This window comes from Oncorhynchus masou, chromosome 8, assembly GCF_036934945.1.
Source record: "Oncorhynchus masou masou isolate Uvic2021 chromosome 8, UVic_Omas_1.1, whole genome shotgun sequence".
NCBI lineage: Eukaryota > Metazoa > Chordata > Actinopteri > Salmoniformes > Salmonidae > Oncorhynchus > Oncorhynchus masou.
The window spans coordinates 16,759,201-16,893,601 of NC_088219.1; the positions used below are offsets into that span (position 1 = coordinate 16,759,201).

Genomic DNA, 134,401 nt, shown 5'->3' on the forward strand with positions numbered 1-134,401 from the left:
ATTGTAGTTATTGTTGTAGATGGGCATATATTTCTAACAATATTACTGTTGGAGCTGGGCCTGTATTTCTAACCATATTACTGTTGGAGCTGGGCCTGTATTTCTAACAATATTACTGTTGGAGCTGGGCCTGTAATTCTTACCATATTACTGTTGGAGCTGGGCCTGTAATTCTTACCATATTACTGTTGGAGCTGGGCCTGTATTTCTAACCGTATTACTGTTGGAGCTGGGCCTGTATTTCTAACCGTATTACTGTTGGAGCTGGGCCTGTACTTCTTACCATATTACTGTTGGAGCTGGTCCTGTATTTCTAACCGTATTACTGTTGGAGCTGGGCCTGTATTTCTTACCATATTACTGTTGGAGCTGGGCCTGTATTTCTTACCGTATTTCTGTTGGAGCTGGGCCTGTATTTCTAACCATATTACTGTTGGAGCTGGGCCTGTATTTCTTACCGTATTACTGTTGGAGCTGGGCCTGTATTTCTTACCATATTACTGTTGGAGCTGGGCCTGTAATTCTTACCATATTACTGTTGGAGCTGGGACTGTATTTCTTACCGTATTACTGTTGGAGCTGGGCCTGTATTTCTTACCATATTACTGTTGGAGCTGGGCCTGTATTTCTTACCATATTACTGTTGGAGCTGGGCCTGTATTTCTAACCATATTACTGTTGGAGCTGGGCCTGTATTTCTAACCGTATTACTGTTGGAGCTGGGCCTGTATCTCTTACCATATTACTGTTGGAGCTGGGCCTGTATTTATTACCATATTACTGTTGGAGCTGGGCCTGTATTTCTTACCGTATTACTGTTGGAGCTGGGCCTGTAACACAAATGTATGCTATTGGGCATACTGGAGGACTGGAGTTTGGAAACACTGTTCTAAATAAAGCTCAGGTTAGCTGGATATTTGAGGTGAGTGTGTGTGTATCTGGCTGGCCAGTTCTCTGGTTGGGGAGATGAACAGTGCTCTGAAGCCCAGGTTAGCAGGCTGTTGGAGGTGTGTGAGGAGAGGGAGACAGAACCTGATGGAGCACCCGCCAACAACTCACGACCCTGGGGAATGAGAGACTCAAGATACATACAAAGACAAGAAGGCTTAGTGCTACATTACATATATTCATAGGCAGTCATTCAGCTGTGTGTGTGTGTGTGTGTGTGTGTGTGTGTGTGTGTGTGTGTGTGTGTGTGTGTGTGTGTGTGTGTGTGTGTGTGTGTGTGTGTGTGTGTGTGTGTGTGTGTGTGTGTGTGTGTGTGTGTGTGTGTGCATGCTGAGTCCGGCTGTTGAGAGGTTCTGCAGGAAGTGTGGCTTCAGGCCATACTCGGACTGTAGCGCGGAGAACGTGCACACCGGGTCGGCCGCATCACGGCCTTACGGTTATTTTATATTTGAGATTCTTCAAAGTAGCCACCCTTTGCCTTTATGATAGCTTTGCATAATCTTGGCATTCTCTCAACCAGCTTCACCTGGAATGCTTTTCAAACAGTCTTTCCAAAATATGCTGAGTACTTGTTGGCTGCTTTTCCTTCACTCTGTGGCTTAACTCATCCCAAACCATCTCAATTGGGTTGAGGTTGAGTGATTGTGGAGGCCAGGTCACCTGGTGCAGCACTCCATCAATCTCCTTGTTCAAATAGCCTTTACACAGCCTGGAGGTGTGTTGGGTCATTGTCCGGTTGAAAAACAAATGTTAGTCCAACTAAGCACAAACCAGATGGGATGGCGTATCACTGCAGAATGCTGTGGTAGCCATGCTGGATAAGTGTGAATAGAATTCTAAATAAATCACTGACAGTGTCACCAGCAAAGCACCCCCACACCTCCTCCTCCATGCTTCACGGTGGAAACCACACATGTGGAGATCATCCGTCCACCTACTCTGCGTCTCACAATGACACGGCGGTTGGAACCAAAATCTCAAATTTGGACTCCTCAGACAAAGGACAGATTTCCACTGGTCTAATGACCATTGCTCGCGTTTCTTGGCCCAAGCAAGTCTCTTCTTCTGATTGGTCCTTTAGTAGTGGTTTCTTTGCAGCAATTCAACCATGAAGGCCTGATTCACGCAGTCTCCTCTGAACAGTTGATGTTTAGATGTGTCTGTTACTTGAACGATGTGAAGCATTTATTTGGGCTGCAATCTGAGGTGCAGTTAATTGCCGATAACAGAGGCTGGTAATTCTAATGGACTTTTCCTCTGCAGCAGAGGTAACTCTGGTTCTTCCTCTCTCATGTGGCGGTCCATATGAGAGCCAGTTTAATCATAGTTTGGTTTTTGCGACTGTAATTGAAGAAACTAAAAGTTCTTGAAATTATCCGGATTGACTGACCATCATGTCTTAAAGTAATGATGGACTGTCATTTCTCTTGGCTTATTTGAGCTGTTCTTGCCATAATATGGACTTGGTATTTTACCAAATAGGGCTATCTCCTGTATACCACCCCTACCTTGTCACAACACAACTAATTGGCTCAAACGCATTAAGAAGGAAAGAAATTACACAAATTAACAAGGCACACCTGTTAATTGAAATGCATTCCAGGTGACTACCTCATAAAGGTGGTTAAGAGAATTCCAAGAGTGTGCAAAGCTGTCAACAAGGCAAAGGGTGGCTAATTTGAAGAATCTCAAATATATTTTAATTTAAACACTTGTGGTTACTACATGATTCCATATGTGCTATTTCATAGTTTTGATGTCTTCACTACTTTTATACAATGTAGAAAATAGTAAAAATTAAGAAAAACCCTGGAATGAGTATGTGTGTCCAAACTTTTGAATCGTACTGTATATCTGTCTTGCTAATCTCTTGTGATTTCTGTGTGTTGTGTTTTATTTAACTGTCGTCTCCACCTCTGGACAGGCCATCATTGTAAATAAGAATTTGTTCTTAATTGACTTACTTGTTAAAATGAAGGTTACTACATTAAACTAAAAAAGTGCTTCATGAAATCCAATCAATTGTTAATTATTATTATGAATTACATTAAACACATCTGAAAACAACCAGTAACAGAATACAGGACAGATGTCATACACACATCCGTCCATCTACCTGTTTCTATCTGTCCTATCAGTCTGTTCTCTTCTTTCCTTCTCCATGTTCCTGAGAACAGAAAGAGAGAGACAGCAGAACCCAGATGTGTGTTAGTTCAGTCTGTGGGGCAGAAGTCATCCATGTCAAACTCACAATATACTGAACGTACAGTGCATTCAGAAAGTATTCAGACCCCTTGACTTTTTCCACATTTCGTTACATTACAGCCTCTAAAATTGATTAAATTGTCATTTTCCCCCCTCATCAATCTATACACAATACCCCATAATGACAAAGCAAAAACAGGTTTAGAATTTCTTGCAAAATGGAAATATACCATTTACATAGATATTCAGACCCTTTACTCAGTACTTTGTTGAAACACCTTCGGCAGCGATTACAGCCTCGAGTCCTCTTGGGTGTGACTCTTGGATGGGGAGAGTCGCTGCACAGCTATTTTCGGGTCTATCCAGAGATGTTCAATCGGGTTCGGGCTGTGACTGGGCCACTCAAGGATATTCAGAGACTCCTATGTTGAAAACATCCCCACAGCATGATGCTGCCACCATGCTTCACCGTAGGGATGGTGCCAGGTTTCCTCCAGATGTGACGCTTGGCCTTCAGTTCAGGCCAAAAGACTTCAATCTTGGTTTCATCAGACGAGAGAATCTAGTTTTTCAGGGTTTGAGTGTCCTTTAGGTGCCTTTTTGGCAAACTCCAAGCGGGCTGTTGTGCCTTTTACTGAGGAGTGGCTTTCGTCTGGCCACTCTACCATAAAGGCCTGATTGGTGGAATGCTGCAGAGATGGTTGTCCTTCTGGAAGGTTCTCTCACAGAGGAACTCTGTAGCTCGTTCAGAGTGGTCATCAGCTTCTTAGTCACCTCCCTGACCAAGGCCCTTCTCCCCCGATTGCCCAGTTTGGCCGGGCGACCAGCTCTAGGAAGAGTCTTGGTGGTTCCACACTTCTTCCATTTAAGAATGATGGAGGCCACTGTGTTCTTGTGGTACCAAAATGTTTTGGTACCTTTCCCCAGACCTGTGCCTCGACACAATCCTGTCTCGGAGCTCTATGGACAATTCCTTCAACCTCATGGCTTGGTTTTTGCTCTGACATGCACTGTCAACTGGGGGGTAGACAGGTGTGTGCCTTTCCAAAAGTCAAGAGGTGTGAATACTTTCCGAATGCATTGTTAATGTCTGATGACATCATCGAAAGCAGACAGTTGGTGGACATTAATCTAGACATGTTGAAGACTGATAGCTCTTTCTCAACTCATCTTTCCTTGGCCATTTCTAATTTGGGAAAAAGTCTGTCCTCCACCCTCTCTACTCCATTCTCTCCCCTCCATCATACAGAAACCAATAAGTGGTTGAGTGGTCGAGGATTTGTCAATTCGCTAGTAGGCAAACAGAAGAGTTTTGAAATCTTACACACCCCCTTTCGAATCAGCTTTGTTTTGTTTTGTCGGAGGAGGAGAAAAGTATGTACATATTTAAAAACAACATGCTGCTTATTTCTTTTTGTATTGCAAAACTAACTTCGTTTGTTTTCATCACTTAAAACCTCTTAGAGCTACCCCCCTACTTTTTTCAATTTCCACCTGAAGACATGCTCAAATCTAACTGACTGTAGCTCAGGCACAGAACCATGGATATGCATATTCTTGGTACCATTTGAAAGAAAACACTCTGAAGTTTGTGTAAATGTGAATTGAATGTAGGAGAATATAACACAATAGATCTGGTTTAAATAATACATTGAAAAAAAACATATGTTCTTTTCTTTTTATTGTTGTATCATCATCTTTAAAATGAACACGATAAAACAAACATTCAGATAGGATGATGGGGACAATTTCAGTTAAAAACATAGGAGGGCAACAGTACCTGTGCAAAGGTTCAGAATGATAACTTCCAAAATGAGTGTGCGACATGCCATTTATCATGAAGTCACCCAGGTGTCCCACACAAGTAGCCCAAATGTACCCAAGTGGCCAAATTGGTGAAGGTAATAACTATATAAAACAAATAACTATATACAAAATGGTATTTTAACACCCCCCTCCAAAAAAGAATGGGGGAAAAAATGAAGAAAAAAATATATACATTTAAAAAATAACATAGGTAACTATTTACACACTTTCAATATTTGGAAGACCCTCAGTCCTCTATCCAATCAAATGTATTTATATAGCCCTTCGTACATCAGCTAATATCTCAAAGTGCTGTACAGAAACCCAGCCTAAAACCCAAAACCGCAAGCAAAGCAGGTGTAGAAGCACGGTGGCTAGGAAAAACTCCCAAGAAAGGCCAAAACCTAGGAAGAAACCTAGAGAGGAACCAGGCTATGAGGGGTGGCCAGTCCTCTTCTGGGGGTGGTGCCGGGTGGAGATTATAACAGAACATGGCCGAGATTTTCAAACGTTCATAGATAACCAGCATGGTCAAATAATAATAATCACAGTAGTTGTAGAGGATGCAATAGGACAGCACCTCAAGAGTAAATATGAACAGTTTAGGGTTCCATAGCCGCAGGCAGAACAGTTGAAACTGGAACAGCAGCAAGGCCAGGTGGACTGGGGACAGCAAGGAGTCATCATGCCAGGTAGTCCTGACGCATGGTCTCTCTCCTCCGAGAGAGAGAAAGAGAGAATTAGAGAGAGCATACTTAAATTCACACAGGACACCGGATAAGACAGAAGTACTCCAGATAAAACAAACTGACCCCAGCCCCCCAACACATAAACTACTGCAGCATAAATACTGGAGGCTGAGACAGGAGGGGTCAAGAGACACTGTGGCCCCATCCGATGAGACACCCGGACAGGGCCAAAAAGGAAGGATATTACCCCACCCATTTGCCAAAGCTCTACACAATATTGTGCTGCTGATGCCAGGTGCCATAGCAGTCTCTTTCTGCTGTAAAGTGAGTATCAACAGGTATAATAAACAGATATATATATATAGAGTATAGACCTGCTAGATCAACTGTTGATCTAGCTGAAACTGACATTTCAGCTAGATCTACTGTCTTTATTATATTACAACAGACCAGCTGTATCTACTGTCTCCATTTCACCTTGGCCATTGTTGTGGGCCTACCCTCCCCTCAACAGCCTCAAATAGGCTATTTCATGTGGGTTGGGGTGGGGCGGCAGACACACGCATCTCACATTTCATTATATTACATTTTTATACTGTATATTGCTTCTAAAATAAATAAAATTACAAATAATATTTTATATTATTAATTTCAAACAAGGGCATTAGCATGAGAAGAACTTACCAGTCCAAAACATGTCCTCTCTGTTCATGTCCTCTCTGATTGATATATAAACAGCTGAATCTGCGCATTTACCAAACAATACTGTGCGTAATATGCGTAGCTCCTTCCGGTATAAAACTTCAATAGAGAATGACTGACTCTCTTTACGCAGAGTTTACTACATGGGTTGGTCTTTCAACACATAACCATTGCATAGTGCCATTTACCTCAGCTCATTGGCTATCTACCCAGCTAGCTTTCAAGACGATCAGTGGTCATTGGGTTAAAATACAGTCAATCAACGAAACAGTGGTCATATCATTGGTGCACAGTGATGTCATTACTTGTTGTCTTCAAATCGGGTTCTTTCAGTCAATACGTCCCGCGAAATGGCCCATCAAGTTTGCTTGTGTTACTAACAAACCAGTTGATTGCAATGAAACCAAACATGACTGGAAAAGTCACATTTTGTGTGGGTATTTACCCTCGAATGTGTCGTCGAAAATGGAATAAGACGGAATTCACGACACAAGCGGTTCACAAAATGTTTCGTGTTTGGCTATAAAAACGTATTTTATCAAGCGAAAGATCATTCATTGTGTAACAATGAGCATTGGGATTGCAAACAGACGAAGATCGTCAAAGATAAACGATTTATTTTAATGTAGTTTGTGATTTTGTTAGCTAGCCTGTGCTGGTTGAAATAGTTTTTTTATGGGGCTCTATCCTCAGATAATCGCATCATATTCTTTCGCAGTAAATCCTTTTTTTAAATCTGACAACACAGTTGGATTAGAAAGATTCTAGGCTTTCGATACATGTGAGACACTTGTATTTTCATTAATGTTTAATATGACTATTTATGTAGCGATCACCGTATTTTGTGGAATTTCAGCCCGCTACCGGGTTCCGTGCGCAGAGGTTAACACATTTATTTTGGGATCAACCCCTGAAAACATAATTTGCCTGATGCTGCACGAGTTGAGAAGGAGAGTCTAATTTCATACCACCACATTTTTGTCCACGCTCTCTCTCCTCGATTACATTTGACCTTTAAAAAAAAAAGAAGTGAGAGAGGACATAAGAGAGAGGACGCACGAGTTTAGCAAATCCAATCGAGAAAATACTGTTTTTTTCTTGCATCCTCTCTCCTCACCGCCTCCTCAAATCAAATCACATTGGATAAGGGGGTCTAGGGGAGGGACCTTAGACCTTCTCCACCAATGCGGTTTACAAGGAGGCGAGAAATAGCAGAAAGACGAATTGAGAAAGATCCTGTGTTTCCAAATGCTAAGGTGATATGTTAACTTTTTCATAAAAGCATGAAATATAGTACAATTGATCATGTTTTGGGCCCTGAACATTTTCAGATATGTAGCATCACAAAAATGCCTCCACGCAGCCGTGGTGGACATGTTCCATTCCACTACAACCAAATCATGTATTTTGTGTCATATCTCCTGAATGAACATGATGAAACAAGGATTACAATAATGCCATGCAAAACATAAAAAACTACTTCAGGTGGCCATGGAGGACATTTTGCTATTCCGCCATAATCAGAAAATGTATTTTCCTTCATATCTGTAGAACAAACCATGATACCACAGGAAAGCTGATGTCTACACTTATGTTTTAATGTCTACATCTCAGGTCAATGAATACAATGGTGCCATGTACAACATCATACACATTTCTGATTTATTATATATTCACAGTTTCTGACAACGTAAACACAATAGAATATTATTTATGTGGCATACAGAGCCATACAGTTGTCTACTGCTGTTGTCTTGTCCCTGGTTGTGAAAGTGTTTACTGTGTGACACTGTAAAGTCATGGAACACAGGAAGGTCTTTGAAATGGTCTGGACCCAGGGACTTGGTGATTTCATGGGCACATACAGTATGGACCTCAAGTGCCTCTGGGTTCCAAATGCCACCCTCCACTTCTCTAATTATATTTCAGAAGACAACACTTCCATTTTGGAGCAATTCACAATTCTCCTTTATGCACGCACAACATCAGAAACAACTACAGGCGGCCATGTTGCTATTCCGTCTCAAACGGACAATGTATTGTCTGTTATATCAGTTGAACCAAACATGATAACACAGAAAAGATGTCTACCCCATGTTTTGATGGCAAATGATTAAAATAACATAAACAGTTCAGATTGTTATGCAATGGTGGACGGCCATGGGAAGAAATCCAATCAAAACGCTGTTTCGGGACAATGTAGCATCCTCTGACAATATCATATTATTTTGGTTGTTGATTTGAAAATTGGATTGCATTAATTTTTTTGTTTTAATGTATTCTGCTTTACAAAAAATCTATGCATGGAGTCACCATTGACACCCACCTAAGGCAGGAGCAACTGAACACTGCTACCCCTAAACCTCATAAAACAGAAAGAAAAGGCTGGAATTTTCTGAGATTCTATGGTATACTAATCAAAGATTGATACAATCATAGGGCCATTTTTCAACTACTTCAAATGTTGTGTCCTTATAGGCAAAACCAAAGAGTTTTCAAACCCAGAGTTCCAAGTGGCCAATACTACCGGCAACATCTTGTGAAGCAGACTCAACAGACCAGCCGGGGTTTGGGGAGTCAATGGGAGAAGTGAACATTTCTTTCTTTGTAGCGACAACCTGACACGTTTTCATTGGTCAAAAACAACTTGATATAATCTTGATTTTGATGGCCTGCACATGAGCAACATGCAGATCTTTGGCAGTACCATCTCCAGGTGGTTCCCTATACAGTCTGGAATGAGACACTCATCTCTCCTATCGTCTTATTTATTTCATATATACACTGTATATATATATATATATTTTTTTTTTATGTAACCTTTATTTAACTAGGCAAGTCAGTTAAGAACAAATTCTTATTGACAATGACGGCCTGCCCCGGCTAAACCCGGACGACTCTGGGCCAATTGTGCGCCGCCCTATGGGACTCTCAATCACATCCGGGTGTGATACAGCCTGGGATACAGCCTTATTACCACTGACTGGTTCATGGCCAAAACCACATCATACAACCCAGAGGGATTGAGAGGACCCTGTTCTCCCCAGCTGTAGGATCTCTAGACAACAATCTCTCATTGGCCCATTTGGAGGTCTGAGCAGAACAGCCTCAAAACAAATATACACCTATAATACAACAGCAACGTCAAATCTGTTCTGCTGTATAGTTTGGAGTGTCGCAGTGTTGTCAAGAATGACAGGAGAAGGATGGAGTCTTTCAGCAGTGGATGTCTCAACAGAATCCTCTGGCCTAATAAAATACACTACAGTAAGCTATACAAGAAGACCAGTTGTCAAAATGTCACCGAACACATCAAGAGACTATGACTCTGGTGGCTTGGTCACGTTCTCAGAATGCCCAGATACACTCATTATGGACTGAAGTCGATGAAGTCTAGAATATTGACAATTTGTCTCACCTAGTTTCATATTTGAATGTTTACGTAGCTGCCGCCTGTTCTTTGGGGGTCTGGCTGGCTTGTTGTAAAGCCCTCTGTGACAATAGTTGTTGTGAAAAGGGCAATTTGTGTTAACTGATTTTGATGTGCAGCACAAATGCATAATTTGTGGGAGGATTCACTCCTTTTCTGTTCCTTTCATCATGAACATCTCCAAATGAGCTTGATTGATGTTGTTATCTTGACTGTTAGTGTAAAGGAGAATTGTGTTGTTATCTTGACTGTTAGTGCAATCATAAAGGAGAATTGTGAATTACTCCAAAATGGAAATGTTCTGTTATGATGTTGCAGGCTTTGGTTTTTCCTTTTACATTTCGAGGTTGGAAGTTAGCACGTTAGCACGTTAGCACTTCGGGTGCACCGATTGCTGTCACATCGTTAGTCAGTACGTGTTACACGTGCTGGATTGTTCATCTCCTTAGTTGGAAGGTGTTTCACCTGTGCTGTCCGAGGTGATATTTAAGAGTGGCTGGCCCAGTGCTCCAGTTGTCTTGAGAGATGTGGAAGGTTAACACCTTTAGTTGGCTCTCCCTATTTGTTTATCTGATCTTCTGTGTTTTTGTATTGCTTCACTTTTTGGTTTTCTTCCTGTCTTAAAGATTGGTGTGGGTTTTTCTTTTGTTGGGCAAATTTTGTGGCCGCTCATGGTGTGTCTTTTAGGTCCCAGTTATTGTTGCTATGCAACGTTCAGTGGACACCCCCATGTGTCTTTCAGAACCCCTCCTAAAACCCCACCTGTTTCATTTAGATTGTTATCAGTGACTTCTGTTTGAGGGACATTTTTGGTTTTCTTGCTGGTGAACGTAACAAATATAATTTGATGAGTAGCATTTGGAACCCAGAGGCACTTGAGGTCCATACTGTACGTGCCAATGAAATCCCCAAGTCCCTGGGTCCAGACCATTTCATAGGCCTTCCTGTGTTCCATAAATTTACAGTGTCACATAGTATCCACATTTACAGCAAGGGGAACGACAACAGCAGTAGACAACTATAAGACTTTGTATTCCGCAGAAATAATTTTCTATTGTAAACATTGTCAGAAACAACAATTTTTTGCCATGGCAGTCCAACATTATATAATAATCTGAACTGTTTATGATGTTATACACGGCACTGTTGGCACCATCAAAACATAGGGTAGACGTGACATTTTCTATGTTATCATGGTTGGTTCTACAGATACAATTGTGGCCAAATACACTACTCAAAAAAATAAAGGGAACACTTAAACAACACAATGTAACTCCAAGTCAATCACACTTAGGAAGCAACACTGATTGACAATAAATTTCACATGCTGTTGTGCAAATGGAATAGACAACAGGTGGGAATTATAGGCAATTAGCAAGACACCCCCAATAAAGGAGTGGTTCTGCAGGTGGTGACGACAGACCACTTCTCAGTTCCTATGCTTCCTGGCTGATGTTTTGGTCACTTTTGAATGCTGGCGTTGCTTTCACTCTAGTGGTAGCATGAGACGGAGTCTACAACCCACACAAGTGGCTCAGGTAGTGCAGCTCATCCAGGATGGCACATCAATGCGAGCTGTGGCAAGAAGGTTTGCTGTATCTGTCAGCGTAGTGTCCAGAGCATGGAGGCGCTACCAGGAGACAGGCCAGTACATCAGGAGACGTGGAGGAGGCCGTAGGAGGGCAACAACCCAGCAGCAGGACCGCTACCTCCGCCTTTGTGCAAGGAGGAGCACTGCCAGAGCCCTGCAAAATGACCTCAGCAGGCCACAAATGTGCATGTGTCTGCTCAAACGGTCAGAAACAGACTCCATGAGGGTGGTATGAGGGCCTGACGTCCACATGTGGGGGTTGTGCTTATAGCCCAACACCATGCAGGACGTTTGGCATTTGCCAGAGAACACCAAGATTGGCAAATTCGCCACTGGCGCCCTGTGCTCTTCACAGATGAAAGCAGGTTCACACTGAGCAGATGTGACAGATGTGACAGTCTGGAGACGCCGTGGAGAACGTTCTGCTGGCTGCAACATCCTCCAGCATGACCGGTTTGGCGGTGGGTCAGTCATGGTGTGGGGTGGAATTTATTTGGGGGGCCGCACAGCCCTCCATGTGCTCGCCAGAGGTAGCCTGACTGCCATTAGGTACCGAGATGAGATCCTCAGACCCCTTGTGAGACCATATGCTAGTTACAGTTGGCCCTGGGTTCCTCCTAATGCAAGACAATACTAGACCTCATGTGGCTGGAGTGTGTCAGCAGTTCCTCCAAGAGGAAGGCATTGATGCTATGGACTGGCCCGCCCGTTCCCCAGACCTGAATCCACTCTGGATGACTGACGGGGGCTGTATTGAAGCCACCACACAGCCATCTTGGTACTCCTCCTCAATTGTAAAAAAGATTTTGGAGGCTATAGAAATGCATTTATGAATGTCTACTTTTGTTTTTGACACATGTATTATATTACAGACACTAATGCATGCATTTCAATTATATTAAATGGGTTAAAGTAAAAACAAAAAGTATAGCAAAACATTTTCCTTAAAATATATATACTTTTTGTCCTTGAAATACTGTAGAATTCCATGAATTTGTATAGAATACCACAGTATGAGTCATAAAACCTAGCGGTCAGAGGGAAATGGTTCCAAAACAGTTAAATAAGGGCTGTGTTTCGTGTAGGCTAACCCTGGCATGACGTTTTGATAACCATGTAAATCTCTTTCAGACAAGGTGATTTATCAATATAGTCATCTCTATTTACTCTCAGAAATTGAAAATGGTGGAAAAACTATTAGAACCGTTTCCTTGTTTGACCACTAGATTTTATGGGTATTATGACAACTCCGCTGTGGGGCTCTATGGAGGACTGCTCCTACTAGGGAGTTCCAATATGGCCGTCTGGTGGCTGCAAAGCCTTTCAAAATTATTATTATTTAACCAATAAATAACATCAGCAATCCAGAGTTTACATACATCATTGCTTGTATCTGTGCATTCATAACAACCTAACCATTACAACATTTCTATTAGATCAAATAAGCTTTAATAATCAATTCATTTTTGTTGTTGGCCTAATTGACCTCCAACGTTCCTCAATTCGTGGAACATTTACATTTACATTTAAGTCATTTAGCAGACGCTCTTATCCAGAGCGACTTACAAACGATTATTATTTATTACTGACAGATTTTCGGCAGATTAAAACCTCTCACACCGCCTCTTCCTCGGTTTCCACTAGTTATCACAGACAGTCAAAATGGTCTAGTTAAAAAATTCTTTAAAATTAAAAAAATATATTTTTAAAGGGATAATTCAGGATTTTGGCAATGAGGCCCTTTATCTACTTCCCCAAGAGTCAGATGTACTTGTGGACACCATTTTTATGTTTCTGCGTGCAGTTTGAAGGAAGTTGGTAACTAGCACTAGCGCAATTGCTAACTAGCGTTATCGCAATGACTGGTAATCTATGGGTATATTGCATACTAGCAGATACCCATAAACTTCCAGTCATTGCTCTAACGCTAGTTAGTATCGGCTCACGAAACGACCTCTTAACTTCCTTCATACTGGACACAGAGACATACAAATAGAATCCACAAGTTCATCTGACTCTGGGGAAGGAGATAATTGCCAAAATCCCAAAGTATCCCTTTAGTTTAACGTTAGGGTTAGACATAAGGTTAGCAGTGTGGTTAGGGTTAGTTATAAAAAAAATCACATTTTAATTAGAGAAATTGTCGAATTAACTTTTTATTTATGTTTATGACTTTTGGCTGTGGTATTGGACCCTTTTCCTCTTTCCCCCAACACATGATGTGATGTTAATTGCTGATCACACCTGTGTGGAAGTACCTGATTTCAATATTGTAATGAGCAGGGAGCAGGTCTCGAACATTTACATTACATTTAAGTCATTTAGCAGACGCTCTTATCCAGAGCGACTTACAAATTGGCGAACCTCGACCTTGCGCGCTATCAACCGTGCCGCAAAAGTATGCTCGTGCGGCAGAATCGATTTCCGCGCTTATAAACTCAGGGTCGTTACAATATAGACCCGTTTCCAGCACATGACATACTGACGTCATGCACAGATGCGCGTTAGCTGCAGTAAGAAAGCCATCGACATCTGCTCAACATAGACTACATTTACGTTATTACTCCTAAACAAAATAACTTTGTGGGGTTCTCATAAGCTTACAATTATGTTTTGATTATTACTTCAACAGTCGCTAAGATTATATTTGGTTGTGATCTTGTGAAATAACTGCTGCATCAAAAATTGCTATCTACAATGCTAACGCTCATTGACATAGGCTGTAGCAAAAGCTAGATGAAGAGGCATTTTACTGGTTGAAGTGTTTAAAAAAAAGTATAATGCAGTTGATTTGCGATGATGATACAAACATATAAAACAGGACGTTCATACGAGCCTAAAATAAGCAGTAGTGTGAAATGCAACATGGACATAGTGTTTTTTTTGTGTCACTCTATATAATGTTAAACGCCCCAGAGTTCTGACAAACTTGCGCGCATCGCCCTCGTGCGGCAATATTTGTAAACACAGAAAGGGGTCTATACTTTGTTCCTCATTCACTCAAGTGTTTACTTTATTTGGCAGTTGCCTGTTGCTTGCTGGACTACGTCACTACACGCATTGCAAACAGCTATCCATTAACTACAGTCACAAATATGGTAGTGAGAGGAAGCCTTCTGGCTGGCAGTGAGAGAAGATTGAACGAGATGGATGTTAGCCAAAGAGTAATGTTCCTAAAGTCGCTTACTCGCTGGCTATTCCGTCAATGGTTCGCAGCATCGATTCTCCACACAATCAATACTCATTGTACATGAATGAAGAAATATCGGGCAACATTAACTTAAATCGTTCGGCATCTTTTTCAAACCCGTCGATCAAATTTAGCTCCGGCTCGGAGCTTTCAAAACAAGTCGAACGCGCCCATTGGGGCGGCAGGGTAGCCTAGTGGTTAGAGCGTTGGACTAGTACCGCAAGGTTGCGAGTTCAAACCCCCGAGCTGACAAGGTACAAATCTGTCCTTCTGCCCCTGAACAGGCAGCTAACCCACTGTTCCCAGGCCGTCATTGAAAATAAGAATTTGTTCTTAACTGACTTACCTGGTACAGTCTTTGTAATCAATCGTTGAGTCACCGCTTTGTAATCAATCGTTGAGTCACCGGTTGGTTCAACGGGATTGATTTATCTGCATGACAAATCAATCCCGTTAAACCAACCGGTGACTCAACGATTGATTACAAAGCCTGGAAGTGTTTGTGTGGTTGTACTTCGTATGTACACCACACGGTGTCGATGTTGTATTAGACTGTAATGAAATATTATGATAAGGTTTCCCCGTTCCGGTGACTCAACGATTGATTACAAAGCCTGGAAGTGTTTGTTATAATACTTCAGAAATGGAATATGGATATGGAATATTTGCACTGTCAGACATGTATTGCATATTAAATGCCTTAACTGGGAATGGTAGTAAAAATGTTATTGAATACCACTCTGGTGTTTGTAGCCTCAGTAAATGATTGTCTCTCTGATTGTAAACGAAGATATAAACAGCTAGTGTTTGTCATGGGTATAAAACCCGATGATGCCTATATTTACCAAAGACTGTCCAAGGCATTAGAATACCATCTATATAACAAGACCCCGGTCTAAACATCAGCACCACAGGTAACTTCCACAAAGCTGTGAACAATCTGAGAGACAAAGCAAGCAGGGCCTTCTATGCCATCGAAAGGAACATACAATTTGACACACCAATTAGGATCTGGCAAAAAAATACTTGAATCAGTTATAGAAGCCATTGCCCTTTATGGTTGTGATGTCAGTGGTCTGCTCATCAACCAAGAATTCACAAAATGGGACAAACACCAAATTTAGACTGCGTGCAGAATTCTGCAAAAATATCCTCCATGTACAACGTAAAACACCTAATAATGCACGCAGAGCAGAAATAGGCTTATACCCGCTAATAATCAAAATCCAGAAAAGATCCGCTAAATTCTACCACCACATAAAACGAAGCGATTCCCAAACCTTCCATAACAAAGCCATCAACAACAAAGAGAGGAACCTGGAGAAGTCCCCTAAGCAAGCTGATCCTGGGGCTCTGTTCATAAACACAAACAGACCCCACAGAGCCCCAGGACAGCAACACAATTAAACCCAACCAAATCACGAGAAATCAAAAAGATAATTACTTGACACATTGGCAAGAATTAACAATAAAAAAACAGAGCAAACTAGAATGCTATTTGGCCCTAAACAGAGAGTACACATTGGCAGAATACCTGATCACTGTGACTGACCTATAGTGGCTTGCGAAAGTATTCACCCCCTTGGTATTTTTCCTATTTTGTTGCCTTACAACCTGGAATTAAAATAGATTGTTGGGTGTTTGTATCATTTGTTATACACACTTTGAAGATGCTAAATATTTTTTTTTATTGTGAAACAAACAAGAAATAATACAAAAAAAACAGAAAACTTGAGTGTGCATAACTATTCACCCCCCCAAAGTCAATACTTTTTAGAGCCACCTTTTGCAGCAATTACAGCTGCAAGTCTCTTGGGGTATGTCTCTATAAGCTTGGCACATCTAGCCACTGGCCCATTGGCACATCAAGCCCATTCTCCAAGGCAAAACTTCTCCAGCTCTTTCAAGTTGGATGGGTTCCGCTGGTGTACAGCAACCTTTAAGTCATACCACAGATTCTCAATTGGATTGAGGTCTGGGCTTTGACTGCCATTCCAAGACATTTAAATGTTTCCCTTAAACCACTCGAGTGTTGCTTTAGCAGTATGCTTAGGGTCATTGTCCTTTTGGAAGGTGAACCTCCATCCCAGTCTCAAATCTCTGGAAGACTGAAACAGGTTTCCCTGTATTTAGCGCCATCCATCATTCCTTAAATTCTGACCAGTTTCCCAGTCCCAGCCAATGAATAACATCCCCTCAGCATGATGCTGCCACCACCGTGCTTCACTGTGGGGATGGTGTTATCAGGGTGATGAGAGGTGTTGGGTTTGCGCCAGACATAGCGTTTTCCTTGATGGCCAAAAAGCTAAATTTGAGTCTCAGCTGACCAGAGTACCTTCTTCCACATGTTTGGGGAGTCTCCCACATGCCTTTTGGCGAACACCAAATATGTTTGCTTATTTATTTTCTGGCAACTCTTCCGTAAAGCCCAGCTCGGTGGAGTGTACGGCTTAAAGTGGTCCTATGAACAGATACGCCAATCTCTGCTGTGGAGCATTGCAGCTCCTTCAGGGTTATCTTTGGTCTCTTTGTTGCCTCTCTGATTAATGCCCTTCTTGCCTGGTCCGTGAGTGGCCCTATCTTGGTAGGTTTGTTGTGGTGCCATATTCTTTCCATTTTTTAATAATGGATTTAATGGTGCTCCATGGGATGTTCAAAGTTTCAGATATTTTTTTATAACCCAACACTGATCTGTACTTCCCCACAACTCTGTCCCTGACCTGTTTGGAGAGCTCCTTGGTCTTCATAGTCCTGCTTGGTTAGTGGTGCCCCTTGCTTAGTGGTGTTGCAGACTCTGGTTGCCTATCAGAACAGGTGTATATATACTGAGATCATGTGACAGATCATGAGACACTTAAATGAAGTCCACCTGTGTGCAATCTAAGTAATTATGTGACTTCTGTGGGTAATTGGTTGCACCAGATTAAATGTATTCTTCATTTAACTTTTGTTTATTACCTACTCCACCTGCTTTGGCAATGTTAACATATGCTTCCCATGCCAATAAAGCCTTAAACATCTCTCTCTCTCTCTCTCTCTCTCTAATAAACACATGGCATAAATAATATAGTGTAGCACTGTAATCACCTTGGCAGTAGTAAAATAATAGCACTGCAATTGTATAACTGTAACGGCACTGTAATATTATAACAGCTGTAATAGTACTCATGGCCGTAACTATATTGAACACAATTATAAAACAACAATCACAACGATTTTACTGAATTACACTACAAATCAGGAAATCAATCAATTTAAATATATTCATTAGGCTCTAATCTATGGATTTCACATGACTGGGCAGGGGCACAGAAATGAGTGAGCCTGGGAGGGCATAGGCCTACCGACTTGGGAGAATGGCCCACCTGCTGGGGAGTTTTTCCCCAATAAAGGGCTTTAGTAGAGACACAAATACTCCTCGATTTCATCAGCTGTCCAGGTGGCTGGTCTCAGACGATCCCTCAAGTTAAGAAGCCAGACATGGAGGTCCTGGGCTGGCGTGGTTACATGTGGTCAGCGGTTGTGAGGCCGGTTGGACATACTGCATAATTCTCTAAAAGGACGTTGGAGGCGGCTTATGGTAGAGAAATTAACATGACATTTTTTTTTCACACTCCCCCAAAACTTGAGACATCTGTGACAAAACTGCACATTTTAGAGTGGCCTTTTATTGTCCCCTGCAGAAGGTTCTTGATATGTCAGGTGGATGGATTATCTTGGCAAAGGAGACATGTTAACTAACAGGGATGTAAACAAATTTGTGCACAAAATGTGAGAAAACAAGCTTTTTGTGTGTATGGAAAATGTCTGGGATCTTTTATTTCAGCTCACGAAACATGGAACCAACACTTCACATGTTGCGTTTATATTTTGCGTTTATGCAGTACCAGTCAGAAGTTTGGACACACCTACTCATTCCAGGTTTTTTCTTTATTTTTACTATTTTCTACATTGTAGAATAATAGTGAAGACATCAATCTATGAAGTAACACATATGGAATCATGTAGTAACCAAAAAAGTGTTAAACAAATCAAAATATATTTTATATTTGAGATTCTTCAAAATAGCCACCCTTTGCCTTGATGACCGCTTTGCACACTCTTGGCATTCTCTCAACCAGCTTCATGAGGTAGTCACCTGGAATGTATTTCAATTAACAGGTGTGCCTTGTTAAAAGTTAATTTGTGGAATTTGTTTCCTTCTTTAATGCATTTGAGCCAATCAGTTGTGTTGTGCCAAGGTAGGGGTGGTATACAGAACATAGCCCTATTTGTCAAAATTGTCCATATTATGGCAAAAATAGCTCAAATCAGCAAAGAGAAATGACAGAGCATCATTACTTTAAGACAGTCAATCTGTAAAATTTTGAGAACTTTGAAAGTTTCTTCAAGTGCAGTCGCAAAAACCATCAAGCGCGATGATGAAATTGGCTCTCACGAGGACCGCCACAGGAAAAGAAAACCTAGATTTACCTCTGCTGCAGAGGATAATTTCATTAGAGTTAACTGCATCTCAGATTGCAGGCCAAATAAATGCTTCACAGAGTTCAAGTAACAGACATATCTCAACATCAACTGTTCAGAGGAGACTGTGTGAATCAGACCTTCATGGTCAAATTGCTGCAAATAAACTACTACTAAAGGACACCAATAAGAAGAAGAGACTTGCTTGGGCCAAGAAACACGAGCAATGGACATTAGACAGGTACAAATCTGTCCTCTGGTCTGATGAGTCCAAATTTGAGATTTTTGGTTCCAACCGCTGTGTCGTTGTGAGACGCAGAGTAGGTGAACAGATTATCTCCACGTGTGCTTCCCACCATGAAGCATGGAGGAGGAGGTGTGATGGTGTGGGGGTGCTTTGCTGGTGACACTGTCTGTGATTTATTTAGAATTAAAGGCGCACTTAACCAGCATGGATACCACAGCATTCTGCAGCGATACACCATCCCATCTGGTTTGCGCTTATTGGGACTATCATTTGTTTTTCAACAGGACAATGACCCCACACACCTCCAGGCTGTATAAGGGCTCTTTGACCAAGAAGGATGGTGATGGGTTTCCCTTTGTAGTCTGTAATTGTTTCCAATCCCTGCAACACATGTGACGAGCATCAGAGCCGGTGTAGTAGGATTCAATCTTAGTCCTGTATTGACGCTTTGCTTGTTTGATGGTTCGTCTGAGGGCATAGCAGGATTTGTTATAGGCGTCTGGATTATTGTCCCGCTCTTTGAAGCGGCAGCTCTAGCCTTTAGCTCAATGCGGATGTTGCCTGTAATTCATGGCTTCTGGTTGGGATATGTATGTACGGTCACTGTGGGGATGACGTCGTTGATGCACTTATTGATGAAGCTGATGATCTAGGTGCTATACTCTTCAATGCCATTGGTTGAATCCCGGAACATATTCCAGTCTGTGCTAGAAAAACAGTCCTGTGGCATAGCATCCGCGTCATCTGACCACTTCTGTATTGAGCGAGTCACTGGTATTTCCTGTTTTAGTTTTTGCTTGTAAGCAGGAATCAGGAGGATAGAATAATGGTCAGATTTGCCAAATGGAGGGCGGGGGAGAGCTTTGTATGCATCTCTTTGTGTGGAGTAAAGGTGACCTAGAATTTTTGTTTCTGGTTGCACATGTGACATGCTGGTAAAAATTTGGTAAAACTGATTTAAGTTTGCCTGCATTAAAGTGCCCGGCTACTAGGAGCGCCGCTTCTGCGTGAGCATTTTCCTTGTTTGCTTATGGCCTTATAGAGCTGGTTGAGTGCGGTCTTAGTTCCAGCATCTGTCTGTGGTGGTAAATAGATGAATACGAATAATATAGATGAGAACTCTCTTGGTAGATAGTGTGGTCTACAGTTTATCGTAAGGTACTCGAGGCAAGCAATACCTCGAGACTTATTTTAATATTAGACATCGCACATCAGATGCTACTGGCGAAAAGACACACAACCCCACCCCTCGTCTTACCAAGGTAGCTTCTCTGTTCTGCCTGTGCATTGAAAGTTCCTCCAGCTCTATATTGTCCGTGTCGTTGTTCAGCCATGACTCGGTGAAACATAAGATTTTACAGTTCTTAATGTCCCGTTGGTAGGATAATCGTAATCGTAGGTCATCCACTTTATTTTCCAATGATTGCATGTTAGCAAGTAGAATTGATGGCAATGGGAGTTTACTCATTCGCCTACGGATTCTCAAAAGACAGCCTGAGCCTCATCCTCTTTTCCTCCGTCTTTTCTTCACGCAAAAGGCGGGGATCTGGGCCTGTTCCCAGGAGAGAAGTATATCTTTCTCATTGGACTTTTGGAAAAAGCTTCTTCCATTCCGTCGTGAGTAAAAAGCTTCTTCCAGTCCGTTGTGAGTAACCCTAGTTCTGATGTCCAGAAGTTCTTATCTTCTGACTGTTCATCAAGTCCTGGCTGAACCCTATGTCAGTCACAGCCACAAACAACTAATTTAAAAAAAACAATGTTTACCCCCATTTTCGTGGTATCCAATTGTTAGTAGTTACTGTCTTGTCTCATTGCTACAACTCCCGCACGGACTCGGGAGGGGCAAAGGTCAAGAGCCATGCGTCCTCCGAAACAACCCAACCAAGCCGCACTGCTTCTTAACACAACCTGGAAGCCAGCTGCACCAATGTGTCGGAGGAAACACAGTACACCTACCGACCTGGTCAGCGTGCACTGTGCCCGGCCCGCCACAGGAGTTGCTAGTGCACGATGAGGCAAGGACATCCCTGCCGGCCAAAACCTCCCTAACCCGGACATCGCTAGGCCAATGGCCCCACAAACAACTAATTTGCCTGGAATCCTTACATCATAACGGATCCCACCGGAAATTTCATCACGCACACCTGTCCCCTATTCCCACTGATTAGTATTTGTATATATGTGATTTTGGTTTCCATTGGGGGGAGTCAATTATTGTTACTATCTCCATTGGTGCGTGTGAGTACCTGTGCTATGTGTTTTGGATTTCGTGCCATTGTGGATTGCGCAGATGATTACGGGTCACGTCCCGTGTGTTAATCATTGTGCGAGTGTGTTATTTATTTGAGGTACTCCTCACTCTTTTGTTTTGGGTTTCTACCCTGTGTTTTGTTACGTGTTTGTTTGGGTAAAATAAAAAACACTATTACGCCTTCCTGCGCCTGTCTCCCGAATCATTCATACCATTGTCACAGGTTTCATGGCTGTAGCACATTACGGAGATCGAGTTATAGCCAGCAATAAAAAACTATTCTGGGATTTTAAACAAATAACACGTTATTTTTGTCTTAGAGGGACAATATAAATATGAAAGGTGAGTTCCTGAAGAGTTCAGGAAGACAAGCTAGAGCTTGGTGAGACATTTACAGCGATGAGAGCAGACATTTTGATCAAGAGAGATCTTTAGAAAATATGCACATTTTCTCTAACACTAAATATACAAATATGTATTTTACAGTTATAAAAAGGTGAAATATTATAGTTAGTCATTTGTTTTATTGATTATGCCATAATTAGAAAAAATACAAGTCATTTCAAGCCTTATTCATAGTTTTATTTCATATTTACATATTTTATTTGTCATTTTTATAGTGTGTACTTGAGCTTGTGTCCTCAAAAGTGACTACACCTCAGCAATTTATTACTATTTTTACCAGAAAGGTGAGATTTGAACCTTTCTTGGAGTACGCAGCTTTACTAGTTATTGTTTATGGCCGTCTCATGATAAATAATTACTTTTGGGGGTTCGTAGATTTAATTTAGTTACAGTTAAGATTCATTTATCATTAATTTAGAAGGTTCAGATAACCATCTGTGTGTATGCGCCTTTTCTCTCCTGCTTCTGCAGGACTTTTATGGATCCAGGTGTGACTGTCGTGACTGTCACAGCTGCAACCTAACTATTTAACATCACTGAGTGAGTAATTATTGGATATTCACTGTGAATTGAACTATGAATACTACTCCAGTCTTCCTGTTATTGTGTGCCACTAGGTCTGCTTTTATGGCAGCTTTTGTTATATTCAGGTACCCTGACTCGGAAACAGTGTGGCAGCTCTACCCACCTGGAGGCCTGGAATTGGCTGGTATCTGCAGAGGAGGAAGCCCTGCAAAGAGGGAAGATTAATTTGTGTTCACATGACACCTACCTGAGGTCCTCTTGTGTGTTTCAGTCTTGAAGCAACGCTGCCACCGCTGCTGATTCCTTGCCTCCCTACCAGAGAGCCTACCTGGCTGACGACAGTGGAGCTGCAGGCCACTGACGTCACCAGGCAATGTTCCCACACCTCAGCTGAGCAGAGGATCCAATACAACAAACCATGCAGTATATCCTCAACGGTATAGCGTCTTGGTTAAATACAAAGATTCTCTTTTATATTCTCCACTACATTTGGATTGACACTGGTGCTTGTGTGCATCTAAGATGTTTTATGAGCTTTGATGAGAGGCATAACCATGTGGCTTTAGAAGTATAACACAGAAACTTTTGATAATGCTATCCATACATCTTACATACAGTACTGTTTTCTAAAAGTTATTTTTAAAGCTGTTGATGGTCCCTTTCCCACAGAAAACAATCCAACTGGTAACTCTGATTTGGACTACTGGGTTCTGTCATAACACCCACACTATGACGAAAGTTCCTAGATATTTGTATTTTTAAAATTTGATTTATTTAACCTTTATTTAACTAGGCAAGTCAGTTAAGAACAAATTCTTATTTACAATGACGGCCTACCAAGAGGCAAAAAGCCTCCTGCGGGGGACGGGGACTGGGATTAAAACAATAATACAAAAGTAATAATATAGGACAAAACACACATCATGACAAGAGAGACAACACTACACTACATAAAGAGAGACCTAAGACAACAACATAGCATGGCAGCAACACATGACAACACAGCATGATAGCAACACAACATGATAACAACATGGTAGCACCACAACATGGTAGCAGTACAAACATGGTACAATCATTATTGGGCACAGACAACAGCACAAAGGGCAGCACAACAACCCACAAAGCAACTGTCAGTAAGAGTGTCCATGATTGAATCTTTGAATGGAGAGATTGAGATAAAACTGTCCAGTTTGTTGCAGCTCATTCCAGTCACTGGCTGCAGCGAACTGAAAAGACGAGCGATCCAGGGATATGTGTGATTTGGGGACATATTAACAGAATGTGACTGGCAGACTGGGTGTTGTATATAGAGGATGAGGGCTGCAGTAGGTATCTCAGATAGGGGGGAGTGAGGCCTAAGAGGGTTTTATGAATAAGCATCAACCAGTGGGTCTACAGAGATGACCAGTTTACAGAGGAGTATAGACTGCAGTGATGTGTCCTATAAGGAGCATTGGTGGAAAATCTGATGGCCGAATGGTAAAGAACATCTAGCCACTCGAGAGCACCCTCAGCTGCCAATCTATAAATTACGTCTCCATAATCTAGCATGGGTAGGATGGTCATCTGAATCAGGGTTAGTTTGGCAGCTGGGGTGAAAGAGGAGTGATTACGATAGAGGAAACCAAGTCTAGATTTAACTTTAGCCTGCAGCTTTGAGATGTGCTGAGAGAAGGACAATGTATATCTAGCAATTCATTCTCCCAAGCACTTGTATGAGGTGACTACCTCTAAACCCTCAGAGGCAGAAATCACACTATTATTATTATTCTTACCAAACCACATTAACTTTGTTTTGAAAGAACTAGAACAAGGTTAAGGGCAGAGGAAGATTGTTGGATACTAAGAAAGCTTTGTTGTACAGTGTTTAACATAAAATCCGGGGAAGGGCCAGCTGAGTATAAGACTGTATCATCTGCATATAAATGGATGAGAGAGCTTCCTACTGCCTGAGCTATGTTGTTGATGTAAATTGAGATGAGCGTGGGGCCTAGGATCGAGCCTTGGGGTACACCCTTGGTGACAGGCAGTGGCTGAGACAGCAGATGTTCTGACTTTTTACACGGCACTCTTTGAGAGTTAGCAAACCAGGCCAAAGACCCCTCAGAGACACAATTTTTCCTTAGCTGTCCCACAAGAATGGAATGGTCTACCGTATCAAAATCTTTGGCCAAGTCAATAAAAATAGCAGCACAGAATCAAGGGCTCACAGAATCAAGGGCTTAGAATCAAGGGCAATGGTGACATCATTGAGGACCTTTAAGGCTGGAGTGACATGGAAACCGGATTTCACACCAGAGAGAATACTATAGACATCAAGAAAGCCAGTCAGTTGATTATTGACAGGTTTTTCCAACATTTTTGATAAACAGGGCAAAATAGAAATAGGCCTATAACAGTTTGATCTCCCCCTTTAAATAAAGGACAAACCGTGGCTGCCTTCCAAGCAATGGGAACCTCCCCAGAGAGAATAGACAAGTTAAAAAGTTTAGAGATAGGCAATGATAGGGACAGCAACCATAAAGAAGAAAGGGTCTAAACTATTTGACCCAGATGTTTTTTGGGGGGTCAAGTTTAAGGAGCTCCTTTAGCACCTCAGACTCAGTGACCGCCTGCAGGGATAAACTTTGTAGCGGGGCAGGGGAAAAGAGGGAGGAGCATTCGGGCTAGTTGCATTAGAAGGGGTCGGCGATAAGGAAATGTTGGGTGGGCAAGGAGGCATGGCTGAGTCAAATAGGAATCCTGACTTAATGAAGTGGTGTTTAACTTCTCTAGGATAGGGGGCAGCATTTGGAATTTTGGATGAAAAGCATGCCCAAATTCAACTGCCTGCTACTCATCCCCAGAAGATAAGATATGCATATTATTATTAGTATTGGATAGAAAACACTCTGGAGTTTCTAAAACTGTTTGAATCATGTCTGTGAGTATAAAATAACTTATGTAGCAGGTGAACCCCGAGGACAAACCATTCAGATTGTTTTTTTTTGAGGTCACTCTCTTTTCAATGGGTCCTCATTGGGAATACAGATTCCTAATGGACTTGCTTGCAGTTCCTACCGCTTCCACTGGATGTCACCAGTCTTTAGAAATTGGTTGAGGTTATTCCTTTGTGTAATGAAGAATTATGGCCATCTTGAATGAGGGTCACTTCATGTGTACTGTTTGATAGAGGCGCATGACCAGAAAGCCTGCTTCAGTTTGTTTTCTTCCTGTATTGAACACAGATCATCCCGTCTTCAATTTTATTGATTATTTACTTTAAAAAATACCTGAAGTTGTATTACAAAAGTAATTTGAATGTTTTGGCAAACTTTACAGGTAACTTTTGAGATATTTTGTAGTCACGTTGCGCAAGTTGGAACCGGTGTTGTTCTGGATCAAATGTGCCAAATAAATGGACATTTTGGATATACAGTGGGGCAAAAAACTATTTAGTCAGCCACCAATTGTGCAAGTTCGCTCACTTAAAAAGATGAGAGAGGCCTGTAATTTTCATCATAGGTACACTTCAACTATGACAGACAAAATTAGAAAAAAAATCCAGAAAATCACATTGTAGGATTTGTAATGAATTTATTTGCAAATTATGGTGGAAAAGGAGCTCAGCCAATGCTTGGAGTTTGTCATGACACAGGACTGATGGTAGCACTCACCTTGTCTTCTCCGGACAAGCTCTTTTCCGGGTTGCCCCAAACAATCGGAACAAACAAAAGGGGATTCATCAGAGAAAAGGACTTTCCCCCTGTCCTCAGCAGTCCAATCCCTGTGCCTTTTGCAGAATATCAGTCTGTCCCTGATGTTTTTCCTGGAGAGAAGTGGCTTCTTTGCTTCCCTTCTTGACACCAGGCCATCCTCCAAAAGTCTTCGCCTCACTGTGCGTGCAGGTGCACCTGCCTGCTGCCATTCCTGAGCATGCTCTGTACTGGTCGTGCCCCGATCCCGCAGCTGAATCAACTTTAGGAGACGGTCCTGGTGCTTGCTGGGGTGCCCTGAAGCCTTCTTCACAACAATTGAACCACTCTCCTTGAAGTTCTTGATGATCCGATAAATGTTTGATTTAGGTGCAATCTTAATGGCAGCAATGTCCTTGCCTGTGAAGCCCTTTTTGTGCAAAGCAATGATGACGCACGTGTTTCCTTGCAGGTAACCATGGATGACAAAGGAAGAAGAATGATTCCAAGCACCACCCTCCATTTGAAGCTTCCAGTCTGTTATTCGAACTCAATCAGCATGACTGAGTGATCTCCAGCCGTGTCCTCGTCAACACTCACACCTGTGTTAACGAGAGAATCATTGACATGATGTCAGCTGGTCCTTTTGTGGCCGGGCTGAAATGCAGTGGAAATGTTTTTTGGAGATTCAGTTCATTTGCATGACAAAGAGGGACTTTGCAATTAATTGCAATTCATCTGATCACTCCTCATAACATTCTGGAGTATATGCAAATTGCCATCATACAAACTGAGGCAGCAGACTTTGTGAAAATTAATATTTTTGTCATTCTCAAAACTTTTGTTCACGACTGTACATGCACATTTCCAGATATAATCAGCAGTAATACAATCAAGGCATGGCAGAGGACAGGGAGAGCTCTGCAGTGTTAATTTATTTATTTAACATTTGAATGTGCGTTAGATCATATTGTACTGCAATTTCCTCAGGTAACAAGAATACAAAGCCAGCGAGAAGTGGTTAGAATCGGATGGGAGGCCAAAAGTCCGTGTAACCAATAGAGTCAGAGTCCCGAGTGTGGGAACAAACATAGTCTGTTCCACAGTAAACAAGAAAGTTAATAGTCAACAAAGCTTGCAGGAGTCATGAGGAAATTAGCCAAATAGGAGCACAGGAAAAAATATATAATGACTTAGGGCTAGCCATTGCAAGTTCAGAGGCACTCGTCCCAACAGGGGTACCTGTACCAGACAGGGGGAGACAGGCCAGGGCAGACGTGAACAGAGAGGGGTCATTCAGCTGTCCAATCTCTGGAGGGGACAACAGGCATTGCTCAATTGGCGCTTCACCGAACGGGTGAATGTTTTAATGCAGAAACCCTTTAAAAATGTGTGTGTATTTCTTAGAAGCTGGCAGGTTAGTTGTGGGCTGTACTGCACAACAAACAGTTTCATTGCTTATCTGCTCATAATTAGTTATCAGTTAGTTATTACATATGACCAGACGCCTCACAAGTCCTCAATTTCATTAAATAGTACCCGCAAAACACCAGTCTCAATGTCAACAGTGAAGAGGCGACTCCGGGATGCTGGGCTTCTAGGCAGAGTTGCAAAGCAAAAGATGTCTTGGCAGGGGTTAGAAAGGCTGGACCCCCTAATTGAGTGCACACGCTTGCCCTAATAATTGGCCCTAGTAATAAAGACGTCATTTCAACGGTAAAAAGGAATGACCTTTTAATGGGGCATGAACACAACCGGTCATTATAGTTTCATCTGATTGTCAAACAAATCACTCTAAAAAGTTAAGAAAACAGGATGGTCACCCTAGCACACACTGTCAACTTACGAAACTCAGCTACAATGTGTATTACCAACTTCTAATAGACCTATACCCAGTGATGTAGTATTTAAAAAAGTAGGTGGATAAACTCTGTTTGCTGGTCGCAGTGAAAACTAGGCCTAAACCCCTGCTGGTAGCCTACCATCTCAGTCTAGGCAATTTTAAACAAATTAACACACGCAGAATAGGAATCCTACATTCCATATAATACATGAGTTGAATCAAAACATGTTTTACACCCAAGCTTATGAGTTGTCCATAATTCATGAGTTAATTAATGCTTAGAGTTTTCACAGATTGTGTAACTTAAAATACCCTCTTTCCTTACATTAATAACATAAATGACAGTGTTATTTGTCATTATTAAGCATTTAACAATTTAATTAGAACATTGAACTTAAACCCTGTACGAATCGTGGATCTTGGAAATCTTGGAAAATGCACAGTAAGTGTAACTATGCCTATGAAACTATAGGCCTACTGTCATTAACATATACTTGTTGGATGGACTGGATGTGCATTGTTGTCTAGTGATATTTTCGACAATCATCCGATTCAGGAAAGACAACAAAATATTGCTAGAAAGTAATAAAGCTAAATAAATGGTCTAGTACCTCTGGCCATGTATGGCAGGGAGAACATCAGTACCCGCTCACTCCTGAAAAACATAGCAATAGGTGCTCTGAACAGCTGACTGACAAAAGCAAACAATGTTAAGTGAACGGATAAATGTAATTCATTGGAATAAAGGCTATTTTTATGAAGGAGGAATGGCAAACAAGTGGCAAAAATACAAATCTATGCTTGAAGGAGCTCAGCTGAGCCTGAAATGCAGCACTACTGAATGGACAGCTTGTCACAGAAATATATATAATATATATTTAAAATATATATATATTTCACCTTTATTTAACCAGGTAGGCTAGTTGAGAACAAGTTCTCATTTGCAACTGTGACCTGGCCAAGATAAAGCATAGCAATTCGACACATACAACAACACAGTTACTCATGGAATAAACAAAACATACAGTCAATAATACAGTAGAACAAAAGAAAACAAAAAGTCTATATACAGTGAGTGCAAATGAGGCAAGATAAGGGAGTTAAGGCAATAAACAGGCCATGGTGGCGAAATAATTACAATATAGCAATTAAACACTGGAATGGTAGATGTGCAGAAGATGAATGTGCAAGAAGAGATACTGGGGTGCAAAGGAGCAAGATAAATAAATAAATAAATTATGGGGATGAGGTAGATAGATGGGCTGTTTACAGATGGGCTATGTACAGGTGCAGTGATCTGAGAGCTGCTCTGACAGCTGGTGCTTAAAGCTAGTGAGGGAGATATGAGTCTCCAGCTTCAGTGATTTTTGCAGTTCGTTCCAATCATTGGCAACAGAGAACTGGAAGGAAAGGCGACCAAAAGAGGAATTAGCTTTGGGGGTGACCAGTGAGATATACCTGCTGGAGCGCGTGCTATGAGTGGGTGCTGCTATGGTGACCAGTGAGCTGAGATAAGGCGGGGCTTTACCTAGCAGAGACTTGCAGATAACCTGTAGCCAGTGGGTTTGGCGATGAGTATGAAGTGAGGGCCAACCAACGAGAGCGTACAGGTCGCAATGGTGGGTAGTGTATATGGCTTTGGTGACAAAACGGATGGCAATTTTGAGTAACGGAAACAGAATAGGAAACGAAAGTGATCCGGAACAGAACCATTCATTTTTTTTCTTGAGAACTTACTAACGTTCCTTTTTGTTCCAAGTATATAATTCTGTAATATAGTGAAGTTAGGATGCTAGTAATAGCCTAAAAACATTCCAATTCACGTCACGTAATGATCATGTCTAGCACTTCAAGCCAAGCCTCCTCCATGTCCACCCCTCTCTCCCCGCTCTCTCCCCACCAGTGACATTTCAGTCTCTTCCCGTGCCTGTCCATCAAACACGTTAAACTACACTGCATGACCATAAGTATGTGGACACCTGCTCGTTGAACATCTCATTCCAAAACCATAGTTCTATCCTCCTGATTCCTGCTTACAAGCAAAACCTACCAGTGACTCGTTCAATACGGAAGTGGTCAGATGAAACAGAGGCTAAGCTATAGGACTGTTTTCCTAGCACAGACTGGAACATGCTCCGGGATTCATCAGATAGGATTGAGGAGTACACCACATAATTTCTCAATAAGTGCATTGATGACATTGTCCCCACAGTAACCGTACATACATATCCCAACCAGAAGCCATGGATTATAGGCAACATCCGCACTGAGCTGAAGAGTAGAGCTGCTGCTTTCAAAGAGCAGGACAGTAATCTGGATCCTTATAAGAAATCCCCCTATGTCCTCCGACTAACCATCAAACAGGCAAAGGGTCAATACAGGACAATGATTCAAACCTACTACACCGGCTCTGACGCTCACCGGATCTGGCAGGGCTGGCACACTATTACAGATTACAAAGGGAAGCCCAGAAGCTGCCCGGTGACACAAGCATACCAGACGAGCAAAATGACTTCTATGCACGCTTTGAGGCAAGCAACACGGAAGCATGCATGATTGCACCAGCTATTCCAACAGTGTGATCACGCTGTCTGTAGCCGATGTGAGACCTTTTGAACCGGTCAACATTCACAAGGCTGCAGGGCCAGATGGATTACCAGGACGTGTACTCAGACCCTGCGCTGACCAACTAACATGTGTCTTCACTGACATTTTCAACCTGTCCCTGACCGAGCTTGTAATGCCTACATGTTTCAAGCAGACCACCATAGTCTCTGTGCCCAAGAACACCAACACCATCATTAGGTTTGCCAACGACACAATAGTGTTAGGCCTGATCACCGAAAATGATGAGACAGCTTATAGGGAGGAGGTCAGAGACCTGGCATCGTGGTGACAGGACAACAACCTCTCCCTCAACGTGATCAAGACAAAGGAGCTGATCGTGGACTACAGGAAAAGGAGGACCGAGCACCCCCCCATTCAAATCGACAGGGCTGTAATGGAGCGGGTTGAGACAACAAACTATCGTGGTCCAAACACAGGGCACGACAATGCCTATTCCCCCTCAGGAGACTGAAAAGATTTGGCATGGGTCCTTAGATCCTCAAAAGGTTCTACAGCTGCACCATCGAGAGCATCCTGACTGGTTGCATCACCGCCTGGTATGGCAACTGCTCAGCCTCCGACGCAAGGCACTACAGAGGGTAGTGTGTACAGCCCAGTACATCACTAGAGCCAAGCTTCCTGGCATCCAGGACCTCTATACCAAGTGGTGTCAGAGGAAGGCCCTGAAAATTGTCAAAGACTCCAGCCACCCTTGTCATAGACTGTTCTCTCTGCTACCGCACGGCAAGCGGTACCAGAGCGCCAAGTCTAGGTCCAAAAGGCTCCTTAACAGCTTCTACCCACAAGCCATAAGACTGCTGAACAGTTAACCAAATGGCTACCTGGACTATTTGCATTGACCCCCTTTTTTAAAAGCTGCTGCTACTCAATGTTTATTATCTATGCATAGTCACTTTAACCCTACCTACAGTACCAGTCAAAGGTGTATTTATTTTATTTCATATTGTTGATGTCTTCACTATTATTCTACAATATAGAAAATAGTAAAAATGAAGAAAACTTGAATGAGTAGGTGTGTCCAAACTTTTGACTGATACTGTACATATGACCTATACTACCTCGACTAATCCGTACCCCTGGACATTGACTCGGTACCTCCTGTATAAGGCCTTGTTATTGTTATTTTATTGTGTTACTTTTTTTACTTTAGTTTATTTAGCAAATATTTTCTCACTGCACTGTTGGTTAAGGTCTTGTAAGTAATCATTTCACGGTAAGGTCTACCTGTTTGGCGCATGTGACAGATACAATTTGATTTAATTTGTGGAGATTGCATGGCTTTGTGCTCAATTTTATACAGTTGTCAGCAACTAGTGTGACTGAAATAGACAAATCCACTCATTTGAAGGGGTGTCCACATACTTTTGCATGGCTTACCTGTTCCATAACAAGCTGCTCTATCCACACCAATGTTCGGAGTAAATTAACGAGCTAAATCTACAGTAGTTTGATAATAGGCCAGAGAGGTAGTAGAGGTGGTAGAGATTGGAGCGAGAGATGGTCACTGACAAAAAATGTGTTGGTCTTGTATTTCCATGGTTTCCAGGCGGAGTGGAGCGATCGCCCTGACCTAGATAGTGTTCAAAGGCAGATCTCTAGATAGCTCCTTTCCCACCATGTACACTGTCAGGATAGACACACAGGTATTATTCACACTCTGCAACGTAGCAGAAATGAATACAATGGAACAGGGTGAACGGTCACCAAACACACAAGCCACAAGCGCATGCATATACCTAAACACACAACACCTACTCTGGCACTGAATAACCTCTCACAGCTGAGACCTTGAGAATAGGATAATATCCATAAATGGGTTCATGTCCAGCTGTCTGAAGGTCGACATAGCGTGTGTCCTGGATATAACTCTAGGGGGCACTGTAAACGTAGCTAAATACACAAGATATAGTCATATCGTTATATCTTGCCTCCCAGGTTTTCTGCTAGTCTCTCGAGCTGTAAGTGAGGTTTTTACTATGTTTATGAAGCAAAGTGAAGTCAACAGAGATAACGTGAAAGGAAGCAAGCGAGATGAAAAGGGGTTCCAAGTGGATTGTGCTTTTTATAATGGATTTTTATCTAATTGTATATTTCTAATTGTATAAGCTTGAAAGCATGGTTTCTACAACTGTCTTTTTGTGACAGAACCATATAAACTGACTCAGAGCTCACAGATAATATTTACATTCAGCGAAAACCCACATTCCACTCTTCCTCTGGTATAGCCTTGTTTTTTATTGAACTGATTCTCAGGCTCCCACTGCCTTGGGTTTATTGTTGCTTTAAGGGAGAAAGGCAGAGTAATCCTGGGAGATCCTGTTGCTACAGACCTCTGTTATACAGACCTGTTAGACTACAGACCTCTGTTATACAGACCTGTTAGACTACAGACCTCTGTTATACAGACCTGTTAGACTACAGACCTCTGTTATACAGACCTGTTAGACTACAGACCTCTGTTATACAGACCTGTTAGACTACAGACCTGTTAGACTACAGACCTCTGTTATACAGACCTGTTAGACTACAGACCTCTGTTATACAGACATGTTAGACTACAGACCTCTGTTATACAGACCTGTTAGACTACAGACCTCTGTTATACAGACATGTTAGACTACAGACCTCTGTTATACAGACCTGTTAGACTACAGACCTCTGTTATACAGACCTGTTAGACTACAGACCTCTGTTATACAGACCTGTTAGACTACAGACCTCTGTTATACAGACCTGTTAGACTACAGACCTCTGTTATACAGACCTGTTAGACTACAGACCTCTGTTATACAGACCTGTTAGACTACAGACCTCTGTTATACAGACCTGTTAGACTACAGACCTCTGTTATACAGACCTGTTAGACTACAGACCTCTGTTATACAGACCTGTTAGACTACAGACCTCTGTTATACAGACCTGTTAGACTACAGACCTCTGTTATACAGACCTGTTAGACTACAGACCTCTGTTATACAGACCTGTTAGACTACAGACCTCTGTTATACAGACCTGTTAGACTACAGACCTCTGTTATACAGACCTGTTAGACTACAGACCTCTGTTATACAGACCTGTTAGACTACAGACCTCTGTTATACAGACCTGTTAGACTACAGACCTCTGTTATACAGACCTGTTAGACTACAGACCTCTGTTATACAGACCTGTTAGACTACAGACCTCTGTTATACAGACCTGTTAGACTACAGACCTCTGTTATACAGACCTGTTAGACTACAGACCTCTGTTGCTACAGACCTCTGTTATACAGACCTGTTAGACTACAGACCTTTTTTCTACTACTACTTCTACTACTACATACCTAGACTACAGACCTGAGGTTTCTGTCTCATTTTACAGGCTCATCCAGGTCTGTAATTATCTACACACACTGGAGTGCCCTTCCTGTTACATTAATTACAGCCTTTCATATTCTTTGTGTTTTGTGTTTCACAGAGAATTTGCAACGGTGGAAGGCAGGGAGAGAGAAAGAGAGTGGGGGTGATCGAGTCGAGAGAGAGAGAGAGAGAAGGAGGGATTTCCGGTTCCGGGTTGGAGCGAGCGGTCGCATCTACACTTCGGTCCGCAGGTAGTATAACTTTTCATTACATTTTCATTACATTTCATTATAGTACAACGGTTTGATTTGTCTAATCTTAGCAATTTATTCTTAGCTAGCTACATAGCCGTCTTTGTATCAAAGATAATTGCGTAATTATCGTATTTCGTCGTCCTAACGTAGTCTACACTGCTATCTGCCCAGCAGCTAGCTAACGTCCACCGTCTACTAGCACTGTAGAAACTATTACACTCAACTGAACGACTCGATTAGTGTAGTGTTAGCTAGCTACATAGTTGTCTTTGCTGTCTTCGTATCCAAGATAATTGTGTAGTTTAGAGTGTGTAGACTTAGAGTGATTATCTTAATTTACCGAGGTTAGCTAGCCAGCTATTTGTCGTCCTTAACGTAGGGGATACTGCTAGCTAGCTAGCCAACAGCTAGCCAACGTCTACCGAATAGAACTTCAACAACCCGGTCAACAGTCCGCTTCGCTCCACAGGTAGTATCACATTTTCATTTCACTTCATTACAGTACAACGGTTTGATTTGTTTGATCGTAGCTAGCTAGCTACATAGCCGTCTTTGTATCTAATACAATTGTGTAGTCTAGAGCGATTTTCTAGGTTAGCTAGCCAGCTATTGTCGTTCTTTTAACGTAACGTAACGTAATCAACACTGCTAGCTAGCCAGCTAGCCCCCGAATAGCAGCACTGTAGAAACTATTACACTCGACGGAACGACTTGATTAGTGTAGTGTCAACAACGCAGCCACTGCCTGCTAGCCTACAAAGTCAACAACGCAGCCACTGCCAGCTAGCCTACTCCAGCAGTACTGTATCATTTCAATCATTTTAGTCAATAAGATTCTTGCTACGTAAGCTTAACTTTCTGAACATTCGAGACGTGTAGTCCACTTGTCATTCCAATCTCCTTTGCATTAGCGTAGCCTCTTCTGTAGCCTGTCAACTATGTGTCTATCTATCCCTGTTCTCTCCTCTCTGCACAGACCATACAAACGCTCCACACCGCGTGGCCGCGGCCACCCTAATCTGGTGGTCCCTGCGCGCACGACCCACGTGGAGTTCCAGGTCTCCGGTAGCCTCTGGAACTGCCGATCTGCGGCCAACAAGGCAGAGTTCATCTCAGCCTATGCCTCCCTCCAGTCCCTCGACTTCTTGGCACTGACGGAAACATGGATCACCACAGATAACACTGCTACTCGTACTGCTCTCTCTTCGTCCGCCCACGTGTTCTCGCACACCCCGAGAGCTTCTGGTCAGCGGGGTGGTGGCACCGGGATCTTCATCTCTCCCAAGTGGTCATTCTCTCTTTCTCCCCTTACCCATCTGTCTATCGCCTCCTTTGAATTCCATGCTGTCACAGTTACCAGCCCTTTCAAGCTTAACATCCTTATCATTTATCGCCCTCCAGGTTCCTCGGAGAGTTCATCAATGAGCTTGATGCCTTGATAAGCTCCTTTCCTGAGGACGGCTCACCTCTCACAGTCCTGGGCGACTTTAACCTCCCCACGTCTACCTTTGACTCATTCCTCTCTGCCTCCTTCTTTCCACTCCTCTCCTCTTTTGACCTCACCCTCTCACCTTCCCCCCTACTCACAAGGCAGGCAATACGCTCGACCTCATCTTTACTAGATGCTGTTCTTCCACTAACCTCATTGCAACTCCCTCCAAGTCTCCGACCACTACCTTGTATCCATTTCCCTCTCGCTCTCATCCAACACTTCCCACACTGCCCCTACTCGGATGGTATCGCGCCGTCCCAACCTTCGCTCTCTCTCCCCCGCTACGCTCTCCTCTTCCATCCTATCATCTCTTCCCTCTGCTCATACCTTCTCCAACCTATCTCCTGATTCTGCCTCCTCAACCCTCCTCTCTTCCCTTTCTGCATCCTTTGACTCTCTATGTCCCCTATCCTCCAGGCCGGCTCGGTCCTCCCCTCCCGCTCCGTGGCTCGACGACTCATTGCGAGCTCACAGAACAGTGCTCCGGGCAGCCGAGCGGAAATGGAGGAAAACTCGCCTCCCTGCGGACCTGGCATCCTTTCACTCCCTCCTCTCTACATTTTCCTCCTCTGTCTCTGCTGCTAAAGCCACTTTCTACCACTCTAAATTCCAAGCATCTGCCTCTAACCCTAGGAAGCTCTTTGCCACCTTCTCCTCCCTCCTGAATCCTCCCCCTCCTCCTCTCTGCAGATGACTTCGTCAACCATTTTGAAAAGAAGGTCGACGACATCCGATCCTCGTTTGCTAAGTCAAACGACACCGCTGGTTCTGCTCACACTGCCCTACCCTGTGCTCTGACCTCTTTCTCCCCTCTCTCTCCAGATGAAATCTCGCTTCTTGTGACGGCCGGCCGCCCAACAACCTGCCCGCTTGACCCTATCCCCTCCTCTCTTCTCCAGACCATTTCCGGAGACCTTCTCCCTTACCTCACCTCGCTCATCAACTCATCCCTGACCGCTGGCTACGTCCCTTCCGTCTTCAAGAGAGCGAGAGTTGCACCCCTTCTGAAAAAACCTACACTCGATCCCTCCGATGTCAACAACTACAGACCAGTATCCCTTCTTTCTTTTCTCTCCAAAACTCTTGAACGTGCCGTCCTTGGCCAGCTCTCCCGCTATCTCTCTCAGAATGACCTTCTTGATCCAAATCAGTCAGGTTTCAAGACTAGTCATTCAACTGAGACTGCTCTTCTCTGTATCACGGAGGCGCTCCGCACTGCTAAAGCTAACTCTCTCTCCTCTGCTCTCATCCTTCTAGACCTATCGGCTGCCTTCGATACTGTGAACCATCAGATCCTCCTCTCCACCCTCTCCGAGTTGGGCATCTCCGGCGCGGCCCACGCTTGATTGCGTCCTACCTGACAGGTCGCTCCTACCAGGTGGCGTGGCGAGAATCTGTCTCCTCGCCACGCGCTCTCACCACTGGTGTCCCCCAGGGCTCTGTTCTAGGCCCTCTCCTATTCTCGCTATACACCAAGTCACTTGGCTCTGTCATAACATCACATCGTCTCTCCTATCATTGCTATGCAGACGACACACAATTAATCTTCTCCTTTCCCCCTTCTGATGACCAGGTGGCGAATCGCATCTCTGCATATCTGGCAGACATATCAGTGTGGATGACGGATCACCACCTCAAGCTGAACCTCGGCAAGACGGAGCTGCTCTTCCTCCCGGGGAAGGACTGCCCGTTCCATGATCTCGCCATCACGGTTGACAACTCCATTGTGTCCTCCTCCCAGAGCGCTAAGAACCTTGGCGTGATCCTGGACAACACCCTGTCGTTCTCAACTAACATCAAGGCGGTGGCCCGTTCCTGTAGGTTCATGCTCTACAACATCCGCAGAGTACGACCCTGCCTCACACAGGAAGCGGCGCAGGTCCTAATCCAGGCACTTGTCATCTCCCGTCTGGATTACTGCAACTCGCTGTTGGCTGGGCTCCCTGCCTGTGCCATTAAACCCCTACAACTCATCCAGAACGCCGCAGCCCGTCTGGTGTTCAACCTTCCCAAGTTCTCTCACGTCACCCCGCTCCTCCGCTCTCTCCACTGGCTTCCAGTTGAAGCTCGCATCCGCTACAAGACCATGGTGCTTGCCTACGGAGCTGTGAGGGGAACGGCACCACAGTACCTCCAGGCTCTGATCAGGCCCTACACCCAAACAAGGGCACTGCGTTCATCCACCTCTGGCCTGCTCGCCTCCCTACCACTGAGGAAGTACAGTTCCCGCTCAGCCCAGTCAAAACTGTTCGCTGCTCTGGCCCCCCAATGGTGGAACAAACTCCCTCACGACGCCAGGACATCGGAGTCAATCACCACCTTCCGGAGACACCTGAAACCCCACCTCTTCAAGGAATACCTAGGATAGGATAAAGTAATCCTTCTCACCCCCCCACCCCCTTAAATGATTTAGATGCACTATTGTAAAGTGGCTGTTCCACTGGATGTCAGAAGGTGAATTCACCAATTTGTAAGTCGCTCTGGATAAGAGCGTCTGCTAAATGACTTAAATGTAATGTAATGTAAATGTTAAATGAGGGAGAGAAGGAGGGAGAGAGGAGCAGTGGGGAGAGATATGGAGGGAGGGAGGCGGTCAGAGACAGGATGCAGCCGTCACAACCCTGTCAGAAGACCATCTACAGTGCATTCGGAAAGTATTCAAACACCTTCCCATTTGTTACATTACAGCCTTATTCTAAAATTGATTAAATACAATAATTCCTCATCAATCTACACACAATAACCCATAATGACAAAGCGAAAACAGTTTTACCTTATTTACATAAGTATTCAGACCCTTTGCTATGAGACTTGAAATTGAGCTCAGGTGCATCCTGTTTCCATAGATCATCCTTGAAATGTTTCTACAACTTGATTGGTGTCCATCTGTGGTAAATTCAATTGATTGGACCTGATTTGGAAAGACACACACCTGTCTATATACGTTCCCACTGTTGACACTGCATGCCAGAGCAAAAGCCAAACCATGAGGTCGAAGGAATTTCCTGTAGGAAAAATAAAATGATCTGCAGCGTTGAAGGTCCCAAAGAACACAGTGGCCTCCATCATTCTCAAATGGAAGAAGTTTGGAGCCAACAAGACTCCTAGAACTGGCTTCCCGGGTCAAACTTGAGCAATCGGGAGACAAGGGCCTTGGTCGGGGATGTGACCAGGAACCCGATGGCCACTCTGACAGAGCTCCAGAGTTCTGTGGAGATGGGAGAACCTTCCAGACGGACAACCATCTCTGCAGCACTCCACCAGTCAGGCCTTAAAGGTAGAGTGGTCAGACGGAAGCCACTCCTCAGTAAAAGGCACATGACAGCCCACTTGGAGTTGGCCAAAGGCACCTAAATGACTCTCAGACCGTGAGAATCAAGATTCTCTGGTCTGATGAAACCAAGATTGAACTCTTTGGGCTGAATGCCAATTGTCACATCTGGAGGAAACCTGTTTCCATCCCTACGGTGTAGCATGATGGTGGCAACATGCTGTTGGAATGTTTTTCAGCATCAGGGACTGGGAGACTAGTCAGGATCGAGGGAAAGATGAACAGAGCAAAGTACAGAGAGATTCTTGATGAAAACCTACTCCAGAGCGCTCAGGACCTCAGACTGGGGCAAAGGTTCTCCAACAGGACAACGACCCTAAGCACACAGCCAAGACAACGCAGGAGTGGCTTTGTGTCAAGTCTCTGAATGTCCTTGAGTGGCCCAGATCGAACATCTTGAACCTGATTGAACATCTCTGGAGAGACATGAACATAGCTGTGCAGCAACGCTCCCCATCCAACCTGACAGAGCTTGAGAGGATCTGCAGAGAAGAATAGGATAAACTCCCCAAATACAGGTGTACCAAGCTTGTAGCGTCACACCCAAGAAGACTCAAGGCTGTAATCGCTGTCAAAGGTGCTTCAACAAAGTACTGAGTAAAGGGTCTGAATACTTACGTAAATGAAATATATGTCATATATTTTTTGTATTTTTTTTGCAAAAATGTCTAAACCTGTTTTTGCTTTGTCATTTTGGGGTATGATGTGAAGATTGATGAGAAGAACATTTTTTTAAAATCAATTTTAGAATAAAGCTGTTAAGTAACACATTTTTGAAGAAGTCAAGCTGTCTGAATATTTTACGAATGCGCTGTATATAAGGAGAGAGCGATTAGGTTCATGTTTAGCTGTAGGAAGAGATGTTGTTATGGTCAGTGCAGATTTGATGATTTATCACCGTAACCACAGGAGCAGCAGTTGTGTTGTTGTCCTTCTCCCTTTCTCTCTCCTCAGGAAGTGGCTCAAGGAGAGGAACACAAACACTCACTGACCACAGCCCACAACCCTGTTTACACTCAAACAGACTTAGCGTCTATCAGTCTCTGTCTCTACATCCGAGTCCTGGTGCTTTTAATTCACTACACTAAACATGCCGCCATGGCAGACATTATGGCCTGATGTTCTGGTCTCAGTATTTCCTTCCAGTACTATACCACCATAACAATTTCCTCTATCCCTTTTACATTCCCCTCCACACGCTCATCCTTTCTTGTATCGCACATCTGAGTCTCTCCCTAAATCCTAATAACTCAGAAGCAGCTATAATTTATCGACATGGACTTCAACATGCTGGGAGACTAAGCTGCTGTACTTCGGGGAGCTCGTTTATTCCTGTTAACTGCATGCTGGTACGATCCCCAATAAAGATTCACATCACATCCCGAGAGAAAAACAGTGGACACAGAATCACAGATAGCCAGTTGGGGATTTGTTGTGATGGAGACTTCATTCATAATTGATCAGAGCTAATTAGGGAGCAGGTCTTTTGTTGAGACGATGCTAATTATACATGCAAATTAGCAAATCAGCAATTGCCCGAGTCTACATTTTAAACAGGAACAAAAAGATCAACTTAGAAATGGGACTTTACGGAAGTACTAACACAAATAGACGCTAGTATACACTATATAGGCTCAGAGACCACACATTTAACAAAACTTAAGCTCAGAACTGCTCATATACATTGCAAAGGCTTTGTAAACTAAACAGTTGGTTAAGAGCTGGGACACATAATGAGTTTGGGATTACACACTGCTGTGCCAAAACCAGTCATGGGCAATAGGTCTGGAAACTATGATCGACACAATCACTCACTGTGGAACATTTTCCAACCTGACATCAAAGCTCATAGAGGGGGAAACACATTGAAACGTTTAATGCTCAAAGGCGAGAGGTTGACTAAGTGGCGGTCAGATGTCTGTTAACGAGAGTGTGTGGTGCAGTCACTGCTCTAACATTCAGATCATACAATCCAGAACAATGAGCTCAACTCTCTCCTGGAATACAGCGCAGTCCCTTCACATAGCACACATTGGTTAAAGCAGGCATTTCAGTCAGTATAACACACAACAAACGGCTTTCTATGTAGTGTGGTGTACCCATCTGCCTCAGCCTACGTGTGAGGGGCTCCACAGATGAGCAACACTTCAGTCAGCGGGTGTATTTGGTCCCTCAGGCCATTTAGGAAGACAGGTTGTGTGAAGAGGCCTCTTATGCTCTGTCAGAAGCCTCATTTAAACCTGGTTGTAACATGCGTCCTTCATCCTGATATTGTCCTGATCTTGTTCGTTTACACTTAACAATCAGATCACAATGACTCTTTTAATTGTCTACACTTGTCTAAAAATGTGGGCACAATCAGAATGTGGACAAGATCAGGACAAAGGACACACGTTATTATCAGGTATAAACGGGGCTATAGAGGCATGAGTACGGTGGTTCCACCACTCTGGTTCCACACAATTAGTCCCTGTATTACCACCACCCCCAGATACTAATTCCTGGCTCCGTTATGCTTCTTGGCTCTTGCTGCTCATCATCTACCACAGAAGTATAGAGGGTTTTAGATTGTCTGTCTCCATGTTGAAAACAGTCTTCATCCGTTTCTCTGGACCAGTGGTCAGATGGTCAAGAAGTAAAGCCACGTACCATTATGGAACCTTGGCCTTCTCAAACCACTGAGCCTCTTAAAATGTTTCCCTGTACTTTTCCTGTCATCTTCAAGTGACCAGGTTCAAAAACACACATCTATTTTAAGTTGTGGGCAGATTCCGCAGTGTGTCCAGTTGTGCTTGTGACCTTTGTTAGCTAAAACCTGGAAAAAGGGCTTTCTGCAACTTTACCTCATTCATTGGGTTCAATCGAACTGAGAATGTATAAGCAGAAAAGACACGGTTGGTTCTTCTTCACACCTTCAACATCTGAAAGACACGGTTGGTTCTTTTTCACACCTTCAACATCTGAAAGACACGGTTGGTTCTTCTTCACACCGTCAACATCTGAAAGACACGGTTGGTTCTTCTTTACACCTTCAACATCTGAAAGACACCGTTGGGTCTTCTTCACACCTTCAACATCTGAAAGACACCATTGGGTCTTCTTCACACCTTCAACATCTGAAAGACACCGTTGGGTCTTCTTTACACCTTCAACATCTGAAAGACACCGTTGGGTCTTCTTCACACCTTCAACATGTGAAAGACACCATTGGGTCTTCTTCACACATCTGAAAGACACCGTTGGGTCTTCTTCACACCTTCAACATGTGAAAGACACCGTTGGGTCTGAAAGACACCGTTGGGTCTTCTTCACACCTTCAACATCTGAAAGACACCGTTGGGTCTTCTTCACACCTTCAACATCTGAAAGACACCGTTGGGTCTTCTTCACACCTTCAACATCTGAAAGACACCGTTGGGTCTTCTTCACACCTTCAACATCTGAAAGACACCGTTGGGTCTTCTTCACACCTTCAACATCTGAAAGACACCATTGGGTCTTCTTCACACCTTCAACATCTGAAAGCAAACAAAGACATGATGATCCCTATTTTTCAGAATGAGCTCTGTTTAATGTCAGTTGTGTGTACAATCAATATCATGCTTAAAGACAATTATTTAAACTGACTCCTAAATGAAAATGAGAGAATTATTGCTTTTGAGAATTGAACTCAAAAGTGGGTTTCAGTCAACCTGAATGACAGGAGTAAATGTTGTTGCAAGAGTTAAACGTAGAGACACAATTAGAATAATATTTGTGTTCAATAGCAGGACAATTATAGTCTCTCTAGTCTGTGGAGTAAAGACAGCTTTGAAAACATGTCAGTTGTTCATGAGTGAGTGGGATTTGCGGGGTGTAGAGGAGGGATGTGATCTAGTTGGTACATTCATGTGGTAGTAGTGATCACAGCTGAACAGCCTCCTATGTCACTGAATGGCCAATAAGTGGTTGTATACAGACCAGGGAGAGACAGAACATGAGAGAGAAAATATGAACACACATGTTTGTGTGTGTGTCATTAGTGAATGTTGGATGAGGTTTGCAGTATAAAAACAAAGAGGACAACAAAAATACATCTTACCGCATTGAAGAAAATCTCAATCCAATCAAATGTTATTCGTCACATGTTTGGTAAACAACATGTGACAACACAAGGAACAAATACACAATGAGTAACGGTAACATGGCTGTATATACGGGGTACCAGTACAGAGTAGATGTGCAGGGGTACGAGGTAGTTGAGGTAGCAATGCACATAGGGATAAAGTGACTAGGCATCATCCCACACACAAGCACATGGACACGCACACACACACACACACACACACACACACACACACACACACACACACACACACGCACACACACACACACACACACACACACACACACACACACACACACACACACACACACACACACACACACACACACACACACACACACACACACACACACACACACACACACACATACACACAGTGCATCCTTCGGGAGTTGAGGACTTTCATGGAATAAGAGGCTCAATTAGATAAATGAACACACAGTTATTAGAGTCAGTCAGGCAGTCATTAAAATGGTCTTCAGGGGCAGTGTTGGGAAAAGGCAGTGGTCGGGCTGAACTGTGTCTAGGAATGTAGAAGAAGCAGGGGATAATTGGTGCCATAATATTGTGACAGCGTGTTTGATGGATGAGCCTCTAATTTTGAAAACCACAAGGGAAATCAGTGATGGAGAAAGTGAGTTGCTGTTGTTAGCAGAGACACAGAACTCCAGGTACCTCAGTTAGAGCAGGGACTCACTGTCACCTCATAAAACAACTGATGTTAATGCCAGCCTGAACCCTTGGGACTCTGAGTCACAGAAGATTATCTAAGTGCGCTGAATCCAACAGAAACAGGAAATGTGAATTATTCTGCGGATTATAATAATGGACACGTTTGTAGCAGTTGATACATTTAATAAGGAAAAATCAAGTCTGAAATGTCAAAGTGGAAATGACAAACTTGAGAAGTCAAGTACACCACAAGTTTTACATTTGCTGCGTTGCAAGTGTAACCGATGTGAAATGGCTAGCTAGTTAGCGGTGGTGCGCGCTAATAGCGTTTCAATCGGTGACGTCACTCGCTCTGAGACCTTGAAGTAGTTGTTCCCCTTGCTCTACAAGGGCAGCGGCTTTTGTGGAGCGATGGGTAACGATGCTTCGTGGGTGTCAGTTGTCTATGTGTGCAGAGGGTCCCTGGTTCGAGCCCGGGTAGGGGCGAGGGGACGGACTAAATTTAAACTGTTACACAAGAAAGTTCTCCTGCAACAGGGTGATCAACTTAAGACTCTACATCTGTACTAGGAAGCCTCTGAAATGAAGTAAGATATGAAACAATGTCCCAAACCACGTGTGTGGAGCCTGACCTACAATGCACAAGCATAAGCAATAGTGGAGAGAAACTGAGCATGAAAAAAGAGTGAATGAACTGTAGAGAAAGGCAAAGTAGCAAATGCAATATCACATTGGTCCAGCCCCCCAGAGAGAGTAAGGCCAGCTATGTAACCTTATAGATGCAGTAATGGGAGAGATGGAGAGAGGTGGGATCTGAATGGATCTAGGATTTTAGAGAAAGATGAGCAAAAAACCGTTTGATGCTAAGCTAACTTCTAACCTTTCCTACATATCTATACATTCTGAGCCCTAGCACCTAGCATAACACACAGATAGGGTTTCATCAAAATGAGCCCAAATTGACCTTAAATGTTCCCTCTGCATCACCCTCGCAGGCTCATGACCAGCTTGATTAGCTGCCTACCCTCTTCCTACCCTTTGCATGTTTACCACTAGAAGAGCAGGGGCCTTGGGGGAGGGGTCTGCTGCTGGTTACAGAGGTGAGCAGAGAAACCTGCCTTTCATTACCAGCAGAGAGAAGGGCCAGGGGTTCAAGGAGAGGGTAGGTTCTGTTCTCTGTTACATACGCATTTCTGTGATCTCTCTCTCTCACACACACACACACACACACACACACACACACACACACACACACACACACACACACACACACACACACACACACACACACACACACACACACACACACACACACACACACACACACCGCGCGCACATACATAGGTATTGTGAGGTACACTACAAGGTGACATCATGCATATTCTGTCTCTAATGTGGGACTAAACAGAGAAAAGATGAGGTAGTTGACCTCCATTTTACTGAGGCATCCACAGGATGATTTACTGCAGCCATTTTGTGTAACAACACCTTCCATTATCTTCAAAACTTCCCTGAACATAACAAATCTGCTTTTTAGAAGGTGATGACAGATCTTTATGAACTGTCACCTGTAGTTATACATTGTAATTTGAGAATAAACACAATTATGGCTATTGAATATGTTTGGCTACATTTCATTGCCGCCTGAGACAAATAAGTATTGAACTTCTGCAGTAGCTTTCCTCAGACATGCTTCTAATACTGAGTGCTCTGATCTCCTGGAGGAATTCAGTGGTCCCCTAACCAACAACACACACACACACACACACACAACCTCTGAAAAACATGCATATTGACACCAGATGCCGGATAAATCAAGCCATATGCTCTGTCCTCAAGTTTCTAAGTATCTGCATGGTGAACAAAGATACAGGGATTCAAAGAAACAGGGATTGAAAGAAGCACACATGCATAAAGGATTGAGTTCCCTGCAGACCGTCATGATGGGAGTTCCCATAAACCATGCTGGCGGTTTGTAGAACAGGTCAGTAATGAGCGTGAGTGAGCATGTGTTTTCAGTCTAATGAATGAGTGATTATGAGGGGCTGTAAATCATCCACATGGGTCTGAAAGGAAAAGGAGGTAAGTGGGGGTTCAGGGGTGAGGTGAGGGGGGACTCAGGGCGTATGTGGGGGGTGGGGGGCCTCAGGGGGGAGAGTCAGGGGGAGGTGGTGGGGGGCTCGGGGGGTGGGCCTCAGGGGGGAGGTGATGGGGGCTTATGGTGGAGTTGGGGAGTGCAGAGGGCTGAGGGACTTGGAGGGGGATGTCAGCCCAGGGAAGAGATTCCCATTCACTCACTGTAAATGGATCTTATCAACTAAAGACGTCACTGATGATAGCTGTTCCTATTAATAAACATAAAAATTTCTATTTGGTTTCATCTGATTCAAAACCAAGCATAGTCTCCCCTCCCCTCAACAAACACAGTTTTTAATGTCCTGCCCAATGCGTTCGGCAAGTAATCAAGCCTACTTTTGATTCTTTAGACTGCTTTGAAATAAAATCTTAATGACTGAAGCTTGAAAGATCAAGTCTGGGGGTAGCAGGACAGTGAGCAGACATCTGTTTTGCAGGGAAGGGCAATACATAGAAAGCCCTTGGATCAATAAAAACTAAGAAAAGGTTTTTATATGAACTCAGTTTTGGTCTCAACTTACTGCATAGTAGAATACACAAGATGTCATTTTGAAATGTGGTTGTGTTTCAGCAGTATTTCTCTTGTTATGTCAGTCACTGACAGTCACTCAATTAGCCGTGTCAGCTAACAGTTTTTAGATTGGTACGTTAGTCTAGTGGCCAGCTATCTACACTATCTACACTTCAAATTACCAGCCTCATTGATTTTGTTAGTCAGTCTAACTAAAAATAATACATTAAAAACTGCAAACATTCCTCTCCACCTTATGGCAAAATGTGTAGAATTGCAGGAAATGATCTGTAAACATCATTTTTAGCCAGTTCCTGTTTTGGTTGTGTGTAAAACATCATTTTTAGCCAGCTCCTGTTTTGGGTGTGTGTAAAACATCCTTTTTAGCCAGCTCCTGTTTTGGTTGTGTGTAAAACATCCTTTTTAGCCAGCTCCTGTTTTGGTTGTGTGTAAAACGTCTTCATGTCGGCTAGATTTATATGCCCAACATGAAACAAGAGTTTTGGGATGCTGGTGACATCCTTTTTAGCCAGCTTTTTTCCTGTAACAATCCTTTTTAGATTTCTGTTTATCATTTTTAAACCAAGCCTTCATGTCGGCTAGATTTATATGCCCAACATGAAACTATAAGATATGAGGATGCTGGTGAACAGACATTTTTATTTACAACTTATTTTCCTGGTTCAACAGACAATTGCTTGATGTCTGTCTCATATCATTTTTAAACCAAGCCCTCCGTAGACTACCCCGACCCTGGTCTATAAGCTATTACGAAGGCTGGTTCAACAGACATTTTTAAACCAAGCCCTCCGTAGACTACCCTGACCCTGGTCTATAGGCTATTACGAAGGCTGGTTCAACAGACATTTTTAAACCAAGCCCTCCGTAGACTACCCTGACCCTGGTCTATAGGCTATTACGAAGGCTGGTTCAACAGACATTTTTAAACCAAGCCCTCCGTAGACTACCCTGACCCTGGTCTATAGGCTATTACGAAGGCTGGTTCAACAGACATTTTTAAACCAAGCCCTCCGTAGACTACCCTGACCCTGGTCTATAGGCTATTACGAAGGCTGGTTCAACAGACATTTTTAAACCAAGCCCTCCAGACATTTTTAAACCAAGACTACCCTGACCCTGGTCTATAGGCTATTACGAAGGCTGGTTCAACAGACATTTTTAAACCAAGCCCTCCGTAGACTACCCTGACCCTGGTCTATAGGCTATTACGAAGGCTGGTTCAACAGACATTTTTAACAACAGCAAAGTTTCCTTTTTTATCCTGTTGATTTTACGATATCATGCATCCGACCCGAACCTATTTACAACTCTTGTTGTTGTTTACGAAATACAACAGTTATTTTGGGGGGGTTTGATTTGAATAATCAAACTTATATGAATGATTCACCGTCCTGGCTTGTGGTCCAGCTTGCATGCGGTGCAATTTAGGTGCCATCTGCAATCTCTGGTGAAGTATGAATATGCCATCTGTAAAGGGGTTCCACTATGTTTATAAAGCATTATATCTGGGAGCAGTATAACAGTGAGCGGACAGTCTCTTTTTTTGGATATTTGTCCAGCTTCTGTGAAAAGTTTTCATAAAAGCCTTCCTTTTCTGCATTGCCTTAATATTATATGTACAGACTGTGCAACTATGGTACCTCTATCTGTATTCATCCTGTTTAAAACAAGCTGCTGTTTTGTTTTGATTTGAATTTGATTTGAATTAGCCTTATCAATAGTGAATTTATTACTTGCTTATTGACAACATTTGGCATGTTCATGGCTCAGACATGGCAGACATAATGCAATTTACAGTAGGCCTGGCTCCTAATGTATGTCAGGGCCAGCTGTGTTTAACTATATATTTAGATATTGAATCCATGCAATTGAGTGGTCTAAAGAACTGCAGACAGTAATAAAATTGTGTTTTTATCAAGATAGGACTGATTTCAGTAAACCAATGAATAGCCCACAAGTACAGTATTGTTCTGTGTGATTGTGAGCTATTCTTTGGGTGCTGAAATACATTGTTTTTTAAATAAAAACAATTTTATGTGGAGACAACATCAGAAGAAAAGTCCGAGAAACACAGCATGTCAACTCCATTGTGAATCATGGAGTTGAGTTTAGCTAAAGGGATTAAAATAGAGCTCTAGATTGAATACTGACAGGCATCATCATTCTGGTAATTCTGACCCAATCTGTTGAATCGGAATCTATTGGGCAATTGGTCTATGAAGAGGGGACTTGCTTGAAGACAAATAACAGTTATTTATGTGGTCCTGGGTTGAGTGATCTAAAGAACAGACAGTAATAAAGATAACACACCCAGATAGGCTAGAGAGTAAACCAGGATAGGACAAGGACCAGACCCTGTTAGGAGGAAGGACAGCCAGATCTCAGAAAGAACAGAGCTTACTAGAGGAGACAACATCAGAAGAAAAAGCTGAGAAACACAGCATGTAGCAGCACAGAAAAGGGGGATTGGCTAAAGGGATTTACACTTGTGGGGTTCAGAGGTGAGGAGGGGTTGGTCAGAGGTGAGGAGGGGTTGGTTAGAGGTGAGGAGGGGTTGGTCAGAGGTGAGGAGGGGTTGGTTAGAGGTGAGGAGGGGTTGGTTAGAGGTGAGGAGGTGTTGGTCAGAGGTGAGGAGGGGTTGGTCAGAGGTGAGAAGAGGTTGGTCAGAGGTGAGAAGAGGTTGGTCAGAGGTGAGGAAGGGTTGGTCAGAGGTGAGGAGGGGTTGGTCAGAGGTGAGGAGGGGTTGGTCAGAGGTGAGGAGGGGTTGGTCAGAGGTGAGGAGGGGTTGGTCAGAGGTGAGGAGGGGTTGGTCAGAGGTGAGGAGGGGTTGGTTAGAGGTGAGGGTTGGTCAGAGGTGAGGAAGGGTTGGTCAGAGGTGAGGAGGGTTGGTCAGAGGTGAGGAGGGGTTGGTCAGAGGTGAGGAGGGGTTGGTCAGAGGTGAGGAGGGGTTGGTCAGAGGTGAGAAGAGGTTGGTCAGAGGTGAGGAGGGGTTGGTCAGAGGTGAGGAGGGGTTGGTCAGAGGTGAGGAGGGGTTGGTCAGAGGTGAGGAGGGGTTGGTTAGAGGTGAGGAGGGGTTGGTCAGAGGTGAGGAGGGGTTGGTCAGAGGTGAGGAGGGGTTGGTCAGAGGTGAGAAGGGGTTGGTCAGAGGTGAGGAGGGGTTGGTCAGAGGTGAGGAGGGGTTGGTCAGAGGTGAGGAGGGGTTGGTCAGAGGTGAGGAGGGGTTGGTCAGAGGTGAGGAGGGGTTGGAGTTAAGAGGAGAGATTAAGCTGGGGCCTGTGTGAAAGGTTAAAGACATCCTCCAGTGATTTTTGAAGTGTTCCTGTTGAAAAGCGATATCCCAAGTATAAATACAGTAATATAGTTTCAGTTTCATTTCAAGTTATATTAGTTGTATGTACAGGATACACATGGTATACATCGTCCGAGGTGATAATGAAATGCTTACTTGCAGGTTTCTTCTCGACAATGCAACAACAATAATAAATAATAAAAGATAATAGAACAAAGTAAAAGGCTCAGTAGAATAGTATAAACGGGTTGGTCAGAGGTAAGGAGGGGTTGGTCAGAGGTGAGGGACAGAGGTGAGCTGTATTTTTGTCTCCCCATTTTATAATTGGAATGTGATACAAAACGAGGCAACAGTGTTCTTTAGAGGTGAGGAGGGGTTGGTCAGAGGTGAGGAGGGGTTTGGAATGTTTACCCAACTGGATTAAAAAAAAGCTCTATTTAAAGGTTAAAGACATCCCCAGTGATTTTTGAAGTTTTCCTGTTGAAAAGCATAAAGTATAAATACAGGTATAGTTTCAATTTCATTTCAAGTTATATTAGTTTATGTACAGGATAATGGTATACATTGTCCAACAAATTTTTAATTTTGGAGTTTTTAGCAATCAACAACAATCTACATAATAAAAGTTAGTGTAAAAGGCTCAGTAGAATTCTATAAACGTTTTGTGTGGATGTGTTTGTCTGTGTGGGTGTGTGTGGATGTTTTGTCTGTGTTTTATAATTGGAATGTGATACAAAACGAGGCAACAGTGTTCTTTAGGACCATGCGGACGCCTCCAAGCTGTCGGGTAGGCTGTTTGGAATGTTTACCCAACTGGATAAAAAAAAATCTATTTAATTATGCCCCCCCACACTTCTAAAACCAAAGTTGCGCCCCTGGGCATAAGTATAATACAGGTAGGCACAATTTATAGTCCAATATTTACATATTTTAGGGAATGGGGGATCAGGGAACAAGTTTTTAATTTTGGAGTATTTAGCAATCATAATAAGAGTCTGGTATCAGCAGTTGTGTTTTTTTGTGTAGCATGAAGATTCTGTAAGTATATGTGTGTGGATGTGTTTGTCTGTGTGGGTGTGTGTGGGATGTGTTTGTCTGTGTGGGATGTGTCTATGTCTGTGTGTTGTGTGTGTGTTTATGTCTGTGTGTGTGTGTGTATGTGTGTGGATGTGTTTATGTCTGTGTGTGTGTGTGTGTGTGTGGATGTGTTTATGTCTGTGTGTGTGTGTGTTTGCGTGTGTGTGTGTGTGTGTGTGTGTGCGTGTGTGTGTGTGTGTATGAATGAGTGCATGTGTGTTAAGGTGCTAAGTACACACACTAAAGAGTCAAAAACAATGTTTGGAGCACAATAATGTAGGATATTCAAGGGGTTGGTTTGATGGGAAGTTATGATGTCATCGACCTCCCCCCTTGCTTGAGGATCAATAGAGAATAAAAGAGGAAAGCCCCCTCCCCTCCCCCCACTTGTTGTGCTATGTCATGATTTACCTAGAGCACTTATTGAGATGTCCCTTTAGTTAAGTAAATATGGTGTTAGATGTGGTGAAAAGGAGAGTGGGCTGAAGAGTGTTTAGCATCCCCAGTGGCTGTGCATGCGCAGCGTGGATACTCTTTGGCCTGCTCTCCAGGCACCATTGCATGAGCCTTCAGGCTCATGACACAGACTCTGGCCAAACTTGAGTTTCTGAAAGGGAATTCAAAGGCACTGAAGACTGGGGCATTTTTAGGTAATTTTTTATTCAATTCTAAGTCACAGCCTATATGAACAGTTTAAAGACTATACTGATTTAAATCAACAAAATGTTGTTTAAATACTGAGAGCTTATTGTTCCTGCCAGCCTGGTGTGCCACGCTTGCAAATGCTTCACAATGTATTTATTTGTAGGCTATAACCTTAAATAATAGGCTAGTAATACAGCCTAAATAATCCCTTTTCATTGGGCTTCCTGTCTGGCTCCTGACCTATTTACAGTGTGTGTTTATATCCGGTTCAATAGCACTATTTGAATTGATGAGGGCTTCATACAGTCACCTTTTCAAGTTGTTTATTAAAATACTTTTCATTCAAATCATATGGTTTAGTTTCAATTCTTCCAAACCAAATAGTTGGTCCAGATCCTCACCATAATAGACGGACGTTGGCTAAAATGTTGATGATGATTTTAATGAATTAATTTAATGAGCTGCAGTTTCTTTCTTCCTGTGAGAAAAGAGCAGTTGGAAAGGACATGGAGTGGTGAGCGATGAGCGGGATTTCCAACCACTCAACTCCGCTCACATACTCTGTATCCTGCCTAACTTCAATCTTTGGAGAAGTTCAAATGGGAGAGGTCAGATGTTCTCTCTGAACCAGGTTTGTATACCTATACATTGAAGGTGCAGAGGCCTGTGAAATGCTGTCATGGGATCAGAGAGTTCAGCTGAAGTTGTCAGTCATGACGTGGGATTAAAAGGTGAAGAAGGAGTGATGAAATCCCCTTGTCTAACTGTTTGGTGAGAATTAAGAGCAGCAGGACCCTGGCCAAGTTCATCCTTAAAACCCAACACACCTTGATAAGGAAGTTATGAGGTCATCACAGGCACTCATCTTTCAACCATGGCCACATATACAGACACACACACATAAATATATCACGTATATGACTCCTCTCACCTAAAGTCATTGATTCTGATTCTTTTTAGATTTTTCTTGGAATAACTAGTGTTTTCCCGTTCACTACTCCCCTGTTCCCAGAAGAGCCAGAGGGGCCTAGAAGCCATGGGCTTGAGTTTCAGCACAGTGCAGACTTGGGAGGGGAGGCAGGGTATGTGTGGCAGGACAGCCTAGTCTCATAGACTAGACGTAACATAGTAAATGTAAATCCGGGACACCAAATTACTGTGTTAGGTTTGGTATGTTTACATAAGACAAGGTTACTGAAGGCATAAACAAAAGTACGGTGATTGGTGGGTGTTAACCTGAACATTTAGCAACCCAAAGGTTGCGTGGTCGAATCTCATCACAGACAACTTTAGCATTTTAGCTTATTAGCAACTACTTACTACATTTTATCTAATTTGTAACTACTTGGCATATTAGCTAACCTATCCCCTAACTTTAACCCTTTAATCTAACTCCTAAACCTAACCCAAACCTTAACCCTAACCCCTAGCCTAGCTAACGTTAGCAAATTCGTAACATATTATACGAATTGCAATTCGTAACACACCATACTAATTGGAGAGTCCCAGATTTACATTTACTACGTTACTTCTACCCTTGAGTCCAGGTTGTGCAGGAAGGCCCCTTTGTTTCCTCCTCAGATGGTGGGGGAAGATCTGGATGAGAGATAAAGGGACAGGGGACAAGATGGGATGGTGTGGATGTGTGGACAGGGGGAAAGATGGATAGAGGAAGTTATTGACAGACAAGGGGGGTGAGGGATATGTGATGATGACTATATAAACACAAACGTAAGCTTGAGTAAAGACTGGTTGTGGACACAAGACAGACTGGTTGACAGAGAGATGGATGGACATACTTATAGTTGAATCGATAAAACTAAATGTTGTAACGTCAGTCCCCAACTACCAAGAGGTACTTTCCTTGGAGAAGAAGATGTCTATATGGAATGATTGTTATAAAGTAAGCAGACAGTTCTTAACAACCTCCACTATATACACAGACTCTCTCACACACACACCTGTCTTTCTGCTCTTTCTCTCCCTAGGCCCCCACCACCCTGGCTCCACACTTGAGTGCACACAGGAATGTAAGGGGAATGACACAATCCTTTAAGTGCTGAAACCTGATTGGCCCAGTCTTTTATCTCTTCAACAACAGCCCTAATGGATAGGCATTCAGATAGGGGTTAAAGGTCACGCAGACAGACACTAGGAACCAGAGCTAGCTCACTACCCATCTATCTCTCACACACACCCATCTCTCACACACACCCACTCACACAGACACACGCACCCATATGCACGCACACCGCCTGGGACTGCCTATGTTGAAAATATCCAATTATAAAAATATTTCAAACTGGGACACTCCAACTCTTTTGTTTGCGAGGGGATTTAACAGCAGGACCGAATAGCACATTTCTACAGCAACCCCCAATAAACGTTGATTTGATTCGAAGTGTGGGTCTGGAGAGGGCATTTATTGTTTTACATTGGGGGAAGGGTCAGAGGTCAGTGGGCTTGGAGGGGTCATCCTCTCATTGTTTATTTGCAGCACATGAAAGCCTCTGTGACACACTTCCTCTAAAACAGCATAGTGGAGGGCACGGGAGGGCCATGGGACCTGGACTGACTCAGCAACAACACAGATAACAGAAGCACATACATTATCTTTAATGATTTGAAAAACCCAACACCCAGATTAAGATTATAGCCTGTGTGAGTAACTCAATAAATCAATCAAATTTATTTATAAAGACATTTTTAAATCAGCAGATGTGCTATACAGAAACCCAGCCTAAAACACTAAACAGCAAGCAATGCAGATGTAGAAGCACAGTGGCTAGGAAAAACTCCCTAGAAAACAAAGAAGAATCAAAGAAGAAGTCCTCTTCTGTCTGCACTGAGAGGAACTAGGCTCGGACTGGGGTGGCCAGTCCTCTTCTGTCTGTCTGTCCAGGCTGTAGTCCTGTCTGTACTGGGTAGAGAGGAACCAGGCTCTGAGGGGTGACCAGCCAGTCCTGTTCTGTCTGTACTGGGTAGAGAGGAACCAGGCTCTGAAGGGTGGCCAGTCCTCTTCTGTCTGTACTGGGTAGAGAGGAACCAGGCTCTGAGGGGTGGCCAGTCCTCTTCTGTCTGTACTGGGTAGAGAGGAACCAGGCTCTGAGGGGTGGCCAGTCCTCTTCTGTCTGTACTGGGTAGAGAGGAACCAGGCTCTGAGGGGTGGCCAGTCCTCTTCTGTCAGAGAGGAACCAGGCTCTGAGGGGTGGCCAGTCCTCTTCTGTCTGTACTGGGTAGCCAGGCTCTGAGGGGTGGCCAGTCCTCTTCTGTCTGTACTGGGTAGAGAGGAACCAGGCTCCGAGGGGTGGCCAGTCCTCTTCTGTCTGTACTGGGTAGAGAGGAACCAGGCTCCGAGGGGTGGCCAGTCCTCTTCTGTCTGTACTGGGTAGAGAGGAACCAGGCTCTTGGCCAGTCCTCTTCTGTCTGTACTGGGTAGAGGTGTACTGGGTAGAGAGGAACCAGGCTCCGAGGGGTGGCCAGTCCTCTTCTGTCTGTACTGGGTAGAGAGGAACCAGGCTCCGAGGGGTGGCCAGTCCTCTTCTGTCTGTACTGGGTAGAGAGGAACCAGGCTCCGAGGGGTGGCCAGTCTCTTCTGGGGGTAGAGAGGAACCAGGCTCCGAGGGGTGGCCAGTCCTCTTCTGTCTGTACTGGGTAGAGAGGAACCAGGCTCCGAGGGGTGGCCAGTCCTCTCTTCTGTCTGTACTGTCTGGTAGGCTCCGAGGAACCAGTCCTCTTCTGTCTGTAGGAGAGAGGAACCAGGCTCCGAGGGGTGGCCAGTCCTCTTCTGTCTGTACTGGGTAGAGAGGAACCAGGCTCCGAGGGGTGGCCAGTCCTCTTCTGTCTGTACTGGGTGGAGAGGAACCAGGCTCCGAGGGGTGGCCAGTCCTCTTCTGTCTGTACTGGGTGGAGAGGAACCAGGCTCCGAGGGGTGGCCAGTCCTCTTCTGGCTGTGCCGGGTGGAAATTATAAGAGTACATGGCCATTAAGGCCAGATTGTTCATATATTCTTCAAGATGACCAGCAGGGTCAAATAATAATCACAGTGGTTGTAGAGGGTGCAACATGTCAGTGCCTCAAGAGTCAATTTCAGTTGGCTTTTCAATGTAAAGCATTCAGAGGTCGAGACAGCAGGTGCGGTGGAGAGAGAGAGTCGAAAACAGCAGAAAACAGTCCGTGGTGAGCTCTCTGTGGGCTGCTCTGAGATGGGGCAGAGGACTAAGGGCTGAGGAGCAGGGGGGAGAACACACAGGAGAGGGTCAGTGAACAGAGTCAAGGACAAGCTGAGAGGTCTCTGGGGTACGGGTTGTCTCTCTGAAGGAAGGAGCAGGAGAGAGAGGAATGTCCGTGAGTTGAGATAAACTGAAATGGGTGAGGGTTGGGGGGGGGGGGCTCAATTCCCAAACCACAACCCCCCTCCCCCCCCCTCACTGGGGAGGTCACAGTATCTGTGGGGAGGAATGTTTGGAAACAAGAGCTGCCAAAGAAACGGATCACCTTAAAACGATTAGGAATATGGATGATATACTGAAGTTGGCTGTGTATATGTGTGAATGTGTGTGTGTACTCCATTTTTGGGATGCTTCACTTAGTATGCATGAGAGTGTGTGGGCTTACTTGTGTTTCACTTTGTACGTGTGTGTGTGTGTGTGTGTGTGTGTGTGTGTATGCATTCATGTGTGTGCATTTGAGAACTCTAAAGGGAGTGTGTGTAATGTGTGTGTTATAACAAGCTCAGTTGCCTGTTAAAAGAGGAGCAGGAGTCCTAGGTGATAAACACTGGTGTGTGTCTTTATTGTGACTGAATACACATTACACACAGAAAGGAGGGGGAATCAAAACATACTTATCTACACAATATTTTAAAAGGCAACTTTATAAAAGATAGGTCCCTGTTTTCATAACAGATCCTCAATGTGAAGACCACTTACCCACAATCCTTTAGTTAAGGAAGCACACAATCTCCCCAAACATAAACATGTGAAATTGTTGGCATCTGAAGGGACTTTGTATGGTAGATCTAACTGTATCACCATGGGAGGGCTTTCCTCTTTATAGAAAAGGCATTTTGATTTCAAATCACATAGAATATCAAATGGCACTCGAGCAAGACGGAAACACAGCAACAGTAATATCAATCAAGTAATGAGAGGCCAGGCTGATGTCTGTCCAGGTCAAGTCGTCCAATTAGAAAATACTTAAGCAGTGTTCTCTTAGTCTCGTTATCCACGGTCAGGGACCTCCTTCAGTCTGAGTGTGTGGAAGTGAGCTGCCCAGTCCAGCAGCAACAGGAAGTGGAAATGCCCAGTCAGCCATACCCCAAGAGAAACACAGGAAGTACTGCAGCTTCTGAGAGGAGCAGAGGTGTAGTCAGACAGAGAGATCTCTATCTCTGACTAAAATACCCAATTTCTCTGTTCAGCCTATAAAAGTGCTGACCTCAGTCCTGCTCTCCTCCCACACAGCTGACCCAGGAGAGTCATGCACAGTCACTGAGGAAGATGAGGAGAGGAAGGCTTGTATGACTAGTCTGTTCTGGTCTAAATGCCTACATTAACCATACCACCTGAGGAAAGGCAAGGCATTTTGAAACCAAAAGAAAACGTGAGGCCCATCCGGTAAGAGTCCAAACACACATTTTCCAGTCCGTTGAAAGAATCACATGTAATCACATCATCATATTATCCACATGGATGAATAATCCAAGACACAACATTTGTGAAAGTGTCACCATGTTGTGTCGTCCGCTACTGGCTGGTTCATATTCTTCATCATGAAATACACCAATAGAAAAGCTATAGTCCTTTTAGGTTGACGTTGATCTGTGCTTCCACTAGTATCACCAGTGTGTTCAGGACCACAGGTAAACATTCAAGCAGTGAAGCAGAGGAGGAGTAGTGAGGGTGAACTGGCCAGTGAGGCAGTCTCCCACCAGACCCCAGCACCAGGCCTGACTGACCGCTCAGTGGTCAATAAGGACAGGTTGAACAGGTTGGAGGGAAGGTTGTCTATAATAAGTTCGTATTGAGGCTCTGTCACAACACTGATGGACTTCATGTCTAAGAAGGGACTGGTACCAGGGTGAGGAACTGCGTGGTGCAGCACCACAGGGTGCTGGATAGGTCTGTGGGTGAGCGATGTTCTGTGTGGTGTGTGCGCGCTGGTGTCTGTGTTGGGTCAGGGCAAGAGGTCAGGGGTCAAGTTGAGTTGTGCTGGGGTTAGAAGCGTATGGTTCCAGGGCTCTTGGTCATGGTCAGAGTCTGGATGCTGGACAGGATCTTCCTCTGGTGTCCAGCCAGGATCACTCCTAGACGCAGCAGGTCTCTGAGAAGAAGGACATACTGTTAGATAAACAGACAGACAGATAGACAGACAGACAGACAGACAGACAGATAGACAGACAGGCAGACAGACAGACTGAAGCATAGGCAGACAGACAGACAGATAGACAGACAGGCAGACAGACAGGCAGACTGATAGACAGATAGACAGACAGGCAGACAGACAGACTGACGCATAGGCAGACAGACAGACAGATAGACAGACAGGCAGACAGACAGACTGAAGCATAGGCAGACAGACAGACAGATAGACAGATAGGCAGACAGACAGGCAGACTGATAGACAGATAGACATGCAGACAGACTGATAGAAAGGCAGACAGACAGACTAACACATAGCCAGACAGACCGACAGATAGGCAGACAGATAGACAGACAGACAGACAGACAGACAGACAGCTACATTGTTGTAGGTATGAACTCACTCAGCAGTGATCTGGGCCAACAGGTCTACAGAGGTGAATCCAGCCTGGAGGAAGCTGTCCTCGTAGCGCTCCATCTTGATGGCCCTCAGCCACTCCCCCACGGAGCCACACGCTGAGGGGGCTGGGGGGGCCCGCTGGTCCAGCAGGGGGTGGGATGGCCTGGGGACAGGTGACATACACAGGGACACGTCACACACACACCAGGGGCCTCACAGGCATGTCTACGGAGTAGGGGCGGGATCTAAGGCTGCATAAGTGACAGGCAACAACAATGGCTGCTGGAGGGGAGGGGGCATGGGCCAGGCTGTGAGTGACAGGTCAGTATTTGGGGTGGGAGAGGGGGAGAGGATAGGCACAGCTAGAGCCTGACAGGTCACAGCAGGACAGAGGAGGGACAGTAGACTGACCCTGAAAGACAGGACTGTATTCTAGGAATGAAGTAGTGGAGACTGGGGCTCTATTAGGGGACAGGATATACAGTACTCCAGCTGGTTAGACAGTCATTTCCCTGTCTTTACCTCAGGTTTTGTGTTTAAACCCACACTACCTTATCTGACTCTCCCACACACCCTCCACACCCACCCCTCTCGCCTATAGATCTGTGCCCACTCGCCTATAGATCTGTGCCCACTCACCCTGCACCATCCTGGGCCATGATCTTGAGCGAGGCAGGGTTACGGATCAGCTTGTCCAGGGCGCTAACGATGGCGGCAAAGCGGGGGCGGGCTGAGCGCTCCTTCTGCCAGCAGTCCAGCATCAGCTGGTGGAGGTGGGTGGGGCAGTCAGGGGGCGGGGGTAGGCGGTAGTCCTGCTCTATGGCGTTGATCACGTCCTGGTTGCTCATGTCCCAGTAGGGCCTCTCTCCGAACGACATGACCTCCCACATGACGATGCCGTAGCTCCAGGCGTCGGAGGCTGAGGTGAACTTCCTGAAGGCGATGGCCTCTGGGGCGGTCCAGCGGATAGGGATCTTACCACCCTGATAGAAGACAGGAGTCAACAACCACACACCATGACCATCTGTAATCAACAACCACACACCATGACCATCTGTAGTCAACAACTACACACCATGACCATCTGTAATCAACAACCACACACCATGACCATCTGTAGTCAACAACCACACATCATGACCATCTGTAGTCAACAACCACACACCATGACCATCTGTAGTCAACAACCACACACCATGACCATCTGTAGTCAACAACTACACACCATGACCATCTGTAATCAACAACCACACACCATGACCATCTGTAGTCAACAACCACACACCATGACCATCTGTAGTCAACAACCACACACCATGACCATCTGTAGTCAACAACCACACACCATGACTATATGTAGTCAACAACCACACACCATGACCATCTGTAGTCAACAACCACACACCATGACCATCTGTAGTCAACAACCACACACCATGACCATCTGTAGTCAACAACCACACACCATGACTATATGTAGTCAACAACCACACACCATGACCATCTGTAGTCAACAACTACACACCATGACCATCTGTAGTCAACAACCACACACCATGACCATCTGTAGTCAACAACCACACACCATGACCATCTGTAGTCAACAACCACACACCATGACCATCTGTAGTCAACAACCACACACCATGACTATATGTAGTCAACAACCACACACCATGACCATCTGTAGTCAACAACTACACATCATGACCATCTGTAGTCAACAACCACACACCATGACCATCTGTAGTCAACAACCACACACCATGACCATCTGTAGTCAACAACTACACACCATGACCATCTGTAGTCAACAACCACACACCATGACCATCTGTAGTCAACAACCACACACCATGACCATCTGTAGTCAACAACTACACATCGTGACCATCTGTAGTCAACAACCACACACCATGACCATCTGTAGTCAACAACCACACACCATGACCATCTGTAGTCAACAACCACACACCATGACCATCTGTAGTCAACAACCACACACCATGATCATCTGTAGTCAACAACTACACATCACGACCATATGTAGTCAACAACTACACATCATGACCATCTGTAGTCAACAACCACACACCATGACCATCTGTAGTCAACAACCACACACCATGACCATCTGTAGTCAACAACCACACACCATGACCATCTGTAGTCAACAACTACACACCATGACCATCTGTGGATAGGGATCTTACCACCCTGATAGAAGACAGGAGTCAACAACCACACACCATGACCATCTGTAGTCAACAACTACACACCATGACCATCTGTAGTCAACAACTACACATCACGACCATATGTAGTCAACAACCACACACCATGACCATCTGTAGTCAACAACCATATACCATGACCATTTGTAGTCAACAACCATACACCATGACCATCTGTAGTCAACAACCATACACCATGACCATTTGTAGTCAACAACCACACACCATGACCATCTGTAGTCAACAACCACACACCATGACCATCTGTAGTCAACAACCACACACCATGACCATATGTAGTCAACAACCACACACTATGACCATATGTAGTCAACAACCACACACCATGATCATCTGTAGTCAACAACCACACACCATGACCATCTGTAGTCAACAACCACACACCATGACCATCTGTAGTCAACAACCACACACCATGACCATCTGTAGTCAACAACTACACACCATGACCATCTGTGGATAGGGATCTTACCACCCTGATAGAAGACAGGAGTCAACAACCACACACCATGACCATCTGTAGTCAACAACCACACACCATGACCATCTGTAGTCAACAACTACACACCATGACCATATGTAGTCAACAACCACACACCATGACCATCTGTAGTCAACAACCACACACCATGACCATCTGTAGTCAACAACCATACACCATGACCATCTGTAGTCAACAACCATACACCATGACCATATGTAGTCAACAACCACACACCATGACCATATGTAGTCAACAACCACACACCATGACAATCTGTAGTCAACAACCACACACCATGACAATCTGTAGTCAACAACCATACACCATGACCATCTGTAATCAACAACCATACACCATGACCATCTGTAGTCAACAACCACACACCATGACCATCTGTAATCAACAACCAAAACACCATGACCATCTGTAGTCAACAACCATACACCATGACCATCTGTAGTCAACAAGCATACATCATGACTATATGTAGTCAACAACCACACACCATGACCATCTGTAGTCAACAACCATACACCATGACCATTCGTAGTCAACAACCATACACCATGACCATCTGTAGTCAACAACCATACACCATGACCATATGTAGTCAACAACCACACACCATGACCATCTGTAGTCAACAACCACACACCATGACCATCTGTAGTCAACATACACCATGACCATAGTCAACAACCATACACCATGACCATCTGTAGTCAACAACCATACCATGACCATCTGTAGTCAACAACCATACACCATGACCATCTGTAGTCAACAACCATACACCATGACCATCTGTAGTCAACAACCACACACCATGACCATCTGTAGTCAACAACCACACACCATGACCATCTGTAGTCAACAACCATATACCATGAACATATGCACACACACACAAAGGGCTGACCATAGTCTCACCAGAGAGCTGGTGTAGGTGGGGTCAGTTCTCCTGGAGGAAACCAGGCCGAAATCAGACACCTTACACAGGTGACCAGGATGTTGCGGGCGGCCAGGTCTGTAGTCTCAGACAGGTACTTCATGCCCGACATGCCATGACCAGTTGGATGGGATGTATCGTCAACTACAGAGAGAGACGAGGAGAGTTAGAGATCTGGAAGAAACAATTCAATATGTGTGTAAGAGGGATGGGTTGAGGGAGAGTCAGAGACCAGAAGTGACATAGTGAAATAATGACACATAAGGAAGGGGTTGTGTGTGTGTTTGTGCTGTTTGTGTGTATCTGTTTTTGTGTGTGTGTGTCTGTGTGCGTTTGTGTGTGTGTGGAAGTCAACATATAGACACCCTAAGGAAGGAGTCACCATGAACTCAGTGAGGATCATCAGGAAGCAGTGATGATGCCAGGTGGATGATGTTGGGGTGCTGGAACCATGATGCCATCCCGCCTGTTTGTCTGTGTAGCCACTCAGGGTCTTGATGGCCACGTACACCTTCATGACACACCTCCCCAAACTCCCCTAGAGACAAGCAAGTGAAACATGAGTCAGTACAGTACATACATGATAGTACAGCAGCCTATCCACCAGTCTGTTTAATAATATCACAGAGACAGCCTATCCACCAGTCTGTTTAATAATATCACACGAGAGACAGCCTATACACTAGTCTGTTTAATAATATCAGAGAGACAGCCTATGACCATCTGTTTAATAATATCACAGAGACAGCCTATCCACCAGTCTGTTTAATAATATCACAGTCTGTTTAATAATATCACAAAGAGACAGCATCCACCAGTCTGTTTAATAATATCACAGAGACAGCCTATCCACCAGTCTGTTTAATAATATCACAGAGAGACACCCTATCCACCAGTCTGTTTAATAATATCACAGAGACAGCCTATCCACCACTGTTTAATAATATCACAGAGAGACAGCCTATCCACCAGTAGTTTAATAACATCACAGAGAGACAGCCTATCACCAGTCTGTTTAATAACATCACAGAGAGACATCCTATCCACCTGTCTGTTTAATAATATCACAGAGAGACAGCCTATCCACCAGTCTGTTTAATAATATCACAGAGAGACAGCCTATCCACCAGTCTGTTTAATAACATCACAGAGAGACAGCCTATCCACCAGTCTGTTTAATAATATCACAGAGACAGCCTATCCACCAGTCTGTTTAATAATATCACAGAGAGACAGCCTATCCACCAGTCTGTTTAATAATATCACAGAGAGACAGCCTATCCACCAGTCTGTTTAATAATATCAGGAGACAGCCTATCCACCAGTCTGTTTAATAATATCACAGAGAGACAGCCTATCCACCAGTCTGTTTAATAATATCACAGAGAGACAGCCTATCCACCAGTCTGTTTAATAATATCACAGAGAGACAGCCTATCCTCCAGTCTGTTTAATAATATTGCAGAGAGACAGCCTATCCACCAGTCTGTTTAATAATATCCAGAGAGACAGCCTATCCACCAGTCTGTTTAATAATATCGCAGAGAGACAGCCTATCCACCAGTCTGTTTAATAATATCACAGAGAGACAGCCTATCCACCAGTCTGTTTAATAATATCACAGAGAGACAGCCTATCCACCAGTCTGTTTAATAATATCACAGAGAGACAGCCTATCCACCAGTCTGTTTAATAATATCACAGAGAGACAGCCTATCCACCAGTCTGTTTAATAATATCACAGAGAGACAGCCTATCCACCAGTCTGTTTAATAACATCACAGAGACAGCCTATCCACCAGTCTGTTTAATAATATCACAGAGAGACAGCCTATCCACCAGTATGTTTAATAACATCACAGAGAGACAGCCTATCCACCAGTCTGTTTAATAACATCACAGAGAGACATCCTATCCACCTGTCTGTTTAATAATATCACAGAGAGACAGCCTATCCACCAGTCTGTTTAATAATATCACAGAGAGACAGCCTATCCACCAGTCTGTTTAATAACATCACAGAGAGACAGCCTATCCACCAGTCACAGAGAGACAGCCTATCCACCAGTCTGTTTAATAACATCACAGAGAGACAGCCTATCCACCAGTCTGTTTAATAATATCGCAGAGAGACACCCTATCCACCAGTCTGTTTAATAATATCGCAGAGAGACAGCCTATCCACCAGTCTGTTTAATAATATCACAGAGAGACACCCTATCCACCAGTATGTTTAATAACATCACAGAGAGACAGCCTATCCACCAGTCTATTTAATAACATCACAGAGAGACAGCCAATCCACCAGTCTGTTTAATAACATCACAGAGAGACAGCCTATCCACCAGTCTGTTTAATAACATCACAGAGAGACAGCCTATCCACCAGTCTGTTTAATAATATCACAGAGAGACAGCCTATCCACCAGTCTGTTTAATAATATCACAGAGACAGCCTATCCACCAGTCTGTTTAATAATATCACAGAGAGACAGCCTATCCACCAGTCTGTTTAATAATATCACAGAGAGACAGCCTTTCCACCAGTCTGTTTAATAATATCATATCAACCAGTCTGTTTAATAATATCGCAGAGAGACAGCCTATCCACCAGTCTGTTTAATAATATCGCAGAGAGACAGCCTATCCACCAGTCTGTTTAATAACATCACAGAGAGACAGCCTATCCACCAGTCTGTTTAATGAGACAGCCTGTCAACCAGTCTGTTTAATAATATCACAGAGAGACAGCCTATCCACCAGTCTGTTTAATAATATCGCAGAGAGACAGCCTATCCACCAGTCTGTTTAATAATATCACAGAGAGACAGCCTATCCACCAGTCTGTTTAATAATATCGCAGAGAGACAGCCTATCCACCAGTCTGTTTAATAATATCACAGAGAGACAGCCTATCCACCAGTCTGTTTAATAATATCACAGAGAGACAGCCTGTCTGTTTAATAATATCACAGAGAGACAGCCTGTCTGTTTAATAATATCACAGAGAGACAGCCTATCCACCAGTCTGTTTAATAATATCACAGAGAGACAGCCTATCCACCAGTCTGTTTAATAACATCACAGAGACAGCCTATCCACCAGTCTGTTTAATAATATCACAGAGAGACAGCCTATCCACCAGTATGTTTAATAACATCACAGAGAGACAGCCTATCCACCAGTCTGTTTAATAACATCACAGAGAGACATCCTATCCACCTGTCTGTTTAATAATATCACAGAGACTATCCACCAGTCTGTTTAATAATATCACAGAGAACCAGTCTGTTTAATAACATCACAGAGAGACAGCCTATCCACCAGTCTGTTTAATAATATCACAGAGACAGCCTATCCACCAGTCTGTTTAATAATATCACAGAGAGACAGCCTATCCAGTCTGTTTAATAATATCACAGAGAGACATGATGTTTAATAATATCACAGAGAGACAGCCTATCCACCAGTCTGTTTAATAATATCTCCTTCTTCCCAGTGAATATTGCAGAGAGACAGCCTATCCACCAGTCTGTAATATCACAGAGAGACAGCCTATCCACCAGTCTGTTTAATAATATCGCAGAGAGACAGCCTATCCACCAGTCTGTTTAATAATATCACAGAGAGACAGCCTATCCACCAGTCTGTTTAATAATATCACAGAGAGACAGCCTATCCACCAGTCTGTTTAATAATATCACAGATATCCACCAGTCTGTTTAATAATATCACAGAGAGACAGCCTATCCACCAGTCTGTTTAATAATATCACAGAGAGACAGCCTATCCACCAGTCTGTTTAATAACATCACAGAGACAGCCTATCCACCAGTCTGTTTAATAATATCACAGAGAGACAGCCTATCCACCAGTATGTTTAATAACATCACAGAGAGACAGCCTATCCACCAGTCTGTTTAATAACATCACAGAGAGACATCCTATCCACCTGTCTTTTAATAATATCACAGAGACAGCCTATCCACCAGTCTGTTTAATAATATCACAGAGAGACAGCCTATCCACCAGTCTGTTTAATAACATCACAGAGAGACAGCCTATCCACCAGTCTGTTTAATAATATCAGAGAGACACCCTATCCACCAGTCTGTTTAATAATATCGCAGAGAGACAGCCTATCCACCAGTCTGTTTAATAATATCAGCAGAGAGACAGCCTATCCATCTGTTTAATAATATCAGAGAGACAGCATCCACCAGTCTGTTTAATAATATCACAGAGAGACAGCCTATCCACCAGTCTGTTTAATAATATCGCAGAGAGACAGCCTATCCACCAGTCTGTTTAATAATATCACAGAGAGACAGCCTATCCACCAGTCTGTTTAATAATATCACAGAGAGTCTGTTTAATAATATCACAGCCTATCCACCAGTCTGTTTAATAATATCAATCTGTTTAATAATATCACAGAGAGACAGCCTATCCACCAGTCTGTTTAATAACATCACAGAGACAGCCTATCCACCAGTCTGTTTAATAATATCACAGAGTTTAATAACATCACAGACAGCCTATCCACCAGTCTGTTTAATAACATCATCCTATCCACCTGTCTGTTTAATAATATCACAGAGAGACAGCCTATCCACCAGTCTGTTTAATAATATCACAGAGAGACAGCCTATCCACCAGTCTGTTTAATAACATCACAGAGAGACAGCCTATCCACCAGTGTTTAATAATATCAGAGAGACAGCCTATCCACCAGTCTGTTTAATAATATCACAGAGAGACAGCCTATCCACCAGTCTGTTTAATAATATCACAGAGAGACAGCCTATCCACCAGTCTGTTTAATAATATCACAGAGAGACAGCCTATCCACCAGTCTGTTTAATAATATCGCATATCCACCAGTCTGTTTAATAATATTGCAGAGAGACAGCCTATCCACCAGTCTGTTTAATAATATCACAGAGAGACAGCCTATCCACCAGTCTGTTTAATAATATCAGAGAGAGACAGCCTATCCACCAGTCTGTTTAATAATATCACAGAGAGACAGCCTATCCACCAGTCTGTTTAATAATATCACAGAGAGACAGCCTATCCACCAGTCTGTTTAATAATATCACAGAGAGACAGCCTATCCACCAGTCTGTTTAATAATATCACAGAGAGACAGCCTATCCACCAGTCTGTTTAATAACATCACAGAGACAGCCTATCCACCAGTCTGTTTAATAATATCACAGAGAGACAGCCTATCCACCAGTCTGTTTAATAATATCACAGAGAGACAGCCTATCCACCAGTCCATCCAGTCTGTTTAATAATATCACAGAGAGACAGCCTATCCACCAGTCTGTTTAATAATATCACAGAGAGACAGATCCACCAGTCTGTTTAATAACATCAGCCTATCCACCAGTCTGTTTAATAATATCGCAGAGAGACACCCTATCCACCAGTCTGTTTAATAATATCACAGAGAGACAGCCTATCCACCAGTCTGTTTAATAATATCAGAGAGACAGCCTATCCACCAGTCTGTTTAATAATATCACAGAGAGACAGCCTATCCACCAGTCTGTTTAATAACATCCACCAGTCTGTTTAATAATATCACAGAGACAGCCTATCCACCAGTCTGTTTAATAATATCACAGAGAGACAGCCTATCCACCAGTCTGTTTAATAATATCACAGAGAGACAGCCTATCCACCAGTCTGTTTAATAATATATCCACCAGTCTGTTTAATAATATCAGAGAGAGACAGCCTATCCACCAGTCTGTTTAATAATATCACAGAGAGACAGCCTATCCACCAGTCTGTTTAATAATATCACAGAGAGACAGCCTATCCACCAGTCTGTTTAATAATATCACAGAGAGACAGCCTATCCACCAGTCTGTTTAATAATATCACAGAGAGACAGCCTATCCACCAGTCTGTTTAATAATATCACAGAGAGACAGCCTATCCACCAGTCTGTTTAATAACATCATATCCACCAGTCTGTTTAATAATATCACAGAGAGACAGCCTATCCACCAGTCTGTTTAATAATATCACAGAGAGACAGCCTATCCACCTGTCTGTTTATCCACCAGCCTATCCACCAGTATGTTTAATAATATCACAGAATAACATCACAGAGACAGCCTATCCACCAGTCTGTTTAATAATATCACAGAGACAGCCTATCCACCAGTCTGTTTAATAATATCACAGAGCAGCTATCCACCAGTCTGTTTAATAATATCACAGAGAGACAGCCTATCCACCAGTCTGTTTAATAATATCGCAGAGAGACACCCTATCCACCAGTCTGTTTAATAATATCACAGAGAGACAGCCTATCCACCAGTCTGTTTAATAATATCACAGAGACAGCCTATCCACCAGTCTGTTTAATAATATCACAGAGAGACAGCCTATCCACCAGTATGTTTAATAACATCACAGAGAGACAGCCTATCCACCAGTCTGTTTAATAACATCACAGAGAGACATCCTATCCACCTGTCTGTTTAATAATATCACAGAGAGACAGCCTATCCACCAGTCTGTTTAATAATATCACAGAGAGACAGCCTATCCACCAGTCTGTTTAATAACATCACAGAGAGACAGCCTATCCACCAGTCTGTTTAATAATATCACAGAGACAGCCTTTGTTTAATAATATCACAGAGAGACAGCCTATCCACCAGTCTGTTTAATAATATCACAGAGAGACAGCCTATCCACCAGTCTGTTTAATAATATCACAGAGAGACAGCCTATCCACCAGTCTGTTTAATAATATCACAGAGAGACAGCCTATCCACCAGTCTGTTTAATAATATCGCAGAGAGACAGCCTATCCACCAGTCTGTTTAATAATATTGCAGAGAGACAGCCTATCCACCAGTCTGTTTAATAATATCACAGAGAGACAGCCTATCCACCAGTCTGTTTAATAATATCGCAGAGAGACAGCCTATCCACCAGTCTGTTTAATAATATCACAGAGAGACAGCCTATCCACCAGTCTGTTTAATAATATCACAGAGAGACAGATCCACCAGTCTGTTTAATAATATCACAGACAGCCTATCCACCAGTCTGTTTAATAATATCACAGAGAGACAGCCTATCCACCAGTCTGTTTAATAATATCACAGAGAGACAGCCTATCCACCAGTCTGTTTAATAACATCACAGAGACAGCCTATCCACCAGTTGTTTAATAATATATCCACCAGAGAATAACATCACAGACAGCCTATCCACCAGTCTGTTTAATAATATCACAGAGAGACAGCCTATCCACCAGTCTGTTTAATAATATCAGAGAGACAGCCTATCCACCAGTCTGTTTAATAATATCACAGAGAGACAGCCTATCCCACCAGTCTGTTTAATAATATCACAGAGAGACAGCCTATCCACCAGTCTGTTTAATAATATCACAGAGAGACACCCTATCCACCAGTCTGTTTAATAATATCACAGAGAGACAGCCTGAGACCCACCGGCACCAATGACCTCCTCAATCTTGACAAAGGAAACATCAATCTCCTTGGCAAACTCCCGTACGGCTTCGTTAGGGTCCTCGTAGGTAAAGGGGTCAATATAGACCTTGACTCCTGAGGAGAGGAGGGGGGGAATTAAACGACGAACCAGCCATGGTCACATACGGACTAAAATATGAATAACATGACTTTTAACAAATCTGTATGCACTATTTGCGTGTGTATGTGTGTGTGTGTGTACTCACCTTGGCCCAGGAGGTACTGTCCATGTTTGTCACTCAGCTCTGGGTCCTTCATTCTACTGTGTCTGCTGTGGAAAAGAACCGAGTGTGGGAGAGGAAGGAGGGAGAGGGGCAAAGAGTGTGGGAGAGGAAGGAGGGAGAGGGGGAAAGTGGGGAGAGGAAGGAGGGCGAGGGGGAAAGTGTGTGGGAGAGGAAGGAGGGAGAGGGGGAAAGAGTGTGGGAGAGGAAGGAGGGAGAGGGGGAAAGAGTGTGGGAGAGGAAGGAGGGAGAGGGGGAAAGAGTGTGGGAGAGGAAGGAGGGAGAGGGGGAAGAGGAAGTGTGGGGAGAGGAAGGAGGGAGAGGGGGAAAGAGTGTGGGAGAGGAAGGAGGGAGAGGGGGAAAGAGTGTGGGAGAGGAAGGAGGGAGAGGGGGAAAGAGTGTGGGAGAGGAAGGAGGGAGAGGGGGAAAGAGTGTGGGAGAGGAAGGAGGGAGGGGGAGAGGGGGAGAGGAAGGAGTGTGGGAGAGGAAGGAGGGAGAGGGGGAAAGTGTGTGGGAGAGGAAGGAGGAGGAGAGGGGGAAAGAGTGTGGGAGAGGAAGGAGGGAGAGGGGGAAAGAGTGTGGGAGAGGAAGGAGGGAGAGGGGGAAAGAGTGTGGGAGAGGAAGGAGGGAGAGGGGGAGAGGAAGGAGGGAGAGGGGAAAGAGTGTGGGAGAGGAAGGAGGGAGAGGGGGAAAGAGTGTGGGAGAGGAAGGAGGGAGAGGGGGAAAGAGTGTGGGAGAGGAAGGAGGGAGAGGGGGAAAGAGTGTGGGAGAGGAGGGAGGGGGAAGGGTGTGGGAGAGGAAGGAGGGAGAGGGGGAAAGAGTGTGGGAGAGGAAGGAGGGAGAGGGGGAAAGAGTGTGGGAGAGGAAGGAGGGAGAGGGGGAAAGAGTGTGGGAGAGGAAGGAGGGAGAGGGGAAAGAGTGGGGAGAGGAAGGAGGGAGAGGGGGAAAGTGTGGGGAGAGGAAGGAGGGAGAGGGGGAAAGAGTGTGGGAGAGGAAGGAGGGAGAGGGGGAAAGAGTGTGGGAGAGGAAGGAGGGAGAGGGGGAAAGAGTGTGGGAGAGGAAGGAGGGAGAGGGGGAAAGAGTGTGGGGAGAGGAAGGAGGGAGAGGAAGGGAAAGAGTGTGGGAGAGGAAGGAGGGAGAGGGGAAAGAGTGTGGGAGAGGAAGGAGGGAGAGTGGGAAAGAGTGTGGGAGAGGAAGGAGGGAGAGGGGGAAAGAGTGTGGGAGAGGAAGGAGTGTGGGAGAGGAAGGAGGGAGAGGGGGAAAGAGTGTGGGAGAGGAAGGAGGGAGGGGGGAAGAGTGTGGGAGAGGAAGGAGGGAGAGGGGGAAAGAGTGTGGGAGAGGAAGGAGGAAGAGTGGGAAAGAGTGTGGGAGAGGAAGGAGGGAGAGGGGGAAAGAGTGTGGGAGAGGAAGGAGGGAGAGGGGGAAAGAGTGTGGGAGAGGAAGGAGGGAGAGGGGGAAAGAGAGAAAAGTGCCAAGGTGTCAGAGAAAGAGCGATAGAGGGAAGAAAGATGTGGTTAGCCCGGTGACATAACACTGTCTCTCTCTCTCTTCCTGTCTCTCTCTCTCCCTGTCTCCCTCTCTCTCCCTCTCTCTCCCTGTCGCTCTCTCTCTCTCCCTCTCCCTCTCTCTCTCTCCCTGTCTCTCTCTCTCCCTGTCTCTCTCTCTCTCTCCCTCCCTGTCTCTCTCTCTCCCTCTCTCTCTCTCTCTGTCTCTCTCTCCCTGTCTCTCTCTCTCCCTGTCTCTCACAAACAAGCTCATTTGGTATCTGTCTCAGACACAATACATGACTGTTAAATATCGTAATGTCTTGACCCTGGGCCCTCCTCTACTGTTCTCCCCCATTCAGGAGCCACACAGCTCTGTGTTACTGACTGTGTGTCTGCTGCACTGGGCTGGAGGCCTCCATTAGTGAGACTTTGGCCCCATCCTAGTAGGACTGTACAGCCCTGTAGCTACTGGGCACCTGCCTCTCTCTCTCTCTCTCTCTCTCTCTCTCTCTCTCTCTCCTTTCTCACAGGCCCAAAATAGCAATACTGTCCCCACCCTCAGCTGGCGGTTGGTCCAGACCTCTACTGTGAGTGTGTGTTTATGTGCATGCGTGTGTGTTTAAATGTGATTGCACACATCTGTGTATTTCTCAGAGCATGTGCAATGTCTGTGTACTGAATGTGTTCGTGTTAGTGTAACGCATGTATGCGTGAGCACAACTCTGTATGTGTGTGGTGTGTGTCCCAAGGTCAGAACTATTGTTCCCTGTCCTGTGGAGACAGGGTTGGGACGGCTGCATCCTGTCTCTGACCGCCTCCCTCCCTCTCTCTCTCTCTCTCTCTCTCTCTCTCTCTCTCTCTTTCTCTCTCTCTCTCTTTCCTCCTCTCTCTCTCTCCCTCTTTCCTCCCCTCTCTCTCTCTCTCTCTTCCTCCTCTCTCTCTCTTTCTCTTTCCTCCTCTCTCTCTCTCTCTCTTTCCTCCCTCTCTCTCTCTCTTTCCTCCTCTCTCTCTCTCTCTCTCTCTCTCTCTATCTATATATATATATATATATATATATATATATATATATATCCATCTCTCTCTCTCCCCCCTCCCTCCATCTCTATCGCTTTATCCCCCCTCTCTCTATCTCTCCATCCCTCCCTCTCTCTATATATATATATCCATCCCTCTCATTCCCTCTCTCCCCGCCCCCTCTCTCTCACTCCCTCCCCCCTCACTCTCTCTAGTTCCCAGAACCTTTTTTCTGAGGGCATGTGGGGCTATTTGATGAAACAATGAGGGTTATAATGAGTAGAATAACTTCTAGCCTCGTAAGCACAAAGTCACAAAGAAAATGTATTTGGTTTACTGAGAGTTTTGCTGAAATATGACATAGTGTTTGTATATAGCAGAGTTATTATCTAAGATATAAGATATGATTAGTACAGGTTACAAAAACACAACATGTCAAATGTTAAGATAAGATTCATGTTTCCTTTTTGTAAAATGCACATTACAGAATTGATGTCCCTGTCTTCTCCCCCTCTCCCCTCTCCCCTCTTCCTGGTTCTCACCGTATGCAGAAAACAGCCACAGTGACGACAGTGATGAGCAGAAGCATCCCCATGGCGATAAGGACACCGGTCATCAGAAGCTGGTTAGGAGAGTCGTCCCTGAATAAAGGATGAAAGGAGAGAAAAGGAGGGGGGAGTGGAAAGGGAAAATAAAACAATTAGTAACAAGGAAATGTCAAAAATACACCACAACAAACCTTATAAATAATGAACTGATGTATTCTGGGTAAAAAACTAGAGGAACAGGGCGGACCTAACACACACAAAACTAGAAGAAACCTAGAAGACTTTGTTGGCCTCTCTGATATGGACAGGCCATATTGACAAGCCCCTCTCAGAGAGTGACGCCTGGGCCTTTCCTTACCATCAGGCAGTGTTCTGAAGGAGGCTGCTGGGCTGAAGCTGCCGTAGCCGGCCATGGTGCGGGCCCGAACCTGCACCTCATACTGAGTGGCCCTGCGGAGATCACTCAGCACCACCTGGTTACTGTCACTCTCCCTGTAGCTACACAACTGCTCCTCACCTCGACGCTCCTGCGGGGCGGAGAGAGACGATGAAGTGGGAGAGAGACGATGGAGGGAGAGAGAGATGATGGAGGGAGAGAGAGATGATGGAGGGAGAGAGAGACGATGGAGGGAGATTGAGATGATGGAGGGAGAGAGATGATGGAGGGAGAGAGACGATAAAGGGAGAGAGAGACGATGGAGGGAGAGAGAGATGATGGAGGGAGAGAGAGATGATGGAGGGAGAGAGACGATGGAGGGAAGGGAGAGAGAGACGATGGAGGGAGAGAGAGACGATGGAGGGAGAGAGAGACGATGGAGTGAGAGAGAGACGATGAAGGGAGAGAGAGATGATGGAGGGAGAGAGAGACGATGGAGGGAGAGAGAGACAATGGAGGGGGAGAGAGATGATGGAGGGAGAGAGAGACGATGGAGGGAGATTGAGATGATGGAGGGAGAGAGAGATGATGGAGGGAGAGAGACGATAAAGGGAGAGAGAGACGATGGAGGGAGAGAGAGATGATGGAGGGAGAGAGAGATGATGGAGGGAGAGAGACGATAAAGGGAGAGAGAGACGATGGAGGGAGAGAGAGACGATGGAGGGAGAGAGAGACGATGGAGTGAGAGAGAGACGATGGAGGGAGAGAGAGATGATGGAGGGAGAGAGAGACGATGGAGGGAGAGAGAGACAATGGAGGGGGAGAGAGATGATGGAGGGAGAGAGAGACGATGGAGGGAGAGATGATGGAGGGAGAGAGAGACGATGGAGTGAGAGAGAGACGATGGAGGGAGAGAGAGAGACGATGAAGGGAGAGAGAGATGATGAAGGGAGAGAGAGATGATGGAGGGAGAGAGAGATGATGGAGGGAGAGAGAGATGATGGAGGGAGAGAGAGACGATGGAGGGAGAGAGAGACGATGGAGGGAGAAAGAGACGATGGAGGGAGAGAGAGACGATGGAGGGAGAGAGAGATGAGAAGAGAGAGACGATGAAGGGAGAGAGAGACGATGGAGGGAGAGAGAGAGACGATGGAGGGAGAGAGAGACGATGAAGGGAGAGAGAGACGATGGAGGGAGAGAGAGACGATGGAGGGAGAGAGAGACGATGGAGGGAGAGAGAGATGATGGAGGGAGAGAGAGACGATGAAGGGAGAGAGGGACGGTGGCGGGAGAGAGGGACGGTGGCGGGAGAGAGAGATGATGGAGGGAGAGAGAGACGATGAAGGGAGAGAGGGACGATGAAGGGAGAGAGGGACGGTGGCGGGAGAGAGGGACGGTGGAGGGAGAGAGAGATGATGGAGGGAGAGAGAGACGATGAAGGGAGAGAGAGATGATGAAGGGAGAGAGAGATGATGGAGGGAGAGAGAGATGGTGGAGGGAGAGGAGGGAGAGAGACGATGGAGGGAGAGAGAGGCGATGGAGGGAGAGAGAGATGATGAAGGGAGAGAGAGATGATGGAGGGAGAGAGAGATGGTGGAGGGAGAGAGAGACGATGGAGGGAGAGAGAGGCGATGGAGGGAGAGAGGGACGATGAAGGGAGAGAGGGAGAGAGAGACGATGGAGGGAGAGAGAGATGATGAAGGGAGAGAGGGATGGAGTTTGAACAAAAGCAGATAAGAACAATGGGTTGAGCCAGTGGGTGAGAGTCAGAGTGATGGACAGAGATAGAACAGCCAACTCCCTAAGACCTGAGGTGAGTCAGTGGGAGAGGAGAGATCTGGTTCTCCTCACCGTCTCACAGTAACGTAGCTGGTACTGCAGGATGGTGTAGTGGGGCTGGGCTGGAACGGACCAGTGGAGAGTCAGGCTGCTCTCTGTAGAGATACTCTTCCTGATCACAGACAGCAGCACTGGAACTGCACTCACACCAACACAAAGAAATGACTTTAAAAGATAGAACAACAATCAACTTCCTCTTCTAACCATGCAACACCAACCCAAACATCCCTCTCTCACCCTCGTGACTGGTGGTGATGTTAACTCTATCGCTGGGTGCCCCCTTGCCATTGGAAGGGGAGACCCCGTTGAGGGCCTGGATAGAGAAGGTGTATGTGGTGTGAGGCATGAGGCCCCAGACCACCACCCTGCGGCCCAGCAGGCCTCGCTGAGAGGGTCTGTAGCTGACACTGTCCCCGCAGGGTGAACACGGACCCCTAGGGGACCCACACAGGGAACACTCCACAGAGTAGCTCAGATCAGTCCTGCCGCCACTGTCCATGGGCTCGCTCCACTCTAGAGTCACCGTGGTGTCGTTGATCTGGGTCACGATGCTGCGTGGGGCAGAGGGGGGTCCTGGAGGACGGGGGGAGGAGAGGGTCACACACCTCCTCATCAGGCAATCAGCAGTCATAAATACTTCATCAGCCACAAGTACAAAGACATTTTCCATTTGAAGGCAATTCACTGGAGCGATGTGTATTATTACCATTCCTCTGTTTCACATTTACATTGTCAATTAAATCACTTGCATTTTATTTGCTATTTGTTATGCTCCCGACACATGTTCAGATAGCGTTTGGAGGAGCCGCCGGGGAAGAGGGGCACAGCAGGAAACAACATTGAGATGCAGGATTGAATTGGTGCTCCAATTACACGCGTCTACATTTCGATAATGATCAGCAGCTGAAGATTGTACTAGGGGGATTGTGATTGCTGCCACAATTGCAACGCCACTCAGCCAGTGTGAATTAGTTCCTGTTCCTGCCAAGGAGCCTGTGTGGCTCGGCCATTTACAGCTACTGTAAAATGCTTAGTAATATCAGGCACAATGCTCTCTGGGAGGTTGGGCTGGCCACAAGTCGGAGGCAGTTGACTACCATCACATAGACCTACATTAATTTAGGTTCAATTTACGGCAAATTCAAAAAGTCTATATTTGGGGGGCGGGGGTTGGGGGCCTGTGATGAGCAAAACAATCAGGAGTGATTGAAATAAATGAAGTGGTGTAAGAGGTTATCAGAGTCTACAGGGAATCGTGTTGGTCCTCCACGGGGTGTCCGTCTTTTGCCACTACAAGGAACAGAGATTCAGATTGCTGTTAGTTGCGAAGTCTTTTCATGGCCGTTCTGAGTGAATGTGCCCAATTAAAAATGCCTCCCCTTTCACACACGTGGCTGAATTGAAATTCCTGAATCCACATGGAGGTGTCACTCAGGGCAATCAATGCGTCCCGTACTGGGAGTGACCACCAGGTTCTGCCCTGCCCCCTCTACACAGTCACAAAGGAGCTGCACCTCAATACTCTCAGCCCTGGGACAAAGACCACAGAGCAGGTGACAGGGGCTGAGCACAGCAACACCAGAGGAGAAGAGAAATTGCAAGGGACAACAAAGGAGGAGGGGAAATAAGATACACTTGTTGAAAGTGGAACTAGGACAGAAACAGAGAGAGAGAGAGGTTAGCAGAGTCTACGTGGAATTGTGTTGGTCCTCCACGGCGTTTGCGTTGAGAGAGAGAGGATCAGGGGAAAGTAAATAAGAGGGTAGAGTATGTAGATAATAATGCTTGTACTCACTGGTACATGGGGTGTCTGGAGTGTCCGAGTCAGCGCGGAGGTATCCTGGACGACACTGACACACAGGTGAGCCCGTCACCACAGCATGGCTGAACCCCGGACAAGCCTGGCACTGGCCCCCCGAGCCAGACCGAAACTGACCCACAGAACAGGCTGTGTGGAGGGAGGGAGGGGGGGAGGGGGGAGGGAGGGAGGGGGAAGAGGGGGAGGGAGGGAGGGGGAGGAAGAGGGGGGAGGGAGGGAGGGGGAGGAAGAGGAGGGGGAGGGAGGGAGGGAGGGAGAGGGGGAGGGAGGGAGGGGGAGGGAGGAAGAGGGGGAGGGAGGGGAGGAGGGGGAGGAAGAGGGGGGGGAGGGGAGGGAGGGAGGGAGGGAGAGGGGGAGGGAGGGATGGAGGAAGGGGGAGGGGAGGGAGGAAGAGGGGGGAGGGAGGGAGGAAGAGGGGGAGGGAGAGGGGGAGGGAGGGAGAGGGGGAGGGAGGGAGGGAGGGGAGGGAGGGAGAGGGGGAGGGAGGGAGGGAGGGAGGGAGGGAGGGAGGGGGAGGGAGGGAGGGAGGGAGGGAGGGAGGGGGGAGGGAGGGAGGGAGGGAGAAGGAAAGTTAGTATGGCACTGAACATCACCACAAAGCAGCACAGCATCCTGTCGTTGTGCGCCAGGTCAGGACGCGTGTAAACAGCCTATGAATGGAGCCTCTGCTCCCTGACCCACCGGGCTCATTCAGCCAGGGTGTACGTGTGTGTGGTACTGCAATATCTGCTCTGTTCACTTTCTGTTGAATAAAAGTCTACTCAAATACATCTAATATATGACTGGACATCATAAGTATTCATTAGTGGATACTGAAGGTCTAATTTTCTGTGACGCACGGACTAATAATAACAGACAGACCTCTGGCCAAGCAAACCATTCCCAGAACATTAGCTAAGGTTCCCATTAAGTTGTAGTGAGGGTTGTATCTAACATTAGCATGATAACATCCTAAAAACATTCAAATAATGTTTTCATAAGAAAATATATATATATATTTTTAAATGAAATATCCTTGGAATGTTCTCCTAACATTCACTAAAACTAACATCTGTAACAACCATCACAGAACATTCCCCAAACGTTCTCATTAGGTTTCCAGGTCATGTAATAACACAACGTACCAGTAATGTTTCTGAGCAAACCAACATTTGATATGTTAAAGTTCCCAGAACATTAGTTGGGTTGCGGCAAATGTTCTCATAACACAGTAACTGTCCAGTCATGCTGATGATTATATCATGTTTGTATAAAACATTCCCAGAACATATTTAGTCTGTTGTTTAAAGATTCCCAGAATGTTTCATTAGGTTGTGGGAACAGTCTGGTGGGAACAGTCTGGTGGGAACATTGTGGGGACAGTCTGGTGGGAACAGTCTGGTGGGAACATTGTGGGGACAGTCTGGTGGGAACATTGTGGGGACAGTCTGGTGGGAACATTGTGGGGACAGTCTGGTGGGAACATTGTGGGGACAGTCTGGTGGGAACATTGTGGGGACAGTCTGGTGGGAACATTGTGGGGACAGTCTGGTGGGGACAGTCTGGTGGGAACATTGTGGGGACAGTCTGGTGGGAACATTGTGGGGACAGTCTGGTGGGAACATTGTGGGGACAGTCTGGTGGGAACATTGTGGGGACAGTCTGGTGGGAACATTGTGGGGACAGTCTGGTGGGAACATTGTGGGGACAGTCTGGTGGGAACATTGTGGGGACAGTCTGGTGGGAACATTGTGGGGACAGTCTGGTGGGAACATTGTGGGGACAGTCTGGTGGGAACATTGTGGGGACAGTCTGGTGGGAACATTGTGGGGACAGTCTGGTGGGAACATTGTGGGGACAGTCTGGTGGGAACATTGTGGGGACAGTCTGGTGGGAACATTGTGGGAACAGTCTGGTGGGAACATTGTGGGGACAGTCTGGTGGGAACATTGTGGGGACAGTCTGGTGGGAACATTGTGGGGACAGTCTGGTGGGAACATTGTGGGGACAGTCTGGTGGGAACATTGTGGAAACAGTCTGGTGGGAACATTGTGGGGACAGTCTGGTGGGAACATTAGGGGACAGTCTGGTGGGAACATTGTGGGGACAGTCTGGTGGGAACATTGTGGGAACAGTCTGGTGGGAACATTGTGGGAGCATCACAAAAGATAAATTCCCAAAACACCAAAACATATTTTACAATGTTTCTTTTAGGGTGCAATAAACATTCACCTGATGTAACAAGAACATTCCCAGAACATAGTTTATCTGTTCTATAAAGGTTCCCAGAATGTTTCATTAGGCTGTAGGAACAGTCTGGTGGGAACATTGTTCTAGTTGTTATCTAAGAACTGTATTTCCCCATGAGGGACAATTAAGTTGTATTTTATTGTACTGAATAACATGGTCACTCTATTCATCAGCAGTGAGGTAGGGCTCCAGTTTGGTTGTTATTCTACTTGTTTAATGGGTAGTTGTAGGGTTAATACTAAGCCAGGTTGCCTAACAGTTGAGGACTTTACGCCTCCTACGAGTTATCATTAACCAAATAGAGAGGCTGAACAGTGAAGGTGCTCACTCTGCCAGGCAGGAAGCAACATGTCGGCAGAAACAGCCCCACGTCAGCCGAATCGCTGAATAAGATGACATCATTACAATTCAAGTGGCCCTGGCCTTCCTTTCCCAGACAGTGTAAATATACTGTCTCTTTGTTATCCGTGTACAGGGTATAACTTCCCCCCTCTCTGTCTCTGTCTCTCTTTCTCTCTACCTCTCTCTCTGTCTCTGTCTCTCTTTCTCTCTACCTCTCTGTCTCTGTCTCTCTTTCTCTCTACCCCTCTCTCTGTCTCTGTCTCTCTTTCTCTCTACCTCTCTTTCTCTCTACCTCTCTCTCTGTCTCTATCTACCTCTCTCTCTGTCTCTGTCTCTCTTTCTCTCTACCTCTCTTTCTCTCTACCTCTCTCTCTGTCTCTATCTACCTCTCTCTACCTCTCTCTCTGTCTCTCTTTCTGTCGACCTCTCTTTCTCTCGACCTCTCTTTCTCTCTACCTCTCTTTCTCTCTATCTCTCTCTGTCTCTCTTTCTCTCTACCTCTTTTCTCTCTACCTCTCTCTGTCTCTATCTACCTCTCTCTACCTCTCTCTCTGTCTCTCTTTCTGTCGACCTCTCTTTCTCTCTACCTCTCTGTCTCTCTTTCTCTCTACCTCTCTTTCTCTCGACCTCTCTCTCTGTCTCTATCTACCTCTGGTACCCCTTCTCTGTCTCTCTTTCTCTCTACCTCTCTCTCTCTCTTTCTCTCTACCTCTCTGTCTCTCTCTACCTCTCTCTCTGTCTCTATCTACCTCTCTCTCTCTCTTTCTCTCTACCTCTCTGTCTCTCTCTACCTCTCTCTGTCTCTCTCTCCTCCCTCTCTCTCTCTCTCTCTTTCTCTCTACCTCTCTGTCTCTCTCTACCTCTCTCTCTACCTCTCTCCGTTTCAATGCTTCTTTTAGTGTCTCTCTCTACCTCTCTCTGTCTCTGTCTCTCTTTCTCTCTACCTCTCTCTCTCTCTCTCCCTCTCGCTCTCTTCCCCTCTCCTCTCTCTCTCTCTCTCTCTTTCTCCCTACCTCTCCCTCTCCCTACCTCTCTTTCTCTCTACCTGTCTCTCTCTCCCTACCTCTCTCTTTCTCTCTACCTCTCTCTACCTGTCTCTTTATCTCTTCCTCTCTACCTCTCTCTCTCCCTACCTCTACCTGTCTCAGCTCTTTTCCCTATGTGTCTCTCTCTACCTGTCTCTCTCTCTCTCTCCTCCCTCCCTCTCTCCCCTACCTCTCTCTATATCTTTCTCTCTACCTCTCTCTCTTTCTCTCTACCTCTCTCTCTTTAACTCTACCTTCTCTATCTCTTTCTCTCTACCTCTCTTTCTCTCTACCTCTCTATCTACCTTCTCCTTTCTCTCTAACTCTCTCTCTCTTTCTCTCTACCCCTCTCTCTCTTTCTCTACATCTCTCTCTGTCTCTCTCTACCTCTCTCTCTCTCTCTTTCTCTTTCTCTCTACCTCTCTCTCTGTCCCTCTCTCTACCTCTCTGTCTCTCTCTCTACCTCTCTCTCTCTTTCTCTCTACCTGTCTCTCTCTCTTTCTCCCTCCCCCCCTCTCTCTCTATATATATCTCTTTCTCCCTACCTCTCTCTCTCCCTCTCTCTCTCTCTCCCTCACTCTCTCTCTACCTGTCTCTCTCTCTCTCTCTCTACCTGTCTCTCTCTTTCTCTCTAACTCTCTCTCTCCCTACCTCTCTACCTGTCTCTCTCTCTTTCTCTCTACCTGTCTCTCTCTCTCTCCCTACCTCTCTCTCTCTCTCTCTGTCTCTCTCTCTTTCTCTCTACCTGTCTCTCTCTCTCTTTCTCTCTACCTCTCTCTCTCCTACTCTCTTTCTCTCTACCTCTCCCTCTCTCTCTACCTGTCTCTCTCTCTGCCTCTACCTTTCTCTCTCTCTCTCCCTACCTCTCTACCTGTCTCTCTCTCTTTTTCCCTACCTCTCTCTCTCTCTCCCTCCCCCTCTCTCTCTCTACCTCTCTCTCTCCCTACCACTCTCTTTCTCCCTACCTGTCTCTCTCTCTCTCTCCCTACCTCTCTCGCTTTCTTTCTTTCTCTCTACCTCTCTCTCTCTCTCTCCTGTCCTCTCTCTCTACCTCTCTCTCTGTCCCTACCTCTCTACCTGTCTCTCTCTTTCTCCTACCTGTCTCTCTCTCTTTCTCCCTACCCCTCTCGCTCTCTCTTTCTCTCTACCTCTCTCTCTGTCTCTGTCTCTCTTTCTCTCTACCTCTCTGTCTCTGTCTCTCTTTCTCTCTACCCCTCTCTCTGTCTCTGTCTCTTTTCTCTCTACCTCTCTTTCTCTCTACCTCTCTCTCTCTCTATCTACCTCTCTCTCTGTCTCTGTCTCTCTTTCTCTCTACCTCTCTTTCTCTCTACCTCTCTCTCTGTCTCTATCTACCTCTCTCTACCTCTCTCTCTCTCTCTCTTTCTGTCGACCTCTCTTTCTCTCGACCTCTCTTTCTCTCTACCTCTCTTTCTCTCTACCTCTCTCTCTGTCTCTCTTTCTCTCTACCTCTCTTTCTCTCTACCTCTCTCTCTGTCTCTATCTACCTCTCTCTACCTCTCTCTCTGTCTCTCTTTCTGTCGACCTCTCTTTCTCTCTACCTCTCTGTCTCTCTTTCTCTCTACCTCTCTTTCTCTCGACCTCTCTCTCTCTGTCTCTATCTACCTCTCTCTACCCCTCTCTCTGTCTCTCTTTCTCTCTACCTCTCTCTCTCTCTTTCTCTCTACCTCTCTGTCTCTCTCTACCTCTCTCTCTGTCTCTATCTACCTCTCTCTCTCTCTCTCTCTTTCTCTCTACCTCTCTGTCTCTCTCTACCTCTCTCTGTCTCTCTCTCCCTCCCTCTCTCTCTCTCTTTCTCTCTACCTCTCTGTCTCTCTCTACCTCTCTCTCTACCTCTCTCCCTGTCTCTCTCTACCTCTCTCTGTCTCTGTCTCTCTTTCTCTCTACCTCTCTCTCTCTCTCTCTCCTCTCGCTCTCTCTCCCTCCCTCTCTCTCTCTCTCTCTCTCTCTCTTTCTCCCTACCTCTCTCCCTCTCCCTACCTCTCTTTCTCTCTACCTGTCTCTCTCTCCCTACCTCTCTCTTTCTCTCTACCTCTCTCTACCTGTCTCTCTCTCTTCCTCTCTACCTCTCTCTCTCTCCCTACCTCTCTACCTGTCTCTCTCTCTTTTTCCCTATGTGTCTCTCTCTACCTGTCTCTCTCTCTCTCTCCCTCCCTCCCTCTCTCTCCCTACCTCTCTCTATATCTTTCTCTCTACCTCTCTCTCTTTCTCTCTACCTCTCTCTCTCTCTCTCTACCTCTCTCTATCTCTTTCTCTCTACCTCTCTCTTTCTCTCTACCTCTCTCTCTCTACCTCTCTCTCTCTTTCTCTCTACCTCTCTCTCTCTCTTTCTCTCTACCCCTCTCTCTCTTTCTCTACATCTCTCTCTGTCTCTCTCTACCTCTCTCTCTCTCTTTCTCTTTCTCTCTACCTCTCTCTCTGTCCCTCTCTCTACCTCTCTGTCCCTCTCTCTACCTCTCTCTCTCTTTCTCTCTACCTGTCTCTCTCTCTTCTCCCCCCCCTCTCTCTCTCTCTATATCTCTTTCTCCCTACCTCTCTCTCTCTCCCTCTCTCTCTCTCCCTCACTCTCTCTCTACCTGTCTCTCTCTCTCTCTCTCTACCTGTCTCTCTCTTTCTCTCTAACTCTCTCTCCCTACCTCTCTACCTGTCTCTCTCTCTTTCTCTCTACCTGTCTCTCTCTCTCTCCCTACCTCTCTCTCTCTCTCTCTGTCTCTCTCTCTTTCTCTCTACCTGTCTCTCTCTCTCTTTCTCTCTACCTCTCTCTCTCCCTACCTCTCTCTTTCTCTCTACCTCTCCCTCTCTCTCTCTACCTGTCTCTCTCTCTTCCTCTCTACCTTTCTCTCTCTCTCTCCCTACCTCTCTACCTGTCTCTCTCTCTTTTTCCCTACCTCTCTCTCTCTCTCCCTCCCCCTCTCTCTCTCTACCTCTCTCTCTCCCTACCACTCTCTTTCTCCCTACCTGTCTCTCTCTCTCTCCCCTACCTCTCTCGCTTTCTTTCTTTCTCTCTACCTCTCTCTCTCTCTCTCTACCTGTCTCTCTCTCTACCTCTCTCTCTGTCCCTACCTCTCTACCTGTCTCTCTCCCTTTCTCCTACCTGTCTCTCTCTCTTTCTCCCTACCCCTCTCGCTCTCTCTTTCTCTCTACCTGTCTCTCTCACTCTATCTCCCTACCATTCTCTCTCTTTATCTCTACCTGTCTCTCTCTCTTTCTCACTACCTCTCTCTCTCTCTTTCTCTCTACCTCTCTCTCTCTCTCTCTCTACCTGTCTCTCTCTCTTTCTCTCTACCCGTCTCGCTCTCTTTCCCTCTACCTGTCTCTCTCTTTCCCTCTACCTGTCTCTCTCTCTTTCTCTCTACCTCTCTCTCGCTCTCTACCTGTCTCTCTTTCTCTCTACCCATCTCTCTCTCTTTCTCTCTACCTGTCTCTCTCTCTTTCTCTCTACCTGTCTCTCTCTCTCTCTTTCTCTATACCTGTCTCTCTCTCTTTCCCTCTCTCCCTATTGTGTCTGAGCTGGTCCTTTGTGTAAAAACCCATGTACCCAAGCAGTGCAGGGGTTAAAACCATGTGCAAACAGCTACGGAGTGCAACACAAAATTATCTCTACAGAATCACAAAAGAATCATCAAATAAATCTTACCTGGATATTGCATAGTCTACAATGTATCTTAATAAAAGGCTTTGACAGAGAGTGGAACTTCTCTTGGGGTCATACTGATAGATGATGGATCTTCATTTGAGCCATTTTGCTACAGCAGGAAAATAAACCTGCAGCAACTGGCACTGAGCATTATCATTTGGATTATAATTCATGGACATTTTTATAGGGATTGATACATTTTTTGTTAGGGAAAATCAAGTCTCAAATGTCTAAGTGGAAATTACAAACATTAAAAGCCTTCTAAAACTCAAATACACTACAAGTTTGCAGGATTTTATTTTTGCAACAAAAGACTGATCAAATGAAGATCCTACATCTGTAGTTTCCCCTAACAAGCCCAACCTCTGTGACCAGAGCACAGGGAGCAACACAGCCACCCAGAGACAGAGACATCAGAGTGCTGTTCATAAATACCCTCTAACTGGCTGGCTGCTGGTGGGATGCTGCAGGGGGGAGAGGTTTATAGCTAACAGATAGGCTCGAGCTGGGCCACTTAAAGAGCTTTATGACCTATCCCTCCTCCCGCTGATGGCACACTCTCAATACAGCAACAAACACACTGCCTTTTACCACCCACTTCCCTCTTCTCTGGTGGAGAGAGACATTAAAACAAGAAGACAGCAATAGAAGTTAGCTAAACCACAGTCTGCTGAATGATATGAATGGCTGTGTGTTTATTCTGACGAGCTAAGAGACAGAAACAGAGAGGAGAGAGAGGGTGAGCGAGAGGAGGTGAGAGAGGAGGAGAGAGAGAGAGGAGAAGGAGAAAGAAGGAAAGAGAGAGAGGGGAGAGAGAGAGGCGGAGGAGATAGTGTGTGTGTGTTCCCTTTCTCTTTAGAGCAGTGTGTGGAATGTGATTAAGGTTGCAAAATTCCAGGAACTTTCAAAAAATTCCTTGGTTTTACAGAATCCTGGTTGGAGGATTCCAGATTTCCTGCATATTCCTTCCTGAATCTGGGAATTTTCCAACCGGGATTTCGGGAAAAAATTGAAATTTATTGAAAGTTCGCATAATTTTAATTAGCTAGACAGAGGCAACCCACTGCCTGTGGCATTGTGTGTGTGTGTGTGTGTGTGTGTGTGTGTGTGTGTGTGTGTGTGTGTGTGTGTGTGAGATGGCGTGGATATGAGGAAGAGGAGTAGTCTGCACTGTGTGTGTGTGTGTGTGTGTGTGTGTGTGTGTGTGTGTGTGTGTGTGTGTGTGTGTGTGTGTGTGTGTGTGTGTGTGTGTGTGGGTGTGGGTGTGGGTGTGTGCGAGCATGCGTGCGTGCGTGCGTGCGTGCGTGCGTGGGGTTGTGTGTGTGTGAGTGTGTGTGTGGGTGTGTGCGAGCATGCGTGCGTGCGTGCGTGCGTGGGGTTGTGTGTCTGTGTGTGTGTGTGTGTGTGTGTGTGTGTGTGTGTGTGTGTGTGTGTGTGTGTGTGTGTGTTAGAATGGCAGAGATGTATGCCTTATCGTGCTCTTATCTTCCATTTTCAGTCATCTGCTGTTGTGTTCCAGTAGCGACGTGCTGAGAGGGACCTGTCAGAGCAGCATCATACCACATCTAACCACTGACATGGAGGAGGGGAAGATAGAACACCATGGAATTGTTCATTGTATCTGCATTTCTGTCCATCTGTCCCTCTCCACCTGTGTGTGTGTGTGGCTGTACATGGATAATTCATCTCATTATGGGAGTTGTAGTGCCCAAGGGGGAATACCCCCCCTGCTTCTCCCTCTGTTGTCAGGTTGGCTTTGATGTACCGGTAGATGCTTTACCTTCACTCTCCCTCCTTTCTTTTCCTCCATCCTCTCTTCTCTTCTCCCTCCTCTCTCTTCTCTTTTCCTCCCTCCTCTCTTCTCATCCCTCCTCCTCCCGCTTCTCTGCTCCTCCCTCCTCTCTCTCCTCCCTCTTCTCTTCTCCCCCTCTTCTCCATCCTCCTCTCTTCTCCTCCCCTTCTCCTCCCTCTTGTCTTCTCCTCCCTCTTCTCTGCTCCTCCCTCCTCTCTCCTTCCCCATTCTCCCCCCTCCTCTCCTCCCTCCTCTCTTCCCCTCCCTCTTTTCTTCTCCTCCCTCTTCTCCTCCCTTCTCCTCCCACTTCTCTGCTCCTCCCTCTTCTCTTCTCTTCTCTTCTCCTCTCTCTTCTCTTCTCCCCCCTCTTCTCCATCCTCCTCTCTTCTCCTCCCTCTTGTCTACTCCTCCCTCCTCTCTTCTCCTCCCTCCTCCTCCCTTCTCCTCCCTCCCTCTTCTCCTCCCTCCTCCTCCCCTTCTCCCCCCTCTTCTCTGCTCCTCCCTCTTCTCTTCTCCTCCCTCCTCTCTTCTCCTCCCACTTCTCTTCTCCTCCCTCTTCTCTTCTCCTCCCTCCGCTCTTCTCCTCCCTCCTCTTTTCTCCTCCCTCCTCTTCTCCTTCCTCTCCTCTTCTCCTCCCTCCATTAATGACTGATTCACTGGGTCTGACTGACAAACAGTCCTACAATGTCCTAAACGCCACCCTAAGCCACCTAGCCCTGTGACACTGCCCTCACCTCTGCCCTCTGCCCTGCGCCCCCTGACCTCCCTCAGTCCCCTCAATATTCCAGGCCCAGCCCCATCACTCTCACTGGTATAATACTGCTTATGTAAGCCTCTTCTCTTCTGTCCCCCGCTCGCCTGCCCTCCATCCCCACCCACCGCCTCCATTGTTTCATTGTTTAAGCCTCAGCTCTCTCTGTATGAGTAAGAGAGAGAGAGGGAGGGGGGGGGTGAGAGAGAGAGAGAGAGCGAGAGACAGAAGGGGTGAGAATGAGTGAGTGTGAGAGAGCATGAGAGAGAGGGGGGGTGAGAGTGAGTGAGTGAGTGTGAGAGAGCATGAGAGAGAGAGAGAGAGAGAGAGAGAGGGTGAGAATGAGTGAGTGTGAGAGAGTGTGAGAGAGAGAGTCATTGAGTAAAAGGACAGGGAGAATAGCTTCCCATCTAAACAGATGAGACAGCATATTATCCACTCTTGTCTTCAAACCCCCCTTACCTGAGCAGCGGGTGTGTCCGTCGGCGGGCTCGTACCCGGGCAGACAGCCACAGGAGGTAGTGGGCTGGCCCACCCATTGGCCGTCCTCTCCACAAAAGAGTTTAGGTGGGCGTGGCCGGGGCCCCTGCTGGGCAGCGTTGTCCACACACACCCCCTGGGCCTCCTGCACCAGGGTACGGGGCACGGTCTCAGGGAAGGAGGACAGGGAGCTGGCTAGGGCGGGACACTTCTTGAAGAACACCCTGGCAGACAGCAGGGCCATGCAGGCTCCCTGGGCCTGGAAGGCCAGGTAGAAGCCCCTCTTAGACAGAGGCCCCAGTCGCAGCGTCTTCACATTGAACTTACGCTCCCCGCCCTTCCTCAGCAGGAAGTCTGCAGCCACTGTGTCCACCTACAGGATGACAGGAAGGAGAGGCAGGCGGTCAACACAAACACAGGAAGTAATATCGCTACATAGAATTCAACATCCCAAAAGTCTACTTGAAGAGCTCCCATTCCAGTGGGTCCGTATGTGTTCAGTGTAGGTGTGTATGTCAGCATGTGTACAGCTGTTCACTGTGATGTAGGGGTTCTCCCCATCGAGGAAGGTTTTGTCGTTGACTGTTGATGTGTGTGTGTGTGTACAGTAGCTGTGTACCTTAGTATAAGGGTTCTCCATCCAGGATGGGTGAGTGGGTGTAGCCTCGTCAGAGTCGGCCTGGTAGTAGAAGAGGTTGAAGGTCTCCTTGCAGCTGCGGTGGTGTGTGACTCTGGATGAACACTCGATCATGGTGAAGCGCAGCTCCACGTACACCTGGGACGCTCCCCGACGCTGGATCAGCCCGCTGCGCAGCCAATGGCTGGAGGCGCCATCCATCTGGCAGATCTGATAGGTCCTCACGCTATTGTTCTCCTCGTCCAGACCACTCACCTCCTCCCACTGAGACAAAGGGCGGGAAGTGAGGAGAAGAGATGGTTAGATAGCAATACCATCAATGACACATCAGTATATAGTAGGTATGCAGGGTATAAAGAGAGTTCAAAGGTAGGAGGATGGACCCGGGATTGGATGGACCCAAGGTCTACAGAGAGACAGTGGCTCTCAAGAGAAGACAGGCTATGTGCACACTGCCCACCAAATGAGATGGAAACTGAGCTGCACCTTTAACCTCCCGCCAAATGTATGACCAGATTAGAGACACATACAGTTGAAGTCGGAAGTTGACAAACCCTTAGGTTGGAGTCATTAAAACTCGTTTTCTAATCATTCCACAAATTTCTTGTTAACAAACTATAGTTTTGGCTAGTCAGTTAGGACATCTACTTTATGCATGACACAAGTAATTGTTCCAACAATTGTTTATTGTGTCAGACAGATTATTTCACACCCTATAATTCACTGTATTCACAATTCCAGTGGGTCAATCCAGGCACTTGTCATCTCCCGTTTACACACAAAAAGAACGCCGCAGCCCGACTGTGCCTTTAAACAGCTTGGTGCTTGCCTAAAATTCCAGAAAATGATGTCATGGCTTTAGAAGCTTCTGCCCATCAAAATTGTTCGCTAAATGGTGGAACAAACTAATTTGAGACACCTCCCCAATTACCTAGGATAGGTAATCCTTCCCACCCCCCTTAAATGACTTAGATGCACTATTGTAAAGTGGCTGTTCCACTGGATGTCAGAAGGTGAATTCACCAATTTGTAAGACGCTCTGGATAAGAGCGTCTGCTAAATGACTTAAATGTAAAATGTAAATGTTTACAGACAGATTATTTCACTTATAATTCACTGTATCACAATTCCAGTGGGTCAGAAGTTTACACACAAAAAATTGACTGTGCCTTTAAACAGCTTGGAAAATTCCAGAAAATGATGTCATGGCTTTAGAAGCTTCTGATAGGCTAATTGACATAATTTGAGTCAATTGGAAGGTAGAGGTCAACCGATTAATCGGAATGGCCGATTAATTAGGGCATTGCAACACCGATCCACAATCCACGAGGAGCCATGGTAAGGTGCTAGCTAGCATTAAACTTATCAAATAAAAAACAATCAATCTTAACATAATCACTAGATAACTACACATGGTTGATGATATCACTAGTTTAACTGGCTTGTCCTGCGTTAGATATAATCGATGCGGTGCCTGTTAATTTATCATTGAATCACAGCCTACTTCGCCAAACGGGTGATTTAACAAGCGCATTCGTGAAAAAAAGCACTGTAGTTGCACCAATGTGTACCTAACTATAAACATCAACGCCTTTCTTAAAATCAATACACAGGTTTATATTTTTAAACCTACATATTTCGTTAATATTGCCTGCTAACATGAATTTCTTTGAACTAGGGAAATTGTGTCACTTCTCTTGCGTTCTGTGCAACAGAGTCAGGGTATATGCAGCAGTTTGGGCCACCTGGCTCATTGGGAACTGTGTTAAGAGTATTTCTTCCTAACAAAGACAGCCAACTTCGCCAAACGGTGGATGATACCCATAAACATCAATGCCTTTCTTAATATCAATACACAGAAGTATCTTTTTTTAAACCTGCATATTTAGTTAAAAGAAAATCAGGTTAGCAGGCAATATTAAGCTAGGAAAATGATGTCACTTCTCTTGCATTCATTGCACGCAGAGTCAGGGTATATGCAACAGTTTGGGCCACCTGGCTCATTGCGAACTAATTTGCCAGAATTTTAACATAATTATGACACAACATTGAAGGTTGTGCAATGTAACAGGAATATTTAGACTGATGGATGCCAACCCTTAGATAAAATACGGAACAGTTCCGTATTTCACTGAAAGAATAAACACTTTGTTTTCGAAATGATAGTTTCTGGATTTGACCATATTAAATGACCCGAGGCTCGTATTTCTGTGTGTCATTATGTTATAATTAAGTCTATGATTTGATATTTGATAGAGCAGTCTGACTGAGCGGTGGTAGGCAGCAGCAGGTTCGTAAGCATTCATTCAAACAGCACGTTACTGCATTTTCCAGCAGCTCTTCATTGAGCTGTTTATGACTTCAAGCCTATCAACTCCCGAGAATAGGCTGGCAATACTAAAGTACAGTGCCTTGCGAAAGTATTCGGCCCCCTTGAACTTTGCAACCTTTTGCCACATTTCAGGCTTCAAACATAAAGATATAAAACTGTATTTTTTTGTGAAGAATCAACAACAAGTGGGACACAATCATGAAGTGGAACAACATGTATTGGATATTTCAAACTTTTTTAACAAATCAAAAACTGAAAAATTCGGCGTGCAAAATTATTCAGCCCCTTTACTTTCAGTGCAGCAAACTCTCTCCAGAAGTTCAGTGAGGATCTCTGAATGATCCAATGTTGACCTAAATGACTAATGATGATAAATACAATCCACCTGTGTGTAATCAAGTCTCCGTATAAATGCACCTGGACTGTGATAGTCTCAGAGGTCCGTTAAAAGCGCAGAGAGCATCATGAAGAACAAGGAACACACCAGGCAGGTCCGAGATACTGTTCTGAAGAAGTTTAAAGCCGGATTTGGATACAAAAAGATTTCCCAAGCTTTAAACATCCCAAGGAGCACTGTGCAAGCGATAATATTGAAATGGAAGGAGTATCAGACCACTGCAAATCTACAAAGACCTGGCCGTCCCTCTAAACCTTCAGCTCATACAAGGAGAAGACTGATCAGAGATGCAGCCAAGAGGCCCATGATCACTCTGGATGAACTGCAGAGATCTACAGCTGAGGTGGGAGACTCTGTCCATAGGACAACAATCAGTCGTATATTGCACAAATCTGGACTTTATGGAAGAGTGGCAAGAAGAAAGCCATTTCTTAAAGATATCCATAAAAAGTGTTGTTTAAAGTTTGCCACAAGCCACCTGGGAGACACACCAAACATGTGGAAGAAGGTGCTCTGGTCAGATGAAAACAAAATTGAACTTTTTGGCAACAATGCAAAACGTTATGTTTGGCGTAAAAGCAACACAGCTCACCACCCTGAACACCCAATACCCACTGTCAAACATGGTGGTGGCAGCATCATGGTTTGGGCCTGCTTTTCTTCAGCAGGGACAGGGAAGATGGTTCAAATTGATGGGAAGATGGATGGAGCCAAATACAGGACCATTCTGGAAGAAAACCTGATGGAGTCTGCAAAAGACCTGAGACTGGGACGGAGATTTGTCTTCCAACAAGACAATGATCCAAAACATAAAGCAACATCTACAATGGAATGGTTCAAAAATAAACATATCCAGGTGTTAGAATGGCCAAGTCAAAGTCCAGACCTGAATCCAATCGAGAATCTTTGGAAAGAACTGAAAACTGCTGTTCACAAATGCTCTCCATCCAACCTCACTGAGCTCGAGCTGTTTTGCAAGGAGGAATGGGAAAAAAATTCAGTCTCTCGATGTGCAAAACTGATAGAGACATACCCCAAGCGACTTACAGCTGTAATCGCAGCAAAAGGTGGCGCTACAAAGTATTAACTTAAGGGGTCTGAATAATTTTGCACACCCAATTTTTCAGTTTTTGATTTGTTAAAAAAGTTTGAAATATCCAATAAATGTCGTTCCACTTCATGATTGTGTCCCACTTGTTGTTGATTCTTCACAAAATTACAGTTTTATATCTTTATATTTGAAGCCTGAAATGTGGCAAAAGGTCGCAAAGTTCAAGGGGGCCGAATACTTTCGCAAGGCACTGTACCTATTAGAACATCCAATAGTCAAAGGTATATGTAATACACACGGTATAGAGAGAAATAGTCCTATCATTTCTATAATAACTACAACCTAAAACTTCTTAATTGAAGACTCATGTTAAAAGGAACAACCAGCTTTCATATGTTCTGAGCAAGGAACTTAAACGTTAGCTTTTTTACATGGCACATATTGCTCTTTTACTTTCTTCTCCAACACTTTGTTTATGCATTATTTAAACCAAATTGAACATGTTTCATTATTTATTTGAGACTAAATAGATGTATTGATGTATTATGTGAAGTTCATTGTTCATTCAGTATTGTTGTCATTGTCATTTTCACAAATATATATGTATAAAAATCGGCCAATTAATCGGAATTGGCTTTTTTGGTCCACCAATAATCGGTATCGGTATTGAAAAATCATTATCGGTCGACCCTAATTGGAGGTGTACCTGTGGATGTATTGACATCATGGGTAAATCAAAAGAAATCAGCCAAGATCTCAGAAAAGAAATTGTAGAACTCCACAAGTCTGGTTCATCCTTGGGAGCAATTTCCAAGCACCTGAAGGTACCACGTTCATCTGTACACACAATAGTACGCAAGTGTAAACACCATGGGACCATGCAGTCGTCATACCGCTCAGGAAGGACCATGCAGTCGTCATAACGCTCAGAAATGAGAGGCGTGAAAAGTGCAAATTAACCCCAAAACAACAGCAAAGGAACTTGTGAAGATGCTGGAGGAAACAGGTACAAAAGTATCTATATCCACAGTAAAAGGAGTCCTATATCGACATATCGACATAACCTGAAAGGCTGCTCAGCAAGGAAGAAGCCACTGCTCCAAAACCGCCAGAAAAAAGCCAGACTACGGTTTGCAACTGTACATGGGGAGAAAGATGGTACTTTTTGGAGAAATGTCCTCTGGTCTGATGAAATGAAAATAGGACTGTTTGGCCATAATGACCATCGTAATGTTTGGAGGAAAAAGGGGGAGGCTTGCCGAAGAACACCATCCCAACCGTGAAGCACAGGGGTGGTAGCATCATGTTGTGGGGGTGCTTTGCTGCAGGAGGGACTGGTGCACTTCACATAATAGATGGCATCACGAGGTAGGAAAATTAGGTGGATATATTGAAGCAACATCTCAAGACATCAGTCAGGAAGTTAAAGCTTGGTCGCAAATGGTTCTTTCAAATGGACAATGACCCCAAGCATACTTCCAAAGTTGTGGCAAAATGGCTTAAGGACAACAAAGTCAAGGTATTGGAGTGGCCATCATAAAGCCCTAACCTCAATCCTATAGACAATATGTGGGCAGAACTGAAAAAGCGTGTGCGAGCAAGGAGGCCTACAAACTTGACTCAGTTACACCAGCTCTGTCAGGAGGAATGGGCCAAAATTCACCCAACTTATTGTGGGAAGCTTGTGGAAGGCTACCCGAAACGTTTGACCCAAGTTAAACAATTTAAAGGCAATGCTACCAAATACTAATTGAGTGAATGTAAACTTTTGACCCACTGGGAATGTGATGAAAGAAATAAAAGCTTAAATAAATAATTCTCTCTACTATTATTCTGACATTTCCCATTCTTAAAATAAAGTAGTGATCCTAACTGACCTAAGACAGGGAATTTATACTATCATTAAATGTCAGGAATTGTGAATAACTGAGTTTAAATGTATTTGGCTAAGGTGTATGTAAACTTCTGACTTCAACTGTATTTTCCTCAGACTACACAGAACCACAAAGAATTTGAAAACAAATAAACTCCCATATCTAGCAGCAAGATTTGTGACCTGTTGCCACAAGAAAAGGGCAACCAGTGAAGAACAAACACCATTGTAAATCCAATCTATATTCATGCTTATTTATTTTCCCTTTTGTACTTTAACTATTTGCACATCATTACAATACTGTATATAGACCTAATATGACTTGAAATGTCTTTATTATTTTGGAACTTTTCAATTGAAATGTCTTTATTATTATGGAACTTTTCAATTGAAATGTCTTTATTATTTTGGAACTTTTCAATTGAAATGTCTTTATTATTTTGGAACTTTTCAATTGAAATGTCTTTATTATTTTGGAACTTTTCAATTGAAATGTCTTTATTATTATGGAGCTTTTCAATTGAAATGTCTTTATTATTATGGAACTTTTCAATTGAAATGTCTTTATTATTTTGGAACTTTTCAATTGAAATGTCTTTATTATTTTGGAACTTTTGTGAGTGTAGGAAGAATCTCAACTCGTTTTGCTCTTGAGGAGGGGAGCATAGCCCTCCGTTCACCTACTAACGAATTGACACTCAACCATGGTTTCCGGGTCCAGGAGGATCAGAGGAGCTGAGGAGAGGACAGACTTTTTTCCAATTGAGAATCTCCCAGAAAGAAAGTAGAAGATAATGAGAGGATCCATTTGGGGGTCAGTATACACACCTGAGGGTTGTCATTGGAGTAGACGGTCCATCTGAGATCTGACGTTTCTGTCTTAGTGTTCATCAGGACCTCTGTGAAGACAGACATGTAACAACATGCTAAGGACACACACACTTCAACAGTAGACTCGGAGACATTTTAATACAGATATACACACTGGTTGAGGCAGTAGAACTGTGTCATGTATAAATCAAGTAGCTCTAGCTATACCCACTGCTTCAATGTAACGGGGGGTTGATGATACGTCACTACTGAGAGGGACATTAGACAGTGAAAAACAGAGTTCTGTGCCAAATAGACCCTGTTCTTTCCCCCCCCTCCCTCCTCCCTCCCTCCCTCCCTCCCTCCCTCCCTCCCTCCCTCCCTCCCTCCCCCTCCCTCCCTCCCTCCCTCCTCCCTCCCTCCCTCCTACATGTCTGTGGTCAGAATCATACAGGTCTGGCTTAATGCCTCCTCCTTGTTTCTAGATTAAAAATAACCTGCTGAGAAACCTCTCTGTCCTCAGGGGGAGAGGGGGACATTGGGACTAGCTGTGGGAACAAGGGGATATTCCAATTGCACATACACAACACAACAGACACACACACAACACTCAAGCTCACTCTCATGTATTCACAGTGCACACACAAACACGCTTGTATAGCGCCTACACCTACTGAACAACATGCACACCCCTCCAGCCGTGAGCTGTGATTAAAAATGAAACGATTTTGTGTAATCTCCTGAAGCGTCGGCCGAATACCAGCTCTCTTACAGCCAGAACATTTCTGCTATGATTGAGTAATTCAATACGGATTGAGAACGGAAGAGGAACAATGCAGAAATATCACAGGCAAGCGGAACTGAAATGATTTATTTTCCTGTGAAAATGTCTCTTCCCCCAGCTGTCCCTCAGTAGACTGGCTCGCTCCTGTATTGTGAGCTGACCATTAGTTATTGATGGGATGAGGTTTCCTTCCATCTGAAGCTCAGTGGTGTGTTTAAAACCATGTCCTGTTTGTCCATCCCTAAGGGGTTTCCCTGCAGGGGTCCTTCTCAGGGGTCAGGCTGTCTGCAGGTAAGCCAGTCACCTGACCATCCCCAGCCGTGCCCACACCGTCTCCCCCACTACCAGGCTTCCTTTGATCTATGATTACACCTCCTTAGAGCACCGTGCACAAATACCAACATCTCTCTTTATCTCTTCAATTCCTTCCTTCCTCTCTCTCACCCCACCCTGCCTTTGTCTCAAAAGGGAATTACTTGTATCTATCTTGGTACACTCTCTGGCACAGTCTGCTTTTGGAAAGATAGAATGAAAGGTTTCTATCACGTGTGTGTCTCTGGGTGAGCTGTCTTTAGAACAGAGCAGAATCATGCCATCAATAATTCCAATTTGATAAGAATCCTGCAGGTTTGACAGATTGTCATTACACTGAGGCTCATTTTATACCTGTGCCTGGCTTTAACAGTCTTCCCTCCCTGTCTCTGACAGGCTAAACACTTCCTTCTCTCTCTCTCTCTCTCTCTCTCTCTCTCTCTCTCCATATCTCTCGTTTCTCCATTGACAGTCCCTGAGAGCCCTGACATCTTCCTCCCTCTCTTTCTCCATCCTTCCCTCCGTCTCTCAACTACACTCTTCTCCCATCCTTCCCTGGGACAAGCAGGCTGCAGAGGGCTGATAACCACAGTCCAACATCCTGAATAAAGAGATGGACACCCGGGAGGCAAGGATAGTTGAGTTGGGGGGGGGTGAGGAGATGGAGGAGGATGATGGGTGAGGAGGTAAAGGAGGATGATGGGTGAGGAGGTAGAGGTTGAGGAGGAGGAAGAGTGAAGGGTTGAGGAGGATGAGGGATGAAGGGTGAAGAGGAAGAGGGGGAAGGGTTGAGGAGGATGAGGGATGAAGGGGTGAGGAGGAAGAGGGGGAAGGGTTGAGGAGGATGAAGGGTAAGAGGATGAGGGGTGAAGGGGGAGGAGGATGAGAGGTGAAGGGTTGAGGAGGATGAGAGGTGAAGGGTTGAGGAGGATGAGAGGTGAAGGGTTGAGGAGGATGAGGGATGAAGGGTTGAGGAGGATGAGGGGTGAAGGGTTGAAGAGGATGAGGGGTGAAGGGTTGAGGATGATGAAGGGTGAAGGGTTGAGGAGGATGAGGGGTGAAGGGTTGAAGAGGATGATGGGTGAAGGGTTGAGGAGGATGAGGGGTGAAGGGTTGAGGAGGATGAGGGATGAAGGGTTGAGGAGGATGAGGGGTGAAGGGTTGAGGATGAGGGATGAAGGGTTGAGGATTGAGGAGGATGAGGGATGAAGGGTGAGGGATGAAGGGTTGAGGAGGATGAGGGAGGAGGATGAAGGGTTGAGGAGGATGAGGGGTGAAGGGTTGAAGAGGATGAGGGGTGAAGGGTTGAGGAGGATGAGGGATGAAGGGTTGAGGATGAGGGATGAAGGGTGAAGGGTTGAGGAGGATGAGGGATGAAGGGTTGAGGAGGATGAGGGATGAAGGGTTGAGGGGTGAAGGGTTGACGTGGATGAGGGGTGAAGGGTTGAGGAGGATGAGGGATGAAGGGTTGAGGAGGATGAGGGGTGAAGGGTTGAGGAGGATGAGGGATGAAGGGTTGAGGAGGATGAGGGATGAAGGGTTGAGGAAGATGAGGGATGAAGGGTTGAGGAGGATGAGGGATGAAGGGTTGAGGAGGATGAGGGCTGATGTAGGGAGTGGCAGGGTCGCTCTCAGCTTTAGACAGGAGTGTAAAAGTGTAACTCCATCCTTGGGGAATGGAGGAATGGGAAGGTATGGTGGTGAGGTGTTTCCCCAGTTTGTGTTCTGCCTCAAGTTCACAGGAAAACAAATTAAACAGCGTCTTCATGGTGGTAACTGGTGCACCACTTTGGAATTGAGTCACGTGCGCACCCATATACACACTGTGCCATTCCTCACCTGCTCCTGCTGATGTCCTATGATGATCATTTATAAGGAGCAGCAGAAACAAAGCAGTCACCCCCTCCAGGCACAGCCCGGTACGGCAGCCGGGTGTATGAGGTGTGTGTGTGTAATCAGTGTTTATCACTGCTCTATCATTATGTTTTATGAGACAGGATGCATGTGTGTGTTTGTCTGAGGGTTTATATAATTGCATGTACAGACATGTAAAACTATATGATACAGTACAGCCCATCCAACAGTAAATGGAGGATATCATTGAGATGGGACCGACTGAACACACTGGGACTGACTGAACACACTGGAACCGACTGAACACACTGGGACCGACTGAACACACTGGGACCGACTGAACACACTGGGACCGACTGAACACACTGGGACTGATCACATGCACAGACACACACAGACACACACCACACTCTTAGAAAAAAGGGTTCCAAAGGGGTTCTTTGGCTGTCCCCATTGGAGAACCCTTGTTGGTTCCAGGTAGAACCTTCTGTGGGACGGGTTTTACATGGAACCCAAAAGGGTTCTACCTGGAAACAAAAAGGGTTCTTCAAAGGATGCTCCTATGGGGACGACCAAAGAACCCTTTTAGGTTCTAGATAGCACCGTGCAGGGTTGGGATCAATTCAGAATATTGGAATTGACTCCCATCCAACTCATGAGTTGAAATTCAAACTGATTTGGCCACACCTCACAGGATATAGAATTTGAGTTTGAGTGACAGGAGGAAGATTTAACTGAGTACAAATCAAATTAATTCCAGTCAGTCATATAACATGAGAGTTGAATTATATCTGACAGGTCACACTTCCAGATACCAAACAATATATCACATTTCTCTGGAAACAATGTTCGTAAACTCTTTTAACCTTCGTGCTTAGAATAGCCAGTTACAGTATATTTACACCAACCATTTCTTTTGATTGGATTCTTTTTGAAGGCTTTAGGGTCAACTTGAGGGTGAAACTAAATATAATTAAAACTAGACTATTCACATACAGGTTTCATTTTCCTTTATCAGGGAAAACCAAATATTTCAACAATATTTTGTATGCATGTAATTAACAACATGTTTGATGTTTTATGTGCAAGATGTATATTTGTATATACTACACCTAATATAGAATAGAAGAGGCCTTTGAATTTAATTTAATTTAATTTCAATGAACTCAATTATATTTCCTTTCATTCAAATTCGAAGTGGAGATGGAGCCGTACCTCATCCTGACCTTCCACCACTCCAGAGAGCAGTAAAGACTCCGGACCTTCCACCACTCCAGAGAGCAGTAAAGACTCCTGACCTTCCACCTCAGAGAGCAGTAAAGACTACTGACCTTCCACCACCTCAGAGAGCAGTAAAGACTCCGGACCTTCCACCACCTCAGAGAGCAGTAAAGACTCCGGACCTTCCACCACCTCAGAGAGCAGTAAAGACTCAGAGAGCAGTAAAGACCTTCCACCACCTCAGAGAGCAGTAAAGACTCCTGACCTTCCACCACCTCAGAGAGCAGTAAAGACTCCTGACCTTCCACCACCTCAGAGAGCAGTAAAGACTTCTGACCTTCCACCGCCTCAGAGAGCAGTAAAGACTTCTGACCTTCCACCACCTCAGAGAGCAGTAAAGACTTCTGACCTTCCACCACCTCAGAGAGCAGTAAAGACTCCGGACCTTCCACGACCTCAGAGAGCAGTAAAGACTCCGGACCTTCCACGAACTCAGAGAGCAGTAAAGACTCCGGACCTTCCAGGACCTCAGAGAGCAGTAAAGACTTCTGACCTTCCACCACCTCAGAGAGCAGTAAAGACATCCTGACCTTCCACCACCTCAGAGAGCAGTAAAGACTCCGGACCTTCCACCACCTCAGAGAGCAGTAAAGACTCCTGACCTTCCACCACCTCAGAGAGCAGTAAAGACTCCGGACCTTCCAGGACCTCAAAAAGCAGTAAAGACTCCGGACCTTCCACCACCTCAGAGAGCAGTAAAGACTTCTGACCTTCCAGGACCTCAGAGAGCAGTAAAGACTTCTGACCTTCCACCACCTCAGAGAGCAGTAAAGACTCTGGACCTTCCACCACCTCAGAGAGCAGTAAAGACTCCGGACCTTCCACCACCTCAGAGATCAGTAAAGACTTCTGACCTTCCACCACCTCAGAGAGCAGTAAAGACTTCTGACCTTCCACCACCTCAGAGAGCAGTAAAGACTTCTGACCTTCCACCACCTCAGAGAGCAGTAAAGACTCCTGACCTTCCACCACCTCAGAGAGCAGTAAAGACTCCGGACCTTCCAGGACCTCAAAAAGCAGTAAAGACTCCGGACCTTCCACCACCTCAGAGAGCAGTAAAGACTCCGGACCTTCCAGGACCTCAAAAAGCAGTAAAGACTCCGGACCTTCCACCACCTCAGAAAGCAGTAAAGACTTCTGACCTTCCACCACCTCAGCGAGCAGTAAAGACTTCTGACCTTCCACCACCTCAGAGATCAGTAAAGACTCCTGTCCTTCCACCACCTCAGCGAGCAGTAAAGACTCCGGACCTTCCACCACCTCAGAGAGCAGTAAAGACTTCTGACCTTCCACCACCTCAGCGAGCAGTAAAGACTCCGGACCTTCCACCACCTCAGAGAGCAGTAAAGACTTCTGACCTTCCACCGCCTCAGAGAGCAGTAAAGACTTCTGACCTTCCACCACCTCAGAGAGCAGTAAAGACTCCTGACCTTCCACCACCTCAGAGAGCAGTAAAGACTCCGGACCTTCCAGGACCTCAGAAAGCAGTAAAGACTTCTGACCTTCCACCACCTCAGAGAGCAGTAAAGACTTCTGACCTTCCACCACCTCAGAGAGCAGTAAAGACTTCTGACCTTCCACCACCTCAGAGAGCAGTAAAGACTTCTGACCTTCCACCACCTCAGAGAGCAGTAAAGACTTCTGACCTTCCACCACCTCAGAGAGCAGTAAAGACTTCTGACCTTCCACCACCTCAGAGAGCAGTAAAGACTCCTGTCCTTCCACCTCAGAGAGCAGTAAAGACTCCGGACCTTCCACGAACTCAGAGATCAGTAAAGACTCCGGACCTTCCACCACCTCAGAAAGCAGTAAAGACTTCTGACCTTCCACCACCTCAGAGATCAGTAAAGACTCCGGACCTTCCACCACCTCAGAGAGCAGTAAAGACTCCGGACCTTCCACCACCTCAGAAAGCAGTAAAGACTCCTGACCTTCCACCACCTCAGAGAGCAGTAAAGACTCCGGACCTTCCACCACCTCAGAGAGCAGTAAAGACTCCGGACCTTCCACCACCTCAGAGATCAGTAAAGACTCCGGACCTTCCACCACTTCAGCGAGCAGTAAAGACTCCTGACCTTCCACCACCTCAGAGAGCAGGAAAGACTCCTGACCTTCCACCACCTCAGCGAGCAGGAAAGACTCCGGACAGGGCTCTTCCTACTGTAGAAGAACCCTACCATACTACCAGCTCTGTTCCAAAGACTCCAACTCCATCCACTCCACACAGCAGGTGAATAAACCCATGTCTTCAGTCTTTAAATAAGTGACCTTGAATATGATAGCTGCTGCATGACCCAACCTATTCAGAGTTGGAACACAAACCCTCTCTTTAATTACAGACCGACTTCTTCACTTTCCTCTCTACCTCTCTGCTACTTGCCCTTCCACTTTCTCGCTTTTCCTCTCTCTCTCTCTCTCTCTGGCTGCTCTGGAGTGTCATAAGGAAATGATAGGCCTGTGAGCCTTCACTCTGCATTGGCTACAATTAGACCCATGCTTTAATTAAGGAAACCCAGAGTGCCAATTACCCCCTACACGCCTAGAGAGAGAAGGAGCGAGGAGAGATAGAAAAGAGATAAAGTGGGAAGGTGGCTGAGAAGGAGAGAACAGAGATTCTGGTTAGGGTAGGATGGGAGAACATGCTAAGGGGAGAGGGAAAGAGAAAGTCAGGGGTGGGGAGAAGAGTGCAGGAGTATTGGACAGCGCTGACCTGGGTTAAGGATGTATGGGAGTGCTGGGAGGGAGAAACAGACAGAAACAGATGAAGGGAGAGAAGGAGAGATGAAAAAAGACTAGCGGAGCTTATCAGGGCATTTGGCCACTAAGACACCACCTTGCAGTCTTGGTGTGTGTGTGTGTGTGTGTGTGTGTGTGTGTGTGTGTGTGTGTGTGTGTGTGTGTGTGTGTGTGTGTGTGTGTGTGTGTGTGTGTGTGTGTGTGTGTGTGTGTGTGTGTGTGTAAGCACAAGAGTGTGCGTCATATATCACAATACAGATGTAAGATTTTAATTTGAACACTCTTTTGTTGCTAAGAATTGTTCTTCACAGCAGGAAAGGGAAACTTGCAGTGTATTTGAGTTTTTAAAAGAGTTTTAAAGTTTGTAATTTCCACGTAGAAATTTCAGACTTGATTTGCCGTAATGAAAAATGTATCAACCCCTACAAATGTCCATTCACTATAATCCACATAGTAATACACATTTCCTGTTGCGGCAGGATTTTTCTAGCGAACTGGCTCAAATTAAGATCCTACATCTGTAGTGTATGTTCAAAACCTGATGTGTGTCTGTTTATGTGTGTTTGACATAGAGTTGTGCCTGTGAGATTAGGTCTCCCCCTCTCCTATAATCCCACTCCCCTCCTTCCCGTTTCCTGCTTCTCTCCTGGTCTGAAGGGAGCTGAGGAGTGATGGACTGACATCCTCACAGTGCATACAGCAGGCCGAGTGAGAGGCCCTCTGAGAAAAACATAACACTTCACTCTCTAATCTTATCATAAGATGATAGCGCATGGACCTGTGTGACTGTCTACATGTGTTAGAGAGAGAGAGAGAGAGAGAGAGAGAGAGAGAGAGAGAGAGAGAGAGAGAGAGAGAGAGAGAGAGGGAGAGAGAGAGAGAGGAGAGAGAGAGAGAGACAGAGAGAGAGAGGTAGAGAGAGAGACAGAGAGAGAGAGGTAGAGAGAGAGACACAGAGAGAGAGAGAGAGACAGAGAGAGAGAGAGAGAGAGAGAGAGAGAGAGAGAGAGACAGAGAGAGAGACAGAGAGAGAGAGAGAGACAGAGAGAGAGAGAGAGAGAGAGAGAGAGACAGAGAGAGAGAGAGAGAGAGAGAGAGAGAGAGAGAGAGAGAGAGAGACAGAGAGAGAGAGAGAGAGAGAGAGAGAGAGAGAGAGAGAGAGAGAGAGAGAGAGAGAGAGAGAGAGAGAGAGAGACAGAGACAGAGAGAGAGAGAGAGAGAGACAGAGAGAGAGAGAGAGAGATGTTTTCCTCCTTTATTCCTACTCCAACTCATCTATTCCTCTTCAGGGATGTCAAACAGCCCGGTGGTACTACTGTCCTTGTTCTCTCCTCTCCCAGGACATCACCTGACCCAGTTACTGTAGGGAGCTGGCTACTGGCTACTGGACAGGGTCCATTCTGTGTGGGTGTTCAGCCAGAGTTGAATAACACAGCTGTGAACCAAAATGGCTGACCTTAGCAGTGGGGATTAAGTGTATTAAAACTACCCTACATGTCTGGCATTCATTTGGGCTCAGAAATGTGCAAGTTACAATTGACTCAATGCCTGGAATGTTGGGTAACGTTGTAATATGGTGGCTGAAATGTCTGTGCCACAGCAGAACTTATTCAAGTAGAAACAGCAGAAACACAACAGTCAACAGTTTTAAACATTCATAGACTGTTGTCTGCAGAACGTTGGAAAATATTGAAGGTGCACTATGCAGAAATTGCTCTGCCATTTCCTGGTTGCTAAAATAGTTTGCCTAATTTCAGTTTATGTGACAACAAGCAAGTATAGTGTAGAGAATCAATGTACCATCTAAACCACTGTTCATTATATTTTGCAAAACCTAAAGTAAAAGACGCAAAACTAAATGTATGAATGTGAAGCATAGAAATAGCGCACATAGAACAGACCTACAGCTTCTTAAACTTGCGTTCAATGAGAATAACAGATGTATAACTCCAATTTCTATGTGAATTTGGTCGGGTCACCCAAAAAGTTACATATTGCAGCTTTAACTCAACATTTATGTCACGTTGCAGTGAGCTAATTGCTGAGATTGTTCAAGAGTTGACAGTAGTAATGTTCTGGGATTTTTCTTCTCCCTGGTTGGATTTTTAGTTCTGTAGCTAATCTCACACCAAAGGGGGGATCTGAAAGAGTCCAGATGACTTCCCACATCTCCCTCCCTGGCTAACAAAAGACACTGAGCTATGGGTGAGATTAAACTTCATAAAAGACCAATTAAGGAGAGCTGGAGTGGAACAAAGAAGCTCCCTTCCTACTCTAGAGAGAGACACACAGTGGAACAGCTTTCTACATGATCAAGGAGCCTCACCGACTACTGAGAAAGACAGTGGTACAGTTGGCATGGTTTGATAGGCATCGTAACTAAACCAGAGTCACTGTTGATGTTTAGAACAAAGGGTTTAGGATTAAGTCAACCTCAAATCAAAGGGAGCCTTGCTTCTCTGTAATTGTTTCTGTTTAACTGATAGGGACTCAATGGTAACAAACGTGACAGAGATAACTCATTATGTTTATAAGGGTTTATAGCAAGTTTATAAAGAGTAGTTCACGATTATCATCGTGTGCTGAAGGGGACACACAGGACTGTCTTCAAAGTGTGCACAATCTCCATATGCTTTCAGCATGTTGACTGTAGTGTGTTTTAGGAACCCCCCCCCCCCCCCACCTCCCCATCCATGTCAGACCGACCGGGAGTTTCTCCAGCACACTAAATGCCGAGACATAAACCAAAGAAAAGGTCAGCTCTCACACACACTTCTACATACGCACTTAAATGTGCTCTGACGCAAAAGTACACACATCGACTGCAGAAATAATATGACCAACATCTACTGTCAGGTTCCACTCGCTAACGTCTGCCATACTAACCATATCAACGTTGGGGTCCTCATTGGTTATAGAGTAATACAAACTGTATTACAACTGTATATAGATATTTTCACAAGATAAAGCATGCAGATATACCTCTCACACACACACACACACACACACACACACACACACACACACACACACACACACACACACACACACACACACACACACACACACACACACACACACACACACACACACACACACACACACACAGTGACTAATCCGCAGTGGGAGGTGGACAGCTTGACGCTGGAGGACAGTCAGTCTGAATGGCACAACAGACTCAGGCTAAATAAACCATTCAAAGATCTGCACTTCCAAGCCCTGATACAACAGAGTACTTCCATGGGTCTCCTCTTTCATTTGACACCTCCTCCTCCTAGAGCTCAAGATCTTCCTTCCAATGGTCTCTGTTCTTAGAGGCTTAAGACAGGGGGGTTTGAAGAGCTAAACACTTTTGGAAGGTTTTTAGGTTCCACATTGAAATAAGACCTTGTACGAAACCTTGTATGATGATGGATGAAATTACTAGTGTGAACAAGTAATGTGTATGCTCTGTGTGTGTGTGAGTGTTTGTATGAATCACAGCACACATCACACCTCTGTCTCACAGCCAGGTGCAGATCACCTACTGCAGTGGTTCCCAACCAGGGATACTAGGACTTGAGTACTTGAGAAGACTCATGAGACCATAGGCTTACTGGTATAATGTACATGAGTGGGTACTTCAGGAGTACTCCGGGCAGAGCAAAATTAAATTGGTGGTACAGTCACTGGAAAAGGTTGGGAACCTACTGCACACACACATTAAAACACACACACACCCTCTCACTTTTTGTCAGCCCATTTGTAATTTCTACTTGACATGATAACAGTCTCTCCTCGACACCCTCTGACAGAAATGACCCTCTCCATAAGAGTCATTCTCTTGCTCTGTCCTATTTGATAGGCTGTGGCCTCATTCCCTCTCCTCTGTGTGCTCCCTCTCACAGTGAGTGGCATGTGGGTGGAGGAGCAGGGGAGAGCATGAGGGTCGCCTGCCTCGCCCCATGCCAGCCTGTCAGCGTGTCACTGACATTGATGCATGGCTTGGAGGGGTGGTGGTGGTGGGCTGGGTGGCTGTTTCATTCCCATCATCAACCCGACTACCGTCCACCAGACTGCCGTCCACCAGACTGCCGTCCACCAGACTGCCGTCCACCAGACTACCGTCCACCAGACTACCGTCCACCAGACTGCCGTCCACCAGACTACCGTCCACCAGACTGCCGTACACCAGACTGCCGTCCACCAGACTGCCGTCCACCAGACTGCCGTCCACCAGACTGCCGTCCACCAGACTGCCGTCCACCAGACTGACATCCACCAGACTGCCGTCCACCAGACACATTTCCATGTGTATCACATCTCATTTGTGACTAAAATATAATTGATAACCAACCCATACCCACTCAGAAAAATCTGCCTAGGACGAGGCCAGTCTGCAGAGGCAACTTCATCAGAGAGAGAGAGTGAGAGAGAGTGAAGAAACAGAAAGAGAGAGAGTGTGAGAGAGAGAGTGTGTGTGTGAGAGAGAGAGAGAGAGAGAGAGAGAGAGAGAGAGAGAGAGAGAGAGAGAGAGAGAACAAGTGTTTCTGGAGTAGAGGCCGATTGGCCTGTAGATTACAGCTGCGTCACTCGGATGCCTGTTTAACTCTTCAAGGGGCTAATCGTGGGATTAAGCCACAGAGGATGATGTCTGGGGGTGTCAGTGAGGGGGGAGGATTGCTTAAAATGCAAATCCTTTTCTTATAAAAATCGGTTCCATTTAATAGGATTTCTGGGAAGAGATCCGCATTTCCGCGGCAGGGGAGACAGTCGGCAAGTCCTGACTGCACTGACACGCTCACACGGCAGAGAGAGGGGCGATGGAAAGAGTAACAAAATAAAAGAGTGCAGGGGAGGGGCGACGAGGCCCTAACTCTCTCACATAGGGCCTCTTGTATTCTGAATAAAAAACATTCTTTCAGCGTTTGCTGGTTTTAGACACTGAGTTTATGGGCTGTGAAGCAGAATGTCACTCATCGCGGCGCTCTATCCACAGAGAAGGTATGAAGAGAGAGAAAGAGCGAGGGGGTGATGAGAGAAAAGAGGAGGTGGAGGAAAAGCAACAGAGAGGATGGTGTCTTTTTGAGGTTTAGCTCATCATGGAGGCTGATTGTGAAGGCTCACTGGCTCAATGGCTCACTGGGATGGAAGTCTGTTTTTTCTTCAAACTCTTCTCAACAAAGACCACTAAATATCTGTTATACGATATGCGTAGGGATCAACCTTTGTTTAATCATTTACACACACACACGCATGCGCACACACACGCACGCACACACACACACTAATCTCAGAGGGTTTAGGGCCCTTTTGAGGATTTTACCCTGTGGACCGAATCCAATGTACCCCACGGACGCCTAGCTTAACTTGGCCAAATGAATAATTACCAGCATTGCCCTTTTTAATACCTTCTCAGCCCTGCAGGGACCACATGCATGTAACGCATGCTGTTTGAATATTATTATTATTATATATATATATATATCTTTAACAGTTGTTGGATTCTGGCTTGAAATATACCTATTCATGTTACCATGCTACAACTTATTGATGACTTTACATGTATAAGGAATGTATATGTTGGGGTCAATGAAGGGTGAATGGGAACTCTGTGTATAGAAAGTTATTAAGTAAAGACAAGAGAAGGTGACGAAAGTTCATCTTCTGTTCAAACATGTTATTGCTGAATATTCATATTTCTAAGGAAAGAGGCCAAGAGCAACAGTCTAGTTTCAGTTGCTGATAGGGCAGGCAAGTTGCTGTGGAACTAGGACAATGTGGGATGTAGAACTCAACTCTAAAGAATGTCAACAGTTGAAGAGAGAAGACACTGCTGGGAGGGGGGCCATAGGGGCCACACCGAAGACCATCAGACGACAGTCATGTCCCATACACACTCACTTCCATGCCCATGAGGGTCCTGGACTTAGGCAGGGCCATGACAATACCAGTAAGAGGAACCAACTGAGTTTCTGCCTAGCAACAGAGAAGGATTGTTTATCTTAGACATGCAAGGAGAAGACTCCGCCTAGTCCCAAGTGGCGCAGTGGTCTAAGGCACTGCATCTCAGTGCTAGAGGCGTCACCACAGACCCTGGTTTGATTCCAGGCTGTATCACATCCTGCCGCGATTGGGATTCCCATAGGGTGGAGCACAATTGGGTGAGGGTTTGTCCAGGGTAGGCTGTCACTAGTTAAGTAAAGGTTCAAATAAAAAATAGTCAGAAAGTATACATATGTGCTAGTGTGACTTATAAGTTGTGCTTGCAGCTGAGGCACCCAGTGTGTTGAATAAACTTGGTTTGAGCTTTTTCTAGTCGCCCGTTTCAGTTTTTACCCTGTTTGTTCAAACCCTAACACAGTTAAGGGAAAGAGGTCACATTCAATAGATTAGCCTAACTCCCAGCTCACGGATTCTCTTTCTACTCCTTCTGTTGTGAGTCGAGAAGGAAAGTAGAGAGCAGATGTTAGAGGTGGGTTTTCTACAGTCTAAGCCTAGATCCTCAAAACTCTTCTCAACGGTAAGTGAAGCCTACAGAGTATCGTTGTGGGCTAAGATGCAGAGTGAATCGTAATAGTTCAAAAACGTATTGAGGCAGGGAACAACAAGACCTCTAAAATGACCTGAACTGGAATGTTTAAAATGAAACATAAATGAATTGATTGTGGTGTTACTGTGGCTAATTAGTGACCTTGTAGTAGGCATACCAAACGAATCCCTTCAAGTCTACTGTAATGCCAGAGCCGTGCTCGGGTGTTATCGATGCCTGTCAAACAGCACCATGTTAATTGTTTGTAGATAGAAGGGACCAGGTGTCTCCATTTCAGCATGCAGTGTGGAACTAATCGGAGCCATGCCGTTCAGGATTGATTGGTAGTGGAACACCACAGAACTGGGCAGGGTGCATATATACAGGCTGTGGACTGGCGGGGTCACCTTTCCAAAACGCACATGCTCCCACACACACAGACAAGCACAAATTCAACAGTGTGCACACACACACACACACACACACACACACACACACACACACACACACACACACACACACACACACACACACACACACAATGTGCACACACACACCACACACACACACAACACACACACACACACACACACACACACACACACACACACACACACACACACACACACACACACACACACACACACACACACATACACAAATTCAACAATGTGCACACACACAGATTCTCAATTGGTTTCAGGTCTGGACTTTGACTTGGCCATTCTAACACCTGGATATGTTTATTTTTGAACCATTCGATTGTAGATTTTGCTTTATGTTTTGGATCATTGTCTTGTTGGAAGAAAAATCTCTGTCCCAGTCTCAGGTCTTTTGCAGACTCCATCAGGTTTTCTTCCAGAATGGTCCTGTATTTGGCTCCATCCATCTTCCCATCAATTTGAACCATCTTCCCTGTCCCTGCTGAAGAAAAGCAGGCCCAAACCATGATGCTGCCACCACCATGTTTGACAGTGGGGATGGTGTGTTCAGAGTGATGAGCTGTGTTGCTTTTACACCAAACATAACGTTTTGCATTGTTGCCAAAAAGTTCAATTTTGGTTTCATCTGACCAGAGCACCTTCTTCCACATGTTTGGTGTGTCTCCCAGGTGGCTTGTGGCAAACTTTAAATGACACTTTTTATGGATATCTTTAAGAAATGGCTTTCTTCTTGCCACTCTTCCATAAAGTCCAGATTTGTGCAATATACGACTGATTGTTGTCCTATGGACAGAGTCTCCCACCTCAGCTGTAGATCTCTGCAGTTCATCCAGAGTGATCATGGGCCTCTTGGCTGCATCTCTGATCAGTCTTCTTCTTGTATGAGCTGAAAGTTTAGAAGGACGGCCCGGTCTTGGTAGATTTGCAGTGGTCTGAAACTCCTTCCATTTCAATATTATCGCTTGCACAGTGCTCCTTGGGATGTTTAAAGCTTGGGAAATCTTTTTGTATCCAAATCCGGCTTTAAACTTCTTCACAACAGTATCTCGGACCTGCCTGGTGTGTTCCTTGTTCTTCATGATGCTCTCTGCGCTTTTAACGGACCTCTGAGACTATCACAGTGCAGGTGCATTTATACGGAGACTTGATTACACACAGGTGGATTGTATTTATCATCATTAGTCATTTAGGTCAACATTGGATCATTCAGAGATCCTCACTGAACTTCTGGAGAGAGTTTGCTGCACTGAAAGTAAAGGGGCTGAATAATTTTGCACGCCCAATTTTTCAGTTTTTGATTTGTTAAAAAGGTTTGAAATATCCAATAAATGTCGTTCCACTTCATGATTGTGTCCCACTTGTTGTTGATTCTTCACAAAAAAATACAGTTTTATATCTTTATGTTTGAAGCCTGAAATGTGGCAAAAGGTCGCAAAGTTCAAGGGGGCCGAATACTTTCGCAAGGCACTGTATATATATATATACACACACTACTGTTCAAAAGTTTGGGGTCACATAGAAATGCCTAGTGTTTTTAAAGAAAAGCACATTTTTGGACTATTAAAATAACATTGAATTGATCAGAAATACAGTGTAGACATTGTTAATGTTGTAAATGACTATTGTAGCTGGAAACGGCAGATCTTTATGGAATATCTACATAGGTGTACAGAGGCCCATTATCAGCAACCATCACTCCTGTGTTCTAATGACACGTTGTGCTAGCTAATCCAAGTTTATCACTTTAAAAGGCTAATTGATCATTAGAAAACCCTTTTGCAATTATGTTAGCACTGCTGAAAACTGTTGTGCTAATTAAAGAAGCAATAAAGCTGGCCTTCTTTAGACTGGTTGTTCGATTACACGCTCAAAATGGCCAGAAACAAAGAAGTTTCTTCTGAAACTTGTCAGTCTATTTTTGTTCTGAGAAATGAAGGCTATTCCATGCATCCCGGAGTTGCCTCTTCACTGTTGATGTTGAGACTGGTGCTTTGCAGGTACTATTTAATGAAGCTGCCAGTTGAGGAATTGTGAGCCGTCTGTTTCTCAAACTAGACACTCTAATGTACTTGTCCTCTTGCTCAGTTGTGCACCGGAGCTTCTCACTCCTCTTTCTATTCTGGTTAGAGCCAGTTTGATCTGTTCTGTGAAGGGAGTAGTACACAGCATTGTATGAGATCTTCAGTTTCTTGGCAATTTCTCACATGGAATAGCCTTCATTTCTCAGAACAAGACTAGGCAGACGTGTTTCAGAAGAAAGTTCTTTGTTTCTGGCCATTTTGTGTAATCAAACCCACAAATGCTGATGCTTCAGATACTCAACTAGTCTAATGAAGGCCAGTTTTATTGCTTCTTTAAACAGGACAACAGCTTTCAGCTGTGCTAACATAATTGCAAAAGGGTTTTCTAATGATCAATTAGTCTTTTAAAATGATAACCTTGGATTAGCTAACACAATGTGCCATTGGAACACAGGAGTGATGGTTGCTGATAATGGGCCTCTGTACGCCATAAGAATACAGCCCTTTCTAGCTGCAATAGGAATTTACAATGTTAACAATGTCTACAATGTATTTCTGATCAATTTGATGTTATTGTAATGGACAAAAACTTTGCTTTACTTTCAAATTCAAGGACATTTCTAAGTGACCCCAAACTTTTGAACGGTAGTGTATATACAGTTGAAGTCAGAAGTTTACATACACCTTAGCCACATATATTTAAACTCAGTTTTTGACAATTTCTGACATTTAATCCTAATAAAAATGCCCTGTTTTTATCTGTTTTAGGTCAGTTAGGATCACAACTTTATTTTAAGAATGTGAAATGTCAGAATAATAGTAGAGAGAAATTTATTTCAGCTTTTATTTCTTTCATCACATTCCCAGTGGGTCAGAAGTGTACATACACTCAATTAGCATTTGGTAGCATTGCCTTTAAATTGTTTAACTTGGGTAAAATGTTTTGGGTAGCCATTCCTCCTGACAGAGCTGGTGTAACTAAGTCAGGTTTATAGGCCTCCTTGCTCACACATGCTTTTTCAGTTATGCCTAGACATTTTCTATAGGATTGAGGTCAGGGCTTTGTGATGGCCCCTCCAATACCTTGACTTTGTTGTCCTTAAGCCATTTTGCCACAAATTTGGAAGTATGTTTGGGGTCATTGTCCATTTGGAAGAACCATTTGCGACCAAGCTTTAACTTCCTGACTGATGTCTTGAGATGTTGCATCAATATATGCACCTAATTTTCCTCCCACATGATGCCATCTACTTTGTGAGGTGCACCAGTCCCTCCGGCACCAGTCCCAATGCACCCCCACAACATGATGCTGCCACCCCCTGTGCTTCACGCTTGGGATGGTGCTCTTCAGCTTGCAAGCCTCCCCCTTTTTCCTCCAAACATAACGATGGTCATTATGGCCAAACAGTTCTATTTTGTTTCATCAGACCAGAGGACATTTCTCCAAAAAGTATGATCTTTGTCCCCATGTGCAGTTGCAAACCGTAGTCTGGCTCTTTTCTGGCAGTTTTGGAGCAGTGGCTTCTCCCTTGCTGAGCGGCCTTTCAGGTTATGTCAATATAGGACTCTCTTTACTGTGGATATAGATACTTTTGTACCTGTTTCCTCCAGCAACTTCACAAGGTCCTTTGCTGTTATTCTGGGATTGATTTGCACTTTTCGCACCAAAGTATGTTCATTACTAGGAGACAGAACGCGTCTCCTTCCTGAGTGGTATGACGGCTGCGTGGTCCCATGGTGTTTATACTTGTGTGCTATTGTTTGTACAGATGAACGTGGTACCTTCAGGCGTTTGGAAATTGCTCCCAAGGATGAACCAGTCTTGGCTGATTTCTTTTGATTTTCCCATGATGTCAAGCAGAGGCACTGAGTTTGAAGGTAGGCCTTGAAATACATCCACAGGTACACCTCCAATTGACTCAAATGATGTCAATTAACCTATCAGAAGCTTCTAAAGCCATGACATCATTTTCTGGAATTTTCCAAGCTGTTTAAAGGCACAGTCAACTTAGTGTATGTAAACTTCTGACCCACTAGAATTGTGATACAGTGAATTATAACCTAAGTGTTTGTAAACTTCCGACCTCAGCTGTATATACATAAATATATACATAAATACATAAATATATATTTCCAGTACCAGTCAACATTTTGAACACCTATACATATAACGGATTTTCTTTATTTTTTACTATTTTCTACATTGTAGAATAATAGTGAAGACATCAAAACTATGAAATAACACATGGAATTATGTAGTAACCAAAAAAGTGTTAAACAAATCAAAATATGGTTTAGATTTGACATTCTATAAGTAGCCACAGTTTGCCTTGATAACTGCTTGCACACATTCTCTCAACCAGCTTCTCCTGGGATGCTTTTCCAACAGTTTTGAAGGAGTTCCCACATATACTGAGCACGTGTTGTCTGCTTTTCCTTCACTCTGCGGTCCAACTCATCCCAAACCATGTCAATTGGGTTGAGGTCAGGTGATTGTGGATGCCCAGTCATTTGATGCAGCACTCCATCACTGTCCTTCTTGGTAAAATAGCCCTTACACAGCCTGGAGGTGTGTTGGGTCATTGTCCTGTTGAAAAACAAATGATAGTCCCACTAAGCGCAAACCAGATAGGAAGGTGTATCGCTGCAGAATGCTGTGGTAGCCATGCTGGTTAAGTGTGCTTTGAATTCTAAATAAATCGCCGACAGTGTCACCAGCAAAGCACCCCCAAACCATCACACCTCCTCCTCCATGCTTCACTGTGGGAACCAGACATGTGGAGATCTTTCGTTCACCTACTCTGCGTCTCACAAAGACACTGCGGTTGGAACCAAAAAAATTTGGACTCAAAGACCAAAGACAGATTTCCACTGGTTTAATGTCCATTGCTCATGTTTCTTGGCCCAAGCAAGTATATTATTCTTATTGATGTCCTTTAGTAGTGGTTTCTTTGCAGCAATTTGACCATGAAAGTCTGATTCATGCAGTCACTAAACAGTTGATGTTGAGATGTGAGATGCATTTCTTAGGGCTGGTAACTCTAATGAATGTATCCTCTGCAGCAGAGGTAACTCTGGGTCTTCCTTTCCCGTGGCGGTCCTCATGAGAGACAGTTTCATCATAGGACTTGATCGTTTTTGCGACTACACTTGAATAAACTTTCAAAGTTAATGAAATGTTCCATATTGACTGACCTTCACGACTTAAAGTAATGACAGACTGTCATTTCTCTTTGCTTATTTGAGCTGTTCTTGCCATAATATGGACTTGGTCTTTTACCAACTAGAGCTATCTTTTGTATACCACCCCTACCTTGACACAACACAACTGATTTGCTCAAACTCATTAAGGAAATAAATTCCAAAAATTAACTTTAACTTCTTATGGCTGGGGGTAGTATTGAGTAGCTTGGATGAATAAGTTGCCCAAACTGAACAGCCTGCTCCTCAGTGTCAGTTGCTAATATATGCATATTATTATTAGGATTGGATAAAACACTCTAAAGTTTCCAAAACTGTCAAAATATTGTCTGTGAGTATAACATTACTGATATTGCAGGCGAAACCATGAGGAAAATCAAACCAGGAAGTGGCTTCTATTTTGAAAACTCCATGTTCCATAGCCTGCCTTTGCTCCATTTAAAGGGATATGAACCAGATTCCTTTTCCTATCGCTTCCTCAATGTGTCAACAGTCTTTAGACATAGTTCCAGGCTTTTATTTTTTAAATTAGCGAGAAAGATAACATTGTGTCATTGTAGGGCCTGGTGCCAGTAGCGTTTTGTATGCGTAACAGAATTTGGGCAGCCATTGCCTTTCCCTCTCTGACTGAAAAAGACAGTTGCGGTTGATATATTATCAATTAAATATTTTAAAAAGAACCTGAGGATTGATTTAAAAAAACATTTGACATGTTTCTGTGGACATTATGGATACTATTTGGAATTTGTCTGCGTTGTCGTGACCGCTCTTTCCTGTGGATTTCTGAACATAATGCGCAAAACAAACAGAGGTATTTTGGATATAAAAATAATCTTTATGGAACAAAAGGAATATTTATTGTGTAACTGGGAGTCTCGTGAGTGAAAACATCCGAAAATCATCAAAGGTAAATGATTAATTTGATTGCTCTTCTGAATTTCGTGACCAAGCTCCTTGATGCTAGGTGTACATAATGTTTTGTCGAGCGATCGATAAACTTACACAAACGCTTGGATTGCTTTCGCTGTAAAGCATATTTTCAAAATCTGACACGACAGGTGGATTAACAAAAGGCTAAGCTGGGTTTTGCTATATTGCACTTGTGATTTCATTAATAAAAATATTTTTTGTAATATTATTTGAATGTGGTGCTATGCAATTCAGTGGTCATGGATGACAATTATCCCGTTAACGGGATGGCAGCCATAAGAAGTTAACAAGGCACACCTGTTAATTGAAATGCAATCCAGGTGACTACCTCATGAAGCTGGTTTAGAGAATGCCAGTGTGCAAATCTGTCATCATGGCAATGGTTGGCTACTTTGAAGAATCTCAAATCTCAAATATATTTAGATTTGTTTAACACTTTTTTGGTTACTACATTATTCCATTTGTGTTATTTCATAGTTTTAATGTCTTCACTATTATTGTACAATGTAGAAAATAGTACAAATGAAGACAAACCCTTGAATGAGTAGGTGTTCTAAAACTTTTGATTGGTAGTGTGTACTGTATATATATATATATATATATACAGTACATTGGACTAGTAACCGGAAGGTTATATATATATATACAGTACATTGGACTAGTAACCGGAAGGTTGCAAGTTCAAACCCCAGAGCTGACAAGGTACAAATCTGTCGTTCTGCCCCTGAACAGGCAGTTAACCCTCTGTTCCTAGGCCGTCATTGAAAATAAGAATTTGTTCTTAACTGACTTGCCTAGTTAAATAAAGGTAATATATATAAAGACATGTGCAACAAGTGAATCTTCATTAATGTTGAAGTCTCACTCAGAGTTTAACTGCAATAGTTAGATAGTGGAGGCTTATGATTCTTCATACAAATAAAAATATGACACAGTAAAAACTTAGGAGTGTAGGCTTGATTAACCATCATGATGATTTACAACCAGCATGTCACATTGTAACAAGCACGTGCGGCTGTTACAATGTAACAGTGCAGTTGTTACAATGTAATATGGGATGCTGTTTCAATGTAACAACAATCTGAAGTTGAAGGAAAAATTTGACTAAATCATATTTTCAATAAGCTATTAGGTGGCCTAATAACGCCACAGTACATTTTTCGTCGACAGTACATGAAGCCTTTTAATTGGGAACGTTGTAGAGGAGGTCATAAGAACCAATCCAACCTACCTTCCTCTGCTGTCGACAGAAGCAAACACTCCAGCAGGACCAGCCAAAGTGGGGCAATGCGACTGGACATGAACTCCATAATGGCATCCAGAATATCCGTAATATAAACGAACTCCTTCGGTTGTGTGTGTCAAAAAGGTTAAACTGGTGATTTACTGGCACCGTCAACTGGGCCGTGTACCCATTGGCCGCAACACTGACCACATCTGACACGGACAATAGTTCAAACCCCAGTTTCACTGGGGAAGGAGTGAAAAAAATGTGGTCACAATATTACAAGGAAAACCTCGCTTTGACTGACTGACGGTGGGAAGTCAATGTCTCATGGAATAAGTCGATACAAAGAAAAAAAATACCAGTTTTTTAAAATCTAGAATAGTCACTCTCATACTAAGAAAAACGTTGCTTTATAGCACTAGAACATATTGCATATATTGGCTATACAATTATGTAGCGGAGTTGTCCTATGATCTTGTCCCGTGTCCCCCCTGTCACATTCAAGAAGGGGGACGCATGTAGATACAACTTATCGTATCATTGGCTGTATTCGTTCCACTCTTTGTCCATGAACCCTCGACGACTTCTCCCAAATCTCCTCTCAATTCGATGTCTGCAGTCAAGGCACTTGCAAAAAACTCAATTGTCGAGATGAATGAAAATCATGGTACTGCTGTGTTCTGTTCGTTTCTTTACAAACGACCAGATCCAAAATTGTATTGATATTTCTGTAAATTCCTCCCCAAAAATTAAGTGGATAGCTGGTCGGGAACATCTGCGTGTCTCTGCCCTTGTCTTTAGGCTGTTCCCAATGATGTAGAACGATGTACAAATCACAGAGCTGAAATATTTTTTTTACGAGAATTCACTCTCAAGAAAAATAAACTAGAAACAAAAAGTTATGCACTTATCCCCGTCCACTCAGTAACCTCTCACTAGGGATATTTCAACACACATTCAGAGCCGAATAGCACTAACACCCACTGACTGCTTACGCCCCGCCTCCACACACACAGTTTCGGCCAACCATAGGTCAATTCGAGCTGTAAGTCAAAAGAATATGAAAATCAACGCATTCGCCCGACCCATTTGTGTGATATTTTTTGTAATTGTGTATGTAAGAGGGGAGAGCTGTTACTTCCTTTTCGTTGTTGCGAGCTTCGGTAGCCTAAGTGCCGGGAGTGATATTGTTCATACCAGAGAGTTATCATGTTTCATTCATGACACACACATTGAAATAGCCAACAGGTTTTTAATATACTTTTGCAGTGTTCTATTTTATGATATTTAGTTTCATTCCAGTCTGCTCTGTAAGCAATACAAACTCGGCCTCCCGAGTGGCGCAGCGTTCTAAGGCACTGCATCTCAGTGCTAGAGGCGTCACTACAGACCCAGATTCAATTCCAGGCTGTATCACAACCGGCCATCACCGGGATTGCCTTAGGGCGGCGCACAATTGACCCAGCGTCGTTAGGGTTTGGCCGGGGTAGGCCGTCATTGTAAATAAGAATATGTTCTTAACTGACTTGCCTAGTTATATATATAAAAAAAATACAGGCTACTACAATATCCATGGAAAAGAAACCTGAATGTTGTTGGGTTTCATTTCATTCCCATGCAAATGCACTATCTCCATGCAGAGTCGCAGGAAGCCGCATTGTGGATTGGCCTGTTATTTCCTCGGCAGTGACTTCATTAAAGTTATGGAGCGGTTGGTCCTTTTCTTATGTAAATGATCTGGAAGACCCATGGTGGAAAACAATTAGTAGCAGCGAAAGACTGCCAGTGCAGGCTGAGAACGAGAAAGCATGAGAATTAATTAGGTCTAAACTATGTGCCTGAAAGTATAAACAATGCTTATTATGATACACATTTGCTATACTATGATCGGCCTTTATTGTGGAATTGGTCTGCAGGTCACACAACGGACATTTCCTGTGTTCTAAGTTATTTTTTATTAATTTATTCATGCTTTGTAATGTTCTACAAATGTTTCACACCACACATAGACGACTTAACATACACATATCTCTCAGGTATTTCCTCTTGAGGCATTAGGTGAGTTAAAACTCCTTGTCCTACACAGAAAATGCTGTAATGTAAGTTAATGTACCTTGCTAAATGTGAAAATAATCTTATAAATCGACTGTGTATAATAAAGGAATTATAAGCAATGGCGTTGAATTGAGCTATTTGCTCTGTACTTTGTACTTTGCCCGAAACACTTATATGTCACAAATGGGCTCCCGAGTGGCACAGTGGTCTAAGGTGCTGCATCTCAGTGCTAGAGGTGTCACTACAGACCCTGGTTCAATTACAGGCTGTATCACAACTGGCTGTGATTGGGGGTACCATGGGCTGCGCACAATTGGCCCAGTGTCGTTAGGGTTCGGCTGGGACAGGCCATCATTGTAAATAAGAATTGTTTCTTAACTGACTTGCCTGGTCAAAAAACTAAACAAATAATATTATATGAGCGGTATGCACACAACCATACCTACATTTTAGTAATTTAGGAGACACTTCTCCAGATCGACATAAATGAGTAATTAGGGTTAAGTGCCTTGCTCAGGAGCACATCGGCAGATTATTCACCACTAGGCTACCTGCCTCTACCCACTATGCTCATTGTGCAGATGGTGTAGACAGCTGTGTGTTGCAGTGAGAAGCGTACTCGGTTGTGCTCTTGAGTCCAAGGTGGCCCAAAAAAAGCCTCGGCCCGTGGATAAACTGGGTCAAAGGAATGTGCTTAATGGGGTCAGGTCTGACTGGGCTTTAATCCCGGGCCCGTCTTACGGCTGTAAGCACATGGTATCCTGTGACACACACTCCTGGGCACGGTTCCGTTCAGACACTACAGTGGTTCCAAAACGTTTCACTCTGTCCAACATCCTGCTCATGCCACATGGACAGTACTTCAATGGGCACAAGCACTGTTCATGACACAAACCACTCTTGTTGGCTGAGAGACATTTTGTTTGCAGGTTTAAAGCTTATTTCCTGCAATTCTACACATTTTGTCATGGGGTGCAGAGAAAATGTTGCAGTTTTAAAGCAAATTTTCTTGAAATTCTATACATTTTGCCATGTCTAATATGTATTCATGTGATATTTGAGTGACTTGAACATTAGTACTAAATGGGCTAAAAAACCTAGATTAAAAAAATGGTGTTTTGATCTGGACATTTCTGACAAGATATACTGAACAAATAAATGTAACTTGTAAAGTGGTGGTCCCATGTTTCATGAGCTGAAAAAAAAATTCGGAGAAATGTCCAATATGCACAAAAAGCTTATTTCTCTTAAATTCTGTGCACAAATTTGTATACATTCCTGGAGACAATAAAAGGCCACTTTAAAATGTGCTGTTTTGTCACACAACACAATGCCACAGATGTCTCCATTTTTGAGAGAGCATGCAATTGGCATGCTGACTGCAGGAATGTCCACCAGAGCTGTTGCCAGAGAATTTAATGTTTATTTCCTTGTCATAAGCCACCTCCAATGTCATTTTGTATGGTGTCGTGTGGGCAAGCGGTTTGCTGATGTCAACGTTGTGAACAGAGTGCCCCGTGGTGGAAGTGGGGTTATGGTATGGGCAGGCAGAAGCTACGGACAACCAAAACAATTATATTTTATCGATGGCAATCTGAAGGCACAGAGATACCGTGATGAGATCCTGAGGCCTGTTCTCATGCAATTCGTCCGCCATCATCACCTCAAATTTCATGCTGCTGGTATGCCAGCATACCATCTTGCTTCCCACCTGCTGGCTTGCTTCTGAAGCTAAGCAGGGTTGGTCCTGGTCAGTCCCTGGATGGTAGACCAGATGCTACTGGAAGTGGTGTTGGAGGGCCAGTAGGTGGCACCCTTTCCTCTGGTCTAAAAACATATCCCAATACCCCAGGGCAATGATTGGGGACTTTGCCCAGTGTAGGTTGCTGTTTTTCAGATGGGATGTTAAACTTTCTGACTTTCTGTGGTCAATAAAAGATCCCATGTCACTTAATTGTAAGAGTAGTGGTGTTAACCCCGGTGTCCTGACTAAATTCCTAATCTGGCCCTCATACCATAATGGTTATCTAATCATCCCCAGCTTACAATTGGCTCATTCATCCCCTCTCCTGTAACTATTCCCCAGGTCATTGCTGTAAATGAGAAGGTGTTCTCAGTCAACTTACCTGGTAAAATAAGGGTTAAGTAAAACTAAATGCATGATAATGCACAGCCCCATGTTGCAAGGATCTGTACACAATTCCTGGAAGTTAAAAATATCCATGGCCTGCATACTCACCAGACATGTCACTCATTGAGAATGTTTGGGATGCTCTGAGTTGATGTGTACAACAGTGTGGTCCAGTTCCTACCAATATCTGCAACTTCACACAGCCATTGAAGAGGAGTGGGAAAATGTTCCGTAGGCCACAATCAACAGTCTGATCGACTCTATGCGAAGGAGATGTGTTGTGCTGCATGAGGTAAACGGTGGTCACACCAGATACTGAGTGTTTCTGATCTATGCACCTCCTTTTTCTTTAGGACCAACAGATGCATATCTGTATTCCCAACCCACAACACATTTTTTTTTTACCTTTATTTAACCAGGCAAGTCAGTTAAGAACAAATTCTTATTTTCAATGACGGCCTGGGAACAGTGGGTTAACTGCCTGTTCAGGGGCAGAACGACAGATATGTACCTTGTCAGCTCGGGGGTTTGAACTCGCAACCTTCCGGCTACTAGTCCAACGCTCTAACCACTAGGCTACCCTGCCGCCCCACAACAGCAGCAGGAAAACAGCCTATCTGCCACTGTGTTAATGTGAATTCAAGGAAGAAGTTGGCCGGAATAAGGTTGGATCAGCAAGTTTCTCAGAGAAGGCCTGCATCCATAGTGAGCCATAAACCCCATGTTCCCTTGCATATAATGGTAAAAGCTTGGAGGGTGTTGGGTGAGACTTTTCTCTCTGGGGTGAGACTGACACGGGGGAGGTGAGACATGGTGGAGGTCAGAACAGAGGAAACCACAATAATAAGTGAAAGAAAGACACATCGGGAAGAGCTGAGACTGGCACAGTGCCACAGAGGTGTGAAGTCTGCTGTGGTTCAACGTCAGTCCATGTGTGGTGTGAATGGGGAGGGAAGGCCATCAAGCAGCCACTGTTCTACCATGGCTTCAGGGCATTTGATGCTACTGTTATGTCCGGGCCAAAACACTTCCATCATCTATCTAGCCCCCGACAGTGGAGCAGGTGTGAGGTAGCAATGACCAAAGGTTTATAGCTACTTTCAGATATCCCTCTGCTTCTGACACTCATCCCAATATTTAAGTCATTTACCAGGCGTTCTTATGCAAAGCGACTGAAAGTGTGCATACAGCGTGAATACAGCGTGTGCATACAGCGTGTGCATACATTTTTCAGACTGGTCCCATAGGGGAATAGAACCCACAACCTCGGCATTGAAAGTGCCATGCTCTACCAACTGCACCACACAATACCATCCATAATAGTCTTCCCATCCATAATATTGATGACTAATTTATAACTGCACAGTCTCTGTAATTCCCCCCAATGCTTTCATCTGCAATCCTCCTCAGCCCCCCTCTTCCCACCATGATCACATCTGTAATTGGGATATCAAAATGGAAACAACTTGAAAATATGGCATTGCCATGGTGACCAGGGAGGGTAGAAAGGTGTGGGGAGGGTAGTAAATTGTGCTGTGGAATGCATGATTAAAATAATAACGCAGACACCAAATAGTTCATTACGCAAAAGAGAGCGGGATAGGATGGGAATGAGAGAGGAGGGGGAGATGAGAAAGACACCAAGGATACAGGAAGAGAAAGTGAGCGTGTCAGGTAGAGGAGGGGGAGAGGAGAAGGACACCGAGGATACAGGAAGAGAGAGTGAGCGTGTCAGGTAGAGGAGGGGGAGAGGAGAAGGACACCGAGGATACAGGAAGAGAGAGTGAGCGTGTCAGGTAGAGGAGGGGGAGAGGAGAAGGACACCGAGGATACAGGAAGAGAGAGTGAGCGTGTCAGGTAGAGGAGGGGGAGAGGAGAAGGACACCGAGGATACAGGAAGAGAGAGTGAGCGTGTCAGGTAGAGGAGGGGGGGAGGAGAAGGAAACCGAGGATACAGGAAGAGAGAGTGAGCGTGTCAGGTAGAGGATGGGGAGAGGAGAAGGACACAGAGGATACAGGAAGAGAGAGTGAGCGTGTCAGGTAGAGGAGGGGGAGAGGAGAAGGACACCGAGGATACAGGAAGAGAGAGTGAGCGTGTCAGGTAGAGGAGGGGGAGAGGAGAAGGACATGATGGACACATAGAGAGAGTGTGTGGGTGGGTGTGTGAGGGGAAGGGGAGAAGGACACATAGAGAGAGTGTGTGGGTGGGTGGGTGGGTGTGTGAGGGGAAGGGGAGAAGGACACATAGAGAGAGTGTGTGGGTGGGTGGGTGGGTGTGTGAGGGGAAGGGGAGAAGGAGGGGAGAGGGGGTAGCCGATATGGAGGCGAGAGAGGGGAGAGAGAAGGAAGGGAGGGGAGAGGGAGAGAGAGGTGCGAGAGAGGGGAGAGGGAGAGAGAGGTGCGAGAGAGGGGAGAGGGAGAGAGAGGTGCGAGAGAGGGGAGAGGGAGAGAGAGGTGAGAGAGAGGGGAGAGGGAGAGAGAGGTGCGAGAGAGGGGAGAGGGAGAGAGGGTGAGAGAGGGAGAGAGAGAGAGGTGAGAGAGAGGGGAGAGGGAGAGAGAGGTGAGAGAGCTGTGAAAGGGCTGTTTCATGGCTCATGGTCTCGTGTTTGGCAAGCAGGTAGACTTTCAGCAGAACACAGCAATAAGTCAATCGAGCAGAACCAGACCCTCTGAGTCTTGCAGACCATACAACATACACTGTGCTGCCATACCAGGTTCTACCCCCATCCCATCCCATCCCATCATAACATAAACACACCCCACCCCCCTTCACTACAACCCCTCCCTACAAACATTTAGCTCCACCCATCGTAAAACAGCCCAACACAATCCAAACACCCATATATCCTAATATATCCTAACACCGCCAAATGTTTGAGATGGATGTAACAACGTTACCAAACACAGACCAGTTCTGCCTCTTACCTCTAGTATGTGTCTGTTAACCCCACACTTTACCCCATATCCTTGTGACACCCTATCCATACAACTAGTAACCCCACCCTGGTCATTCACTACCCCCAACAGTACACATTTATATTGTTACCCTGGTCATTCACTACCCCCAACAGTACACATTTATATTGTAACCCTGGTCCTCCAGTACCCCCAACAGTACACATTTATATTGTAACCCTGGTCCTCTAGTACCCCCAACAGTACACATTTATATTGTAACCCTGGTCCTCCACTACCCCCAACAGTACACATTTATATTGTAACCCTGGTCCTCTAGTACCCCCAACAGTACACATTTATATTGTAACCCTGGTCCTCCAGTACCCCCAACAGTACACATTTATATTGTAACCCTGGTCCTCTAGTACCCCCAACAGTACACATTTATATTGTAACCCTGGTCCCCCACTACCCCCAACAGTACACATTTATATTGTAACCCTGGTCCTCCACTACCCCCAACAGTACACATTTATATTGTAACCCTGGTCCTCCAGTACCCCCAACAGTACACATTTATATTGTAACCCTGGTCCTCCAGTACCCCCAACAGTACACATTTATATTGTAACCCTGGTCCTCCACTACCCCCAACAGTACACATTTATATTGTAACCCTGGTCCTCCACTACCCCCAACAGTACACATTTATATTGTAACCCTGGTCCTCCAGTACCCCCAACAGTACACATTTATATTGTAACCCTGGTCCTCTAGTACCCCCAACAGTACACATTTATATTGTAACCCTGGTCCTCCACTACCCCCAACAGTACACATTTATATTGTAACCCTGGACAAGCACACCTGATTCAACTTGTCTACTAATCATCAAACCCTCAATGAGCTGAATGAGGTGTGTTTGTCCAGGGATACAATATAAATGTGTACTGTTGGGGGTACTGGAGGACCAGGGTAGCAATATAAATGTGCACTGTTGGGGGTACTGGAGGACCAGGGTAGCAATATAAATGTGTACTGTTGGGGGTAGTGGAGGACCAGGGTAACAATGTAAATGTGTACTGTGCGGGGTACTAGAGGACCAGGGTTACAATATAAATCTGTACTGTTGGGGGTACTAGAGGACCAGGGTTACAATATAAATGTGTACTGTTGGGGGTAGTGGAGGACCAGGGTAACTATATAAATGTGTACTGTTGCGGGTACTAGAGGACCAGGGTTACAATATAAATGTGTACTGTTGGGGGTAGTGGAGGACCAGGGTTACAATATAAATGTGTACTGTTGGGGGTAGTGGAGGACCAGCGATGTTAAACACTGACTTAAAGGGAGGAAACCCAGGTATTATGGTTAATACCTATGATAATGTTAGTATTATTGTAAATTCTTATGTAATCCCATCCCTTTAACAGAGGTATCCATCCATAGTTCTGGGATTTCAAATCTCATTGCTCTAACCAACCCTATGAGGAGCTGACCCAGTTCTGACGGTATTATGTGCTCATAAATGAAACAGTAATGGATTACTGTTGTTGTGACCTGAAGTGCTGAACCACAGTGAGGAACATGTGGATGAAACACAGGCTGTACACCATGAGGGTGGTGTGGAACATCAGCACAGAGCGCAGGTGAAGGGACCTGCCAGAGCATTCACACACACATCCATACTCACAGGCCACACACACCACACACACGTGAAGGACTTGTTGAATAGTGATTTTCCATCTCAAAGTGGTTTACAATGTAAGGAGGTGGGGGGTTCACCTCATCCTCTCACACATTGCAGTGTCATGTGTTCTGGCTTCACTGAACACACACACACACACACACACACACACACACACACACACACACACACACACACACACACACACACACACACACACACACACACACACACACACACACACACACACACACACACACACACACACACACACACACACACACACACACACACACACACACACACACACACACACACACACACACACACAGCATCTTTGTTGTGTGATTTCCTAAAGGGATAAGGGTGGGACTTGATCTCCCCTGAGTGTCAGCAAGGTGGAGGGGACACAGAGAGACAGAAAAAAAGGAAATCAATGAATTTGGGAAACACAAAAAAACACCACAAGCAAAAGGAAAAATAAACAAATATAAGAGCCTGCAGTAGGTGAAACTGGAGAATATAAGAGCCTGCAGTAGGTGAAACCAGAGAAGAAAAGAGCCTGCAGTAGGTGAAACTGGTGAATATAAGAGCCTGCAGTAGGTGAAACCAGAGAAGATCAGAGCCTGCAGTAGGTGAAACTGGAGAAGATAAGAGCCTGTAGTAGGTGAAACTGGAGAAGATAAGAGCCTGCAGTAGGTGAAACTGGAGAAGATAAGAGCCTGTAGTAGGTGAAACTGGAGAAGATCAGAGCCTGCAGTAGGTGAAACTGGAGAATATAAGAGCCTGCAGTAGGTGAAACTGGAGAATATAAGAGCCTGCAGTAGGTGAAACTGGAGACTGCAGAGAAGTTCTTACAAAAATGACATCTGAGCACCCCCTGGAGGCCAAATGTATTTTTCCTCTTCCCAGGCTGAGGACCAACGTTATCCTGCATGGTTTCTGGCTTGGTACAAAATAACAACATGGAATCTTCTTCAACCCCCCTCCCCAAAAAGGTGCCATGACACTGCTTTTTTTCAGAAAGCTTATTTTAATTATTGTATTGTTTTTATAGCTCATTTACAACAAGCAATTCACTGAAATGAAACATATTAGTTTGCTTGATATTGTTATCTTTTGCAAGATAAATAATTTTAAACATATTTTCAGCATCAGTTGACTTTGTCGTAATTTATCATCAGTCTTTTCAGTAAAAATGAATATATATTTTGTTTAGGAGTATCACACTATGATATGGATGACAAACAGAGAATAAGAAATACATTAGATTTTTCAAATAAACAAATCGATAGCATATTATTCCATTCATGTAGAATGTTTGTTCTTGTGTGTGTGTCTGCATGTGTGTGTGTGTGCATGTCTGTGTGCATATATGTGTGTGTGTGACCCACCCAAAGTGACGTGTTCCTGTTTATTAGAGGTTGTTGCAGGGCTGTGGGCTCAGGTCCCAGTGCTGAGGCTCTGATGGTTTCTCTAATGTCCAATCAGCAGTGTGCATGGCCAGAGTCCCACACCCCACACGACCCCAACATCTCTGTATTTACAATAGTTCTGGCCAGTCCCCCAAAACTGACAATGTGCAACAACAAAAAAGTATACAATAAAAATATACAGACTTCTAAGTGAGTAAAACTGAAAGAGCGAGAGCAGTTAACAATAAATAATCAATCCAAAACATTTTACACTTTCCATCTCTCACTGGGGAAAGCAAGTGAGCCAAAATAAAGGAACAATAAATATGAACGGTCATTTCCACCTGTAACTTCACTCTTTTAAACATCAAATCAAAAGTTCTAAACAATGTTTAAATAAATGCAAACTAGTGTCTGTAAACCCCTGGAATTCATGTTGTATTCTGTCTGATACTCACTCAATACCTGTATTAATGCTATCAGTGCAAATTATTACTAGGCTTGTATATATTTTAAAGACACACAAACCCACTCTCATTGCATATCATCATTACACCATTGCACTAAATCTCAAGAGCCTGGCACTCACACACACAAGCAAGAACACACACAGACACTCACAGTTGCACAACCACCCACATACAACACACACCATCTTTTTTATCCCATCCAATATTACTGTATTATATACTGCACCTCCAACCAGGAAGTGAGATGTGTAACTGGAGATAAATAATTGAGGCTCAGTTACATCTCAGTTACATCTCAGTTACATCTCAGTTACATCTCAGTTACAGTTCAGTTACATCTCAGTTATAGTTCAGTTACATCTCAGTTACAGTTCAGTTACATCTCAGTTATAGTTCAGTTATAGTTCAGTTATAGTTCAGTTATAGTCCAGTTATAGTTCAGGTATAGTTCAGGTATAGTTCAGGTATATCTCAGTTATAGTCCAGTTACAGTTCAGTTATAGTTCAGTTATAGTCCAGTTATAGTTCAGTTATAGTTCAGTTACAGTTCAGGTATAGCTCAGATATATCTCAGGTATAGCTCAGGTATAGCTCAGGTATAGTTCAGGTATAGCTCAGGTATATCTCAGGTATAGCTCAGATATATCTCAGGTATAGCTCAGGTATAGCTCAGATATAGCTCAGATATATCTCAGGTATAGCTCAGGTATAGTTCAGGTATAGTTCAGGTATATCTCAGATATATCTCAGGTATAGTTCAGGTATAGTTCAGGTATATCTCAGGTATAGCTCAGGTATAGCTCAGGTATAGTTCAGGTATAGCTCAGGTATATCTCAGATATATCTCAGGTATATCTCAGGTATAGTTCAGGTATAGTTCAGGTATATCTCAGGTATAGCTCAGGTATAGCTCAGATATATCTCAGGTATATCTCAGGTATAGTTCAGGTATAGTTCAGGTCTAGCTCAGGTATAGCTCAGGTATAGCTCAGGTATAGCTCAGATATATCTCAGGTATATCTCAGGTATAGTTCAGGTATAGTTCAGGTCTAGCTCAGGTATAGCTCAGGTATAGCTCAGGTATAGCTCAGATATAGCTCAGATATAGCTCAGGTATATCTCAGGTATAGTTCAGCTATTATGTGTTTCTTTGTGTGTTTGTTTGTCAGGACTGTGTTGTGTGGAGGGGAAATCAAGAAAAGTCAATGACCAAAACAAATCCCCAAACACAAGAGAAACATTACCCAAAGAAAGCAATGGAAAATTGTTGTAGAGATTTACATTTTACAGTCTCCAACTCCTGTTAGAAATCGTCATTAAAAATATATATTTATATCGACCATTTTGTCTGTTAAACGTGTTATATATACGTAGCCTTCATGTGTGACGAAACATAGAGCGAGAGAAAGAAAGAGGCAGAGAAAGAGTGGTCGGGAGGAAGAGGAAGAGACACACACACACACACACACACACACACACACACACACACACACACACACCACTGCTCAGAGCGGCCAGTGAGAACACTGTGTGTGGGTTGTTGAGGGGTCTTTTTGGAAGAGTGATCAGAGAATTGGCTGCGGTGCTCTTCACACTAAAGAGCTGAACATAAGAATTCTGTTGTTGTGCATTAAGAGAACATTCAGCCTGGGATCTACCTGCCTGCTGCCAACAGGCAGAACAACCAGTGCTTTTGGAGAACAGCCAGGTGGATTAGAATGTTACTACTGTATGGCTGACTGTGTGTGCGGATCAGAAGAGACCCAGTGGTTATACTGTGAGGTCTTCCATTGTCAATGCCCACAGTGAGTTTGCACACAAGAAAGACACCCCCCTCTTTCCCTGGCTGCACCCCTCTGCTCCTCTCTCTGTAGAGACATGCTAAAAACCTCCCACCATCAAAAAGGAGGGAAAAACAGAAAGACGGGTGGCCATTCTTCTTCTTTTTCTCTATAGGTTCTTCATAATATCCGTCATTTTCCTCAACTCCCATCTCTGAGTCCTCTGAGGACGCATGCACAAGTTCAACTTCTGAGTTTTAATTTGTGCTGCTTTTTAAAAATGTTCTTGCAATGCTTTTCGTGGGTGATTGAGCAAATGCCTGTCTTGGTTAGTGGGATGTTGTTCATAGAGCAAAGCCTCTTCACTAGAAAAGAGCCTCCTCTGGATTAGAGGGACCCAATAGGATCTGTGTGTCCTTCCGTAGTCTATGCACTCTCCTTCTCTCTCCCTCTCTCCCTCCTTTTCATGTCCTGAAAGGAGAGGGGAGACAGGAGGAGGAGAGGAGGCTAAGGGATATAAAAAAGGAAGGATCAGATGGATGTTGATGGTTTTGACCCTCCTTGTCGGCGGGGATGTCAAAGGCAGCCAATGAGACAGAGAGAAGGAGAGGGAGAGATGGTGGATCATTTACCCTGTGCTAATTCAGGGACGCCCCCTGCCCCGCCCTGCCACACCCAACTGGGTCACCCCTGTCCAGTCTTTCTCAGTACTCACCACACATTGATAATATATTCATATTTATTAAATACCGTCCATGTCTATCTCTCTGTGTTTCTATTCATGTGTCTCTTTTAGTATTATTCTGTGTCTCTCTCTCTCTCTGTGTGATTATGTTTCCCCTCCTGTCTCTATCTTCACGTGTCCCTCTGTCTGTCTTTCTCTGTGTCTGCCCTGGTCGGGCTGGAGGGCAGACTGTCTGAGGGTGGTTGGGGGGATGGGGGTGGGTTATGGGGCAGTCTCACAGCCTCTCCCGGGTGGGGATCCAGATGTAAGGCCCCGACTGCTCCTCGATCACCGTCTTCACCTTGTGGTAAACCTCCTCGAAGCTGTCTCCTTCCACCACAGCTGGAGAGGAAGAGAGAGAGAGGGTGAGAGAAAGAGAGGGAGAGAGAGAGAGACAGAGAGAGACAGAGAGACAGAGAGGGAGAGAGAGAGAGACAGAGAGACAGAGAGAGAGAGACAGAGAGGGAGAGGGAGAGAGAGACAGAGAGAGACAGAGAGAGACAGAGAGAGAGAGAGAGAGAGAGAGAGAGAGAGAGAGAGAGAATGTCAGATATGTATCTGTGTGTGGTGTCACAAATAACATTTTTTTGAGCAAACATCAAGATCAAGTCACATTCCACATGCAGAGTTAGAGGCTAATTAGGTCAACACATTCCTGCTTAAAGGAATTACAGCCCACAGTGTTCTAGACAGTGTTACCTGAGAAACACTCTAGAAAGTCCTGTTCCAGTTTGAGAGCACGGTCCAGGCCCTTTCTGGCCTGCTCTTCTGTCAGTCGAGTGTTGATCTCTCTGCACAACAACAACACACACACACAATTATATAGCTAGTGTGTGAGTCTGTGTGTCCGTGTGTGTGTGTGTGTGTAAGTGTGTGTACATACAGGACATTCTCCAGTGACTTGGGCCGGACAAAGATGGCAACGGGGTGAAGCTGAGCAGCCTGTAGTCTGCGGACAGCATTGGCCGACACGTCCAGTATACAGTGTTTTCCTTGCTACTCACAGCAAAGGAGGGGTAAGGGGAGGGAGGGATGGAGGAAGAGAGAGGAATGAGGGAGAGAGGGGAGTGGAGAGAACAGAGGGAGGGAGAGAGAATGGGGAGAGAACAGAGGGAGGGAGAGAGAGAAGGGGGAGAGAACAGAGGGAGGGAGAGAGAGAAGGGGGAGAGAACAGAGGGAGGGAGAGAGAGAAGGGGGAGAGAACAGAGGGAGGGAGAGAGAGAAGGGGGAGAGAACAGAGGGAGGGAGAGAGAGAAGGGGGAGAGAACAGAGGGAGGGAGAGAGAACAGAGGGAGGGGAATTCAATCAGCCAGATCCCTTTTCACTTCGTAAGCCAATCAATACAGAACAACAGCTGTGGTTGTGAGCATATTAAATAATGTAGATTGGGCTAATGTATTTTTTTTTAACCTTTACTTAACTAGGCAAGTCAGTTAAGAACAAATTCTTATTTTCAATGATGGCCTCATGGGTTAACTGCCTGTTCAGGGGCAGAACGACAGATTTGTACCTTGTCAGCTCGGGGGTTTGAACTTGCAACCTTTGAACTTGCAACCTTACTAGTCCAACGCTCTAACCACTAGGCTACCCTGTATCATCCCTCTCATGTAAATATAATAGAAATATCACAATGATAATGCATCTCCAAAGCTTGATTCACAGGGTCTCTGATCTGTGCTGTCTGTACCTGCTCTGCCACCTGGCGAACACTCTGAACGCTGGTGCCGTACAGGTGGCTGTTGTACTGGCCCGCCTCGATGAAACGGTGGCTCTGGATGTCCTTCTCCATTTGTTCCCGCGACGACACAAAGTGGTAGTCCCGCCCGTCCACCTCGTACTCACGCTTGGGCCGTGTGGTGTCTGTGGGGGAAGGGCCAAGTGGTCATTCAGGCTGTCAATCAATCACCCTGTCAATAGATCAATGTAAACCACTGGAGTACTAAGCAGGCAAATGGTTACTCTGTGAAGGGTCAATACTTACGAGGGACACAAGATCCAAACTTGTCAGGGAACTCCGACAGCAGGTCATCATTTACCCTGTCCTTTATAGGACCCAATATTATGATGGGCCTCGCATAATGGACTATGTAGAGAGAGAGGAGAGAGGTAAGGGGATACATAAGACATGGAATGAACAGAAACATAAGTATAGTGTGAAAGGATAGTACTTCAAAGTGTATTCTCACCCTCCACTTGTGTGACTGTTTCATAGCTGTGTTGAGAATCATCCCTCCCTGGAAGCAGAACACAACAATACCAGTCAGTCAGAGTCAGTCAGTCAGCTAGTCATTCAGTCAGCAGTCAGCCAACAGTCAGCTAGTCAGTCAGCAGTCAGTAAGCTAGTCAGTCAGTCAGTCAGTCAGTCAGACAGTCAGTCAGTTAACTAGTCATTCAGTAAGTCTGCAAGACAGTCAGTCTGCTAGTCAGTCATTCAGTCAGCAGTCAGTCAACAGTCAACAGTCAGCTAGTCAGTCAGCAGTCAGTAAGCTAGTCAGTCAGTCAGACAGTCAACAATCAGTTAGTCAGACAGTCAACAATCAGTTAGTCAGTCAGCAGTCAGTAAGCTAGTCATTCAGTCAGTCTGCTAGACAGTCAGTCTTGCTCGTCAGTGAGTCAGTCAGTCAGTCGTTCGGTCAGTCCGCTAGACAGTCAGTCTTGCTAGTCAGTCAGTCATTCAGTCAGCCAGACAGTCAACAGTCAGCTAGTCAGTCAGTCTGCAGTCAGTCAGTCAGCTAGTCAGTAAGTCAGCAGTCAGTCAGCTAGTCAGACAGTCAGTCAGTCAACAGACAGTCAGTAAGACAGTCAGCTAGTCAGTCAGCTAGTCGGTCAGTCAGTCAGCTAGTCAGTCAGTCAGCAGTCAGTCAGCTAGTCAGACAGTCAGTCAGCAGTCAGTCAGCGAGTCAGTCAGTCAGACAGTCATTCAGTCAGCCAGATAGTCAACAGTCAGCTAGTCAGTCAGTCTGCAGTCAGTCAGTCAGTCAGCTAGTCAGTAAGTCTGCAGTCAGTCAGTCAGCTAGTCAGTAAGTCAGCAGTCAGTCAGCTAGTCAGACAGTTAGTCAGTCAGCAGACAGTCAGCTAGTCAGTCCGTCAGTCAGTCCGTCAGTCAGTCAGTCAGCTAGTCAGTCAGCTAGTCAGCAGTCAGTCAGCTAGTCAGACAGTCAGTCAGTCAGCAGTCAGTCAGCGAGTCAGTTAGTCAGACAGTCATTCAGTCAGCCAGATAGTCAACAGTCAGCTAGTCAGTCAGTCTGCAGTCAGTCAGTCAGCTAGTCAGTAAGTCAGCAGTCAGTCAGCTAGTCAGACAGTCAGTCAGTCAGCAGACAGTCAGTAAGTCAGCAGTCAGTCAGCTAGTCAGACAGTCAGTCAGTCAGCAGACAGTCAGTCAGTCAGTCAGACAGTCAGCTAGTCAGTCCGTCAGTCAGTCCATCAGTCAGTCAGTCAGTCAGCTAGTCAGACAGTCAGTCAGTCAGCAGTCAGTCATTCAGTCAGCCAGATAGTCAACAGTCAGCTAGTCAGTCAGTCAGCTAGTCAGTCAATCAGTCAGCTAGTCAGACAGTCAGTCAGTCAGTCAGTCAGTCAGCTAGTCAGTCAGTCAGAAGTCAGTCAGCTAGTCAGTCAGCTAGTCAGTCAGTCAGTCAGTCAGCTAGTCAGTCAGTCAGTCAGTCAGTCAGTCAGTCAGTCAGTCAGCTAGTCAGTCAGCTAGTCAGCCAGCAGTCAGTCAGCTAGTCAGACAGTCAGTCAGTCAGACAGTCAGCTAGTCAGTCAGTCAGCAGTCAGTCAGCTGCTATCCCCATGTCATTCTTCCTCTACTGAGGGTTGAGCCACTCCCCTCCTGTACGCCTGCTTACCTTGAGACCCGAGGCTGTCTCGACTGCGATCCTACACAACACAGAGAAAACAGATGTTTATACAGAGACAGAAGAAGACACTGATGTAAGATCATTCATAGATTCTCACTAACTAATGTGCTTACCCTTTCTTTTGTGCCCATGCGAGACCACTCTTTCCTTTCTACCCTGAAGGGGTTAGGAATGAAAGAAGGCAGTAAAAGGCAGAGGGAGAGAAAGAGAGTGAGACAGAAAGAGCAGGAGACAGAAAGAAAGGAGCGTGTGAACAGCTGAAAGTCAAACATCTGCTACATAACCATAGAAAACAGCATCAATCATGCTGTCTATGCAGTTCCCCATACAGAAGCAAAACAACTAATAGTATATTAAAAGGAAAAAGCTGATCGAAATACAGTCACACACAAACTTCAACACACACACACACACACACACACACACACACACACACACACACACACACACACACACACACACACACACACACACACACACACACACACACACACACACACACACACACACACACACACACTGCTGTGAGGTGTCTGACCTGCGTTTGCTGGGAATAAAGCCGACCTCCTCAGCTTCTGTCGGAGGACTGACCCGTCTGGCCTGCCACCACTCCTCATCACCACAGTCCAGGACATGGAGCACGTCACCAAACCTGAAGCCCACCGCCTGGCTCAGGAAACCACAGTCTGCTGTCTTATCATAGTCAAACAGGGCCCTGGAACAGATGGAGGAGAGGTAGAAGACAGTTATAGAAGCAGTACAGCTTTTCTTTGGAGTCTAGTGGGTTGTCATGCTCTGGTAGTAGCAGTGCTGTGGTTGTATATAGTACATAGTGTTGTACTAGCCTGGCAGTAGCAGTTTTGCGGTTGTGTGGCTGTGTATAGTATTAAGTGCAGTATTAATGAGTACCTGATGTAGAAGCCTCTCTTGGGGTTATATATAGTATGTAGTGCAGTATTAATGAGTACCTGATGTAGAAGCCTCTCTTGGGGTTATATATAGTATGTAGTGCACTATTAACAAGTACCTGATGTAGAAGCCTCTCTTGGGGTTGTATATAGTGTATAGTGCAGTATTAATGAGTATCTGATGTAGAAGCCTCTCTTGGGGTTGTATATAGTGTATAGTGCAGTATTAATGAGTACCTGATGTAGAAGCCTCTCTGGGGTTGTATATAGTGTATAGTGCAGTATTAACGAGTACCTGATGTAGAAGCCTCTCTTGGGGTTGCATATAGTATATAGTGCAGTATTAATGAGTACCTGATGTAGGAGCCTCTCTTGGGGTTGTATATAGTATATAGCGCACTATTAATGAGTACCTGATGTATGGGTTGATCTTGGGGTTGCATATAGTATATAGTGCAGTATTAATGAGTAACTGATGTAGAAGCCTCTCTTGGGGTTGTATATAGTGTATAGTGCAGTATTAATGAGTACCTGATGTAGGGGTTGATCTTGGGGTTGCATATAGTATATAGTGCAGTATTAATGAGTACCTGATGTAGAAGCCTCTCTTGGGGTTGCATATAGTATATAGTGCAGTATTAATGAGTACCTGATGTAGAAGCCTCTCTTGGGGTTATATATAGTATGTAGTGCAGTATTAATGAGTACCTGATGTAGAAGCCTCTCTTGGGGTTGTATATAGTGTATAGTGCAGTATTAATGAGTACCTGATGTAGAAGCCTCTCTGGGGTTGTATATAGTGTATAGTGCAGTATTAACTGTACCTGATGTAGAAGCTTGATCTTGGGGTTGCATATAGTATATAGTGCAGTATCAATGAGTACCTGATGTAGAAGCCTCTCTTGGGGTTGTATATAGTATATAGTGCACTATTAATGAGTACCTGATGTAGGGGTTGATCTTGGGGTTGCATATAGTATATAGTGCAGTATTAATGAGTACCTGATGTAGAAGCCTCTCTTGGGGTTGTATATAGTGTATAG

General features: G+C 44.7%; 1 protein-coding gene and 1 pseudogene across 1 annotated transcript in view; both read right to left on the reverse strand.

Annotated features, from left to right (window-relative positions):
• Positions 1 to 56,243: 56,243 nt before the first annotated feature.
• On the reverse strand, positions 56,244 to 116,396 carry LOC135544247 (ephrin type-B receptor 4a-like; annotated as a pseudogene).
• Positions 116,397 to 125,222: 8,826 nt separating this feature from the next.
• The window catches only part of LOC135544248 (disks large homolog 4-like), an 88,463-nt gene continuing 79,284 nt past the window's right edge, over positions 125,223 to 134,401 (reverse strand). Inside the window, exons 14-22 of the mRNA XM_064971710.1 lie at positions 132,989 to 133,165; positions 132,564 to 132,606; positions 132,439 to 132,469; positions 130,780 to 130,827; positions 130,575 to 130,676; positions 130,281 to 130,453; positions 129,477 to 129,589; positions 129,293 to 129,384; positions 125,223 to 128,935 (exon numbers count right to left, since the gene is read on the reverse strand). Coding sequence (XP_064827782.1) covers positions 128,829 to 128,935; positions 129,293 to 129,384; positions 129,477 to 129,589; positions 130,281 to 130,453; positions 130,575 to 130,676; positions 130,780 to 130,827; positions 132,439 to 132,469; positions 132,564 to 132,606; positions 132,989 to 133,165 — 886 coding nt within the window. The 3' untranslated portion in view covers positions 125,223 to 128,828. The remainder of the gene's footprint in view (positions 128,936 to 129,292; positions 129,385 to 129,476; positions 129,590 to 130,280; positions 130,454 to 130,574; positions 130,677 to 130,779; positions 130,828 to 132,438; positions 132,470 to 132,563; positions 132,607 to 132,988; positions 133,166 to 134,401) is intronic.